The sequence below is a fragment of the Dipodomys spectabilis genome, unplaced genomic scaffold (genome assembly GCF_019054845.1).
Source record: "Dipodomys spectabilis isolate Male_0828 unplaced genomic scaffold, ASM1905484v1 ptg000363l, whole genome shotgun sequence".
Lineage (NCBI taxonomy): Eukaryota > Metazoa > Chordata > Mammalia > Rodentia > Heteromyidae > Dipodomys > Dipodomys spectabilis.
This window is the reverse complement of record NW_024871040.1, coordinates 2967095-3105453: the sequence shown is the minus strand read 5'-3', so window position 1 is coordinate 3105453 and position 138359 is coordinate 2967095. Positions and strand designations below refer to the sequence as shown.

The following is a 138359-nucleotide window of genomic DNA, read 5'->3' as shown; positions in this document are numbered from 1 at the left end:
AGTCCTGCGCCTCCAGGTTTCAGGATCTCTGGGAATCCCGTTCCTCGTGGCAGATGTGGGCTCCAAGGCCGTCTCTTCCCTGGGAGTCTCTGCCCAGCTCCAAGAGAATGGAAGCTGCACCTTGACCTACAGCTCCGCGCCAAGGCGCAGCCCTGCCTCCCGCAGACCACGCCCCCGGCCCCCGCCGCGCTCAGCTTTCCCCGGAGCCCCCAGTAGCCATTGGCTGCGCTCCGGTCCCCGCCCCGACGCCTGCCCAGGAGCGCCCCGCCCCAGCCTCAGTTTCCCGGCCGGCGCAGGGCGGGCAGGGGGCGGGGCCCAGCTCAGGCCACGCGGGGCGGAGCTCAGGAGCTGACGAGGGAGCCCCGCCCCCGGGACCATAACCGGTCACCGTCGTCGCTGCCGCCGCCACCGCTGCCTCCCGATACCCAGCGCCCGAGGCTCGGACCCGAGGCCGACGCCGGGCGCCCCGCCTCCTGCCCGCCATGGCTACGCCCCGCGCCCCCAGCGCTTTGGCGGCCGCTGCGCCGGCGTCCGGAAAAGCCAAGCTGACGCACCCCGGGAAGGCGATTCTGGCAGGTGGGCCCCCGGCGGGACGCGAACCCCCGTCTCACTCGCCCCGCCGGGCTTCCGGGTGGGCCCGGGACACCGAGGCCCCGCCCCACTTCCGGGTAGGGCGGGGGTTGGGGGCGTCGGAGGGGGCGCGGCCCGGGTTCCCACCCGGCGCGTGGGCTTGCGCCCCGCGGGTCGCTCCTGCGCTGCCCCCCGAGACCCCGGGGTGGGGGCGTGGGGACCCGGCCCGGCCTCCTCGAGGCTCTGGAAAGCGGCGACGCGGGCAAAGTCCGGGCGGGGGAGGGGCCGAGCGCGGAGGGCTGGGGCCACCGTCTGGGGGCGTCTCGCGACCCGAGTGTCCCGTCCCCCGCAGGAGGCCTGGCGGGCGGCATCGAAATCTGCATCACATTCCCGACCGAGTACGTGAAGACGCAGCTGCAGCTGGATGAGCGCTCGAACCCGCCGCGGTACCGGGGCATCGGTGAGCAGCGGGGGCGGCCGCGGAGCGGCGGGTGGGAGCGGGTGGCGGGACCGACCGGCGAGTCCTAACCGTCCTCTTCACAGTGGACTGCGTGCGGCAGACCGTCCGCAACCATGGCGTCCTGGGCCTGTACCGAGGTCTCAGCTCCCTGCTCTACGGCTCCATCCCCAAGGCGGCGGTCAGGTGAGGCCAGGCGTGGTCCTGGGGCTGCTGTGCACGGGAGGGGGTCCCAGGGGCGGGCCCCTCTTACCCCAACCCCCCTCACCCCCAGGTTCGGAATGTTCGAGTTCCTCAGTAACCAAATGCGGGACTCCAAGGGACGGCTGGACAGCACGCGCGGGCTGCTGTGCGGCTTGGGCGCTGGTGTGGCCGAGGCCGTGGTGATCGTGTGCCCCATGGAGACGATTAAGGTGGGGAGGGGCCTCCCACGTGCAGGGTGTGGAAGCGGTGATCAACTCTAGAGGGGTACAACGTAAGATTAAAGCGTGAGCAGGGCTAGATGTGCAGGGGAGCGGGCGGGGAGGGTCTTCTGTGGCGGCAAAAACAAGAAACACATTTGTTACTCACACTGTGAAAAAGTGCAGCAAACGTTAAGCGACTCCTTAGCCAGGTGGGCCCTCTAGTGTCCTGAGGCCTCCTGGATTGATGTTTCAGAACAGCCAAGGTTGGCTCTGCTTGAGCTGGAGAGGTACACATCCCTCTCCCTCCTCCAGCACTGGCTGGCCTCCTTGGGTAAACTTCCTTGGAGGCAGAGGGCCAGGTATGCCCATCAAGTGGTAGCTTAGAAGCCAGCTCCTTTACTTCCCTCTCTCTCAGGTGAAGTTCATCCACGATCAGAATTCCCCCAACCCCAAGTACAGAGGATTCTTCCATGGGGTTAGGGAGATTGTTCGGGAACAAGGTGAGCCATTCTGGGTCAAGGACCATGACCAGTCTGGAAAGGACTGGCACTTTCCCTTCCCTCTCCCCAATCCCCCCCCCCCCCCTCCGCTGGGTCCTAGGAGCCACCACAGTGACTCCAGGCCTGCCTGTCCTCAGGACTGAAGGGGACCTACCAGGGCCTAACAGCCACTGTGCTAAAGCAGGGCTCCAACCAAGCCATCCGTTTCTTTGTCATGACCTCTCTGCGCAACTGGTACCGAGGTAAGTCTGTGCCCTCCAACCCTGCCTCCAAACACTGCAAGCCAGGCTTCTCCCTTTGGGCTTCACCCTTGGGAGGATGGAGGGACTTTCACAGGCCCTGTTCCTCAACCCTCAAAGCCTAGCCCTCCTTTTCCCTCCTAGTCTTCTCTGACCACAATTCCTCTTCACATTTAGGGGACAATCCCAACAAGCCCATGAACCCACTGATCACAGGGGTGTTTGGAGCTATTGCAGGCGCAGCCAGTGTGTTTGGGAACACACCTCTGGATGTGATCAAGACCCGGATGCAGGTCAGAGGAGAGCACTGGGAAGGTGGAGAAGGGTACTGGCTTGGGACAGAAGCTAGTTGCTGAGTATTCTGGCTCTTGCAGGGCTTGGAGGCACACAAATACCGGAATACACTGGACTGCAGCTTGCAGATCCTGAGGAACGAGGGACTCATGGCGTGAGTAGGAAAGGGGCAGGACTGTTGTCCCCCTTCCAGCTATCCTGCTCTAGGCTATCTTCCTCTAGGCCTTGGTGTTCCTCTTTCATTTTCTAGGGGGAAGGGTGCTTTTTTAGGGACACCATCCTTTTTTTTTTTTTGGTTTCTTTTTTTTTTATTGTGAAAATACTGTACAGAGGGGTTACAATTACATGGGCAAGATAATGAGTACATTTCTTATCAAGCATTGTAGCCTCCTCCTTTGTTTACCCTTCCCATCCCTTCCCATCCTCCTCCCCCCCCCACCAAAGTTGTAAAGTTCGTTTTTGACATAACTTGTACATCTTACTGTTGCAATGGGTCCACCTGTATCCCTATTTAAACGATTTGTTTTTCCCCTTCCCCTCCACAAATTATACCAACATCAAATACAGTGAAAGCAGGGGCTATACTGTGGGGGAGGGGGGGACACCATCCTTTCTCTGCTCACTCATCCCCCTCCTCCACCCAGATTCTATAAGGGCACTGTCCCCCGCCTGGGCCGGGTCTGCTTGGATGTGGCCATTGTGTTCGTCATCTATGATGAGGTGGTGAAGCTGCTCAACAAAATATGGAAGACAGACTAAATCCAGAGACTGGGGGGACTCCCAGACGCTCCAGACCAAGCTCCACCACTGTGTCTCTTATGATTCCAGTGCAGTTGTGCCAAAAGGACCCCTTGTCCCTTGAGCTCCGTGGCGTGGTCTGTTTGTGGTGGCCATGATGTGTTCCATAGTGTTGTGTCTCCCCTGTGGTCTGTTTGTAATACCACCCTTGTGTCCATGTGTCTAGTCCAGCTATGGCAAGTGCCCCTCTGGCCTGTGAATCTGTGCCCTCTTATTCATGTGCTTACTCGTGAGCCATGTGCTTGTGTTCCGTGTTCTGTGTCACATGACCCTGTGCCCCACTACCCAGGGTGCCCGTGTGGCCTAGGTCCTCGGCCTTGTAGCCATATTCCGGTCACAGTCCGGTGCCTTCCACCCTGGGTGGCAGGAGCACCTTGCTCTGGCCTACCACAGCTGCCTCCGGGCTTCAGCCTGGCCTCGCCGCATTCCAGGGGCTATATGCCCTCTGCTTCTCCCGCCATTGGCCTTAATTGGCCCTCGGGCCCTCCCTCCGCCCGGGACAGGGTGGCATCTGCCACTCTCAGGACCACCCTGCCAAGGCAGAATAAACTGGATCCTGTTGTAGTCTCCTGCCCCTGTGTCCATCCCTTTTTGATCCCATGTTTGTGGGGAGCAGTGATGGCCAAGCCTCCCCAGGAGGGTTCCCTGAGGAAACTTGAAATAAGACAAGATAGTAGACAAGCCTAGTGTCTACCCTGAACAATGCAACCACAGCCACACTACTGAGTTCCCCAAGAGGGTAAATTAGATACCCAAGGACTTGGGGCTGCTTCCAATCTTCCTGTGGAAAGGTCCTATGGTCAGCCGAAGGGATGTCTCCCAGGCCTTCCGATAGACAGCAGAGGGACAGCACAAAGGGGCTGGGCCTGGGAGAGTACTGTCAGAATCTTCAGCCCTTCACCTGGGGAGGAGCCCAGGAAAGTCAGGTACAAAGCTTCTCTGTCCCTCAGCCTGTGGCATGGCCCACTTCACCTCCCTCCATCAGTGAAATGGGCTTTATGCAGGGAGAGGCATAGTGAGGTGCTTGAAGCTCTCACTGTTGAGGTAAAGACACCCACATTGTCCTGTGGATAAGGGGGAGGGTGCCTTTTCCATTCTTTCTCTCAAAATGTCAGGCAGCCTAGCTAGGGGCTTCTGGGTGCCTCACCCCCTATTCTCCTGGACCTCTCCCTGCCCCACTGGAGTGTGTCCCTCTTCCATGGCCAGGCCCAGATGGGAACCAATCCTAAAAAGCTGCAGAGCTCTGAACCTGGATACTCCCACTCCCACTCCTCCTACCTTGGCCCGTTTCACAGCCAAAAGCTAAGCAGAGGACTCCCTCAGACAGGATGCGACCAGCCTGTGTTGTGGGCTGTGTAAGTGGCAGAAAACCTTGCTGTTCAAGTACCTTTTTGGGGAAAAGGCAAGCAAAGATGAGCTGGGACCTAGGATTGCCTCTGGTCAGTAGGAGCCTCCAGGTAGGCAAGTCCCACTGCAGGAGCAATGGGGGAGAATAAGGGGCACCTGAGGCCTCACATGGGCAGCCCTGTGTCCCTGAAGTGCAGGGCTGGCATGCAGCAGGAGATAAGTCAGGTGCAAGGCAAGATGCAGAGTGCAAAGGGTCCTGGGGGCAGCTCTGAGGGTCAGGTGTGGGCTTGGGCACAGTAAGCACAGGTAACCACACAGCCTGAACTGTGTGGTACTTAGAGTATGTGTTCTCAGTACATGCAAACTTCCCAATCTGTTGCTGCAGAGAGGTCCCCTGTAACAAACCTGCCCATCTCAGAGGCTGTCTTCACCTCCTCCCTCCCTCACTTCTTCCCTTCCCCCTCCCCCACACAAATGCTGGAACCCTACACAAAGAGGTTCCCTGTCCCTGAGGCCCAGGCCACACTAGACCTCAAGCTTGGCTGTGGGGATGGATTCACACTGTTTAGCACTGGGCTCCCCTGGGGCTTGTCCCTAAGCTACAGCACCCAGGAAGTAGAGGGGATGGAAGTAGAGGGGCTCAGACTGATGCCCAATTTGCTGTGTGACTTTGCAGAAGTCATTTAACCACAAACTTTTTGTGTGTGTGGGGGTGCCAGTTTGGGGGCTTGAACTTGCAGTCCCTGAGCTTTTTGGCTCTTTGGCTCAAGGCCAAGGTTCTGTCACCTGAGCCACAACTCCACTTTCAGCTTTTTTTTGGTGGTTAATTGGGGATTAATGGAGTCTCACGGACTTTCCTGCCAGGGCTGGATTCCAGCCTTGATCCTCAGATCTCAGCTTCCTAAGTAGCCAGGATTACAGGGCTGAGCCACCAGCACCTAGCTTAACCTCCTTAATCTGAGAAATGGGGTTACAAGAGAATTTGTCTCAGTTAATGAGGTACTTGGCTCAATGCTTACTTAGTCCAGGACAAGCTATCAAAGGATAGCTGTCTCTTGCAGCTATAGATTTTTTTTTGTTTGCAGTGCAGTAGCTGCCCAGAGGGGATCCCACACCCCCACATACCTCCACATACCTTTCTTGCACACCTACGTAGGAAAGGAAATGTTTGTTCCCATCCCATCCCCATAGGAAGGGAACAAGGCTACACAGGGCTGAGGTCAGGGTACAGAATAATGTGTCTACATCCTCCCTAAACTTACTTTATCTCTACAACCTTTTGGATTGTGCCCTGAAGAGTGCAACATGGACTGTTTCCCCGGGACCCCCTCTACGTTCCCTCTCAAAGGCTAGCCAAACTAGGCTTGATTTTTTGTTCAGACTATCTCCAGAAGTAACCTGGTTCCCATACTCAGGAGAAGTAGGGATCCTATCACCAACAGGATCCCTTTGCTGTGTCTGAAGCTCAGGGTGGACATCAAGTAGTCCAGACAGAGATGCTGATTGGGCTGAGCCTGATTCCTCAGGATGGACTGCAGAGGAGCCATTTGCCATGGCGGAACCCACAGCATAGGCTGTATCATCGGTCATCTGAAGGGGGTGTCTCAATTCTAAGGGGAGGATGTTAACATCAGGAAAGACGGGTGTACCTCTGGGCTGGAGGGAAGAGAGAAAGCCCTGGCGATGCCGGTAGGAGTTTGGAAGAAGCAACTGCATTTAATCAGGCTGCAGAGAAAAGGCTGATGGTAAGAGCCCAACCAGTTCCAAGGCCATTGGCTGGGACCAATGCCTGTCCTTAAAAGCAATGGGGACCAAGGAGATGAAAGATACAGGCAGTCAGCAAATGTGGAGGCAGAAGAGGCTCCATATCCGGCTTGGAGCTCTAGCTCCCCCTCCTCCCCCACTAAACTAGAGGCAAAGACAATACTGGAAAGAACCCCAGGAGGTTGCTGGGTTTTCACATCAGAGGTGTGTGTTTAGACTACAGATCAGTATCAGTATGTCCTGCCATAGCCACATCCGAAGACCTGCTGGAAGTCGCAGCCTGCCTCTACTCAGCTTAAGCTTCCAATACCTACACAGACAAGAGCCTGTTATCCTCAAGCACTGTGCCCAGAAGGGACAATGGCCTCAGAGACTAGGGCAAGGGTCAGAAGGTGGAAACCACACTTGGGCCAGAGCTTGTTTAACATCCAGCCCTGCATTCAGTGCTGCCAAGCTGAAGATGGGTATCCTGCCCCTTCCAAACTGGGGTCCCCATACAGCTGTCCATCTCTGCTATACCAAATTCCTTGAAGCTTCTCTTAGAGCTGCACAAGGCAGCTCTGGTTTTTACCACATGTCCCTTGTGGAGGTAATAAATGACAGAGCTTAGTACTTATAAAAGCCAGCCAGTCTTGGCAAATGAGTTTCTTTTTGTTGTTTGGTTTTTGCAGTGCTGAGGACCAACTAAGGCCTTTACACATGCTAAGTATGCTTCTTAAACCACCCCACCCCCACATTAAGAGAATTCTGTTTTTCCAGCTCTAGCCATCTCAGCACTCATAACAAGCCCAGTTTTGGTTGAACAGTACTTTCCTGACTTTAAAGTTTTTCCTGTGTTTTAGAGTCACTGGAACGGAATCTTGGAATCTTAGGTAAAAGGCATAGAATTAGGGGTCTGAGGCTCTAAAAATCTAAAACTAAGGATTGGACACACCTGGGACAAGGGATGGAGATTCAGGCATTAAGAGAGGACTGGCTTGAAAGGATGAAGGAGAACCACAGGAGCATATATTAGCCAGACATCAGTGGCTGATGCCTACCTATAATCCTAGCTACTCAGGAAGCTGAGATCTGAGGATCTTGGTTTGAAGCCACTGGGGCAGGAAAGTCTGTGAGACTTAATTTCCAATAAACTACCAAAAAACTGGAAGTGGGATTGTGGCTCAAGTGGTAGAGCACCAGCCTTGAGCAGAAAAGGCTAAAGGTCAGCACTCAGGCCCTAAATTCAAGCCCCAGTACCGGCACACACGCGCGCGCGCACACACACACACACACACACACTCACAAATACAAATGAAGTCCTGGGGCAAATATCCCTGAAAGCAGTCTCCCTTCAGCTGTGTGGTAAGCCCTGACCCCTGGACTCTGCACAATGTGGCCCTTATTATACAACGGTCTCCTCTGAGGAACTGGCCACGCCTATCTACTATGCATTTCGTCTTCTGTTGGCCGGATTTGACCAGAAGGCATTACCTGAGAGGCCCCACTCCGTTGGTGGCAAGGGTGGCATCTCCTGAAATGACCTCAGGGGGCTCCGAAGTTCTGCTCAAATGCCTAGTGGCACAGGCTCACTAGCTCGCTGAGCCTCGCTGCCTCCTAACACTCCTGATCTGGGGGATGGGAAGTCCGGTTTTCCCGAGTGGACCCAGCTGGGATCGCTGGCCCAGGTTCTCTGCCAACCTGAGCTAAGGCTCGAGATGGCCCGCACAGGCCGGTCGCCCACTAGGGCCCTTCCCTGACCTCCGAATCATCTTCTCCTCTAGGCCTGGGAAGCTCCCTGAACTCCCATAGCTGAAGTCAAGGGGGTGGGGAGTTGATAAAATGCTCGCGATCGTAACCCGGGAGCGAATCGTACGGGACGGACCAGGGCATAGTGGGAGAGCTGTGCCTGCCAGAGCCCGGAGCACAGTCGCCTCGGATAAGGAGAGCTGGGCCTGAGGGCCGATCGGCCTGAAGATGGGGTCGGGGAGCGTAGGCGGCCCCACCTCTGAAGGAAGATTCGGGTTTTTCTGGCCATGGGGACAGAAGGAGCAGGCGGAGCTCACCGCTTTCTTCGAGGGCCCAGACAATTCAGGGCGAAGGACGGGACGGCGCGCGCTTGATGGCGTCACGAGGATGCGCCGGGACGGGCGGTGTCGCGCACGCGCTCTGCCTGGGATCGTAGGCTGGAGCTGCGCTCGTCTGACCCCGGCTGCTAGTATGATCCGTGCCTTGGGCCTTCGATCAAAGGCTGGGCCACCTAGAGTCTCCTCGCGGGCACTGCCACCACTCCTTTGATCCTTGTGTTTCATCGCGAGACCTTGCCTTGGCCTTGCTATGCTTTGCCAGCTTAGCCACCACTGTCCACACTCAGGAGCCCCTGATGGCGCCGCTGGACGAGTGGTTGCCACGCTGGAGGCCACTCCGGGACCTGCTGGCCTGACACCCCCTGAGGAAACCCCTTGAGGAAACACTTTCCAACCCCCTCTCCCCCCCAGCCTGGAGATACCGCTGCATCCCGGAGCTGGATGTCTCCACAGCTCGCTGCCCTTGCTCTTCTCTCTCCCGATTGACCTCTCTCTCTTATTGACCTGCTTAACCCTACGTAAATGAGAGGCCTGTTCCTCTTTTCCAAACTGTCTCCTCACCTGGTTGCCTTTCTGAGCTCTCAGATCCAAGCTCCCAGTTGGTAAAAAACAAAACAAAAAAAAAGAACAAAAAAAAGAAACAAACTGGAGCCTGTCATTTCTCTCCCCTGTTACAGCTAAAGGAGGAAAGACTTACACTGTGTTCTCTCTTCCTCCCTCCCCATCTCCCCTCCCCCACCCCACTTCTTGGTGATTTATGCCTGGCTTTTCTTTATTGCTCCAGGACCTCTTGTTCTCAACCATTGGAAAGGAGATTGGGGCTCTCCAGTGCCATCCACATCCTGCCTAATCCCCCAGGTCAGCTGCATTACTCCTGAGAAAACCCAAGCAGTCATAAAGAATGAAGAAACTGTCTCAGCCAGTACAGCCCCACCCTGCCTCAGAAGATAAAAGGGGGAGGGAGGGGTTGCAGGTGGTATCACAGAAGCCCAGACAAGAGTTGGTCAATCAACACCTTCAGGACCCTTCCCTGGAAAGGAACCTCAAGAGAAAGTCAAGGTAGCTTTTTTGTTATCAACCATCCAGCCAGCTTCCTTGGCCATGCACAGTGGTCAGTAGAGGGGTGGAAATGTCTCCCTTAGCCTGGGGCAGTCTTCTGGGATGATGACCCAAGAAGGCTACTCTGTTCACACTTAAGGCCAGAGCTTCTGGACGTGTACATCTCTTAGAACCAGTTTTTGCTGGATGACAACTGGGGAAACTGAGACCTGCTGGTTAGACTCTGAGGTCTCTCCAACACAGGTGATTTCGGCTCGCACGCGTTCTCTGGTGACAATTGAGCGGCCAAAGCAGATTAACCCGTGTGCTAATCCCCCCTAATGGTTTCAGAATCCTTGGCGCGAGGAGCTAAGCCGGCCTTTCTCCGCGGCTGCTGCCGGCCCTCTCTGCGGCTTGCGCCTGAGACTGGGCCGATACTATCTCAGCCAGCCCGGCCTCGGACTCGCGCTAATCCTCGCTCTCGCTTTCTTCCCTTGCCTGCCAGAGATCGGGACGATTGGCGTTTGATTATGGCCGCTATCGAGGGCCCCTTTGTGCGATTGGCCCTAAATCCCCTAATTCCGTGATAAAGGCGGCATTAGCGAGAGTTTGCTGTAGAAAAAGGCACCGGCATGAAAGAAAGCAATCAGGGGGATCCTGAAGGCGTCCGCGAGTCCTGGAGCAGCGACAGAAAAGGGAGCAGGAAGGGGGAGGGGTCCGAAGAGGGGGGCAGCATGGCCCAACCGAGGCCATCCTGGGATCTGATTTCAGCCTCCATCTGCCTCTTCTGCCGTTCTGAGCGGTGGTACCCGGGACTGCTTTCCACTTCTGCCTTGGCAGTCTATCATTTGGTTTCTGAAACCCCCTGAATTTAGATGCAGAGGGTCTACTAAGCTACTCTGGCCCCACCACCGTAGTTTTGTGCTGTAATGGTACTTAAACTCAGGACGCTGACCCTTAGCTGGAGCCACAACTCCACTTCCTAGTTAGTGGTTAAGTGGGCATAGAATTCACAGATTTCCTGACTGGACTGGCTTCCAACTGCAATCCTTGGATCTCAGTATATTGAAAAGCTAGGATTACAGCCCGGAGTCCCCAGAAGCCAGCCTGTCTTCACCTTATGCTTTCAGAACCCTGGTCCTGGCTTCACTGCTTTGCCTTTTCAGCTCTGAAGTATAATGCCTGCCCAAAGACCGATTTTTCTACCACCCCTTGGTTCTCCTGAATCCCTTGCAGGCTCAGGTCCCTCATCTTGCCCTGTCTTTTGGCATTGACTGCTTTGACCAGGCCTGTCTGGGAAAAGCATCCAGGAGAAACCAGTGTTGTCCCTGGAGGGTATACTAGGAAGAGGGGTGATGTGCAAGTGGGGTTACCAGGAAAGTCTCTCAGCAGAGAGTCCCACAGCCCCCAAGGTTTTGCTTCATAGAGCCAGAATGGGTATAATGGCAGTTCACTGGACAGGTAATGGACAACCAAACATGGGGAGGAAATGACTGACTGGCTGAGGGAGATGAGATGGCAGAGACCAAGAAGACCATTGATTCTGGAGGACTGAAGCAAGGGAACCCTAAGATTGAATTCCTAAATGTAGAGAAGATGTGATCACTCAAGGTTCACCTTGGGGAGTGGGGTTAAGAGAGAAAAGTTGCTAAAAGTGGGTTAGAAAGCACTGTAGAGGGACGAGCATGGGTGGCAGAGACACCTTTAGCCAGCACTGAGACAGCGGTCATACAGAGAGAAGCTAGATGAGACAGAAGGGAAGGGGGTAGAAGGGGGAGTGCCAAGCATAGTTATTATAGTCAAGCAGAGGTTATTCATGATTGGCTCTAAGGGTTGACAAGGTTTTTCCAAGACAAGAAGTTAGATTTAAGGGTCACTCACCTGGATGAATAAGTATGTTCTTTTTATTTTTTTGGGTCTGGTCGTGGGGCCTGAACTCTGGGCCTGGGTGCTGTCCCTCAGCTCTTCAGCTCAAGGCTAGTACTCTACAACTTGAGCCACAGCGCCACTTCCGGCTTTTTTTCTTTTTGCTTATGTGGTGCTGAGGAATCGAACCCAGGGCCTCATGCATGCAAGGCAAGCGCTCTACCACTGAGCCACCTTCCCAGCCCCGAATAAGTGTGTTCTTACCAAGTATAGGAGCCAGGTGCTGGTGGACCAGGCCTGTAATCCTAGCTATTTAGGAGGCTGAGATCTGAGGATCATGGTTCAAAGCCAGCTCAGGCAGGAAAGTCTGTGAGACTCTTATCTCCAATTAGCCACCTGAAAACCATAAGTGGAACTGTGGCTAAAAGTGGTAAATCACTAGCCTTGAATAGTCCCCAGGCCCTGAGTTCAAGTCCTACAATGACGACCCCCCTCCCAAAAAAAAATAGGAGTTTAGGTATATATCTAGGTGTATAGATGGGTATGATTGCCATTTACCAGTGGGCACAGCTGATGGGTGTATAGATGGGTATGATTGCCATTTACCAATGGGCACAGCTGATGGGTGTATAGATGGGTATGATTGCCATTTACCAATGGGCACAGCTGATGGGTGTATAGATGGGTATGATTGCCATTTACCAATGGGCACAGCTGATGGGTGTATAGATGGGTATGATTGCCATTTACCAATGGGCACAGCTGATGGGTGTATAGATGGGTATGATTGCCATTTACCAATGGGCACAGCTGATGGGTGTACATAGGTGGCTCTGTCTTCATCCCCTTTAGTGATCTTCCAGCTGCTAAGAGCTGGCTATTACTGCCTTCATCTTGGGTCATTGCTCTTGTGTATGTTCAATAGGAGCACTCACAGCTTTCCAAGCCTGGAACAGAACTTTACCTATGAGTAACTACATGGAGCTCATCATTTGTTTTGCCGCAAGGTAGTCTGAAGCTATTAGGTACTCTTTGTCTGCCTCAGCACTTTTTTTTTTTGTCAATCTTAAGACTTGAACTTAGGACCTGGGTGCTGTCCCTGAGCTCTTTTGCTCAAGGCTAGCACTCTACCACTTTGAGCCCCGGCACCACTTCTGGTTTTCTGGTGGTTCATTGGAGATAAGAGTCTCATGGACTTTCCTGCTTGGGTTGGCCTTGCAACTTGATCCTCAGATCCTCAGGTCTCAGCCTCCTGAGTAGCATGGCCTGAGCCACCAGCATAGCCTGCCTCAGCACTTCTGAGTGGAAATACAGTTGTCCCTCTCTGTATCGAGGTTCACTTATTGTGGCTTCACTGTATTGTGGGTTTTTTTTAAAGTATGTAAACAGTGATTTCTCACCTATCGTGAGAGTTATGTTGCAGAGACCACTGCAAGAGGTGAAAATCTGTGAAGTAGCAATGAGTGAATGGTGATATAGGGAGGGATGACTATCTAATGCTGCTGTTGTTCCTGAGCTTTTGTGCTCAAGGCTAGCACTCTGCTACTTGAGCCACAGCTCCATTTGTGGCTTTTTGGTGATTAATTGGCGGTACGACTCTCACAGACTTTCCTTTATGGGCTGATTTTGAACCACAATCCTCAGATCTCAGCCTTTAGAGTAGCTAGGATTACAGATGTGAGCAACTGGCACCTGGCTCATAATTGCTTTAAGCTAGAATTTGTGACACTTGGTAAATGCAGATCTAGGAAATATTGATCTAGGAAATTCTCCCAAGAGGGCTGGGAAGGTGGCTCAGTGGTAGAGCGCTTGCCTTGCATGCCTGAGGCCCTGGGTTCAATTCCTCAGCACCACATAAGCAAAAAGAAAAAAACCAGAAGTGGCGCTGTGGCTCAAGTGGTAGAGCGCTAGCCTTGAGCTGAAGAGCTGAGGGACAGCGCCCAGGCCCAGAGTTCAGGCCCCACGACCGGACCCCCCCCCCACCAAAAAAAGAAAAGAAATTCTCCCAAGATAACACCTTCCAAAATGTCATTTGAACAAGAGTCCACACATCAGCCTTTGCTTCATAGGACCTTGAGCTTGACAGTTGGCACTAGGAATGGGCAGCCCTAATTACCAAGGCTGACTCTATGGTGGTACCACCGCTTTTTTGGGGGGGGAGAGGGCTTTGTTCTAGTACTGCAGCTTGAATGCAATGCCTGGATGTTGTCCCTTAGCTATTTCTCTCAAGGATGGTGCTCTACCACTTGACCACAGCTTCACTTATAACTTTTTGGTTGTTTATAGGAGGTAATAGTCTCTTGAGCCAGGTGCTGGTGACTCACCTATAAGCCTAGCTACTCAGGAGGCTGAGATCAGAGGATAGAGATTCAAAGCCAGCTTGGGCAGGGGACTCTTTGAGACTCTCATCTCCAATTAACTGGACCCTGAGTTCATTCCCCATAACGAACAACAACAACAATCTCTTGGATTTTTTTCTGCCTGGGCTGGCTTCAAACCTTAATTCTCAGGTCTCAGCCTCCTGAGTAACTAAGATTACATGTGTTTGCCACCAGCACCAGCTGATCTATATGTGTTGAAATGCCAAACTGTACCTCATAAATGCATAGCTACTACATGTCAGTTAAACATATACATTTATTAGTTTAAAAAATTGGGGGGACTGGGCACCAGTAGCTCACACCTGTAATCCTAGTTACTCAGAAGGCTGAGATCTGAGGACTGTGGTTCAAAGCCAGACCATACAGGAAAATCTGAGACTCTTATCTCCAATTAACCACCAGAAAACTGGAAGCGGCACTGTGGCTCAAGTGGTATAGCGCTCACCTTGAGCTGAAGAGCTCAGGGACAGCACCCAGGCCCAGACTTCAAGCCCCACAGCCGACAAAAAAGAAAAAGAAAAAGATTAGTTTTGGCCTGGCACCAGTAGCTCATGCCTATAGACCTACTTACTCAGGAGACAGATCTGAAGGTTCAAGGTTCAAAGATATCCCAGGAAGAAAAGTCTTCAAGACTTTATTTCTAATTAACCAGCAAAATGCTGGACTGTTGGCATGTCTCAAGTGGTAGAATACCAGCTAGCCCTGAGTTCAGGTCCCAGTAGCAGCACATACACAAAATTTTTTCTTGCAGTGCTAAGGAACAAACCATTGGCTTTGTGTGTGTTGGATGAAAGCTCTACCACTGAGCTTCTCAATTGTTTTGTTATTTTTGGTCATGGTTGTGGGGCTTGAACTCAAGGCCTGGGCACTATACTTGAGCTGTTTTTTTGCCCACGGCTAGTAGTTCTACCACGTTGAGCCACAGCTCCACTTCCAGTTTTCTGATGGTTAATTGAAGATGAGTCTTACAGCCTTTTCTGTCCAGGCTGGCTTTGAACCATGATTCTCACATCTTAGTCTCCTGAGTAGCTAGAACTATAGGCATGAGCCACCAGCACCTGGCTTTCATTTGTTTTAATTTAAAAAAGTCAGAAGAGCTGGGAGCTGGTGGCTCACGCCTGTAATCCTAGCTACTCAGGAGGCTGAGATCTGAGGATCATGGTTCAAAGCCAGCCCGGGCAGGAGAGACTGTGAGACTCCTATCTCCAATAAACCACCAGAAAACCAGAAGTGGCGCTGTAGCTCACGTGGTAGAGCGCTCGCCTTGAGCTGAAGAGCTGAGGGACAGCGCCCAGGCCCAGAGTTCAGGCCCCACGACTGACCAAAAAAAAAAAAAAAGGTCAGAGACATGATGGCTCACACCTGTAATCTTAGCTACTCAGGAGGCTGAGATCTGAAGATTGCAGTTCAAAGCAGCCTGGGGAAGAAAGTCAGTGAGACTCTTATCTCCAATTAACCAGAAAACTGGAAGTGGCGCTGTTGTTCAAGAGGTAGAGTGCTGGGGCTGGGAAGGTAACTCAGTGGTAGAGCACTTGCCTTGCATACTCGAGGCCCTGGGTTCAATTCCTCAGCACCACATAAGATAAAAGCCGGAAGTGGCTCTGTGGCTCAAGTGGTAGAGCGCTAGCCTTGAGCTGAAGAGCTGAGGGACAGCGCCCAGGCCCAGAGTTCAGGCCCCACTACCTACCGGACCTACCCCCCCCCAAAAAAGAGGTAGAGTGCTTGCCTTGAGCTGAAGAGCTCAAGGACAGTGCCCAGGCCCAGAGTGCAAGCCCTACAACCAACAACAGCAACAAAAAGTCAGGGAGCCAAAGGTTCTTGCTTAGTTTGTTTGCCTAAGGCTAGTCCTGTACCACTTGAGCCACACCTCTATTTGGAAATGGTTTGTTAGATGTGGCACCAAAAGTACAGCAAGCAAAGAAAAACATAAATTGGGCTTTTTCAAGATTTAAGTCGTGTGTGTGTGTGTGTGTGTGTGTGTGCGCGCGCGTGCATGGGCTCGCATGTGCACGCATATGAATGTCCATACTGACCTCTGAACTCAGAGCTTTGTGTTTTCCCCTTCTGGCCTTTTGGTGGCTAATTGGACATAAAAGTCTCACAGAAAGCCGGGCGCTGGTGGCTCACGCCTGTAATCCTAGCTACTCAGGAGGCTGAGATATGAGGATCATGGTTCAAAGCCAGCCCAGGCAGGAAAGACCATGAGACTCCTATCTCCAATAAACCACCAGAAAACCGGAAGTGGCACTGTAGCTCAAGTGATAGAGCGCTCGCCTTGAGCTGAAGAGCTGAGGGACAGCGCCCAGGCCCAGAGTTCAAGCCCCATGACTGACAAAAAAAAAAAAGTCTCACAGACTTTTCTACTCAGGGTTGGCTTCAAGCCACAATCCTTAGATCTCACCCTCCTGAGTAGCTAGTATTACAGGCATGAGCCACAGGTTCCTGGTTGTTTTTCACTTTTATGATGGAAGCAAAAGACCTAAATCTTGCCAGGCACCAGTCTGAAAGATCACAATTTGAAGACTACCCTGGACAGGAATGTTCATCAGACTCTTATCTACAATCAGTCACAAAAGCTACATGTGGAGTTGTAGTTCAAATGATAGTGCTCCAGCCTTGAGCAAAAAAAAAAAAAAACAACTAAAAGAGCACAAGACCCTGAGTTTCAACTTCATTACCAGTGCATGTACATATGTGTGCGCATGTGCGCGCTTGTGCGCGCAGACACACACATATAGAGTGAAAAACAGCCCATAGAATGGGGAAAATATTTGTAAATTATTTAACAGATATGGGACTGGTATACTGTATTGATAACGAACTCTCACAACCCAGTAATGAAGTGACAAATAGAGATAGAGCCAGGTGCCAGTGACTCACACCTGTAATCCTAGCTACTCAGGAGGCTGAGATCTGAGGATCAAGGTTTGAAGCCACCCTGGTAGGACAGTCCATGAGACTCTTATTTTCATTTAAACAGGAAAGGCCAGACATGGAACTGTGGCTCATATGGTAAAACACTAACCTTGAGCACAAAAGCTCAAGCCCTAGGATGAGTTCAAGTCCTGGACGAGATGGGGGGAGGGGAGAGAGGTAGGACAGAGACAGAGAGACAGAGGGAGAGAGGGAGAGGAGAGATCAGGTCTCTAGGATCAGTGGTTGGGGATATACCGGAAAAGCAAGTTACTGATCTGAAGGACCTCAACTTTGAGTAGAGCCCAGGATAGGAAAGGCATGGGCAGCAGATTCTGGCTGTAGCTCTAGCATTCCTAGTCTGTCCACGACCTGACAAAGCAGAGGCAAATCCTATGGCAGAGAAAAGTTTCCCTTCCCCCTCCCCTTTCTTCCCCTGCCCTTTCTCCCTCTTCCTCTCCCTCTCCCACACCTTCTCCTTCTCCCTCTTCCCCTCTCCCCCTCCTTGCTGATCCTGGGGCCTGAACTCTGGGCCTGGGTAAAGGACTTGCCTCTCCCTCTTGGCCCAATCATTTCATGTATATAAAAAGATGGAATATGAGGTGCATATCTAAGGTGCACACAGACCCCAGGTCTGCACAGATGTGCAGACACAGCAATTCACCTAAGCCTGGCTGTAAACATTCCATTGTGGGCCCAACTGAAAAGCCCCCCACTTCCCTAGACCTAGTGGCGTTTTCATTAACCTCTGCCTCCTTGTTCAGACCCGGTAAAAACCCAACTCCTGTCCCACTTCTTTGCACAGTCTTCAAGCCCTCGGGAAGGCGATGCCCCTCGTTGTTCCTCAGTGAACAGTCCTAGCCTGTAGATCGAGTCCCGCCTGTTTTCTTCCTTTCTCCTCCATTTTCCTAACACTGGGCACTGTCCCTGAGTTCCTAGCTTAAGGCTAGCACTCTGCCACTTGAGCCACAGCTCCACATCCTGCTTTGTTTGGTAGTTTAATGGGGATAAATGTCTCACAGACTTTCCTGCCCGGGCTGGTTAGGAAAGGTGATCCTCACATCTTGTCCTCTTGAGTATGTAGGATCACAGGAGTGAACCACCAGCGCTTGCTCCTAAACTTGAACTGTGATCCCCAAATCTCTGCTTCCCGAGCAACTAACCACCACACTCAATTTCATTTTCTTTTTTGTCAACTAACTAATGGTAAATTTGACTTTCTGTCATCTTCTGTGTGTTTTGGCACCTTTACTGATTCCGCCACCGTCAAGTCATAGCACAGTTTTTCCTCGCTACTATATAAATTGAGTAACCAACTATATAAATTGTTGGGGTTCACTGGCTTGATCCGGGGGGCTGCCGGGGTCCGGGTGTCCCTCAAAAGGGAAGATACCGGGCCCTGCTGGCAGTGGGGAGGCGACCCTCTGACTCCCACCCCCATCGGCGATTGCTGCCCACCCTGGACGCCAAGCCCTCCCCGCACCTCGGCCAGCCCCCCGCGCACCGAGGCGGAGCCGGCTCTCCCTCCACCGCACTCGGGGATTAGCGCGCTCCTGGCCCCGCGGCGGGATTAGCTCGCGTGGACTCCGCACCGGTCCGGGGATTACCGCGCGCTCCCCACGACGTGTATGTATATATATATGCCCGTGGCGGCCGCCCCAGGGCTGGATGGGCATGGCGGCGGCCGGGGGTGCGCCAAGCCGCGGGGGTCCCGGGCGGCCCTGCCCCTTCTCCATCGAGCACATCCTCTCCAGCCTGCCCGATCGGAATCCTGCGGCCCGACCTGCCCGGCCACCGCAGGCCAGCAGCCGCCAGAGCCCCTCCGAGCCCGAGGAGCCCGGGGCAACCGAGATTGTGCCCTGTGCCTGCTGCTGCTGCTGCGGCCCCCGCGCGGTGCAGCGTAGACCCCCCGAGGCGGCCGCCGGGCTGGGTGAGTGGGCGCAGGGCCGATCCCGAAGCTGATCGGAGGGGAGGGGAACCCAATTAGGGGTCCTGTCCCCCTGAACGTGGCGCAATCGGTGGAGACCTCAGTCCCCGCGTGGTCCCCTTACCACCCCGACCCCCCCGCAGGCTCACGTCTACCGTGGCCCTTGAGGCTGGGACCTGCGGCGCCCTTGCCCTTGGCAGCGCCGGCTGGAGGATCCGAGACGCTGTCCGGTGCTAGCGGACCCGGCCCGCAACGACGCACGCGACGCCACCGCACCATCTTCAGCGAGGAGCAGCTGCAGGCGCTCGAGGCGCTCTTCGTGCAAAACCAGTATCCGGACGTGGGCACGCGGGAGCGCCTGGCCGGCCGCATCCGCCTGCGGGAGGAGCGCGTGGAGGTGAGTGTCCTGCCTTGCGGGACTGCGATAGGGGCTGCGCCTCCCGCTCTTAATTTTCTATAATCGCCCGCCCTGATTGCCCGGAGGAAGCCCTGGAGGCCCAGCGTGGTGGAGGGAGAGGCTCCTCGGGGTGGCGCGATGGGGCGTAGGGCCAGTGCCCGGGCGGGAGGGGGGGGGGAAAGGGCGGGGGGAGAGAGGGACTGCACTGGTTAGGTAGGAATGGGCAGTTAAGTTTGGGCAGTTTATTTGCCTTTAAATCTCACTCGATGATAAAAGAGGCATTCGTTCAACGTTCCAGATTTTTGGGAAGTTCACAAATGCACAAATCTGCAAAGGGGCGTCCCAGTTGGCGCTGAGCAGACGCTGGGAGGGTGGGAAAGCGATTCCCATTCATTCCAGGAGCCACTGTCAACATCTGCCACAGTAAGGGGAGGTGAGGACTAGGCGCTGGTGGCTCACATCTGTAATCCAAGCTACTCAGGAGACTGAGATCTGAGGATTTGATTTGAAGCCAGCCTAGGCAGAAAAGTCTTTAAGACTTTTTTTTTTTTTTTTTGCCAGTCGGTGGGGCTTGAACTCTGGGCCAGGGCACTGTCCCTGAACCTCTCCGTTCTCAAGGCTAGTGCTCTACCACTAGAGCCACAGTGCCACTTCCGGCTTTTTTCTTTTTGCTTATGTGGTGCTGAGGAATCGAACCCAGGGCCTCATGTGTGTGAGGCAAGCACTCTACCGCTGAGCCACATTCCCAGCCCCTCTTTATGACTCTTATCTCCAATTAAACACCAAAAAGTAAAAAGCTGGGAAATGAAGCTGTGACTCAAAAGTGTTAGAGAACTAGCCGTGAGCAGAAAAGGCCAAGGGACAGTGCCCAGGCCCTGAGTTCAAGTCCCAGTACTGGTCCATGCATATACACATGGAAGGTAGCACTCACCCCTGTCCACCCACACCCTTATCTTTTTTTGTTTTTTTGTCGGCCATTTCCAGTTTTCTGGTGGTTAATTGGAGACAAGATTCTCAGGGACTTTCCTGCCCAGGCTGGCTTTGAACCCCAATGAACAGATCTCTGCCTCCTGAGTAGCTAACATCCTTATCTAAAGTCCTCTGTTCCTCTCTCTGGAACCAGTAGCATTTGACCACAGTCCTGGAAGCCTGAGTAGTCCCCTCTTCCTCCCTCTTTCTCCTTAGGTCTGGTTTAAGAACCGACGGGCCAAGTGGCGACACCAGAAGCGGGCATCATCATCTTCAAGGCTCCTGCAAGGCCCTAAGAAAGCTCCCAAGGAAAGCTGCTGCTGATCCTGAAAGCTACCCTTGGCCTTGGCTGTGACCTTAGGACCCCACACAGAAAGAAGACAGACCTTCTTCATGAACAAGGACTCTAGGGAGGAAGCAACCTCTTCCAAGAGTCTCCACACTTTCTGGTCACAGGAACTAGCGCTGGGTGTGTGTGCATGTATGTGTGGCAGAGACAATTCCCCCCTCAAGGGAGGGCATGCTAAGCACCTAGGTGCCCTCTCCTCCTGGATGACAGGAACTAGGAAGATTCCTTTGTAGGTGGAGTAAGGGCATGGAACAGGTCAGCCTCCTTAACACCCACTGCCCAAGGAGGCACTAACTCCACCCCAGAGCAGGAACCATTGCTTATCAACATAGGGCCCAGAATCTTCTCCAGTGGCCTCCACCCCAGGGCATACTAGTCTCCTATTTCTCCTCATGTAGACATGGACCCACTTTAACCCAGTATCTACATCATTTAGACTCATTGCCTCTTCAAATGTCCTGCACAAGGCTGTGGCATCTGCACCTGTTGAATAAGGTTGGAAGTAATTTCCAGCTTTTCACTTGCACCTTAATCTTTTTTTTTCTTTCTTTCTTTTTTCTGCTGGTCATGGGCCTAAACTCTGGGCCTGGGTGCTGTCCCTCAGCTCTTCAGCTCAAGGCTAGTGCTCTACCACTTGAGCCACAGTGCCACTTCTGGCTTTTTTCTGCTTATGTGGTGCTGTGGAATTGAACCCAGGGCCTCATGCATGCAAAGCAAGCACTCTACCACTAAACCACCTTCTCAGCCCTGCACCTTAATCTTTGAGCCCTGCTGATACCAAGAAATACACAAGAACTATAAATGCCACAAAGGCAGTCCAGAGTCCCATATTCAACTGAGCTCCATGTCCATACCCAGCCAGTAGCTGCCCCTCCTCCTTCCTTCCCAGGTTTTATGTGTGTGTGTCAGGGGGGGGGGGGGTTAGGGTGTTTTGGGGACCACAGCACAGTGAGTCATCCATATCCCATGCCAAATGTCCTCCAGTGAGTAGATGTAACATGGATAGTGGCAAGGTCCCCTGGGGGATACTGACCTGCTTTATGGATACAGGCCCTTGGTTTCCTCCTTCTGGGGATTTCCATGCCATCCTAGGCTTGAGCAAGATAAGGTTAGATCCAGGAACTCCATCCTTGCAGCTTTGGAAAAAGTTTCCCTTCTCTCTACCATCTTGACTAGTGGACCCCAAAGTTCCCAGTGCCCCATCTGGCTTGAGCATCTCATTCTATCTCCTTGTAGGTCCTGGTGGGTGTGGAATAGTATCTGTAAGAGACACGGTAACCAACACCATAGTTCTTGGGGATTTCAAAGCCTGGTGAGTTTGGATGACTCCCAAGTTGACATGTGTCCCTCAGCCAAAGCTTCCCCAATACTGCTGGGTGGCTTAAGGGCAGGTGCTGTCACTCCCATCTCCCTAGGACACACCATTATGACTGTCACAAAACCCTTCTAACTGAAGCTTGACTTTGCCTTTAAACACTGTCTTAGTAATGGAAAAAACTAGATCCTGGTCAGCTCCCTGCAGGCTGAGACACTCCATCTAGCTAGCTTCCAAGCCCCTTGTTCTCCTTAGCTAAACAGCCATTTGTCATCCTTTTTTGTTTTGTTTTGTTTTTTGGGTCTGGTTGTGGGGCCTGAACTCTGGGCCTGGGCGCTGTCCCTCAGCTCTTCAGCTCAAGGGTAGCGCTCTACCACTTGAGCCACAGTGCCACGTCCGGCTTTTTTCTTTTTGCTTATGTGGTGCTGAGGAATCGAGCCCAGGGCCTCATGCATGCAAGGCAAGCGCTCTACCACTGAGCCACCTTCCCAGCCCCCATTTGTCATCTTTTAGGGCAATCATGGTCAACCAACTGTGTCCAATGTATCTAAGCTCTACCTTCCAGGCTCTAACTGTCCTTCTGAATTGTTTCTTCCTCTCCAACTGCTCTTTGGCAGGCTGACTGCCCTTCCCCATCTACAAGCTGACATTAATGTAGACCTCTGGAGGCTTATCTCCTCATCCCCATTCTCTTCTTGGTTTATCTTTTCCATCCTTAGCTCCAATTCTATTCTCTTTGCCACATTTCTACTTCCATCTCCAACCCAGGACTCCTCCTTGGGCTAGATATTTATGTCAAACTGCCCCCAGACCACTCCTCTAGAAGTCTACAGGCTCATTGTCCACAATGAGTGCTCCCTATTCAATCCAAGTGTATGAACTGGAATCCCTTGTCCATTATATCTGATCCAATAGCAATTCAACTTTACTTCTAAAGAAACACATCAATCACTCCAGAATCCACTTTCTTTCAAATTCCAATTGCACTATCACCTCTCACTGTGACCATTGCATCTCTCTGCAACTATGTCTACTGGTACCTACTTTGGCTCCCTTTTAATTCAGAAAAAAAGGTGAAAAACTCACGAGCACCCATGAATCTCCCAGTCTAACAACTGCCTTTTTGGTAGCATCTCATACCTCACTACATTCTGTGTATATCCAAAAGTCTGCTTGTAACTTCCCTTGCTCCCTCCTACCACTAGATCTTTGAATATATTCTTTCCATACTTTCGTCCCATTGCAATGCCATTGATCTTTTGGATCTACAGTCACTTTGTCCAGGAAATGTCCTCTGATTTTCCCCACTAGATAAAGATTCTCTAAGTACAAATTCTTCTTGCCAGTTACAACTGCCACTTTACAATTTTATGTTTGTCTCCTCCACTAATTGAACCATCAGCTCTATGGAAGCAGGAACGTCACCAGAGTCCCCAGTGAATCCCAATGAATCAAGATGTGGTTGCATATCTAAAAGCAAGGTTGTATTCAATCATTCGGGGCTTGTTTGTAATAATTCATAACCTCCCTTTGGGAAGAAATTCCTGAAAAGTGCTTAGTAAGTTTTCTGTTTCATTTAAATGAGAAATGACCCTCTTCTGGGAAGAACACTCCGGCATTTAAAGGGGTAAATGATCACTAACCAGAAATTTCTTTACTGAACAACCACCTTCCCTACCTTATTTATCTTTTGTTATAATGATCTAGGAGGAATTAGCTTATTGTTCTTTCCTTGCATAAAGGTTGAAACTAGTATAAAACCAAGTTTTCTGAAGAGTGTTTTTGTTAATATTATTGAAGCGCATTGAGTGATTATTTGCGAGAATTTGGAAACCCAAAGCCTTCTGATTTCCTCCAGTGCTAAAATTGGTTTAACAACGCGTCCTATACGTCAAATAGCCCTCACAACAGCGCCCCATTGTGTCTACAGCCCAGACAACTCAGGGCAGGGAGAAAGACTACAACTCCCATAAACGCAAGTGCTTCCGTGACGTCACACGACGCGCCCTCTGGCACTAGAAAAGTACTGTTTTCCCATTGGTTAGCTGTTGTAGGCGCCTGCGCAAATGGTGAAGTTCCCGCTCCCCACCCCCCCCAACCTTGTGACGCGATGCGTCGCCCGAGCAGTTCTGGGATAGCGATGGGGACGCCGGGCGGATCGGCTCGGGCTATTTTGCTGCCCGTCGAGTCCGGGCACCCAAGGAAGCGCGCGGCGGGTGACACTGGAACTGCGAGGAGCAAGCAGCGGGTCCTGGATGAGGAAGAGTATATCGAGGTATGACCTCACTGCGAAAGTGGGCGACTTCCGGGTCCTTTTCTGTTTCGCATTCCTCTGGGTCCCGGCACTCGCTTCAGCTTGGGGACGTGTTAACAATTGATTCTCTTCCCTTGCGGCATAGAAAGTCTCCAGAGACAATTAACCAGTGCTGAGGGAAATGTCCTTACTTGGGGAGGCACTAGCAGGAGAAAGGGGGGGGGGGGGGAACAGTTCTGTTGTATGTGGTAAGGACCAGAAAACAAAGTTTTCCATTAAATTGTGAATTTCAGAAGGTTGATAAGTTTGAAGGATGATGGCAAGAAATGGCTTTCTAGAAGGCAGTGACGACACATGTAAAGGCCAGGACAGGGGATGTCCTGGAAATCAGCTGTTATTGTGGCAGTATCTTTGAGTGGGTGGTCCATGGATGTCCCTCGATGTAGGAGTTGGTTGTTACCACAAACACGCTGGACTCAGAAGGAGCTCTCTCAGGGATTAGAGGCGGGCAGTTTGATTTTAGGCTGGATGTACACATTTTGCAACTCAAGAGCAAGATCTGACTGGAGGTGATGACAGGAATTTCATCCGGTGGTGGTGGTGGTGGTGGTGGTGGTGGTGGTGGTGGTGGTGGTGGTGGTGGTGGTGGTGGTGGTGGTGGTGGTGGTGACTGGTTGAAGTCACTCAGGAGGACGGTTTGGATTGGAAATAAGCTCAAGGCCTAGTGGCTCACACTTGTAAGCTTGTAAGCTCTGATGATCTCCATTCAAAGCCAGCTGGGGCAGAAAAGTCTGTGACACTGATTAGCTGCCAAAAAAGTCTGGAAGTGAAGCTGTGGCTCAAGTAGTAAAGCACTAGCCTTGAGAACAAAAACTCAGAGAAAGCTGGGTATCTGTGACTCACACCCGTAAGCTACTCAGCAGGCTGAGGTCAGAAGATCATGGTTCGAAGCCAGCCCAGTTTTTTTTTTTTTTTTTGTCGGTCCTGGGGCTTGAACTTTGGGTCTGGGGGCTAGCCCTCAGCTCTTCAGCTCAAGGTGAGCGTTCTACCACTTGAGCCATAGCTCCACTTCTGATTTTCTGAGTGATTTATTGAAGATAAGAGTCTTTCGGGGGCTGGGAATGTGGCTCAGTGGTAGAGCATTTGCCTTGCTTGCATGAGGCCCTGGGTTCAATTCCTCAGCACCACATAAGCAAAAAGAAAAAAGCCGGAAGTGGCGCTGTGGCTCAAGTGGTAGAGTGCTAGCCTTGAGCTGAAGAGCTGAGGGACAGCACCCAGGCCCAGAGTTCAGGCCCCACAACCGGACCCCCCGCCCTCCCCCCCCCCCCAAAAAAAAAAAAAGAGTCTCTCGGAGTTTCCTTCCTGGGCTGGCATGTTGAACCACGCGATCATCAGATCTCAGCTTCCTGAGTAGCTAGGATTACAGGTGTAAGCTACTGACACCGGGGTTCCATGAGACTCTTATGTCTGATAAACTACTCAGAAAAAGCCAAAGTGGCAGCTGTGGCTCTAGTGGGAAAGCTCTGCCTTGAGCAAAAAGGAGCTCAGGGACAAAGCCCAGGCCCAGAGTTTAAGCCTTAGCACCAGCACCATAAACAAACAAAAACTCATGGATAGAAAGGAGTGGCAGCATCCACGTTGGTCTAGATGTTGTGGAGCTGGCTCCAGCAAAGGAGAATGAAAATGTTAGATGGGGCTGGGAAGGTGGCTCAGTGGTAGAGCCCTTGCCTTGCATGCCTGAGGCCCTGGGTTCGATTCCTCAGCACCACATAAGCAAAAAGAAAAAAGCCGGAAGTGGCGCTGTGGCTCAAGTGGTAGAGCTCTAGCCTTGAGCTTAAGTGCTGAGGGACAGCGCCCAGGTCCAGAGTTCAGGCCCCACGACTGGACCCCCCCCCCCAAAAAAAAAAAAAAAAGAAAATGTTAGATGTTGTAGAAAAGCTACAGGGAGAGCTGGGAAGGTGGCTCAGTGGCAGAGTGCTTGCCTTGCATGCATGAGGCCCTGGGTTCGATTCCTCAGCACCACATAAGCAGAAAAGCCAGAAGTGCCTCTGTGGCTCAAGTGGTAGGGTGCTTGCCTTGAGCTGAAGAGCTGAGGGACAGCGCCCAGACCTAGAGTTCAAGCCCAGGAATGGCAAAAAAAAAAAAAGAAAAGCTACAGGGATGTCAAGTTGGTTTCCCTAGAGAGTGTCTGTTGACTCCTTCACTGGAGCCTCCATAAATCGGTAGACAGATGCTGAAAGAGGTGCAGCTGAGCTTTGGCTGGCAGAAGAACAATGAACTATGAGGCAGGCCACTGAGGCCACTCTGTCTTTCATGTTGATCTCTCCTGATAGGGCCTCCAGATGGTCATCCAAAGGGATTTCTTTCCTGATGTGGAGAAGCTACAAGCACAAAAAGAGTATCTGGAAGCTGAGGAGAATGGAGACTTGGAACGCATGCGCCAGATTGCTATCAAGTTTGGTTCTGCGCTTGGCAAGATGTCACGAGAGCCCCCACCACCCTGTAAGAGGATTCTGTGGGTGGGTGGCAGAGGGGAATGTTCTTTGAATGTCACTATAGGCTTACTCCTATTTCTAACCTCCTTCTTGTCTCCCCCTAGATGTGACTCCAGCCACATTTGAAACCCCTGAGGTACATACCAGCACTGGAGCTGTGGGCAACAGGCCTAGGCCTCAGGGCCGAAGCCTAGAGGATGGTGAGTGATAGCTTATTCTTTTGGTCCTGTGCTCAGGATCTGAGGCCCTCAGGAATGGTCCAGGAGCTTCAGGCTACATGTTATCCCTGAAGGGTCTTCTTGCCTAAATAGCATCTTTGAATTAAATAGCACTGGTCTAGAAGCTGAAAGATCTGGGTCTAGTTTCAACTGTGAAGGTGTTCATTTGTTCAGTGTGTCAGCTCCTTCCCTGTGTGGGCATTAGAAGGCTCCTTTCACTGCTGTCCTCTGAAGACGCCTGGGGCCTTCGTGCTGGTTTTTTTTACACTGGTCCTTTCCCTCAGATAAATGCCTGGTTTGCTCTTTCTTTTCCTTCAAGTCTCTACTCAGCTATCTGTTCAAGGAAAATGTTCTTGACCTTTCTCTGTGTAAAGTTGGGACAAGCTTGGTGCTGTCTTTCAATCTGGGTCTGTTTTTCTTTTCTTTTCTTTTTGTTGCCAGTCCTGGGGCTTGAACTCAGGACCTGGCCACTGTCCGAATTTCTTTCTTTTTATTTGTTTATTTATTTTTGGGTCCAGTTGTGGGACCTGAACTCTGGGCCTGGGCGCTGTCCCTCAGCTCTTCAGCTCAAGGCTAGCACTCTACCACTTGAGCCACAGCGCCACTTCCAGCTTTTTTCTTTTTGCTTATGTGGTGCTGAGGAATCGAACCCAGGGCCTCATGCATGCAAGGCAAGTGCTCTACCACTGAGCCACCTTCCCAGCCCTGTCCGAGTTTCTTTTGCTCAAGGCTAGCACTTTATCGCTTGAGCCACAGTGCCCTTCTGGCTTTTTCTGTTTGTGTGGTACTGCGGAATTGAACGCAGGACTAAATGCATGTAGGCAAGCATTCTACCACTAAGCCACATTCCCAGCCCCTCTGTTTTTCTTCTTTTTTTTTTTTTTTTGGTCAGTTGTGGGGCTTGAACTCAGGGCTTGGGTGCTGTCCCTGAGCTCTTTTACTTAAGGCTACTTTAAGCCACAACCCCACTTCCAGTTTTTTAGTGGTTAATTGGTGAAGAGAGTCTCATTGGGACTTTTCTACATGGGCTGGCTTTACATTGTGATTCTCAGATCTCAGCCTCCACACTGGCTAGGATTACAGGCATGAGCCACTGGTACCTGGCTTTTTTTTTTTTTTTTTTTTTGACATCTCATTGTGTTGCCTAAAAATTTTTTTTATTGTAGGACATAACTGTGTGTGTGTGTGTGTACGCACGCGTGCGTGTCACACGCGCATGCTTTTATGCTTATGCACCAGTACTGGAGCTTGAACTCAGGGCTTGGATGCTGCCCTGAACTTCTTTGTGCAAGGCTAGGACTCTACCACTTGGGCCACAGCTCCACTTCTGGCTTTTTGGTGGTTAATTGAAGATAAGAGTCTCACAGACTTTTCTGCTCAGGATGGCTTTGAACTATGATCCTCAGATTTCAGTCTCCTGATATGGTGGTGTGAACCATCAGTGTCCAGAGAACATATTTTAGAAAGGCATTTCTCTTAACCTAATTAGCATCTACTCCAAAATGAGAAGGGACTTCTTTCTTCTATCTGTACGCTTCACATCTGGAGCAACAAGTGGTATGTGGTAGAACTTCATAGATATAGGTAGGATAGACGAATGAGTTGTCTTCAGTGCATTCACTGGGGCTGGAGACACACAGCTGAATAGGATCCAAGATAGCTTTAGGAGGAAATCTCTTTAGGGAAGAGTATCCTCTTTTAAGTGTTCTATATGCCGTGGAATTTCAGCTGAGTCAATTGATCTTTTGGTCAATAGAGAAATTTTGTTGCACCTACAGGTGGGCAAGATACTTTTTTTTTTGGGTCAGTTGTGGGGCTTGAACTCTGGGCCTGGGTGCTGTTCCTGAGCTCTTCATCCCACGGTGAGTGCTCTACCACTTGAGCCACAACAGCGCCACTTCTGGTTTTCTGGTGGTTAATTGGAGATCAGAGTCACATGGAGGCTGGGAAGGTGGCTCAGTGGTAGAGTGCTTGCCTTGCACGCATGAGGCCCTGGGTTCGATTCCTCAGTACCACATAAGCAGAAAAGGCCAGAAGTGGCGCTGTGGCTCAAGTGGTAGAGCTGCCTTAAGATGGAGAGCTGAGGGGTAGTGCCCTGGCCCAGAATTAAGGCCCTCAACCAAAAAAAAGGAAAAGCGTCTCACAGAGTTTTCTGCCTGGGCTGGCTTTGAACCGAGATCCTCAGATCTCAGCTTCCTGAGTAGCTAGGATTACAGGCATGAGCTACTGACGTCCAGCAATTTAAAAAAAAAAAACTAGGTTGTAGTCTAAATTATACTAGTACAGATGTGCAGTGTGGTCATACATGTTTTCTGCTTCACAGCCCAAGCTTGCTGCTATTAACACAGTCCTTGTTTTTGGAACTAGCTTCTCAATTGAAATGTAAGCTTCAAGTAATAGGTCTCTGTATAAGTGTGTTTATGTGCATGTGCTAGTACTGGGGCTTGTACTCTTGCTCAACTTTTTCACTCAAACCTACCACTTGAGCCACATCTTCACTTTTGAATTTCTGCTTGTTAATTGGAGATAAGACTCTCATAGTCCTTCCTTTTTTTGGGGGGGGTCTGGTCATGGAGCCTGAACTCTGGGCCTGGGCGCTGTCCCTCAGCTCTTCAGCTCAAAGCTAGCGCTCTACCACTTGAGCCACAGCGCCACTTCTGGCTTTTTTCTTTTTGCTTATGTGGTGCTGAGGAATCGAACCCTGGGCCTCATGCATGCAAGGCAAGTGCTCTACCACTTATCCACCTTCCCAGCCCCAAGATTCGTTTATTTTTGTAAATATGCATTTTCTATTTCAGTAACTCTGTGAGTATTTTCAGTAATCTTAAGTTGTAAAAACCATTGCTATTCTTATTTACAGATGAAGTAACTTCTATAGGTCTCAGCAATGGTCAGTGGTTGAATGGAGCTGGAGTCTCTCTCTCTCTTTCTCTGTCTGTCTGTCTCTCTCTCTGTCTATCTCTCTCTTTTTTGTGCCAGTCCCAGGCCTTGAACTTAGGACCTGGGTGCTGTCCCTGAGCTTTTGTGCTCAAGGCTAGTGTACTACCACTTGAACACAGCTCCACTTCAAACTTTTTGGAAGTTTATTCAAAATAAGAGTCTCATGGACTTTCCTGCTAGGCTGGTTGTGCTCTTCAGGTGTTTAGCTTAATAGCTAGGATTAATAAGTGTGAGCCATTGGGGCTGGGAAGGTGGCTCAGTGGTAGAGCACTTGCCTTGCATGCTCAAGGCCCTGGGTTCGATTCCTCAGCACCACATAAGAAAAAAAGCCGGAAGTGGCGCTGTGGCTCAAGTGGTAGAGTGCTAGCCTTGGGCTTAAGAGCTGAGGGACAGCGCCTAGGCCCAGCGTTCAGGCCCCACGACTGGAACAAAAAAAAAAAAACAAAAAAAAAATAAGTGTGAGCCACAGCGCCTAGCTCCTTTTCTTTTTTCCTTCCTTCCTTCCTTCCTCCCTTCCTTCCTTCCTTCCTACCTCTGTGCTGGGACTTGAAGTCAGATCCAGGGTGCTGTTCCTTAGCTCTTCCACTTAAGGCTATGAGTCTACCACTTGGCCACAGCTCCCCTTCTGGCTTTTTGCCAGTTAAAGGTGAGAGTCTCACAGACTTTTCTGTCCTGGCTGGCTTTGCACTGCAATCTTCACATCTCATCCTCGTGATTAGCTAGGTTTATAGGCATGAGTAATCAGCTCCTGGCTGTGTCCTTTTTCTGACTCCAGGTCTCAAACTCACACCCTGCTGCACTTTGTACTTTAACACTTAGCCAATGGTCAAGACTATCAGAACAGAAGAGAAGGATCTTCAGGTGATCCCACTGAAATTTGCAGTATTACCTTTGAAAGTACTATACCTCTCCGAGGGTACCAATTTCTGTGTTAGCTGGAGTGGTTGAGGTTGTGGCCTAGAATCTACAAACCCAGAACCATATAAGTCTTGCCTTAGAGACTAGGTGGCAGGCCTGGATGCTTAAGTTACAATCACACACTTATTATTTTTTTTTGTCGGTTGTGGGGCCTGAACTCTGGGCCTGGGCACTTCCGGCTTTTTTCTTTTTGCTTATGTGGTGCAAAGGAATTGAACCCAGGGCCTCATCCATGCAAGGCAAGCACTGTACCACTGAGCCACCTTCCCAGCCCCACAACCACATACTTATAAGTTCAAAGAAGGGAAGAACAATTAGGATAAGGAAATCCCAGGGAGGGAGAGAGTTCTCAGGGCTTAGAGTGAGGTCCTTGGGATCAGCAAATCCTGGTGACCAAGAGCTGCCAAACTTTGTCATCACGAACTCTTACATTAATGCCTCCTTCCTTCAGATTGAACACTTTTCTTGGCATCTAGCAGATAAGAATGTTGCCCAGGTTGCTGCAGAGAGCTCCCTGAGCAGTTGGAGGTGGCTAACTTCTACCCCTTTAGGGGTATCATCTAGCAGGGACAAGGATTCTAGCCCTGCTTTTGGGTGCTGTGATTCCAGGGTCTGGGTACACTGGCCTCTCTTCTGCAGAGTGGGGTTTATGCCATGTATGGTACTGTGTTTCCCCCACCTGCAAACCCTGAACAGGAGAGGCTGGAGAGGAAGAGGAAAAGGAGCCACTTCCCAGCCTGGATGTCTTCCTGAGTCGTTATACAAGTGAGGACAATGCCTCCTTCCAGGAGATCATGGAGGTAGCCAAGGAGAAGAACCGGGCCCGTCATGCCTGGCTTTACCAAGCTGAGGAGGAGTTTGAGAAGGTATTTCTGGAGTTTGGGGACATAGTCATTCTCTGTTGGGATTGAGGAGTTCCAGGGACACAGGTACTGTGTTTAGGGATGCTCCTGACCTTCACTTTCCCCCATTTGATTGTAGAGGCAAAAAGATAATCTTGAACTCCCATCGGCAGAGCACCAAGCCATCGAGAGCAGCCAGGCTGGGGTGGAGACCTGGAAGTACAAGGCGAAGAATTCTCTCATGTACTACCCAGAAGGTAAGCAGTTGGGGCCTGAGAGCAGGACAAGGAGCCAAGGAATACAGGTATATGTGCTTGGCTCTATTAGGGGGTCGTTGTTAGGGTTTGTCTGTTTTTGTTTTTTTTTTTTGTATGTTCCCCTACAACGTAGTCTTCAGAGCCAGGGGTTGTGGGTGTGTATGTACTCTTTTTTTTTTTTTTTAAATTTAATTTTATTGTAAAGCTACTATACAGAGGGTTACAGTTACATGAGTGAGGTAATGAGTACACTTCCTCTTGAACATTGTTACCCCCTCCATTGTTTTCCCCCTACCATCCCCTCCCTCCCTCCCTTCCCCAAGGTTCTTTTTTTTTTGATTGTGATTAAATGATTACATAATTTCAAAGCACAAGTTCATTCTAACTTCCCTGGAGCAAATTGTCTACCACGGTCTGTAATATATAACAGTGTTCACATGTTATATACCATGTTTGTGATCAGCAGCATGGGGATATTTAGTAGTGGTTCAACCAGATGAGCGGGAGTTCTTTGTTTCTTAAGTCCTGTTAGTTTTGTCGTATCACCTAATCTTTTGGATTTAGCATCCACTTATCAGGGAGACCATGTACCGTTTGTCTCTTCGTTCTTGGCTTACCTCGCTCAACATGATTCCTTCTAGCTCCATCCATTTCCCTGCAAATGCCATTATTTTGTCATTTCTAATGGCTGCATAATATTCCATTGTGTATAGATACCACAATTTTTGGATCCATTCATCTGTGGTGGGGCATCTAGGTTGTTTCCATATCCTAGCTATTGCGAACAGTGCTGCAATAAACATGGAGGTACACGTGTCCTTGTATATTGGTTCCTGTTGTTCAGGGTAGATGCCTAGAAGTGGTATGACTGGGTCGTAAGGGAGGTCAATCTTTAGCTTTCTAAGGACCCTCCAGACTGCTTTCCAAAGTGGTTGTATAAGTGTACATTCCCACCACCAGTGTAATAGGGTTCCTCTTTCTCCACATCCCCTCCAGCATTTGTCGTTGGCTGATTTGTGGATGTGGGACATTCTGACTGGGGTAAGGTGGTATCTCAGGGTTGTCTTTATTTGCATTTCCTTCACCGCCAGGGATGATGAACATTTCCTCATGTGTTTCTTTGCCATTTTTATTTCTTCATTTGAGAAGTCCCTCTTTAGTTCCCTTGCCCATTTAGTAATTGGTTTGTTAGGTTTGGGAGGGATTAGTTTCTTGAGTTCCCTGTATATACAGGATGTTAACCCCTTGTCTGATATATTGCTGGTAAATATTTTTTCCCAATTAGTTGGTTGTCTTTCTAGCTTAGTTGCGATAGATTTAGCTGTGCAGAAGCTTTTTATTTTAAGGTAGTCCCATTTGTCGAGTCTCTCTCCAACTTGTTGTGACCCTGGGACTCTGTTCAGGAAGTTCCTTCCTGTGCCTATTAGTTCAAGTGTCTCTCCTACTCTGTCCTGCAGTAGTTTCAAAGATTCAGGTTTAATGTTAAGGTCTTTAATCCATTTTGAGTTGATGTTGGTGCATGGTGATAGGCTGGGGTCCACTTTTAGTTTTCTGCATGTGGCTGCCCAGTTTTCCCAGCACCAGCGGTTGAAGAGGCTGTGTTTCTTCCATTGTATGTCTTTGGCTCCTTTGTCGAATATCAGCTGGCTGTAGGCCTGTGGATTTATATCTGGATCTTCTATTCTGTTCCATTGGTCTTCGGGTCTGTTTTTGTGCCAGTACCATGCTGTCTTTGTTATTATAGCTCTGTAGTAGAGTTTGAAGTTCGGCATGGATAGCCCTCCCATATTGTCTTTATCCCCTAGAATTGTTTTGGCTATTCTAGGTCTTTTGTTGTTCCATATAAATTTTTGGACTGTTTTCTGTATTTCAGTGATGTACGTCATTGGGATTTTAATAGGAATTGCATTGAATTTGTATATTAGTTTTGGAAGTATCACCATCTTTACTATATTAAGTCGGCCTATCCAGGAGCATGGGAGGTCTTTCCATTTCCTAGTGTCTTCTGCAATTTCTTTCTTTAACTTTTTATAGTTCTCATTAAATAGTTCTTTTACATCTTTGGTTAGGTTAATTCCTAAATATTTTATTTTTTGGGAGGTTATTGTGAATGGGGTTGCTCCCTTTATTTCCCTCTCTTCCTGTACGTTATCAGTGTATAGGAAGGCAACTGATTTTTGTGGGTTTATTTTGTATCCTGCTATTTTGCCGAAGTGACTTATGATTTCTAAAAGTTTGGGGATGGAGTTTTTGGGATCGTGGAGGTATAGTATCATGTCATCTGCAAAAAGGGTTAGTTTAACTTCTTCTTTCCCTATGCGGATCCCTTTAATGTCTTTTTCTTGCCTTATTGCCCTGGCTAAGGGTTCTAGGACTATGTTGAAGAGGAGTGGAGACAGTGGGCATCCTTGCCTTGTTCCTGTTTTTAGGAGGATTGGTTGTAGCTTTTCCCCATTAAGTATAATATTGGCTATTGGTCTGTCATAAATGGCTTTTATTGTTTTTAGAAATGTTCCTTCTTTTCCTATTTTCTCCAGAGCTTTTAGCATGAATGAATGTTGAATTTTATCAAAGGCCTTTTCTGCATCTGTGGCGATAATCATGTGATTCTTGACCTTGGATCTGTTGATATGCTGGATTACATTTATTGACTTACGTATGTTAAACCATCCCTGTGTCTCTGGGATGAAGCCTACCTGATCATAGTGTATTATTTTTTTTATGTGTTTCTGGATTCTGTTAGCTAGAATCTTGTTAAGGATCTTTGCATCTGTGTTCATCAAGGAAATTGGCCTGTAATTCTCCTTTTTGGTTGGGTCTTTGCCTGGTTTGGGGATGAGTCTGATATTGGCTTCGTAGAATGAGTTTGGGATAGCTCCCTCCTTCTCTGTTTCTCTGAAGAGCTTGAGGAGTATGGGTATTAGTTCTTCTTTAAAGGACTTATAGAATTCTGCTGTGAATCCATCTGGTCCTGGGCTTTTTTTTGTTGGAAGACTTTTGATAGCTTCCTGTATCTCATTATAGGATATTGTCTTATTTAATTGGTTAACTTCTTCTTTGCTCAGTGTGGGTAACTTGTATTTCTCTAAAAATGCATCCATTTCCGCCAGATTTTCTTCCTTTAGAGAGTATAGCTTTTGAAAGTAGTCTGTTAGAATTGTTTGGATATCTTGGGTACGTGTTGTGATGTTTCCTGTGGCATCCCTAATCCTATTAATATGGGTTTCCTCTCTTCTTTTTTTAATGAATCTTGCCAACGGGCCATCAATTTTGTTTATTTTTTCAAAGAACCAGCTTTTTGTTTGGTTTATTTTGGTTATGGTTTTCTGATTTTCTAATTGGTTAATCTCTGCTCTCAATTTGGTTATCTGGCTTCGTCTAGTAGCTTTAGGTCCCATTTTTTCTTGTTTTTCTAGCTGTTTTAGTTGCAACATGAGATTATTTACTTGGTCTGTCTCCATTCTCTTGATGTGGGCACTGAGGGCAATAAATTTGCCCCTCAGGACTGCTTTTGCCGTTTCCCACAAGTTTCTTTGTGAAGTGTTTTCATTTTCATTGTGTTGTAGGAAATGCTTTATTTCTTCTCTGATCTCTTCTGTTACCCAGGCCTTGTTAAGGAGTGTGCTGTTCAATTTCCATGTATTAGAGAAATTTCTGCGGTATGCTTTGTTATTGAAAGCTAGCTTGATTCCACTGTGGTCAGATAGGATACAGGGGATTATGTCGATCCCTTTGTATTTGCTTAAGTTCCTTGCATGAACTATGATATGGTCTATTTTGGAAAAAGTTCCATGAGCTGCTGAGAAGAATGTGTACTGTGTTGTTTTAGGGTGAAATACTCGGTAGATGTCAGTTAATTCCGCTTGAAGTATAGCCTCACTTAATTCGGTAGCTTCTTTGCCAATCTTCTGGTTGGTAGACCTGTCCTTTGGTGAGAGTGGCGTGTTAAAGTCTTCTAGTATTATCGTATTGGGATCTATTTTATTCTGTAAGTTTGAGAGCATTTGTTTAACATATCTGGGTGCACCAATATTTGGGGCATATAAGTTGATGATGGTTATATCCTCCTCTTGGATTGTTCCTTTTATTAATATGTAGTGTCCGTCCTTGTCTTTCTGTACTGATTTTAATGAAAAGTTTATTTTGTCAGATATCAGGATAGCTACACCTGCTTTCTTATTGGGGGAATTTGATTGGTAGATCCTTTTCCACCCCTTCACTCTGAGTTTGTTTGTATGTTTGGCTGAGAGGTGGGTCTCCTGAAGGCAACAGATGGATGGGTCTTGTTTTCTGATCCAGTCCTCAGTTCGTTTTCTTTTAATTGGCGAATTCAGCCCATATATATTAAGAGAAAGTATAGAGAGATGCATTGTTATCCCTGCCATTCCGTTTTCCTAAGTTTTTCTTCTTTCCTTTCCTCCTGTGCTTGCTCAGTTAGACTTTGAGTAATGCCTGTTTGGGGCAGGTCCCAGTTCCTGGTTGCTTTCTTCAGGTTGTGTCCCCCCTCTTAGAATTCTTTGTAATGCTGGCTTAATGTTTATGTATTCATTTAGTTTTTCTTTGCTATTAAAAGTTTTCAGTTCTCCATCGAATGTGAATGCTAGCTTTGCCGGGTATATCAGTCTGGGTTGGCAGTTATTGGCTCTCAGGGCTCGTATGGTGCTTTCCCAGGCTTTTCTTGCATTCATTGTTTGTGTGGAGAGATCTGCAGTGATTCTAATTTTTTTCCCGTTGTAGTATAGCTCCTTCTTCATTTTTGCTGCATGCAGGATTGTTTCCTTATTATTCAGATCCATCATTGTTACTATTATGTGCCTAGAAGTGTTTCTCCTGGGATCTTGCTTGTTGGGTGTTCGATAAGCTTTTGTGATGTAGTTAAGATGGTCGTTTTTGAGGTGGGGAAAATTTTCATTGACTATCTTGTTAAATAGGTGTTGCATTCCCTTGCTCTGGAATTCCTCACCTTCGTCCACTCCGATTATGCGAAGGTTAAATTTTTTAGCATTATCTGCTTGCTCTTGAATTTCCCTTTGGTTTAATTTGAGTGATTTTTCCATATCTGTCACTTTTTGGTCCAGTTGGTGTATTCTGTCTTCTGTATCTGACACTCTACCTTCCATTTCATTCACTCTGTTGACCGTGGCTTCTATTGTGGTTTGCATGGTGGAAATGGATCCCTTTATGGATTCAATGTTGGTTCTCAGAGTACTGATCTCACCTCTCAATGAGGTGAGATCATTATGCATTACCTCTAATTTGGCGTTTATCTCACTTCTTACTGAGGTTTGTGCAGCTTCTATTTTTGCATCCAACTTTTGTTTGATATCCTGTATATCTTTTGATAGTTCATCCTTGTGCTCTTTCAATTTCTGATCCATTTCTCGCTTTATTTCTTGAGTCATTGCCTCCAGCAACCCTTGGATGTAGCTTTTGTCTTCCATTCCTGCTTTGCTCCCACTGGGGCTCTCCCCTGCGTGGCTGCTGGCTTTTGAGGTGAGCTTGCTGTCCTGGGTAGTGGTAAACCTTGTGATTTTTCTCTGTGATTTTCGCATGGGGGTTCAGGAGACTGCTCTTCAATCTTGTTTTGGTGTGTCTGTCTTTGTTTGGTTGCTGATTCTGTATTGGTAGAGAGAGTCTGTGCCTGATCTGGATTTTGTTGGGAGCCTATTTCCAGCTGCTATTCTGACTTACTTAGGATTCTCAGCTCTCTGCTGTAGATTGCTGGCAATTCCCACCTTTGGAAGGGTTGAGCAGCCTAGACTGCTTGTGTTTGCTCCTGCGGGTGCTCTTGGGACGATCAGATGCTCTGGATGCACTCTCCCAAATACTGGAGTCTGCTATGGGCTCCTGATTTGTTTTTGTTTGTTTGTTTTGGGCTGATTGTGGGCTTGAACTCTAGGTTTGGGTGCTGTCCCTCAGCTCTTCAGCTCAAGGCTGGCACCCTACCATTTGAGCCACAGCCCCACTTCTGACCCTTTTTGCTTTGTTCAGGCGCCGGTCCCCGGGCCTGGTTCCGACCCCAGCCTGGAGCGTGCTCATTAGGCCTGTGCTAATGTGTATACCACCTAGGTTATGCAGCCTGGAGGACACAGTTCAAATTTCTTCTACTGTTGGTAGTCTTGACACAGGGGCGCTGTTCCTGGCTTGGGCATTTAAGCTCCCTTCCAGGGGCACTCTTGCTCTGGCCTGGCCAGCAGAGTGTACTCCACCGGCTGGTGGAGCTCTCGAACAGTTCCCAGTTTTAGTGGGTCCTGTGGTCCAGGTGTTGGGGTAGGGAGTCTAGGTCAGGGTCTGGGGATTCCCTCCAGCTCTGGTCTCCCTTGATGGATTCACTGTCCCCTGTGGGGTACTCACCCTGTAGGTCGTCAGTTGTTGTTCCAGTCCAAGTTCAGTTGGGGTGGTTGCGGGCTGGGTTGGGCGGCCCCCGCCGGGTCGTTGCGATCGCGATCGGGCGGGTGGTCTGCGGACAGGTCCCTTTGTCGTGCTGCTGGTGCCGGGCGGCTTTGGCGGGATGGAGCCTCTCTCCGCTCCGGTGGAGAGTGAGGGGTGGGGTTGGGATCCTCGTGGAGACTCCCGGCTGGTAGGTTTCTCTGTTCCTGGCGATCCGCTGTTCTGCAATCCGGTACCTGGTGATCTGCAAGCAGCCCCCTGTGTCTCTGTGGCTCCGGCAGCCCCCGCCGGGCCGGCTGGCCGGCGGCTTGGCGCACTGCCGCGCGGCCAGTAAAGGTTGGGGGAGGGGTCTTCGCTCTTCTCTGTTCTGAATTTCTTCTTTTCCTCTCTTTCTTTTTTTGTTATTTTCCACCTCTGGTTTTTCTCTGAGTGTTCGTCTTTTTGTTGTTGTCGGTCTCTTGGGGAGATTAAACGTTGGAACTCGAACTCTCTTTTTGGTTGGAGAGAGCTGTGGCGTTTCCCTACTGCCCCGTTGCCATCTTGGTCCGGAAGTCTCCGTGTATGTACTCTTGCAATGTAGGCCTCAGAGGGGTCCTGGTTTGCCTCCGATGGGTGATCTGGACCTTAGTTGGGGTAATAAGTTCCTTCCAGTTTTACCCAAGTTTTATGGTTGTGTGGAGTCTGAGATAGGCCAGTAGAGATGCTTCTGTTCACCTGGGAGTGTCTTGCCTGAAGAAAGTAAGTGTGTGTGTGTGTGTGTGTGTGTGTGTGTGTGTGTGTGTGTGTGTGTGTGTGTGGTGTTTTTAATCAGTTCTAGTTCTTCAACTCTGGGCCTGGCCACTGTCCTGGAGCTGTTACTTGAGCCACAGCTCCACTTCTGGATTTTTTTGGTGTTTAATTTAAGAATCTCACAGACTTTCTTCTCTGGCTGACGTCAAGCCATGATTTTCAGTTCTCAGCTTCCTGAGTAGCTAGGATGTCAGGTATGAGCCACTGACACTTGGCTTTCTTTCCTTTTTCTCTTCTTTTCTTCTTTTTTTTTTTTTTCTTTTTTGGTTTGAGACTAGGACTCAAACATGGTACCTCATTCGCTTTCCACCCACCCTTGGGGGTGGTAGGACTTCTAGAGGTTTCTAGAGGCGTAGCTCCAATCCTGGAAAGTGTTCTTAACCTTCAAGCCACAGAGCTACTGGCACTGGGGTTGGCTACCTACTGCTGCCATCTCTGCTTCCTCTTCTAGGTGTCCCTGATGAAGAGCAGCTCTTTAAGAAGCCCCGGCAGGTGGTGCATAAGAACACACGATTCCTCCGGGATCCCTTCAGCCAGGCCTTGAGCAGGTCCCAGCTCCAGCAGGCAGCTGCCCTTAATGCCCAGGTAAGCCAGCAGGGCCAGCTGTGGGCTGGGGTCACATATGTCTGGGCTAGTTGTGGGCAGGCATCCTGGCCATCCTGTCTGTCCCCTTTAAGTTAGAACTGTCCTTGGTGGGTGAAGTTAAATAGGCAGAAGTACTAGTGTCACTGTGTAGCAAGACCCTTTATGTCTTCTCAGCCTATACAAGCTGACCAAGACAGTGCCAAGCCAAGGGCATGGTCTTGGTCTGGCACATTCTGTGGGTCCAGATTCATGCCAGCTTTCTTGGTAGCAGGACCCAAGAAACTGGAAGCTTCTGGAAGCCAGCCCAGTCTTCTGTCTCCATACTGCACTTCAGGCATAGTTGTGGATAGACAATGGGCTAAGCAAGCAAAGGAGAGCAAGTGCTAGAAGGGAGCCTGATCCCAGAGGGCAGACCATGATGGGACAGTGTTTGTGGTAGCAGTGTGAGTTAGCTTGGGAGCAAGATGAGTACTTTTTTGATGGTGGTCATGGTTACAGTGTTGTTGGCCAGAGGTGGACAGACTTATAGGTAGGTGCCTTGGAGGAAAGAGCCAGCCCAGAACTGTCTTGTTAACATTGTACCCTGTTAGGCTGTGGTGTTAGCACTGCCCTGGATGTGGAGTGTAGGGGGGCATCTTGCTTGGCTACCCACTCTGACAGGCCCTCAAGGTCTTTTTTTAAAACTAGTCCTGGGGCTTGAACTCAGGACTTGTGTGTGCTGTCCTTGAGCTTTTTTGCTCAAGGCTAATGCTCTACCACTTGAGCTATAGCTCCAGTACTGCCATTTTTAGTATTTATTGGAGATGACTCCCTTGGACTTTCCTGGCCAATCTGGCTTCAAACCATGATCCTCAAATCTCAGCCTCCTGAATAATTAGGATTATAGGTCTGAGCCATTGGTATCCAATGGTGGGATGGGTTCCTCCTTTTTCCCCAAGTGGATTACCCACCCTAGAGCTCCAGTTTTGTCCTGAGGAGGGGAAGTGTTTCCAGCGGCACCTCTGTATCTGCTCTACTGGTTGGGGAGAGTCCCTCTGATGATACCTTTCTGCTTGTTCCAGCATAAACAGGGCAAGGTGGGCCCTGACGGCAAGGAGCTTATCCCCCAGGAGTCTCCTCGAGTGGGTGGATTTGGATTTGTTGCTACTCCTTCTCCTGCCCCTGGTAAGAAATGGATCAGGTACCCAGGCTGATTGGGGTTATGGGTGGGCTAGACTCTCAGCAGACCTGACCTGAGATGTTAGAGGTACTGTTTCCTGTTCTGGACCTGTCTGTGATATTAGCAGATCTGTGATATTCTGAACGTACAGTGACTCTAGATTTAAATACAGAGAGCTCTCTGCAGGGAGAAAGGTTCTGGGTACTGGGCATACAGTCTTCCTACATGGTGGTCTTGGGGGCCTTTGGTGCATGAAGCACCCCTCTGCCCTCCACACTCTATGATAGTTGCCATGAAAGGGCCTAAAGCATGTGGAGGTGCTACAAGTTGTTCCTGAGTTCTAGGAGGTGGAGAGACCAGAGCATCTCTTCCCTTGGGGGTGGTAGGACTTCTAGAGGTTTCTGTGGTTCTGTGCTAGAATAGGGTCCAGCTAACCCAGTGTCCTTAGGCACTTCTGTTTTGGGCCAGCCCACAGTGACTTAGCTTTCCCTCTCAAAAGATAAGGATCTTGAGGAAGGAGAGTGGGCCTGTGTCTAGCCTTGATTCTAGCTAGAATATACATAGGGGTAACTGGCTATTGTAGTGGGGAGGTCATGGGATCCAGTAAGATCCCCAACCTGAGATGACTCTGTGCTTTCCATCTGTAGGTGTGAATGAGTCTCCACTGATGACCTGGGGTGAGGTTGAGAACACGCCCCTGAGAGTCGAAGGATCAGACACACCCTACGTGGACAGGACCCCAGGACCAGCTTTCAAGGTGAGTTGTGAGAGGGGAGCAAGGGTGAGAGTCAGTGCAGGTGCCTTGGCAATCAGGTGCCTGCTGCTCAAGACTGAGCACAAGAGGGCAAAGCAGGCCCAAGTGATGGGGCCAGCACCTGTGCTTTGGAATGTCAGTGTTCGGGCATTCTGACAGGTGGGTCTTTTTTTGTTGTTGTTGTTGGTCCTGGGGCTTGAACTCTGGGCTTGGGTGCTGTCCCTCAGTTCTTCAGCTCTAGGCGAGCTCTACCGCTTGAGCCACAGCACCACTTCCGGTTTTCTAGTGGTTTATTGAAGATAGGAGTCTCACCAAGGTTCCTGCCCAGGCTGGCTTTGAAATGTGATCCTCAGATCTCAGCCTCCTGAGTAGCTAGGATTATAGGTGTGAGGCACCGGCACCCAGCTGGGTGGATCTTTTAAGGAGGATTTGATGGAGCAGAGGCCAAGGCAGGGAGTGGACTGGTCTCCCTTAGGGGTTTAAAAGTCCAGGGTTTGTTCACAGAATGTAGCAGGATAGCCACACAGTAAAACAGGAGCCTCATCTGCCTTACAGTCCTGAGAGCCTTGGGACATGGTTTGTGTCCTCAGAATGTTGTGTGCTGGCACAGAAAGTCTCTGGTTACAGAACACTCACCCCAAATGGTACAGTTGAAGCCTAGCATTATAGGAGTGGGTGAGTGGCGTGTGTGAGCCAAGGACAGGTGAGGAAGGCTCTTCATGATAGGGTCAAATGCAGCCTAGGGGGGCGGGGCGGTGCATTGTGTGATGCCCCTGAGTTCCAGGAGGGGTGGGAAACTGGTGACCTTGGATAGCAAGGTCATGAGTGAGTAGGCAGGTGTGGTCCCAAGATATGCTGGGAAGATAAGGTATCTTGGGTTGCAGGGTGTTTGCCAGTGAGACTGAATGACTGGGTTTGGAGGGGGAAGAAGAGACTGCTAAAACTTGGGGCCTAGACATGTTCTGTCCAGGTGCTATGTCAGCTTTGTGCTGAGTCATGATGTTGCTGGTGTCACAGAAACCCAAAAGAATTAGGTGTAGAATCTGGAATGAATGCACAGGTCTAGTTCTAGTTCAGTGACTGGGTCAAAGTTCAGTCATTTGAGCCAGTCCCTTCAAGCATTAGTGATGATCAGTTTGAGATGTGTTAGAAAGAAAGATCACTTGGTTAGCAATAGAAGCAGAACTAGAGCAACATAGCTTTCATAAAGAAAACCATTGGTCAGGCATTGGTGGTTCATACCTGTAATCCTAGCTACTCAGGAGACTGAGAGCTGAGGATCATGGTTCTATGCCAGCCCAGGCAGAATCTGTGGATCTCTGGTCTAATTAACTACCAAAAAACTGTAAGTAGAACTGTGGCTTAAGTGGTAGAGGGTTAGCCCTGATTGAAAAAGCTAAGGGACAGCACTCAGAATCACATGCACACATACACCCCTCTTCCTTCCCTGGTGAAGTGGCTTGTACTTAAAATCCCAGCTACTCAAGAAATATCAGGAGGATCACCGTTTGAGACCAGCATGGGCAAAAAGTTAGTGAGATTCCATCTTTACCAATATGAGACACTATTTGAAAAATAGTCAAAAGGGATTAGGGACTTAGTGGTAGAATACCTGCCTAGCAAGTCTTAGGCCCTGAGTTCAAATCCTAGTACTGCCAGGAAAAAAAAAGAAAACAGAAAGCACAAGCAGACTTGGACTGCAATGCTAGCTTGACCTGTGTTGTTCTTGTGCTACCTGTTCTTGAGCCTCCTCCAGCAAGGTACTCTGGTTCTTCCTCAGAGAAACTCATAAATGTACTATCTACCTGCACAAATGAATAACCACAGCAACCCAAGAAAGGAATAACCAAGATGCTGTCAAATATTTATCCTATGGTAGTTAGCATGTATAAAAATATAACAATAAAACTTGTTGAGGAGCTGGGAAGTTGGCTCAGTGGTAGAGTGCTTGCCTCGCATGCATGAGGCCCTGGGTTCAATTCCTCAGACCACATAAGCAGAAGAAAGCCAGAAGTAGCACTGTGGCTCAAGCGGTATGGTGCTAGCCTTGAGCTGGAGAGTTGAGGGATAGTGCCCAGGCCCAAAGTTCAGCCCCCATGACCGACACAAAAAAAATCCCCAAAACAAAAATCTGTTGAATTGTCTTAAAGAGGGGATTAAGGGTGAGTGATAGAGGGAGTTAGATTGGATGGAATACATTGCATATACTCATGAGTGCATGAAACCTTACACCGTATAACTAATGTATGCTAATAATAGCAACAACAAAAAGCATGTATTACAATCCTGGACCTACCATCTACTACCTACGAGCTATAGCAAAGGGAATTTCTGGCTGGGCACTTGTGACTCACACCTGAATTCCTAGTTGGTGTCTTGTTCCTTTTAATGGTTTTGAGATAATTTCTTGGAGCCAGATTCTGAGACCAAGGCATTTCACATTACTCATTGTCAGAAACAATTTGTGTGGATTTTATTGCCTTCCCAGTGTTATATGTAAACTTCCTGCTAAAGAGTAAGTGCGAATACCATGATTTAATTTGCATCTTTATGAAGACAGGAAGATTTTAGCAATTTTCTAAATGTTTCCATTCTTTTATATCATTTTGGAAGACACACCAGTGGGGCTTAGAACTCAGGGCCTGGGCAATGCCCCTGGGCTCTTTTGCTCAAGGCTAGCACTCTGCCACTTGAACTACAGCACCACTTCCAATTTCCTAGTGGTTAATTGGAGATAAGAGCCTCACAGACTTTCCTGTTTGGGCTGTCTTCGAACCATGATCCTCACATTTCAGCCCCCTGAGTAGCTAGGATTATAGATGTGAGCCACCAGTGCCTCGACAGCTGGGGGCTTTTGACAGAGTATTGGGAAGTGGTGATGGGTTGCTGGGATCATCGGCCTGGGGAAAGAGGCTAGTGCTCATATCAGCAGCTCTTCTGGGTGACGGACTGCCGGATTGAGTGTCAGGTCCAGTACAGACACCCCCATGCCTGCTTCCTTGTAGATCTTGGAGCCAGGCCGTAGGGAACGGTTGGGCCTGAAGATGGCCAATGAGGCAGCTGCCAAGAACCGAGCTAAGAAGCAGGAAGCTTTGCGGAGAGTGACAGAGAACCTAGCCAGGTAAGGGGCAGCCTTGATTGAGCTGGCATAGGATTAGGCTGGTTTCTGCCCTGACCCTGTTCTACCCACCCCAAGCCATGTGGACATAACGGTCTTTAAGGCACTGCTCCATAAGTAGCCACATGTGAAATAGGCTGTGGATCCCTCTCCATCTTTTTTCTTCCATATCTTCCTTAGCCCATCTTTAAGAGACACCACAGACCCTTTGCCCCATTCTGAGCCCTTGTCAGCCTTGTAGAGTCAGTGTCTTAGAGAGGTGGTACTCCAGCTCTGAGAGGTTTAGGATTCACCCACAGCCAGAGGCAGCACCATCACTGACCTTAGGTTTGACCTGTGTGCCAGGCTGCCTGTGTCATCCTGAGCTCTAAAGCACCATGTCTCGGATAGCTCTTCTGGAGGGGCTAAGGGATTTCCTGCGTAGGCAGTACTTGGCCTACTTAATACTGCTTCTCTCTCTAATCCCTCTACCCCAGCCTCACTCCCAAAGGTCTGAGTCCAGCCATGTCCCCAGCCCTACAGCGCCTCGTGAACAGGACAGCCAGCAAGTACACAGATCGTGCCTTGCGAGCCAGCTACACACCATCCCCAGCACGTTCTTCCCACCTCAAGACCCCTGCTGGTGGGCCACAGACCCCCACAAGTACACCAGCTCCCGGCTCTGCTACACGCACACCCCTCACACAAGATCCTGCCTCCATCACAGACAACTTGCTGCAGCTTCCGGCCCGGCGCAAAGCCTCAGACTTCTTTTAAAGACAGACCCAGGCTGAGCTTGTGGATGCTTATGGAGCCTGCAGGGCAGCTGTCTGGACACTCAGCAGAGGACTCCAGACTCTGGGACCCAAGCCTAAGCCAGAGGTGGACTCACAGATAAAAGGCACTATGTCATAGCCATGATGGCATGAAACATACATCCACTTCTTCTGAGGTACAGCACCTGTGCTGTTCCCCTGGACCTTACTGAAACTTTTCTATTTAATTCCTACTGAACTGTCATTAAAAAATAGAAGGCATAGTCTTGCCAGGATCTCTTCCATCCTGTTTCCTGAATGGCCCCTGGGGCCGACATTGAAATCCCAGGATTTCAGGATTTTGGGCCTTAAGGCAAGCATCCCTAGGGGACAAAACTGTGGGTGGCTGTGGGAATTGCCTTCTGAACTGAGATCACACGTGCCCCTCTTTGACCCTTATCCCTGGGTCTTTCTGCTTTGAAGAAGGTTGGAGCCCTTAGAATTTGTACCCCCTCAGGCAGTGGCACTGTGGCTCAAGTGGTAGTGCGCTAGCCTTGAGCACAGAGAGGCTCGGAGAGAGATCCCTGAGTTCAAGCCCCAGAATCAGGAGGAAAAAAGGTTGTACCCCTCAGGGTCACCTGGGTTCTGTCCTAGCAGGGTGTGGCCTCCTTGGTTTGCCGGTCACAGGCCAGGTCCTATCTATATATGAGCTCCCACACAGCATGAGTCATTTCCTTGTGGCATCAGCTGTTACCTATCAGCACTTGGCTTCCAGCTCATGTGCTATCTCCACTGTTGTGCCTCTTCTCTCCCACTGCTCTGGCTCTGTCCTCTGAGTTCTGTGACATGACCTGGGCCACAGTGTAAAAAGAAGTGGGACCAGTTTCTGTGCAGACACACCATATGCATTACAGTCCAATGTGTCTGTTGGCTGAGGGCACATTGAGGATGCAGGTGCTTGGCTTTTAGGGGGGTGGTAGTCAACCGGGCCCATGGGCTTGCTGTTTATAGAGCTGAGGGCCCCTTGCACTCTGGGCTTAGCTGGGTCCAACACCCTTGTCTAGCCCAAGCCAATGTCTTGAGCATCAAGTGTGTGTGTGTATGTGTGTGTGTTTGTGGGGCGGGGGTAATGTCACAGATTGTGCCCTGTGGATACCTAGGAGTTTGTGCTCAGGGGGCTTTGGTCACACCTGACTGCTTTGAGCCCTGTGTGTGGTGTCTGCTCCAGTCTTCCTGCATTGGTCCTCACCCTTTCCCTGTGCCCTGATGTTCCCTGGAAGCTAGTCTGGGGTCAGATACCTGCTACCTGTCTGGGGCCTCTGCTAACCCCCACAGTGAGTTCCTGCCAGCTTTTAGTGTAGGTGCCCTGGGATGTTCTGGGGGCTGGACCTTTGGATGCTTTTGCCTCCTAGGGAAGGTTGAACTTGAACTCAAGGGGACCCATAGGAAGTGGAAAGCAGAGAAGAGGAGGGTAAAGATGCTGTCCAAGTGCTGATTACTTACCTCAAGCCAATGTGAGAAATGTGTTTTGAAGAGGTTTGGTAAAAAGGAAAAATTGAGAAATGACCATCACCATGGGCTGTTTACTGGGGCTTTCAGATCCATGGGTGAGGGGTGCCCATAGGGAATGGTGGAGGTGGGGCATCAGCAACCAAGGGATACCAGTCTCAAGCCCCTGGGGTTAGTGGAGGCCCTGGAGCAAGGGGCTGTATGGGCTGCTACACTGCATGCTGAGGGAGAGGCACGGAGCTGCCTGGCAATGGAGGCCTTTGGAGACAAGGTAGGTCAGAGGCAGACAAGTGTGAGCCTACTGGGTAGACCACGTTAAAGGTCCTCTCCTTGCCATAGAGGCCTCCCCATGAATCTGCCTATGCCTGAATACTACACTGGAGACCCTCCGCGCTGGCTGAGTCCTAGAGAAAAAGACTCCTCACTGGGCACTCTGGATGCTTGTATACACTTTGTGGTTTATTTGGTGGTCAGTAGTTAAGGTCTTTGCTACTAAGTGGAAGAAAGCTAATAGAACGTAATCAAAATAGTGGTTTAATTGACGGATTTTACTTGTTCCTTGCACCTGTGCCTTCTTCAGCTCCTACTTGCCTACTTAGTTTATGTGAGTGCCAACTGCACCATGCCCCCCCGGGGCCCTGTCCACCACTAGGTGCTTGCCTTCCCCACCTCAGCTCCGGAGATGTGATGGTCTTTAGCTCTGGAGGTCTCGGCCAGCCTTTCCTCCATTCTGTCCTCAGTTTCAGGCCCCACCAGCAGCCGGTGCTGGGTTTTGGCCCCCAGTTTGTGATCAGGCCGGTGTTCGGGTCTTGAGCCTGGCCGGGTGTCCAATTTGCACTCAGCCCGGTACTTGCCCTCTCCCTCCCTCTTGAAGGAGGCAGAAGACATGGCTTTGGGCTTGGGGGGCTGCAGCCAGGAGTGGCTGAGGATCTCATCGATGTGCAGCCGCCGGTTAACGTCTGGCTGCAGAATGCGGTAGATGAGGTCCTTGCACTCGCCTGTCAGGTTCTTCGAGCGGGGGAAGTCCACGCGGTGTTCCTTCTGAATGCGCAGCATCTTTTTGATGTCAGAATCATCGTAGGGCATGGAGCCACAGACCATGATGTACAGGATCACACCAAGGCTCCAGATGTCATACACCTTGGGCTGGTAGGGGATACCTTGCAGCACCTCGGGGGCTGCATACGCTGCAGACCCACAGAAGGTCTTGCTGAGGACAATGCGCCCACTCCCATCCCGCAGGCAGCGCTTGGAGAAGCCGAAGTCTGACAGCTTGATGTTGAAGTCTTTGTCGAGCAGAAGGTTCTCACACTTGAGGTCTCGGTGGACAACATCCAGGTCGTGGCAGTACTTGACAGCGGAGGACAGCTGGCGGAACATCTTGCGAGCCACATCCTCATGCAGTGCTCCTCTGCACTTGATGAACTCAAGGAGGTCACCCTGGACGCCCAGCTCCATGACGATGTAGATGCGCCCATCAGAAGTCTCGAAGATCTCATACGTCTTGATGATGGAACGGTGGTTGACAGTTGCTAGGATGTCCATCTCCCGAGGAAGGAATCTCTCTACGAAGTCAGTGGGTGTTTTCTTGCGGTCGATGATCTTAACTGCTACATTGAACTTGAGGCGCTCAGAGTAGGCGGATTTGACTTTTGCGTAGGAGCCTTTGCCTAGATTGATTCCCACGATGTAACCCTTCTTCCTTAGGACCGCGGCATCGTCCATGGTGCCAAGAGCGGCCGGTGCCGCTGCCCTCTACATCTCCTCCCCACACGGGCCAGCAGGCATTGTCTTCATTTCCACTGTGGGAGGCGTCTGGCTGGGCTGGGCTTGGACTTGGGGGGGTGGAACGCTCAGCATTGTCGCCGGGTGACTTCAGCAAATGAAGTCATAAAGCCAGGCTGCCTGGAGTGGGGACTAGGCTGGGAGGAATAAGGCCTCTAGAACCCTAGAAGCCAGGCTGCCCTGGAAGAAGCACCCCCCACCCCACCCACTGGAATGAAGCTGGCACCCAGGCCTGTGGTAACCCTCCCTGCACCTCTTTCTTGCTGTGGCTTCCCCAATACAAGTTAGGTCCAAGGGGAGGTGGCCCAGGTCCAGCCAGAGTTCCAGCTCCATTCCCATTTCCCTCTCCTAACTATGGAAACTGACCCTGCATTAGTCCTCATCTCACTTGGACCAGTTTCCTGCAGCTACTTCAGGGGTATGGAGAAAACTCATTGTAGAGTTAGTCTGTATCCTTGGAATCAGTGGTGCTTGCTCTGGTCCAGCCAGGCCAGGGGTGGTTCCAAGCCTGTTAAAAGGACACATCTCTAGATTTGGGATGAGCTAGCAGGCTCTTTGGACTAGTACCCTGGGCAAGATAAATAGGTGGTGGGGGCAGGCAATGCTAAGGGATGTGCAGAATCCCCAGCTGGGTGGCCCAGGGTCCAAGCAGACAGGTGCATATCTGGAGGGAGGCCCGGGCACAGAGGATGGATCAGGAAAGTGCTTGCATTGTACAAGGCAGGAGGGAAGAGAAGAATGCTTTGTCTTTTTTTCTCTCTTAAGTAATGGGCCACTATTGCACAACCCAAGTCCTATTTTAAGATCGGATGAGTTTGAAAGCCAGTGCCTGGGACCAGGTCTGAGGAATCTGGGCTTCTATGAATCCGGGGAAGCCAGGCAAGAGCCAGCCTAGATCTATCTGGTCATTGGTGGGAAGTGGAGGGACTGGGTGTTGTCAGCACTTAACAAGCATTGCACATGAACAAGCTTTGAGGGGTGCAGGGCATCCATGTAATCCAGGCACTGTGGACATGTGCAATGGGAAGGGGTTACTTCAAGACCATCTTTTGTACTTGGTGCATATATATTGGCTTTGGAAAATGGCATTCTGTATGCCTGGTAGCCACTTGTCCATCACAGGCATCCTGTGCCTATGGGGAGCTGTTAGGACAGGTGAGCCAGCAATGCTGTGTTCTGAGGGCAAGTAAGGAAGACAATTTTTGAGAGGTGATGGGTGAAGGGGAGAAGAGGTAGTAGAGTTCAATGAGAAAGCGACATAGGAGCCCAGGTGCAGAAGATCAGCAGCACTTTAACAGGTGGACGAGATGGGCAGGGCATGTTAGCTGTGTCCCCACCCAAAGCTTACACTTGGTGAGTAATGCTCTAAACACTGCTCATCCCCAAGCCCTTTAGCACCAACTGTGCTCAACACCTGGGCATGTAGGGCATACTCTGTGGGCTGCCAGACAGAATGGATAGGAAGACCCCATGGTGACATCTTGCCAGCAGCACCAAGACCCTCTGGCTTTCTCCTGGGCATTTCACTCTTCTAGGACAATTTACCCCTTTGTTTTCCAGAAAGGACTGGCAGTTAAGAGCCATAGTCCAAGATTCAGGTTCATGATAATTCTCCCTCACATAATGGGCACCCTGGGAGCTCTGTCTGGGGCATCCCTTCTTTTCTATGGATATGGTTCCCTCAAATCCTGCCTTTGCCCAGGACAGCGTGGTTGGTCTCTGGTTCTCAAGGGATGTGCCAGAGGGTCAGTTTGGCACAAGCAGAGCTGCTAAGGACATGCCTGAAGGCCTGGGGTACCTGATATCTTCCAGGGAGTGGGTTAGATCAGACTGAAGACCTCCAGGGTGACTCTAGTGTTGGAGGCCTGTGGACCAGGGACCTGCCCACAAGGAAGTCCACTGCCCTCCAAGCTTGGCTTTTCCACTGATGCATCCATCCACAAGCATTTGAGGATCTTGTTCTAGGTGCAGAGGGACACTAGTGATTTAGAAACAGCCATTCTTAGAGCCTAGAGACCAGGGAAACAGCATTACACCAGCCACTGTTGAGTGCAAGATGGTAGCTATACCATGATACAAAGGACTGGGAGGGGTGAAGAGACATAACCTGGGACTGAGCTTCAGGATTCTTGGGGGTGGCTGACGTCTGAGGAACCAGCCAAGTGGAGGATGAGGACGGGTAATGCTTGTGATTGCCTGTGGGTCACAGTTTGGAGGAAATATGAACAGATCATGGGGCTATGCTTAAGGTTCTGGTCCTAAAACCTTTGAGAGCCATTAAAGTGATGAAGCCAGGGCTAAGCAACCCACAGTTGTTCAGCAAGATGACATTCGTGGTGGCATGAGCAAACCTGTTGATCCAATGCTGTGCTCTCCTTCACATCACCTGTAGAGCACATGGAGGGGCCTGTAGATGTTACTTTTGTTAGGGTCCTGTTCCACTATGAGTTTCTTCCTGGGATACAAGGCTCTTCCAGGGTTCCTTAGAGCCTGTTTTGTGCCTGGATCCTTGACATTCAGGCCTGCCAGATAGATAGAATTCACAAGAGTAGGCTGTGAAGAACTGGTAGCAATCCTCAGAGGGCTCTGTGGAGGCCGAGGCCTCTTGCCTGAGCTTGGGGAAAATGGGCAGCATCTGCAGAAGCAAGGATCTGAGGAAAGATACATCAACAGAGGGCCAGGCCTGGGAAGACCTACCTCAAAGGCTAGGCCCTGGAATCCTTGCAGATGCGGGAGCCACACTATAGGGGCTGTGTGTGGTCACTAAGTGCCAGGAGAGGCTGGAGGGGTGAGGGATATATGGAGGCAGATCCAGAATCATTCTGGACTCCTTTTCTCCTAGGGCACTGGGGGTTGAAGTCTTTCAAGGTGGAGTTAGGTGGGAAGTTAAGTTGAATCTGAATGCTTGCTCTCATGTTTTTTTGTTTTGTTTTGGTCTTGGGACTTAAACTCAGGGCCTGGACACTGTCTCCGAGCTTTTTCTGCTTAAGGCTAGCACTCTACCACTTTGAGTCATGGCACCACTTTCAGTTTTCTGGTGGTGAATTTTGGCGTATGTGTTTTGTTTTCTTGTTTTTTTGTGCCAGTCCTGGGCTTGAACTCGGCCTGGGCACTATCCCTGAGCTTCTTTTTTGTTCACTCTACTTCTGGCTTTTTCTGTTTATGTGGTACAAAGGAATCAAGCCCGGGGGTTCATGCATGCTAAGCAAGCATTCTATCACTAAGCCACATTCCCAGCCCATTTTTCTTTTCTTTTTTTTAAAATGTGTGTTAAACTCTTAGGTCCCCATGAGGTTGTCCAGAGCATGGTGAAGAAAAATGGGCCACCACATCGAGGTGAGGACCACCCTGCAATATGGAACAGGCAGAGGGAGTGGCACAGGGCAGCCAGTGGTGCCAGTGTAGGTCAGACACCCTTGGTGGCTTTGTACTAAGCACAGTCTCAGACACACTTTGTGAAGATGCCTATCATACTTGCTTCAACAACTCTGGCAAGGATGTCACTTCCAGGGGACCAGCTGGGATTTAGGGGTGTGGGGGGGGGTGGGATGTGGTCAAGGCCACATGAAACTATAGGATATGTATGCTGTTCTATCCAGTGGAACCCCTCATTAATCCTGGGCAGGCAACTCAGCATTTTTGTGAACTGAGTGTTGGCTTGATGTGAGGAAAGATGTCCCGTGGCAGACAGAGCAGAAAAACCAGTTACCCCACAGGTCAGGGAGCTCAAGAGGGAATACATGGCTGGACTACCTGATCTCTATAGTGTCCCTAACTCCTGCTGGCAGGCTTATGTGGCAGGGTGTACTAAGGTGATGACAGTATATCTGTCTGGCCTCTGAGCCCCAAATTCAGTCATCAGCTCTAGCTCTTCCAGGCCTCCTGTCTCTGCAAGCAGCCACCTCCCTCCCCTCCTCCTTTTTGTGTCAGTCCTGGGGCTTGAACTGAGGGCCTGGGACCTGCCCCTTACCTTTTTTACTCAAGGCTAGCACTCTACCACTTGAGCTACGACTTCACTTCCAGCTTGGTGATGGTTAATTGAAGATAAGAGTCTCACAAACTCCTGCCTGGGCTGGTTTCAGACCAGGATCCTCTGATGTCAGCCTCTTGAATAGGATTACAGGCAGGAGTCACTGGTGCCTTGTCACACCACCCTCTTTGGTCCTCTCCTTCCCTCTCTCCCCACATCTTTCTTAGGTTTCTACCCTGTACTCTGCCTCTCTAGCCTCTGACTGGGGCAGCTGCCTCAGCCTGATGCCAGAATTGGGGTTGGGTGCACTGAGATGTATTTTCCTACAAGTGAGGATTTGCTATTTGAGTGGGAAGATAGGGGGGGCCCAAGATTACAGTTAACTGGGCAAAGACATTCCTTCACATTAGGATCTGCACTAATATAGTGATTTATTGCTTCTTTAGCCATGTGAGTTATAAGTTCAAAGGGGGAGAGAAAAACACGAAAAAATAGCGGCTCATCCGGGACTGTCTACCTTCTCTGGTTGTCCCTTGACTTCTTCCTGGCTCAGGCTGCAAGCCAGGAGTTCTGCCTTGTTCCCTGCTGGCCCCCTGGGCCCACAGAGCCTTGCTAGGTGTGTGTCTCTGGAGGCTGTTGGGGTGGGACTTCCTCTTTCTCCCTGGGCAGCTGCTCACTGCTTAAGCCCAGGGGCTCTGGCTGCTTGGCCACTTGTGCTGCTTCTTCCTCGGGTTTTGTCTCAGGGCGGGCCTCTTCTCGAGGTTCCACCTTGGTGGCGGATTTCTTCTCAGGGCCAGGTTCAGGGGTCCATGAAGGTTCAGTGCCCCTGGAACTCTCCCCCTCTTTGTTGATGGCCGCAGAGGACAAACCTCGTGCCTTAGGCTGCACCCAGCAGTGGCTGAGGATCTCATCAATGTGCAGTCGGCGGTTGACATCTGGCTGTAGCATGCGGTAGATGAGGTCTTTGCACTCACCTGTCAGGTGCTTGGAGCGTGGGAAGTTGACACGGTGCTCCTTCTGGATGCGTAGCATTTTCTTGATGTTGGAGTCATCATAGGGCATAGAACCACAGACCATGATGTACAGGATCACACCAAGGCTCCAGATGTCATACACCTTGGGCTGGTAGGGGATACCCTGCAGCACCTCGGGGGCTGCATATGCTGCGGACCCGCAGAAGGTCTTGCTTAATGTTAGGCGGCCACTGTCATCCCTCAGGCAGCGCTTGGAGAAGCCAAAGTCAGATAGTTTGATGTTGAAGTCTTTGTCGAGCAGAAGGTTCTCACACTTGAGGTCTCGGTGGACAACGTCCAGATCATGGCAGTACTTGATGGCTGAGGAGAGCTGGTGGAATTTCTTGCGAGCATCATCCTCTTGCAGGGCTCCCCGCGTTTTGATGAATTCGAGGAGGTCACCCTGGACCCCGAGCTCCATGACGATATAGACCTTCCCATCTGATGTCTCAAAGATCTCGTAGGTCTTGACAATGGAGCGGTGGTTTAGCATGGCCAGAATCTCAATTTCCCGGGGAAGGAATTTCTCCAGGAAGTCCGTGGGGGCTTTCTTGCGGTCGATGATCTTGACCGCCACGTTGAATTTTAGGCGCTCAGAGTAAGCGGATTTGACTTTTGCGTATGAGCCCTCTCCCAAATTTATCCCCATGATGTAGCCTCGTCGCTTCAGGACGGCAGCGTCATCCATGGTGCTGGGAGCGCCCGGTGTCTCTGAGTCTGCCCTCTACATCCCTGCCGGACATGGGCCAGCAGAGTCCTCATTTACACTGTGGACAAAGAGTCCTTTGGGCTGGCCGGGCCTGGTGGCCCTGCCTCTTAAGACTCCAAGACTCTAGGATGGAACTTCAACACTGTCTCCCAGGTGACTTCAATGGGTGAAGTCACAAAGGAAGAGTGCCCTGGGGGAATGATGCTCTAGCCTAAGCCACTTGGACTTAGAACCCTGGAAGATCTGACATTGGGCTGGAGCAGACTGAAGATCCAGAGTGGCTTAGTGCTTGCCTTGCTTGACCCTGAGGTATAAGGGGGATGTGAGGGACATGAAGTTTTTATCAATGTTCCTAAACCTGAAGCCAGGGCTGTGAATGACTGCAATCCAGATCAATCTAGGGAATCTAGGGTTGGGGGTCCTATCAGTCAGGGTTTCAACAGGAAACAGAAGACAGTCCTCACAAAAGTGAGAGCAGATTGTAGGAAAGAGGAAGTTGATGGAGAGAGTATGGAGAAGTGTACAAAGAGGCAGTGACCTTTGGTGGAGGGAAAGAGCCAGGCTGCTGTTAACCCTATGGGACAGTGACAGGGAAGTCCCTGATCTCTTTTCCCTTCTCTCTTTTTTTTTTTTTTTGGGTCCGGTCATGGGGCCTGAACTCTGGGCCTGGGCGCTGTCCCTCAGCTCTTCAGCTCAAGGCTAGCACTCTACCACTTGAGCCATAGTGCCACTTCTGGCTGTTTTCTTTTTGCTTACATGGTGCTGAGGAATCGAACTCAGGGCCTCATGCATGCAAGGCAAGTGCTCTACCACTGAGCCACCTTCCCAGCCCTCCTCTTGAGTCTGTCTACATAGGCAGCACATAGATGTTGAGAAGGATAAAGGTGAAGCAGGATTGACAGAGACAGGCTGCCCAGTGGTTGCTGCAGCTTGGGAAGCCAGGACTCTGCCCTTTTGCTAAACGGTTTGGCTGGATTTGTCACCTCCCTTTGTTCTTTCTCATCAGAACCTTTGCTGAACTGCTTCTTACAGTGGCTCTACAGAGAGATGACTGGCAGGAATTCTGCTCTTGGCTGTGAGTCCGGGATAGATACCTACCCAGCCTATATCCCTGGTTAGGCTACCAGGGCAGATTTAGGGCTGGAACACTGTGTGTGTGTGGTGGTGGGGGGGGGGGGGGGGAGAAGAGGAGGCGGCGGGCCAAAGGCTGAGACTGGATCCTGAGCTGAGTACTCACAGCTGTCCCTGGTAATGCTCCAAAGAAAATGCAAGCTTCAGTGCCAGCACTGGACAAAATCTTTGTTTTTTCTGGTTGGCCTGCCCCTCTGTTTTGACAGGACCTTTGTCTAGCCCCTGTTCTGAGTCAAATGCTGGGAGTATAGGAGCTCTTAAAAGTCTGGCCTAACTTTGGAATTGACCTTGGCCTTATCTGCTTATGGTGAACATGTGTTCCTCCCTCATTCACATGATTCCAAGTGTCACAAGTTAGAAACCTGGGACCTTCTGGAGAATACTCAGGAGTGAGTCAAGAGATGGAGGTGAGTCAGGTTGGGATGGATCCCCAGCAGCTTTGGCCTTCTTTCCCCCTTTTCTCTACTTCTCATCTTTATCTTCTCTAGCCCTGACCATCTACTGCTAGGCCTATATGCATGGCTGGTGGTCTTTCCCCTGGACAATTTGTTTCTCCCTCTTGCTGAGGATTTGCCACCTGCCCTCTCCTCCCTATTCATGACGGTCAGCATTTGGAGCTCTGTTCTCAATGAACTTTCTACCTCCACAGAAGGGCAGCTTTGCTTCAGTCTCAAGGATCTGGCCTTCCCTGTGATCTCTCTGAATGATGTCCCGTTAGCCATCTTGACACATTTTGTTTTCTGTGCAGGTGAAGCCACAGCTATCCCTTGCCGTGGGGACTTCGCCCTGCTGCTTTTTTCCCCCTCCTCCATAGCAATTCAGCTTTAGGAAAAAAAAACAAACAACAGTTTAGGAGACACTTTTGGGTACTGGATGGGACCTGGATCTGCAGGTGTGAAGTCCCTTCGCGTTTCCAGGTCCTGTGCTTCACCACCTCGGTTTCTCACGGTGGGGCGGAGGGGTGGGGGGCATTCTGCCCACCCCGAAGCTGCAGCCCTTTCAGTCCCGCCCCCGCCCCGGCACCGTGGGACCCTATGCCTAGGCTCCGCCCCGTAGCCCCACCCCTCCTATTAGCCAATGGTACGCTTCCTTACTTATAGTCCCTCCTTCCCCTCCGGGTCCACCCCTTAGTCTCCACTCTCTGCTGTCCCGCCCTTAGGCCTCGCCTCTCCCGGGCCCTGCCACGTAAGCCCCACCTCCCTGCCCGGCGCTCATTGGCTACCGCTGGCGTCGCAGGCGGGGCGACGAGGGCCCGAACAGGACGGCCGCCATCTTGCGCGGAGCCGGAATAGGAGCTCGAGGCTTCGGGCCTAGAGTGCGCGTAAGTCCGTGGCCCTACCTTGCCGCGACTCACTGTCACCGCGGTTCTGCTGGTTCCTTCGCTCGCGGTCTCTCCGTGCCTGGCCCAGGCCCGGCTCCCAAGCCCTAAGCCCGGCCCGGTCCGGTCTCCCCGCGGGGTTACGCGGCCGCCTCGGGGACGATGAACGGAGGATAAATGGTGCCCAAGGCAGACAGCGGTGCCTTCCTGCTGCTCTTCCTGCTGGTGCTCACCGTCACCGAGCCGCTGCGGCCAGGTGCGTGGCGCGGTGGGGGAGATGGGGAGGACGGGGGCGCGGCCGGGGGCGGGGCAGGGAGGGCGGCCGGGGGGTGGGGCCTTGTCGGGGCCAGGGTCGGCCCGGGACCTCACTCCCCCAGCCCAGACCTCCAGCGGGCTCTGCGTCTGGCTGGGGATGGGGTCGGCCAGTTTTGATTTGCTGCTGGCCGCCAAGCGCGAGGGACCGTACTCCTGGGTTCGGAGCATCTCGCTCACTGCCTCTCTGCCCTCGAGGACGTTGCTTCTGGACCCACGTCCACCGGGCGCTGACTGCTCTGAGAGTCCCAGGCCACTTGCTGCGTCTGTGGTTCGCCTTCCTGCCTGCCGGCCGTCAGGGTTGAGTGGAGGGCTGGGGACTGTGAGCAGCTCGCAGAGGCACCTGGTTTCTCAGGCGTCCGCCCCCTGGGGCCTCATGCCAGCCTTTCAGTCCTGGACAGCGATGGCTGGGTGGCATGTTGTCACCAGTAAGGCGCTGCACCCGAGAAGTCCTCAGATCGGAGCCTGGTCCAAAGGATGTACTAGGAGTCCACCAAGCACTGTGTGCCCAGGGTATCCATCTTTCTGTGGGTGCCAGGCACTTGTAGTGGTTCATCTGTGTGATGTGATTAAATGCTTTTGGAACTCCCCCTTGAAAGTTTTTGTGTATGTTGCTGGTGGGGAAGCAGAGGGCTTGTTTCGGCCTATTTTGACAAGCACTCTACCACTGAGCCACCTTCCCAGCCTTGTTTCGGTCTATTTTGGATGCCCTTTAACTGAGCTAAGAAACCCTAACCATCTCCAAAGACTGATCTCCTTGTACAGGAGGAAGATACTGGGCCATGAACACTGTATTTTTAGGGGCTGGTAAAAATGTGTTTTGTTTTGTTTTTTTCGGTTGGTCGTGGGGCCTGAACTCTGGGCCTGGGCACTGTCTCTCAGCTCTTCAGCTCAAGGCTAACACTCTACCACTTGAGTAACAGCAACACTTCTGGCTTTTTTTTTTTTTCCTGCTTATGTGGTGCTGAGGAATCGAACCCAGGGCCTCATACATGCAGGGTACGCACTCTACCACTGAGCCACCTTTCTAGCCTGGGTAAAAATGTTTTATAATCTGCAGAAAAAATTAGGAGAAAAAAAACGTGTTAATACAGTCATCTCTGTACCAGTTCACTGGACAGTAAAGTTTTTACTATTTTTCTTTTCTTTTTTTTGGGTCCAGTCATGGGGCCTGAACTCTGGGCCTGGGCGCTGTCCCTCAACTCTTCAGCTCAAGGCTAGCACTCTACCACTTGAGCCACAGCGCCACTTCCAGCTTTTTTCTTTTTGCTTATGTGGTGCTGAGGAATCGAACCCAGGGCCTCAGTCATGCAAGGCAAGTGCTCTACCACTGCGCCACCTTCCCAGCCCCAGTTTTTACTATTTTTTAATGGAGGAAGGGTCTTGTGAAGGTAGAAGGTACCCATGGTTATCTTTTGTGAGTGACACTAGGCTGGATGTGGGAGCACAGATGTACACTCCTGTTGTGCCCTGGTCAGTGCATCTAAATTGCACCTCTTAGCTCTGCCTTTGCATGGAACGTCTGCATCCTCCCCAGTATTCCTGCCTGGGGGCCCCCTGAATACAACTGGTTGCTCACCTAACTGAATTCTCCCTGACTAGTGAGTGGTTGAGATTGTGAAATGGCTTTGGTAGGACCAGAAACCAGGAAAATAATGGGGATGGGGATGCTGTATTGCTTCTCTAGAAATAGAGCAAATGGGTTTGAGGATTCTAGTGATTGGATTTTTTGTAAACATGAATATACCTGTAGAGAGGTAGAATGTCATCCTGTTGTTTTCTGGGTCCCATTTTGCAGATGAGGTCACTGGGCTCCCAGATGAAGCTATACATTGTCCCTGTCTACCTCTGGTTCTAGGTACAGCATCACCTGCCTAGATCACATAGATGACCAATGTCCCTAACTCCCTTTCTCTTGCCAGTCTATTCACATATCCTGCCACCTGACCTGAAGCAATTGAGAAAGTATAGGTGAAATCCTGCTATCTATCCATCACTAGGGATGGGCAAATGCAGAGAACACACCCTTCCCTTTGGGAATGTCCAAGAGGAAGCTGGGTATAGATCAGTCATGTACCCCTTTGTATATATTTTTCCCACCCTTGAGTATGGGAGACAGTAAACAGAGGAAAGCTTCAAGGAAGACCTCATGTAGTACCTAAGTAGAACAAGGAATTTGCATGGCTCCTGGAGAGAGGAGGTGAAGTAATCTGTGTGTGTGTGTGTGTGTGTGTGTGTGTGTGTGTGTGCATGTGCATGCGTGCGTGCGTGCGTGCGCGTGCATGCCTGCGCATGCGACTATATTGGGGCTTTGAACTCAGGGCCTGGGCACTGTCAGTGTTTTCATTCAGGGCTAGTGCTCTTCCACTTAAATCATAGCTCCACTTCCAGCTTCTTGGTGGCTAATTGGAGATATGAGCCTCACTGACTTTCCTGCGAGGCTGACTTTGAACTGGAATCCTCAGATCTCAGCTTTCTGAGTAGCTAGAATTATAGGCATGAGCCACAAAGTGTCTTGGTTCTCTAGACCAGATATTTGCAACAGTCTCCTGGTAGTGTCTTCATTTGCCCTGTGAAAAGTGAGGTCCTTTAACTGGCCCCTTGACTTTCCTGGGCAAGAGAGCAGGTATTATTCTTAGCCAGACCTTATCCTTGTGTGCTTGTCTGAAAGTACCAGTTAGAGTCTGTCTGGTGCTTCTCCATCATGGTCTTTATGTTATCTGTCAGGATCCTGACTTTGAACAGTATTTTGGAGGTACTAGCTATCTCAGCCTCTTTAGTGGCTATGATTATAGACTTGAGCCTGATTTAAGTGGTGCCTGCTTCTAAGTTTCTTTTTGTTTTTGTTTTTGCCAGTCCTGGGGCTTGAACTCAGGGCCTGGGCACTGTCCTTGAGCTTCTTGTGCTCAAGGCTCACACTCTACCACTTGAGCCACAGCTCTACTTCTGGCTTTTTCTGTTTATGTGGTACTGAGGAATCCAACCCAGGGCTTCATACAGGCTAGGCAAGCACTCTACCACTAAGCCACATTCCCAGCCCCCTAACTTTCCTCCTCCTCCCCCCCCCCTCCTGCCCCTCCCCCTCCCCCTCCCTGCCTTCTTCCCCTCCTTCTCCTTCTCTTCTTCCTCCTTTTTTTAGTTGGTTGTGGGGTTTGAACTCTGGGCCTGGACACTCTCCCTGAGCTTTTCAGCTCCAAGCGAGCACTCTCTACCACTTGAGTCACAGCTACTTTCAAGGTTTCTGGTGGTTAATTGGAGGTAAGAGTCTCAGTCTTTCCTGCCCAATCTGGCTTTGAACCGTGATCCTCAGATCTCAGCCTCCTGAGTTGCTAGGATTACAGGCATGAGCCACCTTCTCCTGGCCCTAAGTTTCTTTTTAATGTACATTTGATGCTGGTTTATTAGAATGTATTATGTGTCAGACTCTGTCCTGAGCATTAAGTTATGTATTGATCAGTTCTCAACTGGTCCCTGCTAGACTCTTATTAGCCCTGTTTTACAGATAGAGAAGTTGAAATATAGAGCACTCATAAGGCTGTGACTCAGATGAGATTTTAATCTTAGGAGTCTGGCTAGTTCTGTCAGTATGCACCCTTGTCTGGGTCCCTGTCCACTCTTGCTCTATCTTATCTATCTTTGGCCTCAGGAGAACTTCATATTATGCATTGAGCTATTTTAACCCCTAGCAGTATAGCCCCAGGTAGCCTCTGTCCCCTAATGGGTCTCAGGGGTTCTCTAAGTAGATTCTGAATACTGTGGTCTGAGCATATTTCCTTCTGTGGTTAGTTATGTTGACCATGGGTGAGATGTGTTGTAGCTTTTCAGGGAGTGGCTAGAAAGATGGATCAGAACCTGTGAAGTTACGGACAATGAGTTGGGAAGGACTGCTCTGGGGAGCTACTGACTGACTTGTCTCAGTGGACTTTTTTTTCCACCTGTGCAGGAAATGAATCAATTGCTTATTGTAGAATTGGGTTTTTCTAGTTTTAACTGGGAAACAAAATTATGCCATGGTGACCCCATTATACATAGCTGAGGAAACTTGCTTCTCAGGAAAGTTGAAATGGAAGGAGTCCATCCCAATTGACCCTCTAAGAGGTGTATGCTCCCCAGGGCCTTCCAGGGAGGAGCAGGACTGGGTTCTGTCTTTCTTATATTACCCACAAAGCTAGTCGGGAGAGGCAAGTGAGTTAAGATCACACAGCTATGAGCAGTACAGCTTGGGTGAGCTGATGTCTTAATTTAGGGTTCTTTTGCTGTTGAAGCCCACAGTTCTTTTTCATGTGAAGTAGCACATATTGGCACGTTATGAAAAGTAGAAGGGCCAGAAGCTCTGGTAGAGCTAGGCAGTTAAGCTTGAACTGGCCTTACTGAATGCCTCTTGAGTTTTGAATGGTTTCCTGTGCATCCCAATGTCCTTTTTTTGTAAAATTTGGGTTAACAGCTGGCACTGGTAACTCATATCTGTAATCTTAGCAACTCAGGAGGTTGAGATCTGAGGATTGTGGGTCAAAGCCAGCCCAGCCAGAAAAGCTCTGTGTGTGTGTGTGTGTGTGTGTGTGAGAGAGAGAGAGAGAGAGAGAGAGAGAGGGTGTGTGTGTGTGTGTGTGTTTGTGTGTGGGGGTTGTGGGACTTGAACTCTGGGCTTGGACACTCACTGTCCCTGCGCTCTTCAGCTCAAGGCAAGCGCTATACCGCTTGAGACACAGCGCCACTTCTTGTTTTCTATTGGTTTATTGGAGATAAGAGTCTCACTGTCCAGGCTGGCTTTGAACTGAGATCCTCAGATCTCAGCCTCCTGAGTAGCTAGGATTACAGGCGTGAGGCACCGTTGCCTGGCTTAAGCTATGAGATTCTTACTTCTAGTTAACTACGAGGAAGCTAGAAGTGAGACTGTGACTCAAAGTGGTAGAGCACTCATCTTGAGCAAAAATAAAGCTTTGGGACAGTGCTCAGGCCTTGGCAAGCCCAATGACTTCTCCTCACCACCACCCCCCTTTTTTTCTTTTCTTTCAGTGTCAGTCCTGGGGTGTGAACTCAGGGCCTAGGTACTGTCCCTGAGCTATTTTGCTTAAGGCTAGTGTTGCATACCACTAGAGCCACAGCTCCACTTTTGGCTTTTTGGGTTATTAATTGGAGATGAGTCTCACTGATGATAAAAAAAAAAAAAAAAAGAGTCTCACTGATTTTCCTGCCCAGGTAGTCTTTGAATCATGATCCTCAGATCTGAGTCTCCTGAGTATCTAGAATTATAGATGTGAGCCACCAGCACCAGGCTCAGTTGCATTTTTTTTTTTTTTTTTTGAGTGTGGTATATAACACTCATTCCAGCTTCACTCACTAGTGAATTATCTTCTTTTAAAAAAGAAACCTTTGGAAGTGGTGCTGTGGCTCAAGTGGTAGAGCGCTAACCTTGAGCTGAAGAGCTGTGGGACAGCGCCCAGGCCTCGGGTTCAAGCTCTATGACCGACAAGCAAAAACAAAAACAAAATCAAAATAAAAGAAACCGTTACCAGGTGCCGGTGTTCTTGCCTGTATCCTAGCTACTTAGGAGCCTGAGATCTGAGGATCACAGTTCAAATCCAGCTGGGACAGGAAAGGCCGTGAGACTCTTATCTCCAATAAACCACTAGAAAACGGGAAGTGGTGGTGTGGCTCACGTGGTACAGCACTCGCCTTGAGCTGAAGAGCACAGGGACAGCACCCAAGCCCAGAGGTCAAGCCCCAAAACCAAAAAAAAAAAAAAAAAAGAAAGAAACCTTTTATTTGGAAATACTTTCAAACTCATAGAAAAATTTTAATACTAGAATTTCAGAAAGCATCTTCTGTACTGTTTCACCTTTCGTTAGCATTATACATTATTTTGCCTTGTCTCCTCCCTACCTTATATGCACTTAGCAGTATCCTGAAATAGTGTTTTTCATGAACTATTCAAGAATAAGTTGCATCCATATATCATGGTCCTTGACCCCTGATCATAGGAGTCATTGCAGAGAGAAGGAGGTGTCTCCTACCTGTCCTCACTAAAACCTGCTTCTGCCAAGCAGTGTATTATGTTAAATACAAAGACTTTGAGGGCACAGGAAGCCCTGTAAGTGAAGCTTAGGCCGGCCCAAGTATACTCAAGGAAGCATCAGTGCATATTAGGGTAATTGTTTGAGTTGGTCGTTTGGATCTTAGGAATGAAGACTGCTGCTGTTGTCTGTTGTTGGGCTGTGCTTTCTTTCTCCTCCTTTCCTGGGCCAGGCTGAATTATAGATATTTTATCCCAGTTATGGATGGTCTTCTCACCATTTTAAGTACTTAAAGGTACTGAATGATTATGTTCTATTAGCACTGGTAGACGTTACTCTAGGGTATGTGTGCCCTCCTATGAGTGATGGAAGATGATCTAGAACTGCTTGGGTCATCTTAGCAGCGGGAAGTGATCTATCTGTGTTCTCTTGTTGGAGGGAGATGATTTAGCTCTTAGTAGTAGTGGGATGTGATCTAACCCCAAGTTGGTTCTTTGGCAGTATTGGCCAGTAATCTAGCTGTGTGTTCTCTTAGTGGTGAGAGGGCTTTAGCTGTGTGTGGATCCTTTTAGCAATGGCTGAAGGTGATCTAGTTATATGTGGGTTTTCCTTAGTGATTGTAGTGATCTAGTGGTTGAATTTTCCCTTCTGGACCTGACCTTCAGAGAATTCCTTTGCCTAACTTGGTATTTAGCTTTGGAAACATACTAGTCCTGTTTCTTTGCCCCTTAACCTTACTGGGGCTTTGAACTTAGAGCCTCTTACTCTTGCTTAGCTTGAACAAAAATGAAAAAAAAAATAAAGCCACACTTCCATTTCTGGCTTTTTGCTAGTTAGTTGGAGAGATGAGTTTTGGATTTATCTGCCCAGGCCAGCCTCAAATTGTGATCAGGTATAAGTGATGGCAATTTACTAGGTTTTTTTTTTTTTGTTTTTTGGTTGGTCGTGGGGCTTCAATTCTGGTCTTGGACGCTGTCCCTGAGCTCTTCAGCTCAAGACAAGCACTCTACCACTTGAGCCACAGCACCACATCCTAGATTTTTTTTTTGTCGGTTGTGAGGCTTGAACTCTGGGCCTGGGTGCTGTCCTTGAGCTCTTCAGCTCAAGGCTAGTGCTATACCACTTTGAACCACAGTGCTAATTCTGGTTTTCTGGTGGTTAATTGCAGCTAAGAGTCTCACAGACTTTCCTGCCTGAGCTGGCTTTGAATTGCTATCCTCAGATCACAGCCTCCTGCATAGCTAGGATTACAGGAGTCAGCCACTGGCGCCCAACCTAGGTTTTTTTTTTTTTTTTTGCCAGTCCTGGAGCTTGAACTCAGAGCCTGGGCACTGTCCCTGAGCTTCTTTTTTGCTCAAGGCTAGCACTCTACCACTTGAGCCACAGTGCCATTTCCGGCTTTTTCTATGTATGTGGTACTGAGGAATAGAACCCAGGGCTTCATGAATGCTAGGCAAGCACTCTACCACTAAGACACATTCCCAGCCCCGGCCTTAAGACATAGTAGAACACTTTTACTGATTAAATGTCTTCCTTGGTTTGCTGCTGCAGTGTTTGCCCATCACCTGTTTTTATATTTGGATGTTGAGGATTTCATGACCATTGGTTTCCTTGCCAGCCTGCAGAGCAGATCAGCAATCCCCAAAACCCATATGGGTCCAGCAGTTGGCTGAGCACAGAGTGTGTGCTATGGGTATGGTTATTACATGACAGCTGTTTGTTTTTGTTTTGTGCCAATCCTAGGCTTGAACTCAGAGACAGTGCGCTGTCCCTAAGCCTTTTGGCTTAAAATTTTTTTTTTTTTGTCAGTCATGGGGCTTGAACTCTGGGCCTGGGTGCTGTCCCTCAGCTCTTCAGCCCAAGGCGAGCGCTCAGTGCCACAGTGAGCCACAGTGCCACTTCCGGTTTTCTGATGGTTAATTGGAGATAAGAGTCTCACCCCAGCTGGCTTTGAATCACGATACTCAGATCTCAGCCTCCTGTGTAGCTAGGATTACAGGCGTGAGCCTCCAGTGCTTGGAGGCTTTTTGTTTACAGTTGGATTTTGTTTCCAGTGTCATTTTTATCAATTGTCTTGGGAGGTAAAATAGAAGGCAGTTACAGCTTGTTTTGCCATTCCTTACTGGGCCATGTGTACTGTCAGTGCAGATGTAGTAAACCTGGGAAGTACAAGCCTAGGCTATAGGTGAATGGCTTGGGGGCCTGCAGTTGGAGTGCAGTGGGTGTGGGCCCAGATGTCCTGGGGCTCAGGAGGTAGGAAAGCCCATGTTTCTCACATAAGCTGTCTTAAAAGGATTATATGAAGGCTTTTTATCCAGGTGAACATTAGGTAATTCAAGTGATAGTTTAGAGTGTGGGCCCTAGAGATATACTACCTGAAGTCTAGTCTGCCCTACACTTCCCTTTTGTGATTTTGTTCCTCACTTTTTCTCATCCAAATCGTAGACATCGTGACAGGGCTTCATGAAGATGTTATGAGGATTAAAATGGGTAAGTAGAAAGTTCTAAGAAGCAGCTGATGTAAAGCAGGATTTCATACAAGTTAGTGTTGGAGTTATCCAACAGATGGACACTAGAGTACCCCTGAATCTGTGCTGATGATGTATGCATATAGACAGTGTTCCCTCTAGGAAGTAGCAGAGAGCACTGTGTGGTGGTTTTGAGGCATGTCTGCCACATAGCAAGTGTAGAAGTCTTAGCTATACCAATGATAGCAGACAAAGCTGTGTGACTTGCTGAGAGTCCCCAAAACAGCCACTATGCTTTGCATACTTCTAGGATTATTCACATTGTCAGTTTCTTTTTGTTTGTTGTTTTTGGTGGTCTTGGGGCTTGAACTCAGGGCCTGGGCACTGTCTCTGAGCTTTTTTTTTTTCAGTTGTGAGGCTTGAACTCTGGGCCTGGGCCTGGGCACTGTCCCTCAGCTCAGCTCAAGGCAACCGTTCTACCACTTGAGCCACAGCCACTTCCGATGTTTCTGGTGGTTAATTAGAGATAAGAGTTTCATGGACTTTCCTGCCCAGGCTGGCTTCTAAGGTCTCATCCTCATGAATAAGTAGGATTACAGGCATGAGCCACTAGCGCCTGGCAACGTTGACAGGTTTTGCCTTGTCACATTCAAGTGTATTCCTTGGGCTTGGTTAGGCACAAAGCAGGCAATCAGAATCAGTTTACTGATCTTGGTGCTGGTGACTCATTCCTGTAATCCTAGCTGCTCTGGAGGCTAAGGTCTGAGGATCCCCATTTGAAGCTAGCCGGGACAGAAAAGTCTGTGATACTCTTATCTCCAATTAATCAAAAAAGCCAGAAGTGGAGCTGTGGCTCTAAGTGGTTGAGCACTAGCCTTGAGCAAAGAAAAACAAAAAAAAAGCAACAACAACAAAAAAACAATCTCAGGGACAGTGCCCAGTCCATGAGTTCAAGCCCCAGGATTGCACAAAAAAGAAAAACCAGTTTACTGAACAAATGTACAAATGACTATATATATAGTATGTATATATAGTTATAAAAAATGTTTGTGTATATTTCTTTTTTTTTTTTTCCCAGTCATGGGGCTTGAACTCATGACCTGGGCACTGTCCCTAAGCTCTTGTTGCTCAAGGCTAGTGCTTTACCACCTTGAGCCATAGCATCACTTCCAGTTTTCTGGTGATTAATTGGAGATAGGAGCCTCATGGACTTTCCTACCCTGGCTGGCTTTAAACCATGATCTTTAGATCTCAGCCTCCTGAGACTATTTATATTTTGACATAAAGAGTAATAGCTCAGGACTGGGAATGTGGCTAGTGGTAGATTGCTTGCCTAGCATGCATGAAGCCCTGGGTTCGATTCCTCAAATAGAAAAAGCCAAAAGTGGTGCTGTGGCTCAAGTGTTAGGCTTAAGCAAAAGAAGCTTAGGGAACTGGGCACTGGTGGCTCACTCCTGTAATTCTAGCTACTCAGGAAAAGTCTGTGAGACTCTTATCTCCAATAAGCACTAGAAAACCGGAATTGGTGCTGTGGCTCAAGTGGTAGAGCGCTCACCTTGAGCTGAAGAGCACAGGAACAGTACCCAAGCCAGAGTTCAAGCATCACGACTGACCAAAAAAAAAGCAACTCAGGGACAGTGCCCAGACCCTGAGTTCAAGCCCCAGGACTGGCAAAAAAAAAGAGTAATAGCTCCTTTACAGCTTGCCTGGTTTGAGGTGATGAGGAGGATGAGGCCCTCGTGGCCATCCTGCAAGAATGTAAGGAGAGTAGGAGCTGGCCTGAGCTTCACGGTAAAGATTTCTCTTTTGCTGTCTGCTGGGCTGAGAGATAAGAAGGGCAAAGGCTCTTGCCAATGTGGGTCCTTCCTAAAACTGAGCAGCTCCAGTAGGGATGAGTGGGACTCCAGGGGATGGAGCTGATAAGCTGATGGGATAATTGGACTTCTATGCTCAACTTGCCTGGCATCTCTGCTTAGGAACAGCACTGCCCCTCATGAGGTTTTGGCTAGCTTCTCCTGGTTAGCTCATGTTTCAGATCACAATTGAGTGCTGGCTGGGTGTTAGGGCTACATACACATACTTTTGGCTTTTTCTCCCTTCTTAGCCTACAGAAGCTGTTGTCTGTTACCCTGGATTGGTTATCAGCCTTAGTACATGCTCATGTCCCTGTCCCTTCTAGTTCTCCCTGTAGACTGGCTTGTACTGTTCTCTGGCTAACAGCCATCAACGTAGCTTATTGTTTGCTCCCTCAGTGGACTCTGCTGCATATTGGACAGGATTGGGCTGAGGTTAGGGTATGCTGTCTCTGACAATCCCTGTCCCCCTTGTTCTCTGCCCCAGAAGAATTATTCCCTGAGGAGCTTGCCTTAGAAGTTTATCACATTTACATGTGTGCTGTCTCTATGTGTGCATATACATATGCACTTTTTTTTCCCCACGGTGGTGGGGCCTGAACTCTGGGCCTGGGCACTGTCCCTTAGCTCTTCAGCTCAAGACTAGTGCTCTACCACTTGAACCACAGCACCACTTTCAGCTTTTTCTCCTTATGTGGTGCTGAGGAATTGAACCCAGGGCCTCATGTATGTGAGGCAAGCCCTCTACCATGGAACCACCTTCCTAGCCCCTATATGCACTTTCAGTGCAGCAACTTCCTAGTAGCAACAACCAGGCCAAATACTATCTCATACAAAAAGGAATCAGTGCCCAGTGCTCCATGGGAAAATGCCCCACAATCTAGGCTGGGGCAGGAAAACTGAGAGAAACCTAGTAATAAGGACGTTCAAAGGGATGACATCATGTCAGAAAGACACAGAAGCCATCCTTAAGGAATTGTACTTGCCAAACCAATCATAAGCCTAAAAAGGAATGACAGAGCTGAGTGCTGGTGGCTCATGCCTGTTATCCTAGCTACTCAGCAGGCTGAGATCTGAGGATCACAGTTATCCCAATTAACCACCAGATAACCAGAAGCGATGCTGTTGCTCAAAGTGGTAGAATGCTAACCTTGAGCATAAAAGAGCTCAATAACAGGGCACAGGCCCTGTGTTTAAGCCCCACAACCTACAAAAAAACAATAATGACAGTAACCAGTTTGACACATTTATTAAAAACAATGTGTGAGTCGGGCACCAGAGGCTCATGCCTGTAATCCTAGTTACTCAGGAGGCTGAGATCTGAGGACTGGTTGAAAGCCAGCCTATGCAGAAAAGTCTGTGAGACTCTTATCTCCAATTAACTACCAAAGGAAAAAAAGACCAGAGTAGAGCTGTGGTTCTAATGGTAGAGCATTAGCCTTGAGCAAAAAAAGCTCACAGACAGCTCGCAGGACTGACAAACATACACACACTACACACACACACACACACACACACACACACACGCACACAATGTGAATTCACTACACACACACACACACACACACACATGCACGCACATAATGTTAATCCACTAAGCACACTAACACAAATCTATAATCCTAGTTACTGGGTAGGAATAAATTATTATGGTTTTGTTGTTGTTGTTTTGTTTATAGCAGTACTAGGGTTTGGGCTGTGGGCCTCACACTAGCTAGGTAGATGCTTTTACCTTTGAGCCATACCTCCAGCAAATCCTAAGTGGGATGTGGAGATCTGGGATCAAGTGTGTTAGTCATGAGCTTGGGTGCTATCCCTGAGCTCTTTTGCTCAAAGCCAGCACTCTACCACTTTGAGCCACAGCACTATTTGTAATTTTCTGGTGATTAATTGTAGGTAAGAGTCTCATGGATTTTCCTGCCCAGGCTGGCTTTGAACCACAATCCTCAGATTTCAGCCTCCTAATTAGCTAGGATTACAGGTGTGAGCCACCAGCATCCAGCTACTATTTTGTATTTCTAAGCATCCTGAGGCCTGGTTAGCCTAGATTTGCACCCCCCCTCCCCCTCCGCCCCACGGCTTAGATGTTTGGATTCAGCTGCTGACATTCTCTGAGCTAGTTGCTTGTTAACATTAGATTCCTCCATCTATTAATATTTATTTCCTGACCATCACCATCCAGTGTGTGTTGCAGCGTGGGAGCACTAGCTATAAGCAGGGAGTCCAGCCTAGCTCGGAAGTTTGTGTGTAGTTGTGCAAAGTTACTTGACAACCATGTTTTTTTCTTTCTTTTTTTTTTGGGGGTCCGGGCGTGAGCCTGAACTCGGCCTGGGCTCTGTCCCTCAGCTCTTCAGCTCAAGGCTAGTGCCCTACCACTTGAGCCACAGCGCCACTTCCGGCTTTTTCCTTTTTGCTTATGTGGTGCTGAGGAATCGAACCCAGGGCCTCAGGCATGCAAGGCAAGCGCTCTACCACTGAGCCACCTTCCCAGCCCCCATATTTTAGCTTTTAAGCAAAAGGAGAAAAAAAAACACTGATTTTACCTCCTGGACCAACCATAATTCCAAAATCATTTAGTACTGTGTGACTACAGAGCTAAGTGGACAGTCATCTTGCCTTGAACCTCCTCAGTTCTCCAGCTCTCCACCCCCTACTCTTACCACCTTCTTACTCTAGCCTTGGCTAACAGAGCCCCAATGCTAGCTCCTCAATCTCACCTTTTTCCTTCTCATTTCTGCATCTTGTCAGCATACCTGTCGGCAAGCCCTATATTTGACCTTCCAGGAGCTAAACATACCTCTTTCCTGCACTCTGCTAAATATAATAAGTAGCTGAGGTAACCCTAAAGTATAACTTCCTTTTTATGATAGAATTTTTTTGTACAATGAATCTTGCATTCAGTATATTTTTCTTTTTCGTTTCCTTTCCTTTCTTTCTTTCCTTCTGGGATGAGAACAGGGCTCAAACTCTGTACCTGATGGTTTTGCTCATTGGCTAGCACTCCACAAACTGAGCTACACCTCCAAACCCTTGCACTCAGTTTCAGTTTCCAAATAAGTGTGTGAACTGAAGCTTTCAGGCCATGTTACCTTTGAACAACCATTAGAGAGCCCAGAGTGGTATGTGTGCTTTTGGGAGTGAACTCCCTGTAATGATTCATGTATGCACTGGTATTTAGATCTAGGATAAGGGAGGAGCTGGGACAAAGCTGCCTTCCACTACTGAGTCCCAGCTTTCCTGAACCAGTTTTTCTTTACTCAGTTTTATTATTACCTTTATGTAGGGCTCAATAGTAGAGTACTAGTCTAGCATACACAAGGAGTCAGAGAATAGGGAGGGAAGGAGAGATGTGGGTGGGTAGGTAAGTAGGTGGATGAATTTTGTTATAAGGTCAGCCTGGGCTGATACCCATCTCAAAGGAAGAAAGATTTTGTTTTTGTCTTTTTTTTTTGGTTGGTTGTGGGGCTTGAACTCTGGGCCTGGGTGCTCTTCAGCTCAAGGCTGGTGCTCTACTACTTGAGCCACAGCTCCACGTTAGGTTTTCTGTGTGGTTTATTGGAGATAAGAGTCTCATGGACTTTTCTGCCCAGGCTGGCTTTGAATCACAATCCTCAGATCTCAGCCTCCTGAGTAGTATTATAGGTGTGAGCCACCGAGTGCCCAGCTTCATCATAACCATTTTTTTTGGGGGTGGGGGTCTGGTTGTGGGGCCTGAACTCTGGGCCTGGGCGCTCTCCCTCCGCTCTTCAGCTCAAGGCTAGCACTCTACCACTTGAGCCACAGTGCCACTTCTGGCTTTTTTCTTTTTGCTTATGTGGTGCTGAGGAATAGAACCTAGGGCCTCATGCATGCAAGGCAAGCTCTCTACCACTGAGCCACCTTCCTAGCCCCAATCATCATAACCATTTTTAAGAATACAGTTTTGTCATGTCACCATGACAGAAACTTTTAGAAAGTTTTCATCTTGCAAAAACAAAACACTGCCTACTGAACAACAGTCTCTCTTCTTCCTTGACTCCTGGTAACCACCAGTCTATTTCCTGTCTTTGAGAGTCCAGTGCTTTAGATACCTGATACATCATACTTATATATCAGATATATCATATTATATTTGCCTTTTTCAGTAAGTATAATAGCATCAAGTGTCAGTATCAACCATATTGTATTATGAATCATATTATGAATCATGTATATATATATATGTATATATATATATATATACACACACACACACACACACACACACATACATATGTGTATATTTGTGCTGGTACCAGGACTTGAATTCAGGGTCTCATCTAGTGTGCACAGCTGGCCCTCTACTACTTGAGCCACACTTCCAGTCCTACATTTTGCTGGTTAATTGGAGATTGAGCTATATAGACATTTTTTCCCAGACTGGCTTGGAACCTCCATCCTCCAGGCATAGGTATAAGCAACTGGCACCCAGCTTTAGTACTGTTTCATTGCACATTTACCACATTTTATTTGTCTAATTCACCCAACGAAGGACAAACACTTGGGTTGTTTCTACCTTTTGATTATTGTAAATAGTGCCACTGTAAACATTAGAGTAAATTTGTTTGTGTGTGTGTGTGTGTGTGTGTGTGTGTGTGTGTGTGTGTGTGTGTGTGTGTGTGGATCCTGGGGCTTGAACTCAGGGCCTTGGCACTGTCCTTCAGCTCTTTTGCTCAAGGCTAGCATCTATCACTTGAGCCACAGCTCTGTCTTTTTTGGTAGTTTAGTAGAGATAAGAGACTTTCCTGCCTGGGCTAGCTTTGAACCTTGAACCTCCTGAGTAGATAGGATTATAGGCAAGAGCCACTGTCACCTAGCCAGAATACAAGTTTGTTTTTTGTTGGTCATGGGTCTTGAACTCTGGGTACAGTTTTTTTAAGGACACTCCGTACTCTTCCATAGTGATACACCATTTACATTCCCATTATCAGTGCATAGAGTTCTAGTTGTTCTACATTCCCATTTAAGACCTGCATAGTGCTGGCCCCTCGGAAGTACAAGGTAGGGTGTGTTGAATGAGTAAGTAGGTTTTATCTTTAAGATTTAGGATATTTTCCAAGCACTTGGTACACCAAGTAAAACACAAAATGAACATTCAAAATCTGATTCTAGCTGGGCATTTCAGGCTCAGGCTTGTAATCCTAGTGACTCAGGAGGTTGAGATCTGAGAATCTCAGTTTGAAACCAGCCCAGGCAAACAAAGATTGAGAGTCCCTAACTCCAATTAACCAGACAAAAAGCTGGAACTGGAAGTGTGGCTCAGAATTGGTAGAGTACTAGCAATGAGGAATAAAGCTGAGAAAGAGCACAAGGCCCTGAGTTCAAGCCCCTGTATCAGCATGTGAGCGTGTGTGTGTGTGTGTGTGTGTGTGTGTGTGTGTGTGTGTGTGTGTGCGCACACAGAGACACAGACACAGACACACACACACACACACACACTTCCCAATTTTGCTGTGGCAGGTATTCTCCTTGAGGTGAATGGGTAATACTATACTGTGATCAAGCTGTCTGGGGAGTGTTGGATGAACTCAGGGCCTTAAATTCTCACTCCACTTACCACTAATGGTTATCCTCCATTGCTTGAACCATATTTCTACTTCAGACTTTTTTTCCCCCTGTCTGATTGGAGATAAGAATCTCTTGGATTTGTCTACTCAGGCTGGCTCCAAATCTCAATTCTCAGATCTCAGCCTCCTGAGTAGGATTATAGGTATGAACGACCACCTCTCATCCTGCCTCATGTTGTGCTGGCCTTTTTCTGAGTTTCTGAGCTCTCTTTTCTCTCCCATTAAGCTTCCACAAATTAGAAACGGAAGGATTTTTTTTTTTTCTTGAAGAATATCATTCACTTATGGACATGTTTGAACCTTGCCTTCTTTTGCCTTCTATGATTATTTCTGTTGCTTAGGGCAGGTTCGGGAAACTTTTTTGAGGGGAATGGGGCCTAAACTCAGTGTCTCATGCCCTTGCTTTTGGCCTGCTTGCTTAGAGCCTGTGCCCAGCCATGCGTCTAGTCTGGCATTTTGCTGATTAATTGGAGATGGAGTCTTGCAGACTTTTCTGCTAACGCTGGCTTCAAACTTCAATTCTCCAAGTCTCAGCCTCTAAAGTAGCTAAAATTATAGGTATGAGCCATCTGTGCTGGGCTAAAGGCCACCCTCCCCCTTCCATACTGGGACTTGAACTGGGCCTGGTGCTGCCCTTTGCTTTTTTTGCTCAAGGCTAGTGCCCACACTTGAGCTGCATTTCCACTTCCAGCTTTTTGGTGGTTAATTGGAGATAAGTCTTTTTTTTTTTTTTTTGGGTCCAGTCGTGGGGCCTGAACTCTGGGCCTGGGCGCTGTCCCTCAGCTCTTCAGCTCAAGGCTAGCGCTCTACCACTTGAGCCACAGCGCCACTTCCGGCTTTTTTCTTTTTGCTTATGTGGTGCTGAGGAGTCGAACCCAGGGCCTCGAGCATGCAAGGCAAGCGCTCTGCCACTGAGCCACCTTCCCAGCCCTTGGAGATAAGTCTTAATGGACTTTCCTGCCATGGGCTGGCTTCACACTGTAATCTTCAGATCTCAGCCTCCTAAGTAGCTAGGGTTACTATAGGCATGAGCCACCAGTGCTCAGCATAGCATATAGGTTACTTATTTTAAACTTATTTCTTCTCTAACCTGACTAAGAAGAAGCTACAGGACAAATGAGTCCATAGGTTCATGAGTATCTGTATAGGTGGTATGGGTGATAGTCATTGCATCTCATGTAGAAGATACAATTCTAAGAGATGAATACTTCCATTTTAGCCCTGTCACTTTGTTCTGTTTTTTTTTGGGTCCGGTTGTGGGGCCTGAACTCTGGGCCTGGGCGCTGTCCCTCAGCTCTTCAGCTCAAGGCTAGCACTCTACCACTTGAGCCACAGCGCCACTTCCGGCTTTGTGTGTGTGTGTGTGTGTGTGTGATGCTGAGGAATTGAACCCAGGGCCTCAGGCATGCAAGGCAAGCGCTCTACCACTGAGCCACCTTCCCAGCTCCTGTCACTTCTTTCTGGTGTGACATTCTCTAGTGTAATTCTTATGATTCCTGACGTAGGCCCTACCTAGAAGTCCTACCTCTACAACTGTCATAGCAGATTTGCTAGGTTTCCAGTGACAGGATATCGAGGAACTCTGGTCCTTGAGGTGGAGCCATTAGCCAGGTTGCCTGAAGGTATTTGGAAATGAGCCATGGTGACTGAGGCACTACTGCCATCTAGGGAGCCAAAAAGATCCTGAAGGCATTTCAAAACCATGGCAGGACTGTTTGTTTATAATCTCTCTCTCTCTCTCTCTCTGTCTCTATCTCTCTGTTTCTGTCTTTGTCTCTCTCTCCCTCTTTCCCCTCTGTCTCTGTCTGTCTGTCTGTCTGTCTCTCTCTCTCTTTCCTCTGTCTGTCTCTTTCTTTCGTCCCTCGTGAGGCCTGAACTCTGGGCCTGGGCACTGTCCCTCAGCTCTTCAGCTCAAGGCTAGTGCTTTACCACTTGAACTACTTCCAGCTTTTTTCTGCTTACGTGGAGGAATCAAACCCAGGGCCTCATGCATGCAAGGCAAGCACTCTATCACTGAGCCACCTTCCCAGCCCCTGTTTATAGTTTCTTACATCCATGGCCCTGTGGTCCCAAACTGTTGGCCAGGCATTAGTGCCTCCTGGTTTTCTAAAATTTTGTCCCAGCCACACTCCATAGGGACTCTATGCTTCCCTAAGCTTTCTGTCTTTTATCACAACAGAGAAAATGGTCAGAACTGGAAAGTTTGGACTCAGATTTCTGTGATGCAGTCAGAACATGGGATATTCTGATGGGAGAGCTCTGCTAAAAGTCATTGAGAACAGGGATTTGAGTGAAAGAGCCTTGTTTTTTGGGCCTGTTCTGTTGCCAAGTTAATGAGGGACACTGAGCCAGATAAGCAGCTCTTCCTTAATGTGTACCAACAAGATTAGATGGGTGCTTTGATAAGTCGAAGAACCTCAGGCCTTCTTTCCTTTCTGCTAATGAAATAGTTCTTTCGTTTTTATGAGTTGTGTACCATTGTCTGCTATGAACTATGGGGACTTCTGGGTGGCAGTTGCCTGGATGGACCCTGAATTCCTTCAGTTTGATGTTGAGTTGCTGGTGTCCTTGGGGCAACTTGGTGGCTGGCAGAGCGAGGGATGCCTAGATCTGCAGGCAGCAGCAGCTATCATCAGGCTGCTCTGTGGAGGGTCATCAGGATGACATGCCGGGCAAAGCCTCTGTCCCTAGTGTCCTGCCTCCATCTACTCTTCGCTGGTGTGGAACCTTCTCAGAGCATTTTTCTGTTTGGACGTCTCCTGGAAATATTCTTAGCTATGGAACATGCAAAAATATCACTGAGTGGTTTTCTTCTTTGGGCTTCCAGGACTACTAAGGAAGTCAGGAGGGTGGGCAGAGCAGGGACGGTCACCTCAATGTTCTACAGATGAAGGAATGGAGCCTGCTATAGACAAATAGTCCCGCAGTCCAGCTGAGGCAGCTGGGGCCTGTCCTTTGTCTTATGATGGTTCTGGAGCTTTTTTCCAACTGATCTCTCCATGTGTCATTCCAAGAAGCTACTGGCAGAGAAGTGGTAGTGACCAGGAAAGAATTAAGAGGTTGAAGTGGAAGAGTTACAGAGAACGACAAACCAGAGGCCAAAAAGATGGAAAACCTTGGGGAAAAAGCTAGAGGTGATCCTGGTCCTCATTAAAGCATGACTACTACTACTATAATGCCCTTTTGGGATGGTGGAGAGTTTGTAATATGATGACATTCGATTCTAGAATGGTCTGTGCACCATTCTGAATGCCCGACCATGCTTTGCTCTCTCTCTCGTTCTGACCAGCCCAGTCTGCTGTGGATACGAGGAAAACATTCTGATGTTACTGTCTTGTTTCCAGTTGCCTCCCTTCTTAGAGCCATAGTGCAGACATACATAGTGCAGACTTCCAGAGTACTAGCCACCCTGCCTACTGGGCAGACCTTGTTTAGGCTGCATTGTCATCCATTGGCCCGCCCCAGGGTCAATTCAAGGCTCTTCTTCAGCTTCTTATGTCAGGACAGAGGTGACAGCAGTATGCCCTCTGTTGTATGCTTTATTTTTTGTTTTTGGGGGGGATATTTTAGTTTTTGTGTTTGTTGACAGGGCTCTTTGTTTCTTTGAAGATGTCCTGAGAAAAGACTCCTGGCCCAGATTCTATGGTGTTGGGTATATCCCTGTATCTGTAGTTGGCCTCCTATTGCTGTGTGGCCACTTGGCCAGGAGCCCCAGCCAGCACTGTTTCCAAATCCTGTCTTCTGCTTCCTGTATCTTTCTCTTGTGGAAGTATCTTACAGAGAAGATGGATTGTGAGCTGGGGAGAGTCCTGACAAGAAGCACCCCCAAGTTCTGTCCAAGGTAGACTGTCTGGGCAATAGAAGGTTCACTGCTCAGCTGCTCACTGCCAACCAGGGACCCTAGGATTTCCTGGTGCTGGGATACTCCTGCTGGATGTGGATGCCCATAATTCCTGGTGTGGAAGGCTGCAGCCCAGATATCTCAATCTACCATGGTAGAGCCCCATCTGTTTGCAATGGAAGGAAGCCAACTAGAACTTTCTCTTCTATTTCCTTGCTGCAATTTTTTTTGATGCCTTTGTGATGTTAAGTGTGGATATGTGTGCTTCTGCTAATACTCTGTCTTCCTCTTGGACAAATGTTGAAGAGAAATCAATTCCAAACAATTTAGGCAGCATACTAAATTTTATACAGTAATTTGAGACAGCTCAGATTACATAATTTAGAATGAGGCCAAGGCTTGCTGACAAAGAAGAAATTGAATCCAGAGAAAGAATCTGTATTGCAGAGACTCCTGAATTCTACAGGACACCAATCCTCTAGTTCCCATGCAACGTGTAAAGCACTAGTTCTCCTAGTGCCCAGAGGCTTCTAGGGTGTTGTTGACCTTTTCAGGGGATCACGAAGAAAATCACTATCTTCATAATAAGTGGCATTTACCTCTTGAAAGTGCATGGTAGCATTTTCAGAAACTACATGACATCATTGCTTCTCTCTTCTCTCCCTATTTGTAATTATCAGGTACTGGGGTTTGAACTCATGCTTGGCAGCTGACTTTTTTTAAAATTCATATTTTAATTTTTTTTTTTTTTTTTCAGACATGGGGCTTGAACTCTGGGCCTGGGCATTGTCCCTGAGCTCTTCAGTTCAAGGCTAGTGCTCTACCATTTTGAGCCACAGCTTCACTTCTGGTTTTCTGGTGGTTAATTGGACATAAGACTTTCCTGCTTGGGTTGGCTTTGAACTGTGATCCTCACTCTGATCTCAGCCTCCTTAGTAGCTAGGATTACCAGTGTGAGCTGCTGGCCACCCAGTCCTAACTGACTTTTTGATGGTTATTTTGATGACTTTTTGATGTAATCTCTAGAACTTTTGTGCCTGAGATGATTGAACTGCAGTCCTCAGATCTCCGTCTCAGCTATGAGCTATCAGTGCTTGTCCCTCCCCCCCCCTTTTCAGTCCTATGAGTTGAATTTAGGGCCTGAGTGCTGTCTGAGCTGCTTTTGCTCAAGGCTAGTGCTCTACCACTTGAGTCGATAACACCACTTTCAATTTTTTTTTTTTAATTGGAGATAAGAGTCTTACAGACTTCCCTGCCTAGCTGGCTTCAAACTGCAATACTCAGATCTCAGCCTCTTAAGTATCTAGAATTACAGGTGTGAGCTACCAGCGCCTAGGCCCCCCCCCCCTTTATTTTTCCAGTACTGGGTCTTATATTCAGCCCCTGAGCATTGTTTCTGAGCTGCTTGCTTGCTTGCTTGCTTTCCTTTCTTTCTTTCTTTCTTTCTTTCTTTCTTTCATCTCTTTCTCTCTCTCTCTCTCCCTCCTTTCCTTTCCTTTCCTTCCCTCCTTCCCCTTCCCCTTCCCTTTCCCCTCCCTCTCTCTTTCTCTCTTTTTCTCTCTCTCTTTCTTTCTCTCCCTTTCTTTCTTTCTTTCTTTCTTTCTTTCTTTCTTTCTTTCTTTCTTTCTTTCTTTCTTTCTTTCTTTCTTTCTTTCTTTCTTTCTTTCTTTCTTTCAGCTTGAACTCTGGGGCAGGATGCTGTCCCTCAGCTCTTCAGCTCAAGGCAAGTGCTCTACCACTTGAGCCACAACACCACTTGCAGTTTTCTGCTGGTTTTATTTGGAGATAAGAATCTCACAGACTTTCCTGCCCAGGCTGGCTTTGAACTGTGATCCTCAGATCTCAGCCTCCTGAGTAGCTAGGATTACAGGCATAAGCCATTGGCACCTGGCTGTCCCTGAGCTGCTTTAGCTCAAGGCTAGCACTCTACCACTTAAGCCAACATTCCAAGTCTTTTTTTTTTTTAATATAATTTTATTCTTAAGGTTACCACAGTTATTAATGGTAACCACAGTGGTTACCATTTCACAAATTAGATAATGCATATATCACTTTTTTGGACAATGTTACTCCTTTGTTTGCTTTCCCCCAGTTTCCTTTTCCAATCTCTCCTGGCCTTTAAGTTGCATAATTTTTTTTCTTTTTAAGAATTTAAAAGATGGGTCTGGGAAGGTGGCTCAGTGGTAGAGTGCTTGCCTTGCAAGCATGAGGCCCTGGGTTCTATTCCTCAGCACCATAAAAGCAGAAAAAGCCAGATGTGGGGCTGACGCTCAAGTGGTAGAGCGCTAGCCTTGAGCTGAAGAGCTAAGGGACAGTGCCCAGGCCCTATGACTGACCAAAATAAAAAAAGAATTTAAAAGAAATTGTGAGCCAGTCATCAGTGGCTCATACTTGTAATCCTACCTATACAGGAGACTGAGATCTGTGGATCGTGGTTCCACACCACCCTGGACAGGGAACCCCATAAGACCCTAATATCACTAAAGAGTCAGAAGTGGAGCTGAGGCTCAAGTGGTAGAGTGCTAGCTTTGAGCAAAAAGCAGTACAGCACCAAACAGAAAACTGAGGGACAGCGAGGTGCTAGTGGCTCACACCTGTAATCCTAGCTACTCAGGAGGCTGAGATCTGAGGATCATGGTTCAAAGCTAGCCTGGGCAGGAAAGGCCATGAGACTCTTATCTCCAATAAACCACCAGGAAACCGGAAGTGGCACTGTAGCTCAAGTGGTAGAGTGCTTGCCTTGAGCTTGAAGAGCTCAGGGATAACTCCCAGGCCCAGAGTTCAAGCCCGCCCCCCCCCCCCAAAAAAAAACTCAGGGACAGCCATGCCCTGAGTTCAAGCCCCAGGACAAGCACAAAAAGAAAGAAAGAAAGAGATTGTGGAACCAATGTAACAGCAATATTCACAAGACACTATGTTGGAAATGAACTTTATAACTTAGTGGGAAGGGGATTTGGGGGGAGAGATAGCGGGAGAAAATGAGGAAGGGGCTAATACTGTTCAACAAGAAATGTATTCATTTCCTTATGTAACTGGAACTCCTCTGTATATTACTTTTACAGTAACTTTTTTAAAAAAGAGAGGTTGTGATTAAATACACATATATGAAATTTTATCATTTTAGCTGGGCATTGGTGGTTCACGCCTGTAATCCTAGCTACTCAGGAGGCTGAGATCTGAGGATCACTGTTCATAGCCAACCCAAGCAGGAAAGTCAGTGAGACTTTTACCTCCAATAAACCACCAGAAAACTAGAAGTGGCGCTGTGGCTCAAGTGATAAAGTGCTAGTCTTGAACTGAAGAGCTGAGGGATGGCGCCCAGTGTTCTTGTCTTGTTCTGATTTTAGAGGAAATGGTTAGTTTGTTTTTTAACAGTACAATGGCTGTAAATTTATCATCTATAGTCTTTATTATGTTGAAATATGTTCCTTCTATTCTTAGTTTTTCTGGACCTTTTTGTTTGTTTTGTTTCTGTTTTTGGGTCCGGTCGTGGGGCCTGAACTCTGAGCCTGGGTGCTGTCCCTCAACTCTTCAGCTCAAGGCTAGTGCTCTACTACTTGAGCCACAGCACCACTTCCGGCTCTTTTCGTTTTTTGCTTATGTGGTGCTGAGGAATTGAACCCAGGGCCTCAGGCATGCAAGGCAAGTGCTCTACCACTGAGCCACCTTCCCAGCCCGTCTGGACCTTTTTTTTTAAACTTTTATTTATTTTTTTTGGGGTCCGGTCGTGGGGCCTGAACTCTGGGCCTGGGCACTGTCCCTCAGCTCTTCAGCTCAAGGCTAACACTCTACCACTTGAGCCCAGCACCACTTCCGGCTTTTTTCTTTTTTCTTATGTGGTGCTGAGGAATCGAACCCAGGGCCTCATGCATGCAAGGCAAGCGCTCTACCACTGAGCCAACTTCCCAGCCCCCGTCTGGACCTTTTATAATAAATGATTGTTGGAGTTTATTGAAGGCCTTTTCTGCATCTTTGAGGTGATATGTGACTTTTTTTTTTTTTGTGGTGGGTTGTGGAACTTGAACTCTGGACTTGGGTGCTGTCCCTAAGGTCTTCAGCTCAAGGCCAGTGCTCTACCACTTGAGCCACAGCACCACTTCTGGTTTTCTGAGATAAGTGTCTCATGGACTTGCCTGCCCTGGCTGTGGCTGGCTTTGAACCGCAGTCATCAGATTACAGATTCCTGAGTAGCTAGGATTACAGGCATTAGCCATTGGTACCTGACTTTTTGTTTTGTTTTGTTTTTTGTTGTTGTTGGTTGTGGGGCTTGAACTCTGGGCCTGGGTGCTGCCCCTCAGCCCTTTAGCTCAAGGCTAGTACTCTACCACTTGAGTCACAGGGCCACTTCCAGATTTTTTTTTTTGTCAGTTATAGGGCTTGAACTCTGGGCTTGGGCACTGTCCCTGTGCTCTTCAGCTTAAGATGAGCACTCTACCACTTGAGCCACAGCTCCACTTCTGGATTTCTGGTGGTTTATTGGAGATAAGAGTCTCAAAGACTTTCCTGCCCAAGCTGGCTTTGAACCACAATCTTCAGATCTCAGCTGACTGAGTAGCTAGGATTGTAGGAGTGAGCCACTGGTGCCTGGGGCGTGTGTGTATATGGGGTGGGGGGGGGGGGGATATCTCAGGGCTTGGGCACTGTCCCTGAGCTCCTTTTGCTCAAGTCAAGCATTCTACCACTTTGAGCCACAGTTCTACTTCCTGTTTTCTGGAGGTTAATTAGACTTTCCTGCCCAGGCTAGCTTTGAACCTGAATCCTCTCTTCTCAGCCTTCTGAGTTAGGATGACACCTGTGAGCCACCAGCACTGAGCTGATCATTTGATTCTTGTTTTGGCTCTGTTAATGTGGTATATTGTGTTTATTGATTTATGTAAATTAAATTAGCCTTAAATCTGGGATAAAATTGATTTCATCATAATGAGTGTGGTTCTCCCCTCCTCCCCCCCCCCCTCCCCCAGTCCTGAGGCTTGAACTCTGGGTCAGGGTGCTGTCTCTGAGCTCCTTTTATTCAAGGCTAGTACTGTACTGCTTGAGTCCCACAGCACCGCTTTCAACTTTTTTTCTGTGATTAATTAGAGATAAGAGTCTCTTGGACTTTCCTGCCCAGGCTGGGTTCAAACCTGATCCTCAGGCCTCTTGAGTAGCCAGGATTACACAGGCATGAGCCACTGGTGCATGGCTTGAGTGATTTTTTTTTTAATTAGTAGTTAAATTTTGTTAGCAAATATAGACCAGAGATTGGCCTATACCCACCTCCCCCCTCTCTCATTATTATAAAAATGATGTACAGGGCTGGGAATGTGGCTTAGTGGTAGAGTCCTTAGCATGCAAGAAGCCCTTAGTACCACATAAACAGAAAAAGCCAGAGTAGGCAGCTCAAGTGGTAGAGTGCTAGTCTTGAGCAAAAGAAGCTCAGGGACGGTGCCTAGGCCCTAAGGTTAAGCCCCAGAACTGGCAAAAAGAAAAAAAAAAAAGTAATATACAGAGGGGTTGCAGTTACATAAGTCAGGTGAAGAGCGTATTTCTAACAAAGGCTGGTGGCTCATGTCTATAATCCTAGCTAGTCAGGAGGCTGAGATCTGAGGATTGCAGTTCAGTGCCAGCTCAGGCAGGAAAGTCTGTAAACAAACACTCCCCTGCCCCCCTCCCGGTTGTGGGGCTTGAACTCTGGACCTGGGCCGTGTCCCTCAGCTCTTCAGATCAAGGCTAGCACTCTACCATTTGAGCCACATACCACTTGCAGTTTCTCGTGGTTAATTGGAGAGAAGAGTCTCACAGACTTTCCTTGCCTGGGCTGGCTTTGAATCGTGATCCTCTGATCTCAGCCTCCTGAGTAGCTAGTATTACAGGCGTGAGCCACCAGCGCCCGGCATCTGTGAGACTCTTTTTTTTTTTTTTTTGTCGGTCGTGGGGCTTGAACTCTGGGCCTGGGTGCTGTCCCTCAGCTCTTCAGCTCAAGGTGAACACTCTACCACTTGAGCTACAGTGCCACTTCCGGTTTTCTAGTAGTTTATTGGAGATAGGAGTCTCATGGTCTTTCCTGCCCTGGCTGGCTTTGAACCATGATCCTCAGATTTCAGTCTCCTGAGTAGCTAGAATTACAGGCGTGAGCCACCAGTGCCCGGCTTTGTGAGACTCTTATCTCCAATGAGCCACCAGAAAACTGGAATTGGCACTGAGGCTCAAAGAGGTAGTGCATTAGCCTTGAATGAAAAAGCTCAGACATAGCACCCAGGCCTTGAGTTCAGGCCCCACAACCAACCCTTCCCCAACCCCCCCCCCAAAAAAAGTACATTTCTTTTTGGATAATGTCACCCCTTCCCTCACTCTCTGCCAGTTTTTTCAACCATCCCACCCACAAGTCATATAGTTCATTTTCAGCATAGTGTCCAGTGAGTACCATTACTGCATTTGTTCACCTTTTGTCTATAGTTTTCTTTTTTCCTTGGGTCCCTACCTGGTTTTGAGGTTTCATAGAATGAGTTACTAGTGATCCTTCCATTTCTACACCATGGAAAAGTTTTTTTTTTTTTGCCAGTCCTGGGCTTGAACTCTAGGTCTGGGCGCTGTCCCTCAGCTCTTCAGCTCAAGGCAAGCACTCTACCACTGAGCCACCTTCCCAGCCCCCACCATGGAAAAGTTTGAGGAGTACTGGTGTCAGTTTTTTTTTTTTTTTTTATTAAAAATTTTTATTTATTTTTTATTGTGAAAATACTGTACAGAGGGGTTACAATTACATGGGCAAGATAATGAGTACGTTTCTTATCAAGCATTGTAGCCTTCTCCTTTGTTTCCCCTTCCCATCCCTTTCCATCCTCCCCCATCCCCCCCTGGTGTCAGTTCTTTAATGGTCTTATAGAATTTAGGTGTGAATCCCTTGGGACCTGGACTTTTCCCTGTTGGGAAACTTACTATTTCCTTGGTCTCATTGCTTGTTATAAGTCTAAGTGGCTTATAACTTCTTGTTCCACTTAGGCAGCTCATATGTCTAGGAATTTATCCATTTCTACAAGCTTTTCCATCTTCCTTGAGTATAGGTTTTGAAAATAGTCCCACATAATCTGTTGAATATCTTGGATGTTTGTTGCAACGTTTCCTTTTTCATCTCTAATTTTGTTGATTTGGGTCTCTTCTCCCCTTTTACTCATCAAATTAGGGATTTGTCAATCTTATTAACTTTTTCAAAGAACCAGCTTTTTGTCTACAGCCTCAGTGGTAGAATGAAGTTTCACTGATCTTCTCTCTGCCTACATGGGATTTGGTAGTGGGACGCTCACCCTGGTGGTGGTGGTAGGAGCCTCCATCTCTTAAAGTTCCACAGAGCCTTCCTCATGCAGCCACCCACATGATAGTAAGAGCCACATTTCTGTAGTGTTACAACCTTCTTGGCCCTCCTTTGAGAATGTCCAGGACTTGTGACTAGTAGGGCCTTACATTCCAAGTTTCTTTTTTTTGGGGGGAGGGGGGTCCTGTCGTGGGGCCTGAACTCTGGGCCTGGGCGCTGTCCCTCAGCTCTTCAGCTCAAGGCTAGCGCTCTACCACTTGAGCCACAGCACCACTTCCGGCTTTTTTCTTTTTGCTTATGTGGTGCTGAGGAATCGAACCCAGGGCCTCTGGCATGCAAGGCAAGCGTTCTACCACTGAGCCACCTTCCCAGCCCGATTCCAAGTTTCTTATATCTATTGCTACTTCCTCAATAGTCTCTCACCCTTTGGTTCCACAGAGCTGCGGTGCAACCCTGGGCAGTTTGCCTGTCGGAGTGGTGCCATCCATTGCATCCCCCTCCTGTGGCAGTGTGACGGCTTGGCAGCCTGTGAGGATAAGAGCGATGAAGCTGGCTGTCCAGGTGAGTGTGTGAGTGTACCTATGGCCCACTTGCTTGTCCTAGTTGATCAACATGAAGGGTAGAAAGGTGTGACCTGGTAATCTGTGTAGTCTCTACCTCTCTTTTTCAGAAGCCAAATTCCTAGCATAGGCCCTCAGTTCTCACGCTGACAGGGCCTGAGGTATGGGGGGTGAGGTGAAATGATGCCAGCCCTGGGATCTGGTGACTCCTAGAGGTGTGTGCCCTTGGTACCTCTCTGATCTTCTCCTTGCTCTGGCTCTGGCTATAGTCCTGATGATTTTGTCCTTGCAAACTGGCCTTGGCAGTCTTGGTGTGGGTTCCTAAAACTGTTTGACAAGGCCACAAAAAGTCTGAACTATTTGTTCTCAGCTTGGGATAGGTGGGAAGGATAGCTTCTTGTTTGTGTATGTGTATGTGGATAAGTGTAAGATACACATACATGCACATGCTTCATGATCATAGATGGAGCCAGGCTCTGGCTCACACCTGTAATCCTGGCTACTGTGGAGGCTGAGACCTAAGGATCATCGTTTGATGCAAGCTCAGGTAATAAAGTCCTTGAGCCCCTTATTTCTATTTAACCACTAGAAAACTGGAGGTGGAGCTGTGGCTTAAAGTGGTAGAGCACTAGCCTTGAGCAAAAAAGTTTGGGGACAGAACTCAGGTCCCGAGTTCAAGCCCCATGATCACCACCACCACCACCACCAACAACAAAAAAGATCACAGATAGTTTTCATAAAGGTTAAAGAGGAAGCTGAGTCTTATCTCAATTCAAAAATTCTGTCCTGAGCTTTCTAGCTCAGCTTTCAAATTCTTTCACTAACATATAATTCATCAATCTGATTTATTATTTTTATTGTTGTTGGTGGTGGTCATGAGGCTTAGACTCAGGGGCTTGAGTGCTGTCCCTGAGCTTTTTCTGCTCAGGGATATACTCTACCCCTTTGAGCCACAGCTCTACTTCGTTTTCTGATGATTAATTGGAGATGAGTCTCATAGACATTCCTGCCCAAGTTGGTTTCAAACCACCATCCTCAGATCTCAGCCTCCTAAGTAGCTAGGATTATAGATGAGAACCACCAATGCCGAGCTGATTTATCATTCTTTTCCCTTCAGTGGCTCAGCTGAAATGTTTCCTTTTCCCAACACATTAACAATAGCTTAGCTGCATGCTGCCTTTATTTCGTTTTGCTTTCCTCAAATTCCCTTGTTTTGTTTCTGTTTAGACAGACCTTGGAACCTTGCAAGGCTTGCCTCAGATCTTACCACAGTGAGAGTGTTTCTGTCCCTCTGGTTAAGTTGGCTTTTGCCAGCACTTGATCTGTCCTTACATGAGTCATTAGTTTTCCCCCTTTTGAGGGCCCACTCTTGATCTCTTCTTATAGTTTATAAGCTCCCAAGTACAGGAGACTTTCCCTCTTCCTCATGGGACCTGGCCTAGGGTTAGAAAGTATGCCCTACCACTATAGTGAGCCACATACCTCCTGCTCTTTTTTGTTTGTTATTTTATGGATAGATTATTAAACTTTTTGCCTAGGTTTGATTTCAGATTTTGATCCTCCTACTATGTCTTCCTACTTAGGATCACAGATATGTACTACCACACCTTGCCCTGGCTGTCCTTGAACCTCGGTCTTCCTGATTGCTATCTCAAGTAGCTAGGATTACAGTAGTGAGTCACCACTCACAGTTGAGCATGAAAAATGGGTGATATGAGCCAAAGTTAATACAATAGTACCTATAATCCCAAGCTGAGGCTGGAGGAAATTCAAGGCCAGCCTATGCTACATAGTAAGATCCTGTCTCAAAAAAGGAAAGGAAAAAAAAAAAAAAAGGAAAGAAAATGGGTGGTAGTGTGCTAGATTGCACTCTCAGCATCTTTCCACTCCTTTCTGGGTTCTTCTGTATTTCAGATGCTTTAGTGTGGCCTTGTTTGTGATTATTTGGGTAAATGCCCAGGAGTGAGATTGCTGGATCACAGTCGAGCTCTATGTTCAGTCTTTTGTTGTTGTTGTTATGGTTGTTGTTTTTATTTGTCTCAGGGCTTGAAATCTGGCCTGGGTGCTGTCCCTGAGCTCTTCAGCTCAAGGCTAGTGCTCTTTAACACTTGAGCCACAACACCACTTGCAGTTTTTTGGTGGTTAATTGGAGAGAAGAGTCTCACAGACATTCCTGGCCCAGATCTCAGCCTCCTGAGTAGCTAGGATTACAGGCATGAGCCACTGGTGCCCGACTCTTTGTTTAGTCTTTGAGGAACTTCCATACTGTTTTCCAGAGTGGTTGAACCAGTTTACATTCCCACCAAACAGTATAGAAGCAGAACCAACTTTGATATAAATAGAAATGAAAGATGTTTAGGTTTGTTCTTCTTGCCAGGTGCTGGTAGCTTACACCTTTAATCCTAGCTACTTAGAAAGCTGAAATCTGGGAACCACAGGTTCAAAGCCAGCCCAGATAGGAAAGTCCGAGAGACACTTTTTTTTTGGTCAGTCCTGGGGCTTGAAGTCTGTCCCCCAGCTCTTCAGCTCAAGGCTAGTGCTCTACCACTTGAGCTACAGCACCACTTCTGGTTTTCTGGTGGTTTATTGGAGATAAGAGTTTCTTGGACTTTTCCTGCCCGGGCTGGCTTTGAACTGGGATCCTCAGATCTTAGCCTCCTGAGTAGGTAGGATTACAGGCATGAGCCACTGGCACCCGGCCTGTGAGTCTCTTTATCTCCACTTAACCACCAGAAAACCAGAAGTGGCACTGTGGCTCAAAATGGTAGAGCACTAGCATTGAGCCAAAAGAGCTCAGGGACAGTGCTCAGATTCTGAATTCAAGCCCCACAACTGACAAATAAAATAAAAATTGTGTTCTTAATGCTAAAGATGGAACCAAGGGCCTCATAAATGCTAATGTATGCACTGCCACTGAGCTACACTCCCAACTTGTTACCTAGGCTTCTGTTTTATTGCTCACAACTGGCACCCTACCACCTGGGCTAGACCTCTGTTTCTGGCTTTTTGCTGGTTAATTGGAGATAAGAGTCTCTTGGATTTATTTTTGCCTAGACTATCTCTGAACTGTGATCCTCAGATCTTATCTTCTTTAGTAGTTAGGTGTGAGCCACTGCACCCAGCAAATCCTAACATATTTGATGGAAAATAACTTAAAGATTTATTGAGATATTAAAGAAGACTCAAAATAAATAGAAAATGTTCTTGGCTAGGAAGACTCATCATACTAAAGCTTTTTATATTGCTCTGTGGATTCAGTACATCTTCATCTAAACCTCCAAAGGATTTTATGGGAAATGTGACAAGGTGATTATAAAATGTTGGGAATAGTACAGCAGACCACTTCAAAGAAGGATGGATATAATACTTACATATGAGGATCAAAGTTTACATTAAAGTTAGCTTGGACCCCCCCCCCCCAAAAAAAAAGGAAAAAAGATTGGTGAAAAAAAAAAGAATTACATATTATATTTTATTGTCTTCTTGCTTTGTTCTTTAATCTGGAAGCCTTCTACAGTCAGTATTGGGAATAAGAATGAGTCTTTCATGACATGTACATACATTTTTTTTTTACTTTTTTTTATTGTGAAGATACTGTACAGAGGGGTTACAATTACATGGGCAAGATAATGAGTACATTTCTTATCAAGCATTGTAGCCTCCTCCTTTGTTTCCCCGACATGTACATACGTATACACATGCATATGTATATAGAACGTATGTATGTGTTTCTGTGCAAATAAATTATATGTATATATAACTTAAATATATATCATATATATAAGATATATAAGATATATATATATATGTATCTTATATATATATATATCCTTCCTCCTTTCCTCCCATACTAGGGCTTGAACTCAGGGCCTGGTGTTCCTCAGCTTTTTTTTGCTCTACCTCTTGAGCCATAGTTCCACTTCTGGCTTTTTGCTAGGTTTATTGGAAATAAGAGTCTTACAACTTCCCTGCCTGGGCTGGCTTTTTTCTTTTTTTTTTTTCTTGTCATTTGTGGGGCTTGAAATCTGGGCTTGGGCACTGTCCCTTAGCTCTTCAGCTCAAGGTGAGCACTCTGTCTTGTGAACCACAGCGCTACTTCCGGTTTTCTAGTGGTTTATTGGAGATAAGAGTCTTTCTTGCCTGGGCTGGCTTTGAACCATGATCCTCAGATCTCAGTCTGCTGAGTAGCTAGGATTACAAGCATGAGCCACCAGCACCCAGCGTGGGCTGGCTTTTGAACTGTGTGTGTGTGTGTGCATGTGTGCTTGTGTGCGTGTGCGTGTGTGTGTGTGTGTGTGTGTGTGCGTGTGTGTGTGCGCGCGCGCATGCGCATGCGTGCACGTATAAGTGGTGGTCTGGGCTTGTACTCAGGGCCTGAACAGTGTCACTGAACTTCTTTGCTCAAGGCTATCACTCTACTACTTGACTACAGCTCCACTTAGGCTCTTCTAAATTGTTAGTCTCATAGGCTTTCCTACCTGGGCTGGCTTCAAACCACAATGCTCAGATCTCAGCCTCCTTAGTAGCTAGTATTACAGGCATGAGCTACCTGGTGACATTGACATATTTGGAGAATATAGGCTGTGTTGTTTTGTAAAATCTCCTTAGTTTAGATTTGTCTGTTTGTTCACAATTTTTTTTTGTATTAAGCAGGAATACTACATGCCACATGCTACTTGGCATGAGGTTAGTTTGTCTTATTAATAACGATGGGTTTCTTCAATTGACTACACTAATATCTACTAGAAGTTACTATCATGAATATTATTCCCCTGTCATAATAAAAAAGCAGTTTGTGAATAGGCATTGAGAAAGTAAGCCGTAGAATAGTATTCGAATCCCCTCCCACCAAGTTATGTTCATTTGTATTGATGATTTTTATCTGCATCCACCTCAACAGTAATGGTTGAAAACCCATGATTTCTGTAATTGTCACACACACCACATTTTATAAGTGACACTCTGTTTTGTTTTGTCTGTTTTGTTTAGACAAGATCTCACTATGAAGCCCAGATATCTCGATCCTTCTGCCTCATCCTCTTGAGTGTTGGGATTATAGGTATGTGCCACCACACTTGGCAATGATACTCTTTTTATAAAAAAATTTCCTACTTCTTCATTGCTTTCTGGCAGTACAAGGTGCTTCAGATTCATCTTTTACTTTACCTGCCCAGCATGGACTCAGCCATTTTTCCCCAGAAATACGCTTCTATTACGGGGAGTGGCATTGACAAACACTTAACATCTCAGTGATGGCTGAGCTCATTTTTACTAGAACATCTGTTGTTTTGTCTATGGATAGAGCTAGACACCTTTTTGTTGTTCCCAGTTGCAGTGGATTGAGGAACACATGTTTGGTTGCAACATGGCAGTGGAACTTAAAACTGCAGCTCCTGTGTTTTTAACTACTGATCAGGGTTTTGTTAAAATATCCACACAAGTTTATGGACCTATATCTAAATCTACAGTAGGATTAATTATAGGAAGAAGTAGTTGGACTTTAAAGCCCTAAAAGTTCATGTATGATTGACAAGGATTATGGCCTCAGCATTGTCTCCATTGCACATCAAAGCAGGAGACAGAATTGCCCAGATTCTGCTGCTCCCATATAAGGACCCCCCCCCCCCGCCCTCCCATCCCCCACATGAATAATCAGCAGGAAGGAGGCTTTGGCAGCACCAACAAACAAATTTGGTACAATATTATCATTGGGCCTGGCTGCTCTGAGTGCAATCTCATCATGAATCATAAAAGGTTCAGAGGATTTATAGATACTCTAGCAGATGTAACTGTAATTGCTCAAAAACACTGGCCTGTTGATTGGAAAAAGGAGAGAAAGGGCATTCAGATGTCAGGAGTAGGGAGTGTACAAGAAGTGGGGCCTCCATACTGACCTCTACAGGGCTAATTTCTCCATATTCTTTCTTTTCACTTGTATTCCTGACTGCCAGCAACATGCTCACCAGCTCAAGATACCTGGCCCCTTTGCTTTGAGCTAACCCTATTAATTACCCTGGCAGTCCTGAAGTGTGTCCTGGTGCCTATTTCTGGATCACAAACTCTTCAGTGTTTCAAATTCTTCAGTTCTCTGTTGTTCACCATGAGCCCTGTGCCCCATGTTGGGTGCCAGATATCATAAGAATTTAAATCTGTATGGTTGGTTCCAGGTCCTTCCTCCCACAATACCTTTTTTTATTATTTGCTCATATTTATTGATCCATCTGATTCTATTCTACATAAGAGTTCTTACCTCCCATTTCATATTTATTCCTCCTTTTTTCACAGCAAGACCCTGGTCCCCACATCTTCCATGTATTTATAAATTTGGCTAATTCTACAATGAATGCAAAATAGTTTTGAGCTTAGACTAGCCTCTCTATATCTACTAAGAGTCCACATCTGAGGATTCTACCAATCACAGACCAAAAATATTTGTAGAAAATACTGTGCCTTTACTCAGCATGTACAGGCTTTGTTCCTTGTCTTCACTTCCTAAACAATATAGTCTAACAACCATTCATAGCAGTTATATTATGTTAGGTATTATAAGTCATCTAGAGATGATTGCCAAGTATATAGAAGATTGTAGGAAGGTTATATGCAAATACTACACCATTTTATTCAAGGGACTTGGGGGCTCTTGGATTTGTGGGTACTGTAAGGGAATGAGGATACTGGGACAATCCCCAATTTTGAGGAATGGCTGTACTACACTACAATACCACTGCCCATAACAAACCTGCTAAGTCAATTTCAGCAAATATATTTGTAGGGCTGGGAAGGTGGCTCAGTGGTAGAGTGCTTGCCTTGCATGCATGAGGCCCTGGGCTCAATTCCTCAGCACCACATAAGCAGAAAAAGCCAGAAATGGAACTGTGGCTCAAATGGTAGAGGGCTAGCCTTGAGCTGAAGAGCTTGAGGGATAGTGCCTAGGCCCAGAGTTCAGGCCCCATGACCGACAAAAAAAAAGTCACTAGAATTACTGCTTTCTTCTTTGTGGTGTTAACATTTGGGTCTTGTTTGTAATTGGTCATAGGACTTTCATCTCATATTAATTCAAAGTTTTGAGCTGTGATTCATTTACTGTAAAAGTCATCTCTCTTTAAAATATACAGCTGCATTTTTGTTTTGTTTTAAGTATATTCACAAGGTTGTGTAGATGTTTAATTTACTTTTTTTTTTTTTTTTTTTTTTTTTTTTTTTTGGTCCAGTTGTGGGGCCTGAACTCTGGGCCTGGCCACTGTCCCTCAGCTCTTCAGCTCAAGGCTAGCACTCTACCACTTGAGCCACAGAGCCACTTCTGGCTTTTTTCTTTTTGCTTATGTGGTGCTGAGGAATTGAACCCAGGGCCTCATGAATGCAAGGCAAGCGCTCTACCATTTAGCCACCTTCCCAGCCCTTAATTTACTTTTGAAATATAAAAAATATAGGCAGCTGGGTATCAGTGGCACATACCTGTAATCCTAGCTGCTTAGAAGGCTGAGATCTAAGGATCACGGTTTGAAGCCAGCTCAGGCAAGAAAGTCTGTGAGACTCTTATCTCCAATAAAACTACTCAGAAAAGCCGGAAGTGCATTGTGGTCCAAGTGTTAGAGCACTCGCCTTGAGCTCTGGATCCTATATGAAAATATCATGTGAAACATGCTAATAAAAATACCAAATAAGGGGGGGCGAATGGTGGGGGAATGGGAAGGGATGGGAAGGGGAAACAAAGGAGGAGGCAACAATGCTTGATAAGAAATGTACTCACTATCTTGCCCATGTAATTGTAACCCTCTGTATGGTATTTTCACAATAATAATAATAAAAATAACCTGAGGGGTGGGAGTGAGGGAGGGGGTAAAAAGTTTGACATGTTATGTATTCACTACCTTACCCTTACTGCAACCCCTTCAATACATCACCTTGACAATAAAATTTAATTACAAACTAAAACAAAAAAACAAATTATCTGGGCACCAGTGGCTCATTCCTGTATCCTAGCTACTCAGGAGGCTGAGATCTGAGGATAATGTTTGAAGCCAGCTCATACAGGAAAGTCAATGAAACTCTTAATCTCCAAATAATCACAGAAAAAGCCAGAAGTGGTACTATGGCTCAAAGTGGTAAAGTGCTAGACATGAGCAAAAGGAGCCCAGGGACAGTGCCCAGGTCCAGAGTTCAAGCCCAGGAATGTGACTTAGTGGTAGAGTACTTGCCTAGCTAGCATGCATGAAGCCCTGGGTTCAATTCCTCAGTAGCACATAAAAAGAAAAGGCCAAAAGTGGTTCTGTGGCACAAGTGGTACAGTGCTAGCCTTGAACAAAAGAAACCCAGGGACAGTGCCCAGGCTCTCAGTTAAAGCCCCAAAATTTTGGGGGGGGGGGGGAATAAGTTATAGGAAAAAGAAAAGAACTTATTTCCTTTCTTGACCCTTTATTGTGTTCCTACTCATAAGATTAAGGTAATTTAATTAGTTTCTAACTTTTCAGGTGTTTTTTTTTTGCCAAAATAAGCACATATATCACATATTTGTACATACACACTCATACAATTTCTTTCTCTGTACCCATTTTTTCCTTTCTTTTTTTTTTTTTTTTTTGTTGTTGGTCATGGGGCCTGAACTCAGGTTTTGGGCACTGTCCCTGAGATTTTTCAATCACGGTTAGTGCTCTACCACTTTAAGCCATGATGCCACTTCTGGTTTTCTGGTAATAGTCTGATAATAGTCTCATGGACTTTTCTGCCCAGGCTGGTATTGAACTGCATTCCTCAGATCTCAGCTTCTTGAGTAGCTAGGATTATAGGTGTGAACCACCAGCACCCAGCTGCCCATTCTTTCTTATATCAAAAAGCGTCTTAGAGCCTGTGAGTGTAGCTCAGTGGTAGAGCATTTGCTTAGCATAGTCAAGGCCTAGGGTTTGTTCCTTAGTACATACATACACACAAAAAAAGTCTTACAATGTGATTTCTACAAAGTGTGAATTACACTATGATTATTCTTGAAATTTCTTTCTAAATAGTTCCAAGTTCTTTTCTCTTTTTTGGAGAAGGAGTTGATGTGAGAGTTTGAACTCAGGCATCATGCTTAAATAATAAGTACTATATCACTTGAGCTAAACCTCCAGCCTGACTTTTTGCTGGTTATTTTGGAAATGGAGTCTCCTGGACTTTTCTGTCCAGTCTGGCCTTGCACCTTGATCCTCCACATCTAATCTTTTTTTTTTTTGGGGGGGGGGGGGGGTCCAGTCGTGGGGCCTGAACTCTGGGCCTGGGCGCCATCCCTCAGCTCTTCAGCTCAAGGCTAGTGTTCTACCACTTGAGCCACAGCACCACTTCCGGCTTTTTTCTTTTTGCTTATGTGGTGCTGAGGAATCGAACCCAGGGCCTCATGCATGCAAGGCAAGTGCTCTACCACTGAGCAACCTTCCCAGCCCCTCCACATCTAATCTTTTTTTTTTTGTCGGTCGTGGGGCTTGAACTCTGGGCCTGAGCGCTGTCCCTCAGCTCTTCAGCTCAAGGCGAGTGCTCTACCACTTGAGCTACAGTGCCACTTCCGGTTTTCTGGTGGTTTATTGGAGATAGGAGTCTCACGGTCTCTCCTGCCCAGGCTTGCTTTGAACCGTGATCCTCAGATCTCAGCCTCCTGAGTAGCTAGGATTACTCAGCCTCCTGAGTAGCGTGAGCCACCAGCGCCCGGCTCCACATCTAATCTTATGAGTATAGCTAGTATTACAGGAGTGAGCCACATGTACCTAGTTTTTTCCTCCTCTTTTTTTTTTTTTTTTTTTTTTTACAGCTACTTTGAACTCCACTTCAAGATTCTACCATAACTTCAATCTCCTGTATGGGAGCCTTTCAGTTGTTCTCATTATTCTGCTATTAAAAATGATACCAATATTGCCAAAAAAAAAAAAAAAAGAAGTGCACTCATTATCTAACTTATGAAATGGTAGCACCTTAATAATAAAATTATAAAGAAAAAAGATGCCAAACAGCACAAAGACACTCAACAAAAGATCTTCGGATGTCAGTGGCTTATGCCTATAATTCTAGCTACTCAGAAAGCTGAGACCTGAAGATCAAAGTTCAAAGCCAGCCCAGGCATGAAAGTCTTATTTCCAATTAACCAACAAAAATCTGGAAGTGGAACTGTGGCTCAAGTGGTAAAGCACTTTACTGGTGTCCCCTTCCCCCCCAAAATTCAATAGAGAGATGAGAGGGAAGAGAAATAGATTCTGAGAGCAGGTGGGAGCAAGTGAGAGGGGAAGTGTGCCTAGGGGGAGGATAAAGAAAATTGAGGGGCTGGGAAGGTGGCTCAGTGGTAAAGCGCTTGCCTTGCAAGCCTGAGGCCCTGGTTTGATTCCCAGCACCACATAAGCAAAAAGAAAAAAGCCGGAAGTGCCGCTGTGGCCCAAGTGGTAGAGCGCTAGCCTTGAGCTGAAGAGCTGAGGGACAGCGCCCAGGCCCAGAGTTCAGGCCCCACGACCGGACCCAAAAAAAAAAAAAAAAAGAAAATTGAAGATGGTCCCTAGTGGCTCACAACTGTAATCCTAGCTACTCAAAAGGCTGAGATAGGATCACAGTTCAAAGCCAGCCCAGGAAAGTTCGAGATATTATTATCTCCTAGTAACTACCAAAAAAGATTGGAATTGGGCCTTAAGTAGAATGGTAGCCTTGAGCAAAAAAGCTCAGGGACAGTGCCCAGACCTGAGTTCAAGCCCCAGGATCAGCGCGTGCGCACACGCACACGCGCGCGCACACACACACACACACACAAAGATGTCAACATAGTCTTGGGTATACTATCACTCTTCCCCCTCTGAATTGTTGGAATATATCTTTCCTATAAGATTCCTAAATGCAGTATCACTGGGTAAATGTATTTGTAATTTTAAGTATTGCCAGATTCTATTTTCTGCCCATCTTGTTATTGGCTCAAGATTTGGCTTAATGTGCTAAGACTAGAGTGATCTATTTCTGCAGTGAAACAATTTCTTTTTTTCTTTTTTCTTTTGTGGATTGTGGGGCTTGAACTCTGGGCCTGGGTGCTGTCCCTCAGCTCTTCAGTTCGAGGTGAGTGCTCTATCACTTGAGCCACAGTGCCACTTCTGGTTTTTCTGGTGGTTAATTATAGATAAGTGTCTCAGGGACTTTACTGCTGGGGCTGGCTTTTGAACTGAGATCCTCAGATCTCAGCCTCCTGAGTAGCTAGGATTACAGGTAGGAGCCACTGACCCTGGGCTCAGTAAAATAATTTCAAGGCTGGTTAATTTCAAGGCTAGTTAACTGAAGACTTGTCTGTCTGAGGTGACTTTGAACTGCAATCCTTGGACCTCAGCTTCCTAGAATTATTGGTGTGAGCATTCAGCTTTCATTCAGCATTTTTCAAGAGGGCTTCTGCTTTTAGTCTAATTTCCAGATCATTTGTCTTGGCTCCTCCTTCTCTCTGCTTCCCTGACAGTCTGCCCTCAAGGCCTCAGCCTCACTTTTCACATGTGTCTCCTGGAGTGTGTTGAGGTTACCAATTGGCTGTACAAAGGTGGTGAAAGATGAAGGCCTTCTGGAATATTCTTACTGATATGGAGACTAGCCAGGGTAAACTCCAAGCCAGGATATAACATCTACAATGTGCCCTGTGATCCTGGCCTTCCCAGTGCAATTTCCATGTGCAATATGCAATAGACTTCAGAGTTTTTCACTGCCTGGGGTACCTGCAGGCTCCTAAATGCAGAGTTGCTGAGGCTTCTCCAACTACTCCTCCCACTGTCTGTGCCTGACTTCATTGCCAGAGTAGGAGGTTCTTCTAGTCCCTGACTTCTAGAACAAGCAGCTAGCTAGTCATTCTTACAAGGAGTGTAGAACCTATACCAGTTTGGCCTTGGTGACATGGGCTTTCTGTTCTTCTCCTGTAAAAATTTGGTGTGGTATATTATATTTCTTTGCAGCTTTTATAGGAAAATTTGGCTTAGAAAAGATTGTTTTGGGGGCTGGGAAGGTGGCTCAGTGGTAGAGTGCTTGCCTTGCATGCGTGAGGCCCTGGGTTCGATTCCTCAGCACCACATAAGCAAAAAGAAAAGAGCCAGAAGTGGCGCTGTGGCTCCAGTGGTAGAGCGCTAGCCTTGAGCTGAAGAGCTGAGGGACAGCGCCCAGGCCCAGAGTTCAGGCCCCATGACCGAACCCCCCCCAAAAAAAAAAAAGAAAAGAAAAGATTGTTTTGGGTTAGGAGTGTGGCTTAATGGTAGAGTGCTTGCCTAGAATGCATGAGGCTCTGGGTTCAATTCCTTGGTACCACATAAACAAGAAATAAAATTATTTTGTGCCAGTCCTGGGGCTTGAACTCAGAGTGTAGGTATTGTTCCTGAGTTGTTGGGTTTTGTTTTTGTTTTTTTCTTTTTCTTAAAGCTAGCACTCTACCACTTGAACCATAGTTCCATTTGCGGCTTTTTGGTAGTTAATTGGAGATAAAAGGCTCATAGACTTTCCTACCCCAGCTGGCTTTGAACCACAGTCCTCAGATCTCAGGCTCCTAAGTAGCTAGGATTACAAATATGAGCCACCAGCAGCCAGCTAGAAGTTTTTATAGACTTACCATGGTCATAGAGATGGTCCTGCTGGCTTCATTCCTAACTTGGAGACAATCTGAGACACAATTTTGCTATGGATCCTAGGCTGTCCTCTGACTTGCTGGCAAAGGCCTGTGTGTTGGCAGGCATGGGATGAATGTTGAATAAGTGAGGTGATAAATGTGAGTGGGTAGGAAGAGAGCCAGTAGAAATAAGGGCTGCAAAGTTGTCCCTTGAGCCATAGGAAAAGCCATTCAGCACAGAACTCCCCTGAAGACCATTTGGCTTTCTGGTTACTTAAATATTCCATCTAGTTCCCACTCCCAGGCTACGAATGGCTTCAATCTGTCAGCATCCACATACCTGTCTTCAGTGTCCGTGTGACTAACCAAGCAATCTCTCTGAGGAACCTTTTCCTTCTTTTCCCCTTCCTTTGTCCTGGATTCATCTTTTTGTGAGCGATTTGCCAGGTACTGAGTGTCTTTTGGGGAAGCTGCCAAGATACCAAGTGAAATCACAGGTCTTGCTCCATTGAGCTGACAGAAGGGAGATGTGCAATTTAGGTAGAGTGAAATATGCTTTAGCAATACCTGGGCTTGTCCCACATGTGCCTGCCTTTGCCCTTTTCCCTCTGCTGTAGAACCCTTCTGTTCCTCCTCCCACACTCCCCGCCCCTAAACTTCCTGTCTGAAGTCTGGCCATGGCTCAAAAGCTGCCAGCATGGGCGGGGGTGGGGGGGTGTTGAGGGGGTGCTCTTCCCTTCCCTAGCCAGCACTTGGACACCTGTACCAATGGGCTTCCTTTGTCTGCCTCCTGTGTCACAACCCATTGCTGGGGTGGGATGCTTTAGGACAAGAGATAGGATGCTCAGTCATGGAGAGCAGCATCAAATCAGGCCTGTCTTTGTGATGGGCTGTCCCACTAGCATGGCAATAACCAAGGTCATTACTTTGTATTTTGCATCAGTGAGGTACTTTTGTATCACTGAATTCAACAATGATTTCCAATCTAGTAACAAGTGAATTCCATCCATCACATACCTAAGGGAATCATGAAAACACTAGTTGCTGAGTGAGGGAAGGAAGCAAAAGTATGAGTATCCAGTAGTGAAAATCAGGAGGATTGAGGTTTCAAGCCTACTTGGGTCAACAGATTTTTGAAACTCATCTCAACAAATAGGCTATCCTTGGGAATACATGCAGGATATCCCTTACCACATAGGTGATAGGTGGTTGGGTCAGGAGAGACATCATCTCTGGCTCTCTGCAGTTCAATGGCCTTCGATAAATTACTTCTTCAAATATGCTCCTTAGCTTAGAGGTGGGAAGACAGTGGTTCTCAGGTCTCCCAGGGGTTGGAGGACTCCAAAAGAGACTGAAAAACAAAACAAAACCAGACCTGCAAATTATTTTTAGAGCATACTGCATAAAACTAGAATGCCTTACTCATCTTCTGCTTGCTATTCACATTGTTCAGATGCATACTGAAGCCTGTTGCTTACTTAGGATTTGTTAGATACCAGGTGCCTATAGCAAGATGTAAACATGCTAGGCCCTGGCCTGGAATCTCCTGCAAGCCTCAGGTAAACAGGTAGCTCAGACCTAGTGACTGACAGTGCAGAGGAGGGGTGAACATTTGCTTCCCCCCTAACAAAGCAGGAGGTGATGGTGAGGAGAAGGTAGCCTGGACAGAGCTCCCTTACCCAGCATCTCTGTGGGACTGCCACTGCTGAGGGTCCTGAAGCAGAAATGGCAGGCTCTGCTGGGAAGGTGGCTCAGTGGTAGAGCGCTTGCCTTGCATGCCTGAGGCCCTGGGTTCAATTCCTCAGCACCAGATAAGCAAAAAGAAAAAAGCCGGAAGTGGCGCTGTGGCCCAAGTGGTAGAGCGCTAGCCTTGAGCTGAAGAGCTGAGGGACAATGCCCAGGCCCACAGTTCAGGCCCCACAACCAGACCCCCCCCCCCCCAAAAAAAAAAAAAAAAGAAAGAAAGAAAAAGAAATGGCAGGCCCTCTGCTATGCTAGTAGTACTCATTAGAAAATACAATGGAAGAGAGACCTCTCATTTCATAATAGCAATTTAAAAAAGAGCTAAAGGCAGGCCAGACCCTGGTGGCTCATGCCTGTAATCCTGGCTACTCAGGAAGCTGAGATCTGAGGATCACGGCTCAAAGCCAGTTTGGGCAGGAAAGTCTGTGAGACTTTTTTTTTTTTGGTCCGGTCGTGGGGCCTGAACTCTGGGCCTGGGCGCTATCCCTCAGCTCTTCAGCTCAAGACTACCGCTCTATCACTTGAGCCACAGTGCCACTTCGGGTTTTTTTCTTTTTTGCTTATGTGGTGCTGAGGAATCGAACCCAGGGCCTCATGCATGCAAGGCAAGCGCTCTACCACTGAGCCACCTTCCCAGCCCAGTCTGTGAGACTTTTGTCTCCAATTAACTATCACAAAACTGGAAGTAGCACTGTGGCTCAAAGTTGGTAGAGCACTAGCCTTAAGCACAAAAGCTCAAGGACAGCTCAGGGCCCAGGCCCTGAGTTCAAGCACCACGACCAAAAACAAACAACAACAAAACAAAAACAAAGAGAAAGGCAGCCAGGCACCAGTGGCTCACACCTGTAATCCTAGCTACTCAGAAGACAGATTTGAGGATCACAGTTCAAAACCAGCCTGGGCAGAAAATCCATGAAGTGGTAGAGCACCAGCCTTGGGTGAAAAAGCCAAGGAACAGCACTCAGGCCATGAGTTCAAGCCCAAATACTGACACAAGCAAAAAGAGAAAAAGGAAGACTATCAAGGTAAAATTCTCATAAGAAGCACATGTGACTCATTTGTTATGAGCAGCAGCATCTTTTTGGAGATCCAAAGAAAACCAGAACAAATTGACTCTGCTGCCACATCCTGCATCTCCCTAGCACTTAACCTATTTCCAGCCCTAAGTAGTGTGAACTGAGTGGCTGTACAACTTGGCACTGGCTGAAGAACCTCCAGGCTATCCCCTGGTTGCTACACCAGTGGGGCTTACAGCACACATCTTTTTGCTTTCAGAAGTAACCGGGGAGGCACGTCTTTACCATGGGAAAGAGGCTGTGGATCCAAGACAGGGGCGGACCAGAGGAGGCGACCCAACACACTTCCACCCAGTGAATGTGGCACAGCCTGTCCGCTTCAGCAGTAAGTTGCAGACCTGCCCTAATTATGCTGCCCACTATATGCATTGCACTTCAAACTTGCAGCCAGAGACTCAGCCTATAGCTCTCCCATTGCATTATAGGAGGTGGGGTTGTTTGCTAAAGCAGCTTGAAGATGTTGGCAGGCATGAATGAGGCAGCATGGTGACTAGAACAAGATAATCCAGCTCTGGAGTATTAAAGTGAGACTTGTACCCAGTCTCCAAAGCCATAGCAGCCTGCAGGGCTAGTCCGCAACTGGCCCTGGGAAATTTCATAGCTAGCTGTGCTGTTCCCTTTTATAGATGAGAATCAGTTCTGAGAGATTAGGTAGAGCTGAGAGTCTGCAGAGGAAGTCTCTCTCTCCCTCTCTCTCTCTAAATTTTTTTTTTTTTTTGGTCATGAGGTTTGAACTCTGGGCCTGGGCGCTGTTCCTCAGCTCTTCAGCTCAAGGCAAGTGCTCTACCACTTGAGCCACAGCGCCACTTCTGGTCTTCTGGTGGTTAATTGGAGAAAAGAGTCTCACAGACTTTCCCGCCCTGGGCTGGCTTTGCATTGTGATCCTTAGATCTCAGTCTCCTGAGTAGCTAGGATTACAGGCATGAGCCACCAGTGCCTGGCTCTCTCTGAATTTTCAAGTAATTAATGACTAACCTGTGATGTTAAATTTTGAAAGGAGAATAACAAGGTTAAGGAAGGTTGAGGGTAGGAAAAGCCTTATGCTGAGCATACATGCTCATGATGAAACACTACAAATACCTGCCAGGTTGAGAACTGACCATTACTTGTCTGATCCCCAGACACAGCACTGGGGAGCATTTCAAAGGAACTTCAAGGTGCTAGCCTTGGGCTAGGCTGAGCCACAATGGTTCTTTGGAAACCTAACACTGTCAGGAGTAAAGAGGCCCTGGAAAGTCCCATACTTGCAGGCCCGAGCATTCCTCTTGGCTCTTACCCTTCAGTGAGCCCCAGTTCTTTGTCTGCTGAGGACTCAGTGAGGGTATGTGTTCAGAAAGAATGCATCTCGTAGGTGTGAAGGAATCTTTCAGTGTTACCCTGTTTACTCCCTCAGTTGGCATACCGTTCCAGTACCACCATACTACTCTGTCTCTTCTAGGGCTGGCAACTAGTCTCACACAGTCAAGTGTAACTAGCCAGACCTTAGCAATGATGCTGTCCAGTTTTTTATCTTTACCTCAGCTGCTCAGGGGCCTAACTTGCCATTTCCTTCCTATAATCTCCATGCCTTGGTTAGTTAGTCACAGGCATACACACTTATGTAAAATCAGCGTAAGTTGCACTCCAGTGGCTCACACCTCTAATCTTAGCTATTCAAGAGGCTGGGATCTGAGGATAGAGTTTTGAAGCTAGCTGGAAATGGAGCTGTGGCTTAAGTGGTAGAGGAAGTGTAAACGCTCCAAACCTGAGTTCAAGTCTTACTACTAGTATATGGAAACACAGAAATAAATAAATAGATAAATAAAATCAGCATAAACTCATAAGAAACTTTACAAGTTCTGTAGCACATAAGTGCATTTAAAAATAGCATTTTTTTTTCTTTTGTGCTAATCCTGGGGCTTGAACTCAGAGACTGTGCACTGTTCCTGAGCTTTTTGTGCTCAAGGCTAGCACTCGCCACTTGAGCCACAGCTTCACTTCTGGCTTTTTGGTGATTAATTAGAGATTTCTTAATTAAGTAATTGGAGATTAATTCATTAGTTAATTAATTGCCCAGGCTGGCTTTGAATTGCAGTCCTCAAATCTCAGCCTTCTAAGTAGCTAGGATTGCAGGCATGAACCCCAAGAACCTGGATAGCTTCTTTTTTTTTTTTTTTTTAAATTCAACTGGCTTTGCTAAAAGTTGATACTGAACCCTTCAGTATACTAATAGGAGGCATTGTAACATTTGAAGGTTATAGATTCCATAAAGCCAACCAGTTACATTATGTCTGGTAAGCTACATAGTATAGCCTTCCCTTTTCAGATTGACAAAATGAAAAGATGCCACCCCATCTCAAGGTGACAGGATTCTAGCTGGTCTTTGGTTTCCCCAGCTGTTGCAGCACCTGGGACATGGCTCAGGAAGCAGTGGGCTTGTTGGCAGCAGAGACAAGGATTCTAGGCATTGAGATTATTTCCTGCTCATTTTCAGCAGGACATCACTAAGAATATGTGGAGAATGGTGCTGTCTTGATACCAGATTTGATCAGAAGCTGAAATCTGTGTATAGAAATAACTCAGCAACTGTTGACTACTGAGTAAATTAAAAGACCTTATGGACATGGGACCAGTCACTGAACGTACATCATGGGTTAAACTTGCATCTGATAGAAATTTGAACATTTCTACAAGTATGTGACCATAGGAACATAAGCTTGTCACCCTGAGCCTTTGTTTCTCTAGAATGCTGAGAGGTCTGTCCCTGATGCAGCACATGTAATTTTGTTTCTGAAGTCAAGATCCTAATTTTGGGGACAACTCCCCTCCGACCTTCATGTTTCCTAGGAAAGTGCCCAACAGGGTGGCACCACTATGAAGGCACAGCCAGCTGCTACCGAGTCTACTTGAGTGGGGAGAACTACTGGGATGCTGCACAGACCTGCCAGCGTGTGAATGGTTCCCTTGCCACCTTCTCCACTGACCAGGAGCTACGCTTTGTTCTGGCTCAGGAATGGGACCAGCCAGAGCGGAGCTTTGGTTGGAAAGACCAGCGCAAGTGAGTTCTGGGGGATTGGAGTTGGTTTACCTAAGCTTCAGGTGAGGGTTTGCTGGACTCTGCCTTGTGGGACCATGATCAGTTCCTTTCATTGGTCCCTTCCTATGGGTGCAACTGATTTTATGAGTATAGCCAGAGTGTGCTGGCCTGTATCTCAAGGGCTACCCAATGGGGCTATATGAGCCTGGTATGAGGGATGCACGAGGAGTCTGGGTTTCTTCTGAGAGCTTTTCAGAACTCTACCATTTCTTTTTTTTTTTTTTTTTTTTTTGGGTCCCAGTCATGGGGCCTGAACTCTGAGCCTGGGCGCTGTCCCTCAGCTCTTCAGCTCAAGGCTAGCACTCTACCACTTGAGCCACAGTGCCACTTTCGGCTTTTTTCTTTTTTGCTTATGTGGTGCTGAGGAATCGAACCCAGGGCCTCAGGCATGCAAGGCAAGCGCTCTACCACTGACCACCTTCCCAGCCCAGAACTCTACCATTTCTGTGCGCAGTGCTTTTTATTCATTCCTCTTAGAAACCCAGGGTGGGTGCATATGTGACTGTAGTCTTACCCTAGGAGCCCTAATTCTAGCTCTACACCCCCAGGCTCTGTGCACAGAAATGGCAGCCGTCTGTACATCTTCCTAGTGCCAAAAACTTGGGTTGTTTATGGGACAAGAATGTGCTGAGGAGGCTGGGTGCCAGTGAGTCACACCTGTAATCCTACCTACTCAGGAGTCTGCGATCTGAGGATTGCAGGAAAGTCCATGAGACTCTTATCTCCAATTAATCACCAGAAAAACAGAAGTGGCACTGTGCCTCAAGTGGTAGAGCACTCACCTCAAGCTGAAGAGCTGAGGGAAAGCACCCAGGCCCAGATTTCAAGCCCCACATCTGACAAAAAAAAATATCATGTACATGGAGCTGGGGGTGCAGCTTAGTGGTACTGTCCCCATCTAGCATGCATGAAGCTCTGACTTCAGTCCTTACAACAAAAAAATAAACACAAGAACAAATAAATAGATAAACATCTTCAGCACCACTAAATAAATAAATGAAAATATATAGTCTTGGTTGGATGCCTCTCTCTTGGTGCTGAGGTATCTCTCTCTGTACCCTGCAGGCTGTGGGTTGGCTATCAGTATGTCATTACTGATCGGAATCACTCCTTAGAAGGTCGCTGGGAGGTCGCATTCAAAGGTAAGCCTTTGTTGGGTATACACTCAAAATAGTCAAAGTAAGCTTCCTAAAGAGATACCTACACCATGTTTATCAGGCATTATTTATAATAACAAAGTTATAGATTTAGCCTCATTACTCATCAGAAGATGAATAGATAAAAGAAAAATGTGGTTTATATACACAGTGGAGTTTAATTCAGCTGTTAAGAAAAATGAAATGAAGCTAAGCATCAGTGGTGCACTCCTATATCCTAGCTACTCAGGAGGCTGAGATCTGAGGATCATGGTTCAAAGCCAGCCCAGGCAGGAAAGTCCATAGACTTTTTTTTTTTTCAAACAAGAAGTTTATTTAAACAAGATGCTTGACTTGAAGGGAAAATTATCTAGGATTCTTTTTTTCTTTTTTTTTTTTTTTTTTGAGTAATTTACCCATACTTAAAGATAGATTGCCCTACATGTAATAGCTATCTATGTACAAAAACGTTACAAAATTGTCTTTGATTTTACAATAATAAATGAAAACATTAAAATTCTCCAACCAAACAAGGTATGCAAGGATTTTTGTTGTTGTTTTTTCTTTTTTTGTTAAAACAGGGAGAGCAAAATAACTTACTGAAATGTAAAGTTAAAAGCTGAATAGCATGCCACTAATAGAGAAGGGGGATATTTTCACAGAACCAGTATTTTTCACATCCCATCTCCATTTGATGTCAATCAAAATGTACCATTGACCATTTAGTTAAAAGAAAGGAAAAGAAAAAGAAAAAAAAGCAATATTCATGTACACATACACCAGTTACTTTATGTACAACAAAGGAATGGGAAGGGGAAAATGAAAGAATAGAGAAAACTATACTGTAGTAGTCAGGATGTGGTTGAACCAAATTGCACTTTTCTAATTAAGAATGTATTATTGGTCTATAAGAACAAAGTTCTGGCCGGGCGCTGGTGGCTCACGCCTGTAATCCTAGCTACTCAGGAGGCTGAGATCTGAGGATCGCGGTTCAAAGCCAGCCTGGGCAGGAGAGACCGTGAGACTCCTATCTCCAATAAACCACCAGAAAACCGGAAGTGGCGCTGTAGCTCAAGTGGTAGAGCGCTCGCCTTGAGCTGAAGAGCTGAGGGACAGCGCCCAGGCCCAGAGTTCAAGCCCCACAGCCGACAAAAAAAAAAAGAACAAAGTTCTGGAGCAAAGTAGTAGGTTCCCTTGTCTAGCAGATACCTCCTGTTGGCTACTGGAACACATCAGTTGTATCTTCATCTAACAACTGTGCAGGTGTGTCTGTTTCATTGATTGGCTGTGTGAGAACTTGAAGTCACATGAGAACATGATGCTAACATCACCACCATGCCCCCACTGGGGTGGGGACAGGGTGTCAAAGGGGGTCTGGCGGTGGGTAGCTTGGGTGGTGGGTCACCAGATATAGATAGGCAGGGGGTTCCAGAGAAGAGGGAGAGGAAAAAGGCATGTCTCCCGGAGCAGAGTGGAGCAGTGAGGAGAGGCCAGGCTGACAGAGAGGCACAAGAAGAGGCCCCAGGTCACGCCAAAGGAGACCTGGGCTGTTGGAGAGGCCTGCAGAAAGGCCTGTGAAGAGCTGAGAGGCCCACAGGAGGCCTGCAGAGATTTGAGAGGCCCTTGGAGAAGTGGAGAGTGGAGAGGCCTGCAGTGAAGCCTGTGGAGATCTGAGAGGCCTGTGGAGACCGGAGAAGCCTGTGGAGAGATGGAGAGGCCTGTGGAGAGGCCTGCAGAGATCGGAGAGGACTGTGGAGAGGCCTGCAGAGATTGGAGGGGCCTACAGAGATCAGAGAGGCCTGAGGAGGTGAGAGGTCTGCAGAGAGCTTAGAGACCTGCAGAGAGTCCTTCGGAGAAAGGCGAGGCCTGTGTGGAAAGGAGGAAAAGGCAAAAATCTTACCCCCTGGAGGTTGCAGCTGCTCCCAGCTCTGAGGTAGCCCAGGACAGGGCAATTGTAGACCGACTAATAAAACTTCCTTGCCACCTTTAGCCATGCCTCTGTGGATTTTCTCACTCTCAGGTTCCTTACAGCTGCCCATCAAATCAGAATCTGATATACCTCATTGACAAACCCTGTCATTCACAATAGGCTTTCATTAGTTTACTAAGTGTTGTGTGCCTCTTAATCTTAAACTGCACCACAGAATCATTCTGCCCTGCCACCTTCAAATGAATATGATCGTTGTTCTGTCTTGACTTCTTCCTTACGCTTTTCGTTGGCCATTGTGAGCGCCAGAGTCTCCTCAGATTCCGCTTCACAAATGAGGTCTGCACTGAATGAGAACATAGGCAGCACCACAGCCTCCATGAGACTCTTATCATCAATAAACTACTAAGAAAGAGCTGGAAGTGGTGCTGTGGCTCAAATGGTAGATGCTAGTCTTGAGTACAAATAGGCTTGGGGATGCAGGCCACACCCTGTGTTGAAGCCCCAGGACCAACAAAAAGTAATTTAAAAATTACATGCATCTATGGAAATATGATGAGATCCCTTACTATGTACATTTCATATATACCAGTTGGCTTAAAAAAAATTGACCAGGTACCCATGGTTCATACCTGTAATCATATCTACTCAGGAGGCTAAGGATCACAGTTTAAATCTAGTCCATGAGGCTGTTATCTCCAGTTAATTACCAAAACAAAACACACACACACCAATAGCAAAGCTGTGGCTCAGGTGGTAGAGCACAAGCCTCAAGCTGAAAAAGTTTAGGGACAGTACCCAGGTCCTGAGTTCAAGTGCAGGATCAGGGACAATAAATAAATAAAAAGGAATTGACTGGAATCAGGACTTTGCAGGCATCTCCCCTACTCCTTCCCACTATTTCCAGTCTTTTTTTTTTTCTTTTCTTTTCTTTTTTTTTTTTTTTTTGGGTCCGGTCGTGGGGCCTGAACTCTGGGCCTGGGCACTGTCCTCAGCTCTTCAGCTCAAGGCTAGCGCTCTACCACTTGAGCCACAGTGCCACTTCCGGCTTTTTTCTTTTTGCTTATGTGGTGCTGAGGAATCGAACCCAGGGCCTCAGGCATGCAAGGCAAGCGCTCTACCACTGAGCCACCTTCCCAGCCCCTCCAGTCATGTTTTCATGACAAAGAAATGTTAGGATGTTGAAAGAGATAGGTACATTTTGTTACACAATGTAAACATGCATGGAAACATCACTTGATACACCATTATTATGTATAAAGTGCTTGCCTAGTATCTGCAAGGCCCTGGGTTTTAATCTCAGAAGTACACACACACACACACACACACACACACACACAAACATATACACACATAAGAAGTAAAAAAGACTTTGGGATATGTAAGTGAGCAGTTAAAGTGTGCTGTTGACATGAACCAAGGAGGAAAGGACAACCAGGAAGTTAAGAATTACAGGTGTTGGAGGTGTGGCTTAATTGATAGAGTGCTGGTCAATGAACCCTCTTCTTCCTGAAGGGCCCTAGAGAAAGGCAAGTGGCTCAAGGGGCAGGTATGTCCAGGAGTCACCGCCAATGCAGTATGGAGAATTCTTGCCTCCTTTCACTCATGTTCTTCCTTTCTTTCTTTCTTTCTCTCTCTCTCTCTCTCTCTCTTTCTTTCTTTTCCGGTCGTGGGGCCTGAACTCTGTCTGGACCTGGGCGCTGTCCCTCAGCTCTTCAGCTCAAGGCTAGCGCTCTACCACTTGAGCCACAAAGCCACTTCTGGCTTTTTTCTTTTTGCTTATGTGGTGCTGAGGAATCGAACCCAGGGCCTCAGGCATGCAAGGCAAGCACTCTACCACTGAGCCACCTTCCCAGCTTACTCATGTTCTTTCAGATCTTCTCAGGATCTTAACACTAGTCATCAACCTTGAAGTCCCCATCCAGTTATCATTCACCTATGTACTCCATATTCCCTCACGCACCTGCTGAAAGTCTTTCTTCTCAGCTCTAGTCCTTCATGCCTCTGATTTTTCACAGCCACAGCCCTCATCAAGGCCAGCCTTTGCCCTCTGCCCACACTCACCACCCCTGCTCTCCTCTCCAGCCCCAATGCTGCTTTCCTCTTTGCTCCCACTGTGATCATTTCCTAGGATGCTCTTTCCTGGAGTCTCAAGAGCCCTACACAAGTATAGGTCTTGATTGTGTCTGGAAATTTGGCAGCAACTTGCTAGTGCTGACCAAACCAGCCTCAATTGCACAAGCCACGTGACTTACAGCAGATGGTCAGTCTGCACGTTGCGGGGGAAGGGGCTGCTCATGTGATGAGCACAGTCAGCACCTTGGACCGATCTTTCTGATCTTTCACAGCATCCATGAGTAGACATGATACACACATGTTGATGAGATTTTCAACCTGGAAGTGGAGGTTTTTGACCTTTTTCTGCTTGTCTCCATGTGGCTTTGTCTAAGGGTCTTATAGGAACCCAACTCTATTGAATGCTGGAGCCATCCTCCAATGTCCTGACAGGTCATTTTTGGCCATTTTTTGGTACAAGCAGTTGTGCTCAGGAACTCTGAGATGGCATTTAGCCTCAGCCCTGAATACTGGTATTTTTTTTCTTTTCTCTTTTTCCTTTTTTCTTTTTCTTTTCTCTCTTTCTCTTTCTTTTCTTTTCTTTTCTTTTTTGCCAGTCCTAGGGCTTAACTTAGGGCCTGAGCACTGTCCCTGAGCTGCTTTTGCTCAAGGCTAGCACTCTACCACTTGAGCCACAGCACCATTTCCAGCTGTTTCCATTTATGTGATACTGAGGAATGCAACCCAGGGCTTCATGCATGCTAAGCAAGCATTCTACCACTAAGCCACATTCCCAGGCCCTACTTGTATTTTTTTTTTTTTTTAAAGGAAAGGGGAAGACTTTTTTTTTTTTCAGCAGACAAGAAATCAAATAGTGGTTGGGTATGATGGTGCATACCTGGCTGTAATCCCTATAATTCAGAAATTCAGAGGCCAAGACAGGAGGATCTCAAGTTTGAGGCCAGCTTAAACTACATAGCAAGACCCTGCCCCAAAAATATATGTGAAGAAAGCATAGGAATCAGTTTTTAAAGGGGAAAGCCTACCCAGGGATCCTTGAGGCACAGTTACACAGTGTGTTGGTGCAGCCCCCTCTCTGCATAGTGTGACCCTCCAGATGGTATAGGAGGAAGACTCCAGGGAGCTGGCCTAGTCCTCTGCCTGTAAATCTGTTTCACACATTAGGCAGGCAGGACACTAGCCCAGATGCCCTGCCATTGTGGCTGTGCCTGCCAGCCAGGGACAGGCCTTTGTCTCCTGAAAGCTAGTCATCTTGTCCCTGAACACAACCAGCCTCAAGACATGATAGCAGTTGGCAAAGTGAGTTTTGTGTTTGCTGCTTGCAGGAAATAGGTCAGGAAGGTGTGTGTGGCAATCTCTGTGTCCTGTGGAAGGGATAGATGGCATTAATGTCTTCGGGAATGAGCTTAAGTTGTTTTGTCTTAATTCTGCTTTCTGGGAAAGGTGGCATTTGTATTGTCTTGATCTGTATTGGAGTAGACAAAAGGAATCTTGATGGCCTGGTCTTGAAAGAGTTGTTGAAGGTTAGCAGTCCCTTCCGAAGCATGCCCCATGACTGAGTTTCAGAACACTCAGTGGGAGCTAATTAAATAAATGGCTGTTTGCCCTGAACTGGGACATTGTCCTAGGGAGCTGGCCAGCTGATGGCCCAGAGGGTAGTTGGAACACAGATACGTGGAGAATTTGAGTACTCCATATATTTACTGAGTATGTTAGTTTTTCATCATTGTAACAAATACCGGAGAAAGACAACTTAAAAATGTTCCAGTGCCTGGTGCTGACTTTCAGGTTCAAGGGGGATGGTTGGGCATACCTGTAATCCCTGCATTCAAGAAGTCGAAGGAGGGTGCTAGGAATGTGGCTCGGTGGTAGAGTGCTTGCCTAGCATGCATGAGGACCTGGGTTCAATTCCTTAGTAACACGCAGAACAAGCCAAAAGTATTGCTGTGGCTCAAATGGTAAAGTGCTAGCCTTAAGCAAAAAGCTCAGGGATAGTGCCCAGGCCCTGAGTTCAATCTCAGGACTGGCAAAAAAAATAAAAAAATAAAGTTGAAGCAGGAGGATGACATATTCAAATTCAAGGCCATCCTGAGTTTCATAGTGAGATTCTGTCTCAAAAAACAACAAAAAGAGGTAATATCAACTTATTGTCAATTACAGTTTTAAGGGTTTCAGGCCAAGGTTAGCTAAATCCATTGTTTTGGACCAAGGCAAAGCAGAAGAACATGGCTGCAGGAGTGCTTAGCAAAGGTTGCTCAACTCATAATGGCCAGGAAGTAAAGACAGCAAGGACCTCAGGACAAGATACAACTTCCAAGAACATGCCACCAGTGACCTGCTAACACCAACTAGGGCCTACCTCCAAAAGTTCCTACCACCTTCCAGTAAAGCCCTCACATTATGAAATCATAATTCATTGATAAAGACTGATCCCTCATTATCTAATCACTTCTCAATGATGTACTAGCTGGGACCAAGTCTTCAATAGATGAGCTTTTGGGGATATACTTCATATCTAAACCATAAGCCTGGGTGCTCATGTCTTAGAAAACATTCCCCTTTTTGTTCCCTTGTTTGTATGAGCATCTGCATTTTATCCAGTGTGCTGAAATTCAGTATTTATTATGTTGTTGTTCTTACTTTAACAATCCTAGCATATCACTATCCCACACCCTCTTTCTTGGGTTCTGCTTGTCACCAGGATTTTACTTTCTTTTTTTCCTTTTTTTTTTTTTGTTGTTGTCGGTCCTGGGCTTGAACCTCAGGACCTGGGCACTGTCCCTGCGCTTTATTGCTCAAGGCTGGTGCTCTACCACTTGAGCCAGAGCTGCACTCTGCCTTTTTGGAGTAGTTAATTGGAGATAAGAGTCTCAAGAATTTTCTTGCCTGGGTTGGCTTTGAACCTCGATCCTCAGATCTCAGCCTCAGTAGCTAGGATTACAAATGTTGTGAGCCACCAGCGCATAGTAAGCAAGATTTTCTTCTGTGTTTGTTGAGGCCCTATGAGGCCCACTATTTGGATGTCACAGGAGTTAACAGAGCTGAAGCCACAGGGACTACCAGTACTTGGTGGTCAGTAAGCTCTCTGGTTGATGGTGGTGTTGACACTGTAGTCCCCTTGCAGACTGCATGTGACTGGCTACTAATGTTCTGTTGTAGCCAGTCCCATCATTTTTCTCCCTTCCAGGTTCGTCACAAGTATTCCTTCCACCAGACCCCATCTTCACCTCTGCCATGTCTGAGAATGACAACGTGTTCTGTGCCCAGCTTCAGTGTTTCCACTTCCCCACTCTCCGACATCATGACCTGCACAGCTGGCATGCTGAGAGCTGCTACGAGAAGTCTTCATTTCTGTGTAAAAGAAGTAAGTTACTGGAATCTGCCTTCTTAGAAAACCATTAGGTCCCTGGGGTCAGCCTCTACCAGCTGTTCTAAGGTGGAACCAACCCAGGTGGTCTCTGTAGTTCTGTGGCATGAGCAGTGTGAACATTTTTCCTGAGGTAGAGGCCATAATTCCTTCCCTGCCCACTTGAGTGTTGTTAGGAGATAAATTGGAACTAGTGATCAAGGACTTAGCAATACCCGGGTACCTGTGGAGCATCTGAGTCCCCCTATCATCTCTCCTGTTTCTCCATGATCCTTCCTTCTGCTTTTCTCTTTGCTTTATCTGGATAATTCCTTCCCTAAGTTGTGTTATCACAGTCACCCAAAAGGCCTCTTTCAGCTTTCAGGGTTTAATAGTATGGTTGTGCTAACCAGGGGAATAACTCACCTCCACCCGTTCATCTGCATTGGGAGTAAAAAGGATATAATCAGCTTTGGCAGCTGCTGACTGCTGCTGATGTAGGAATCCTGTTGAGCTAATGATCTCAGCTCTCCTCAGGTGGACAGTTCTCCCTCCCCTGCTAATAGGTCACACACTAGCCTCCCACATATGTCTGAATCTGTTTCTGTCCTCCATTCTGACCCTTGGCTCTCTGTCAGTCCTGTGTCGGTTACAGTTTCATCCATACAGTAGCTCATGATGGGTCTGGATAGCATTATTTCTCTTCTTTTTGACAATCATGTTGCCTTTTCTTGACCTTTCTCTCTTCTAAAATTCTACATGAATTGTAGGATTTTTTTTAAAAAACTTCTCTATTTTTTCAGGGTGTACATTTTCCTATATTAATGTAGATAAGTTTGTTTCTTTCAATTCTTAGCCTTTCACTTCTTTTCTACTTCCTCTCGCCAGTGTTCTTTGGCTGATGTATTGAGCACAGTTGATCAAATAGGGTAGTGTGAGCAACTTAAAAATTTATACTTTTAGGAAGTAAACATTAAACATGCTTTCTATAGCATTTTAGAACATTTTTAAGGAAAATATTTACATTTTTAAGGCAAAATAAAAGTTCATTTTTCATATTCTTAGTTGAAGTACCAGTAGTTTGATCAAAATAACATATTTAGGGCTGGGAAGGTGGCTCAGTGGTAGAGCGCTTGCCTTGCATGCATGAGGCCCTGGGTTCAATTCCTCAGCACCATATAAGCAAAAAGAAAAAAAAGCTGGAAGTGGCGCTGTGGCTCAAGTGGTAGAGCACTAGCCTTGAGCTGAGGGACAGCGCCCAGGCCCAGAGTTCAGGCCCCATGACCAGACCCAAAAAAAGAATAACTTATTTGGAAATTATAGGTAATACATGAATAAAGTAAATAATAGTGTTGTAAAGATGGTAAAGTAAAATGAGAATATTTTGCTACCTCCTTCTGCAATAAAGCTTCCTTCCTTCCCTAGTTCTAGGGCTTGAATTCAGGACCTAGGCACTCTCCCTGAGCTTTTTCACTTTAGGCTGATGCTCTGCCACTTGAACCACACTTCCAGATTTTTGTGGTTAATTGGAGATAAGAGTTTCGGGGCTGGGAAGGTGGCTCAGTGGTAGTGTGTTTGCCTTGCATGCATGAGGCCCTGGGTTCGATTCCTCAGCACCACCTAAGCAGAAAAAGCCGGAAGTGGGACTGAGGCTCAAGTGGCAGAGCGCTAATCTTGAGTTGAAGAGCTGAGGGACAGTGCCCAGGCCCAGAGTTCAGGCCCCACAACTGACCAAAACAAAAAACAAAAACAAAACAAAAAAACAGAGTTTCACAGACTTTCCTGAACAGGTTGTCTTCAAACCAGGATTCTCAGATCTCAGCCTCCTGAAATAGCTAAGATTACAGGCATGAGCCACCAGCATCTAGCCCTTCCTTCTTTTTTTCCTTCTAGAATGTGTCTTTATAAGGTTTAGAAATTACCTTGGTAGCAGATGGCTCATGCCTATAATCCTAGCTACTCAGGAGGCTGAGATCTGAGGATCCTGGTTTGAGCCAAGATCCTTAGGCTAAGACCTAAGGATTTAGTTTGCCATCCCAGGCAAACAAGTCCAAGAGATTCTTATCTCTAGCAAAATCTCAAGTGGTAGAATAGAAAAACAAACAAAAACCGAATGAGAGCAGGAGGCCCTAGTTGAAGCCCTAGTACTTAGGCAGGCATATATGTCCATGCATGCGTACACACACACACACACAGCCAACCCAGATAATAAACTAGCAGTTCCCCCATTTCAATCAATAAGCCCAACAAGATGACATGAACCTGTGTACTCAGCTACAAGAGAGGCCAGTGGTAGGAATATCATGGCAGAATATCAAGACGAGAATATGAGACCCTACCTAAAAAAATAACTAAAGCAAGCCAGGTGCCAGTGGCTCACACCTGTAATCCTAGTGGCTCAGGAGGCTGAGATCTGAGGATTGCAGCCCAGGTAGGAAAGTCCATGAGACTCTTATCTCCAATTAACCACCAGAAAACCAGAAGTAGCACTGTGGCTCAAGTGGTAGAGCACTAGCCTGGAGCTAAAGAGCTAGGACAGTGCCCAGGCCCAGCGTTCAAGTCCCACGACAGACAATAATAAAAAATAATAACTAAAGCAAAAAGGGTTGGAGGATATGGCTCAAGTAATACAGAGCCTGCTTAGTAAGCACAAAGCTCTGAGTTCACAACTTAGTAACACCAAAAATAAAAAGAAATTACCTGGGCTGGGAAGGTGGCTCAGTGGTAGAGTGCTTGCCTTGCATGCCTGAGGCCCTGCGTTCGATTCCTCAGCACCACAAAAGCAAAAAGAAAAAAGCCGGAAGTGGCGCTGTGGCTCAAGTGGTAGAGCGCTAGCCTTGAGCTGAAGAGCTGAGGGACAGCGCCCAGGCCCAGAGTTCAGGCCTCACAACCAGACCCAAAAAACAAAACAACAAAAAAAAGAAAAGTAGGAAAGCTAGGTTCCAGTGGCTCACACCTGTAACCCTAGCTACTCAGGAGGCTGAGATCTGAGGATCATGCTTCAAAGGCAGCCCAGGCAGGAAAGTCTTGAGACTTATCTCCAGTTAACCACTAGGAAACCAGAAATGGCACTGTGGTAGAGTGATAGCCTTGAGCTGAAGCGCTCAGGGACAGCGCCCATGCCCAGAGTTCAAACCCTATGACCACCACTACCACCAACAACAACAAAAGTAGGAAAGGGCTGGGAATATGGCTTAGTGGTAGAGTGCTTGCCTAGAATGCATGAAGCCCTGGGTTCAATTCCTCAGTACCATATAAACAGAAAAAGCTGGAGTGGCGCTGTGGCTCAAGTGGTAGAGCACTAACCTTGAGTACAGAGAAGCTCAGGGACTGCCCAAGCCTTGAGTTGAAGCCTCAGACTAGCAAAAAAGAAAAAAGAAAAAAGTGTATACACACACACACACATATATATATAAATATGTAAATATAATATAAATTTATGTTTTATACATATATGTATATGTGTATATATTTTATACATATATGAGCAGTAAGAAACCTTCACAGTTTTATTGATTAAGCAAGCAGGCAGTCAAACAAAGAGGGGGAGGCTTTTTTGGCAACACATCTGATTTTAAAATGACTAAGTGTCCATAACAGCTGCAGCTAGAATTTAGGAAATCTCCCAGATTAACTACTTAAAAACAAATGCTTACCAGGTGCTAGTGGCTCATGCCTGTAATCTAGCTACCTAGGAGGCTGAAATCTGAGGATTATGGTTCAAAGCCAGCCCAGATAGGAAAGTCTCTGAAATTTACGTCTAACCACCAAAAAGCTGAAAGTAGAGCTGTGACTCAAGTAGTAGAGTACTGGCTTTGAGCACAAAAGAACAGGGACAGTGTCCAAACCCAGAGTTTAAGTCCTAGCAGCAGCAAAAAAAAAAGGCAGCCAGGTACTGGTAGCCCACATTTATAATCCTGGCTACACAGGAGATTTGAGATCTGAGAATTGAAAGTCAAAGCAAGCGAGAACAACAACAAAAAAGCAAATGCTTTTGCAGGATCCTTCACTCTAGAGTGTGATGCTATACGTCCTGGCCCCCTGGGCTCTGCGGGTTCACTTGCTGTGACTGGGAGTGCTCTGTTGTAGCGGTTGGTTGCAGTGTCTGCTCTCAGACAATCCCTCCCTGTGCAGTGGAGCAGAAACCACCACACCAATCTAGCTCTTAGAGGACTCTCAGACATCCGGCCAACTCCTCAGTTTTCCTTTTGTCTCTAAAGGTCTAGTGATGGGGGAGGGGGGAGAGCATGGAATGAGGGCTCATTTTACTAATAATGTACACCTGTGCCTGTTACAGGTCAGACATGTGTCGACATCAAAGACAACGTGGTAGATGAAGGATTCTATTTCACTCCCAAGGGGGATGACCCATGCTTGAGCTGCACCTGCCATGGAGGGGAACCTGAGATGTGTGTTGCGGCTCTCTGTGAGCGGCCCCAGGGCTGTCAACAATACCGTAAAGATCCTAAGGAATGCTGCAAGTTCATGTGTCTGGACCCAGGTGAGACTGGTGAGAAGAAGTCAGCCCCCTTTTTCTGGGCCAGAAGCTAGATGTCCCTTTACTTTTCAGACGACAACCAGTACAATAGAGCAGATCCACAGTATTGTAGCCCAGGAAGGACTCTCAAACATGATCTGGCCAGCATGGTGGGATTCACAACAGGTCACTACACATGACACAGCAGCAATGGCAGTATTTCCTCCCAGAGCTGGCCCTGAGGCTTCAACAGCCAGTTTGATCATGTCCCTGACCCTTGTGACTGCCACCCTTCACATTGTGTTATTCCTATTCTCAGGTAGCAGATTCTGTTCATAAATGAACTTGAACTTGAATTTGCACCTGATTTTTTATACATTATCTGCAACTGGCAGCTTCAAACCTCTCTTCTCTTTATAAGACTCAGAACTAGGGCTGGGAAGGTGTTTCAGTGGTAGAGTGCTTGCTTGCATGCATGAGGCCCTGGGTTCAATTCCTCAGCACCACATAAGCAGAAAAAAGCCGGAAGTGGTGCTATGGTTCAAGTGGTAGAGTGCTAGCCTTGAGCTGAAGAGCTGAGGGACAGCACCCAGGCCTAGAGTTCAGACCCCCTGACTGACCAAAAAAAAAAAAAGACTCAGAACTAGACTTGCAATTTATGTCCACATATTTTTTCCTTAAACAGTATGGTATAGAAGGTAGTAACAATTGTCCTTTCTCAGTGTTTACTGATAGACCCTTCAAGAAGAGATTCAATATTACCTTCAGTTTTAAGACACAACTCCTTACCACTAGGTGGTGCTTTAAGAAGATGCTAAACAGGATTCTGGTTTCAGGATGAACTTCGTCCCTCTTCCACTTACAACAAAATAGCTATAGAGGCTAGGTGTATAGTTTGTGTGGAGTACTTACCAACACTTCAAATAAATAAATAAATAAATATAAGCCAGGTGGCAGTGGCTCGTACCTATAATTCTAGCTACTCAGGAGGTTGAGATCTGAGGATTACAATTAAGTCAGCCCAGGCAGAAAAGTCCCCATGAGACTCTTATCTCCAATAAACTATTCAAAAAGAAGCCCTAAGTGGTGGATCGTTAGCCTTGAGTGCAGAGGCCCAAGGACAGTGCCCAGGCCCTGAGTTCAAGCCCCAGGACCAGCCAAAAATTTTAAGAAAGAAAGAAAGAAACAAAGAGAGAGAGCAAGTGGAGTCCAGCTCCCTGGGCTCATCAGCACCCATGGACACTTCGTATGGCACATTTCCTTGCCATACCCCCGTCGCTGGCAGCTCTACGTGAATTCAACCTTCAATGGAAGTATGATTCAGAAGCATGAATTTGTTTCTTTCTTGGTACCACAATAAGAGATTGATGTAGTAGAGACTTGTGGAAGCCCTGGACGTGTAGATCCTGCAAAATGGCAACTTAGGCAAGCTATCTCCCCTACCCCACCCCCACCCCCGCCCAGGGACCCTGTGGAACAGAGCACTGTAGTGTGAGGTGTCAACAATGAGAGCTTCCATGAGTAGTTACCATCAGCCTCCCTCACAGCAGGAAGGCTGCTGAATGGAAGAATAGAGCCATCCTTCAGAGGCTATGTCTGAGGCTTGGTAGAAGCGGGCACTCTGCACATGTACCACTAGACATGTACAGCTGATGAAGTCATGTCCACTGAGAAAGCCCAGAAGTCGTGTTTGCAGGTGAGCTCACCAGGGGACAGTCAAGGTGGTTATTTGGCCTATTCTCTTCCCACAGAGTAGACAATTTTCTGCTCAGGTAAGGTAGTAAAATAATAGTGATTGAGTGCATACCATGTTTTGTGCCCCTAGCTATATCACTTCAAGACTCCAGCTCAGTTACCACCTGTGGGAGTCAAACTCTGTCTTTCACAAGCCATGTCATCCTGGTTCCCCATTCCATTTTTCAGAAGCTTCCCAGTACTTTACCTTTCTGTTCTGTCCAAACTTTGTAGAAAATGACCAAGATTATAGAGGATGGTCCTTCTATGGCATATATAGCCTCTTGGGCCTGCCCAACCAAGAATTTCTCAGTAGAGTGAGATTCACAGTGTATCTGGATAGGTCCAGTGCTGCTGCAAGCCACTTTGCTGCACTGTCAGAGCAGCATAAACAGAATCCACTCTGTCTGTGAAGTTGCTGTATTTCCATAGGCTCTTGACTCTCGCAGAAATCCTTTCCTGGAAAGTGCCAAGGAACAAAACTCTGCCACCAAAAGTGAAGAAACTAGGAATAGGATATCTATTACCTTCAAGGGTATTTGCTCTCACCTCTCCATTGAGTATTTACTTGAGGCCACAGGAAGCCATGTCAGGAGGCAGGAAGAAATGAAAGGCTTTTAAATTAGAGGGGTAGAATTGAAACCATTGTTCTTTGCAGATAAAGTGATTGCAATAGAAAATCCTAGAGGATCTATAGGAAAGTTAATAGCACTAGTAAGTGTATTTTTTTGGGGGGGGGGTCCGGTCGTGGGGTCTGAACTCTAGGCCTGGGCACTGTCCCTCAGCTCTTCAGCTCAAGGCTAGCGCTCTACCACCTGAGCCACAGCGCCACTTCCAGCTTTTTTCTTTTTGCTTATGTGGTGCTGAGGAATTGAACCCAGGGCCTCACGCATGCAAGGTAAGCACTCTACCACTGAGCCACCTTCCCAGCCCTAGTAAGTGTATTTTTAAAAGCCTTCAGATATAGGGTCAATATTCAAAATCCGTTTTATTTATTTATACTATCTGTAACATTTGGGAATTGAAATTTCTAAGAAACGTATCATTTATAACAGCATCCACAAAGCATGAAATTCTTAATTATAAATCTTATATGTCTATGCTGCAAATATAAAACACAGGAAAGAAAGAGACTAAAGCTTTAAAATAAAAGGGGATATACCATGTCCATGGACTAAAAGGTTTAATATAATTTGTAGATTAATTCTCCCCCAAAGTACCTATAGTTAGATTTCAGTCCAAATCAGAATTCTAGTAGATATTTTTTGTAGGCATTAATAAGTTATGTCTAAAATATATGTGTAGGGCTGGAAAGGCGGCCCAGTGGTAGAGTGCTTGCCTTGCATGCATGAGGCCCTGGGTTTGATTCTTCAGCACCACATAAGCAAAAAAAAAAGCCAGAAGTAGTGCTGTGCCTCAAGTGGTAGAGTGCTAGCCTTGAGCTGAAGCGCTCAGGGACAGTGCCTAGGCCCAGAGTTCAGCCCCCACAACCAACCAAAAAACTAAAATAAAATAAATGTGTAATGGCAAAGAAACTAAAATAAAATAGCTAAAACAATTTTTACCTTCCCAGCCAAGAGTACATTTCTTTTTGGACATCACCCATACAAATTTTTAATTTTTATATATAGCTTTAGTAATCAAAACATTGTGGTATTGATGAGAATACAGATTAATGGAACAAAATAGTCCAGAAGTAGTCCAACACTGGTCAAGTAATATTTGACAGGTATGTCAAATGTAATTCAACGAAGAGAGGACAGTCTTTCAACAAATGGTGCTGGAATAGTTGGACATCCATATGCAAAAGAAGGAGAAAAAGACATATTTAAATTATACTTCACGGGACTGGGAAGGTGGCTCAGTGGCTTGCCTTGCATGCATGAAAGGCTGGAATTGGTGCTGGGGCTCAAGTAGTAGAGTGCTAGCCTTGAGCTGAAGAGCTGAGAGACAGCGCCCAGGCCCAGAGTTCAGGCCCCACGACTGGCAAAATAAATAAATAAATAAAATAAATTATATTTCACCAAAAACATATATGATGACAATGAAACACTTGAAAAGATGTTTAATATTGGTCATTAAGGAAACATTGAATCCACATGAGACCTACTCAGAGAGCTTAAAATAATAAAACCTAAGGTACCAAATGCTGGCTTAGAACAGCTGGAACTCTCATGCCCACCCTCTCCTATACTGTTTTGAGGCAGCCCTGGTATCTTAAGGCCTCTAGGGCTGAACATAGATGCCCAGATAGTGGTATAGTGGGGTCCACTTTGAGATCCAGGCCCCTGACCTTTGATCTTCATCTGCCATCTCTGACAGATTTTGAAACTGTCATCATGTAATCATGCTCTTTGAAATTCAACTCATTACTGCAGCTCTTACACTGACTAAATGGCTACCTGGGGACATGGATGGTGCAGGCATCAGATTAAGCATCAAGCTGATCGACTTAAGGGCTCCTTTAGTTCCAGATGCATCTACCCTAGCAGGCTGTGTCTTCTTTTTAGGAACCCAGGGTTTCAGTGAGGAAACAGCTATGTCACAGGTGCTTCTGGACCTCTAGATTGACCTTTGGGTCCTGAGACAGGTTCTCTTCTTTATGCCTCACTACAACTGGCTTGGTTTAAGAGATGCTTCTTCTGGTCTTCATTGTGGAAGGACCGTTGGGACCTTGACCATACCCTTGAGTTTATTTTAGGACTGATTAGGAATTATTCACTGCAAAGGGGCTACTTTCTTAGTTGCTCCTCTGGGATCTCTGAGCTGGCTGCCAATTAAAAGACATGTCACCAGCCTCTTGGGCCAATGGCTTTCTTCCCAGGGGCAGGAATGAAATGTTGGTGGAGGTCAAGGCCTGGAGAAAGCAGCTAATTAGTGAGTGTATCTTTTTCACACATGTGCTTCACAAGTGTTGTCAGCAACAAATGTAGCTTTCAGAGATACTTCCTGATCACATAGGAAAAGGGGGGCAGTAGCCAGCTCTTGCCACCTGTGTGGTGGAATGAGTTGGACAGGCAGGAATGACTTAAGCGCTCTGAGAGCCAGTCACTTTCATGTGGGTCATGAAGCATTTTTCAAGGCTGGCCTTGGGGGATATGCTTGCTTGGAGATAACCTGTTTCCTTCTTCCTGAAGTTTGGTAGGGTCCTCCTGCTTCTAGGAGCAATAGGCAGCTCCTCCCACTGAAGCCTGCCATCAGTCTGTGACTTTGTGTGAGTTACTAATCTCTACGTTGAGAACAAGTGGAATTGTAGTCACAGTGTAGGCACTTAGTCAGTATAAGTCCCCTCCTTTCACATCATTCTTCTCCTACCATAGTAGCTCATGGCTGACACCTAAGGAGACTCCAGTATGGCTCAAAGCAGGGCAAGGTGTCACTTCTACTTCCTGACGTACTGGCCTGGGCACATTAGGATATCAGTCAGCACCCCTAACCTCTACTTTCACTAGGTGCCAGTAGGACCCCTTCCCAAGCAGTGATTACCAAAGGGATGGAGTGATGGATAAGGTGCTGGAAAGGGCTGAAGAAGGCTCCACAGTCTGGACCTGTTGCTTCTTAGCTCCTGGACCAGCTGGAGGTCAGCTTGATGGCCCAGCAAAAACACACAGCTGGTGCCACACTAGCCCCTCCTATGCCCACATAGATGCACAGGTGTACTACTTGGGCCAGAGAGAATTTCTTCATCATGTATCTGTGGGGAAGGCCAGCTCAGTGTTCGGCTGCACTGGTGTGCCAACACTGGTATTTAATGAAACAGTGTTTTCTCTACTGCGGCTTGCTAAAGAATGACGACACATTCACAGCCACAGTGGATGCCCATTGGTGAGTGATCCAAGTTGACTGTCCTTTGTTTTGTTTTGTTTTGTTTTTGTCGGTTGTGGGGCTTGAACTCTGGGCCTGGCCGCTGTCCCTGTGCTCTTCAGCTCAAGGTTGAGCGCTCTACCTCTTGAGCTACAGTGCCACTTCCAGTTTTCTAGTGGTTTATTAGAGATCAGAGTCTCACGGACTTTTCTGCCCAGGCTGGCTTTGAACCATGATCCTCAGATCTCAGCCTCCTGAGTAGCTAGGATTACAGGCGTGAGCCACCGGCGCCAGCTTGACTGTTCTTTGTGAGCCTTGTCCCTGACAGTTGTTGGAAGGACAGTTGCCTCGGGTTCCTGAGGGAAGCCCAGACTGCTCTTTTGCAGTTCTCCCCTTCTCTCACTATCCTGTCCTGGCCTCTGGCATTTCCTCTTTTAGATGCCATGGAGGCTCCTCATGGATTCCCTGACCCCATGCTCCTCTGTCCATGATACAGCACCTTCCTTGGACCAAGTTCTGCAGGGCCATCACTCCCAGTCCACACCCCACCCTGGGTCCTTCCTTCAAAGCACAGTAAGCCTCAGATAGCAAAGCAGCCTGGCCCCCACTGCCCTTTGCCTTTCTCCCTTGGTCCTGCTTCCTTATTTTGGGGAAAACATTGGGGGAAATAATGTTGGGGGTCACATCTGTTTCTTAGACAAGTGAGGAGGGGAGGCAGGGATGGTGATATCATCCTTATCAAGAGGGCACAGGCAGTGACCTTGTGTGCAGCCTTGCACTTGGGGAGAAGCAGTGGAGCCTCAGCAGGTGTGTTGCACTCCAGCTGCACTTGCACATACAAGTTCATGTGCTTGGTCCCCTAGAAATTCCAGTCTTGAGACAGAAGTCTCCACTTGGCTTGCCTAAGTGACAGGTGGAGGGCATTTGTGCATGTAGCCATCCAAGGCCTGGAGCTTTTCAAAGGAAGGTGCTCAGAGAGAACAAGCCAGGTGAGCAGGACAGTGACCCTAACAAGCAGCGCTGTGTGAATTCCTTTTTCTGCTTTCTGTGTCATTTCAGTATTCTCTTTTTGAGTTTTATTTCACCATCTAGCGTACAATTATCAAGTACAGCAGTGTCCTTCAGTGCAAGCTTGTCTGCATGTGTGTTGTTAGGGCCAAGTCCAGGGCCTCATGTATGTTAGCCTTTGCTCTACCACTGACCCACCCCTCTAGCCCTGCAAGGTCTTTTTCTCAGAGCCATCGGCTTCCTTCCTCCTCACAGACGGCAACAGCCTATTCGACTCTATGGCCAGCGGGATGCGTCTGGTCGTCAGCTGCATCTCCTCCTTCCTCATCCTATCGCTGCTGCTTTTCATGGTTCACCGGCTACGCCAGAGGCGCCGGGAGCGTATCGAGTCCCTGATTGGAGCAAACTGTGAGTGCCCTCTAAAGGCCACAGCCAGGGCCCTAAGCCAGTGCCTCTCTGGGTCTCAGGACTCCCCTGTCCTGGGTTTTTACTCCTTAGGAAGAGGGTAAGATGAGGTGCGGTAATTTTCTTGGTGAACGAGTTGGAGAGGAAGGGGAAGGTGAGCCCATCTATGTTGGTAGAGAATGCAGGGGTGTCCCTGGGAAGGCAGAGACACAAGCAGGCACTTTGCAAAAGCTGTCCATGGCTGAAATTAGAGGCAGGCCTTCCATCTTCAACCCTTAAAGCAGAAAGAACAATTTGTTCATTTACACAGTGATGTCCCTTTTCAGTGACCTGTGCTGTTGAGTGGGAGCCACTAGCCAGAAAAGATGCTCCTGACACCAGTGGCAGCTTGCAGTGTGTCCAGCCTTCTTTACCCTGAGTTCCTCAGCAGTCCATATGCCTGGCCAGCAGGTTTATCTGCTGTGTGTGAAGGGAACTTTGATGCCTCCTATGGCACCTAGGCTGAGTCTGGAAACCTCCCATCCCCAGGGTTTGCCAGTTTTCTACCATGGGCAGGAGCCTTCCTCGTGAGCCTCCTTCAGGCTCACTGAGCTCCAGGGTGGGTAGGACTCAAAAACCTTTGAGGGTTGGACACCAAGAAGAACATTAGAGCTGGAGGGTGTGACAGTCCTAAGACTTCGCCTTGTCCATGAAGGGACAGGACACAGTGACAGATTGCATGTGGTTGAGGGGTAAGTGCACATTGGTGGAAGGAACTAAGGATAGGAATGATCAGGAGAGGCTTTGCGCTAGGGGATGATGGAGTGGGAGAGTACTGGGCCCTGAACTCAAGGCCTTGTGCTTGCTAAAACAAGTGCCCTACCACTTGAGCCACACTCCTAGCCCTTTTTGCTTTTACTTTTCAAATAGTCTTCCTTTTTGCCCAGGCTGGCATGAACTGCCATCTTATAGTTCCTGTGTAGCTGAAATAATAGGCCCCATGGTACCTCACCCAACATTTTATTGCTTGAGATGGGATCTTTTTGCCTGGGCTGGCATGAATCAGGATCATCCCAATCTAAGCTATCAAGTCTGGCTCCAAGTTAGGCTTCTTAATATGACATGTAGGCTATCCATCTGGTTATAGGAGTGTGGCACGCTGGTGGCAGGCTCAGTCTTGGGAGGGAGGCTCAGAAACCAGGAAGCCTGCCTCCAAATGACACAACTCTGCCCCTGTTTCTCACTCTCCATGATCCAGTGCACCACTTCAACCTTGGCCGGAGGATCCCTGGCTTTGACTATGGCCCAGATGGGTTTGGCACAGGCCTCACCCCACTGCACCTTTCTGACGACGGGGAAGGTGGGACTTTCCATTTCCATGACCCTCCACCTCCCTACACAGCTTACAAATACCCAGACATCGACCAGCCGGATGACCCACCGCCACCTTATGAGGCCTCCATCAATCCTGACAGCGTGTTCTACGACCCTGCAGGTGCCTGCCCACCCCAGGGAGGGGACACAATCCAAGTGGGCCAAGACCACTGGCCTTTTTGAGCTTCAGAGTCCTGGGGAACCCCTGTTTCTTTCTGTCCTTCCTTTTGGTTTTCCATTAGGGGCTCTTCCCAGGATTGGTCTTACAGAAAGGACTTGGCCTCTAGTACATGGGACCTTCCTTTCCTCCCTCCCATAAGCACCTGTTGAGCAGTTTTCAGTACCCTCTCTGCCCAGCTTTGTGAAGCAGTGGGGAGCCAGGCCAAGGTGGTCATGGGGACAGCGCTGGCCCTGACCTAGGCCAAAGAGCTAAATCTCTTGGCTGTATAGACTACCCATGTATGTGTGGAAAGATGAAGAGACACTGTTGGAAGAGTCCCTCACATAATAGCAGGAAGAAGCTCAGGAGGTAGGCCAGTTGCTTGAGTCTGTTCTGCATCTGACCCTGAAACTCCTGGGACTGTAGCTAAGAAGAAATATCTAGTATGTTCTCTCTCTACCCACTTCCTGCTCTGTTGCTGTTTCTGGCCTGAAGTGAAGGTGTTCTGTCCCTATTTCCTATGGGCCTGCACACAGCACAGTGGGCATCCAGAGGTGTGCTCTGCTGTATGGTGTGGGGTTTGCAGGAAAGCCTTGGATTTGATCCTGCCAACAAAGCAGATTGTCAAAGAGACCAGGATAGGGGCTACAGGTATAGCTGTATAGTTCAGTGGTAAAGTGTTTGTCTGGTTTTCACCCACCCTGAATTAGGTCCCCATGCCCACACAAGGGGTGGGAGGGGTAGGGGAGACAGAGTGGGATAAACTTCCTACAAGAGTGGCAACAGGTCCCAGACACTATAAACCAGGTTGTCAGCTAGGGAGTCTGGAGAGTTTGCCAGGAGAAAGATGCGTTAGCAGAGCCTCTTTCCACCAGCTTTCTGAAGCAGCTCGTAGTAATGGGCAGGCAAAATTTAGCAAGTGGATTGCCTCTCCCCAAACCTCCCTTGAAACAGCTCTCTGCTGACCTCTGGGTGCCTTACACAGGCTGCCTGCTTCAACATTGTTATTGCTATAATCCAGCTGAAGCCCTGGCAACCAGTGTTCCTGCCTTTCTGCCGAGTCTCACCTCCCTTTGTCACTATGTCTTACCCTCCTCAAGCTATGATGGCACAGAGAAGCTATGCTGCCTGAATGTATGGGCCTGTGCATCTACTACTGACCCCAACTCTCGGGAGCAGCAGGCACTCCAGAGGCCGTGTCAGAAGGGCCCTCTTCCCAGCCCTGAGGTTTAGGGGGTCAGTGTACTACTCATCAGTGGTAGGAGTGTTCAGGCAGGGGAGTCCCCAGTCTGCCCAGCTTTGCTGTGTCCCCATGAGAGTCTGTACTTGCTTGGGACATCTCCTGACACCCCCTTTATCTCCTGCAGATGACGACGCCTTTGAGCCTGAGGAGACTGGCCTGCCAACCCCAGGAGATAGTAGCATTGAAGGTGCATTGCCCAGGTGCCTGGAGCAGCCTCTGCCTCCTGCTGGGACCTCCCTGGCAGACCTGGAAGACTCCACTGACAGCAGCAGCACCCTCCTTGTGCCCCCTGATTCTGCACAGATTGGTAGTGCCCCAGCTGCAGAGCCACCACCAGGAGGCAGCCATCACAGCCGTGGCTCCCTCAACACTGTGGTCTAGACAGCCCAGCCCAAAGCTCCAAGTGGGTTGGGAGCATCTCTTTGCTGTTGAGAAAACATCCATCCCTGCAGGAAACTTGGAGGGGCCCTGGAACAGCCTGGATCCCACTCCACTGCCACTCTTCCACCAGTGAGCCCATGTGTACATAGAGACTACAGCCAGCCTCCCTCTGGGAGGAGCAAGCACCTGCGCTGTCTCCTTGAGGGCTTCACAAACATGCATAGCTGCAGGTCACTGTCTCTTTAAATGGCAGAAGAATGGCAAATGTGTTCACATCACACATTTCAGAGGAAGGGAACAGGAGGCACTGGGCCATGCTCAAACAAAACATCTTGGGTTGGCTTGCTCACTGCACTGTGCCACTCAGATAATGTGGCTGGCTAGCCAGTCACCAACAAGTCACTGAGTCCTAGAGTGGGTGATGTGTGGGGACCTCTGCAGTGCATCCTATGGTAGCTGCCCTGAGGGGTGCCTGCAGACCATCAGTGTTGATGTAGGGGGTCTGTTTCAAGTAGACAGCCCAAGAGTACAGCATCCTCTGGGGATGGCCTCTAGTGCAACAGTGGACACTGAGGTACCTGAGGTGCTGAGTCGGGGCTGGAAAGAAGTTGATCTCACTGCCCTCTCTAGCTGGGCCTTGCAAGCCTGGCTCCATAGCAGGAGGCCCCAGCCCACCCCTTTCATCCCTATGGCATTGCTCTGCATGGCTCCCCCAGGAGTCTGGACCTCTCCTGAGGCCTGGGCCGCGCTGGCTCCTCTCTGTCACTCTGGAGCCCTGAGACCTTGCCTCCTGTTGAATGGCCTCCAGGTCTGAGGCCCTGTCCCCATCTTGTTTGTGCCATAAAGGATTATTTCACTGGGAGAGGGGTGCAAAAAGGAGCATCCAGGGCCATACCATCTCCACCACTGGGTCCAGCGCCTGGTGGCCACATGCACGCTTCCCCACCCCACTGCAGCTCTGAGTGTGGGACCTTTTGCCCAAGGGACCCTGTTGCCTGCTGCAGGCAGTGGTCTTGTCTCCTGACATGGACCTTTAGCATTTCTGAGGTTTGGAGATGAAGCGGGTTCTGTGCGATTTTTTAGCACATCCATATCTTTTCTACGTTGAATGTCTGGATCTTTTCTTTTGTGTGCGTCCATATGTGTCTTATTTGTGGCCAAATGTTTTCAAATAGTGGTGGCTCCTAGGACCTCAGTGGAACCCCACTGTATGGGGTCAGCTGTTTCCGTGTGGGCTGCTGTGAGGCAGCCATGTCTGAGCCTTTGCCTTTGGCAGTGGTTACTAAGGAATCTGGGTAGGAGGGGTGATGTCGTGGGCAGTCATGTGGTGCTCACATTCTCACACTAGCTGGAGAGCCCCAGAACTTCATCTCAGAACTGGTGGGAAGTTTATGGTTTGTCGCTGAACAGCCTGTCCCTAGGCTTGGCCCATAGGAACTAGATGCTGCTGGCAGTACTCCCCTTGCCAAAGGGCACAACTTCCTTCATATCACATGGCGGCCACAAGAGCCTCACCTTTACTACAGAGGACAGAGCAGGAAACCTCTCATGCCTCTGGCATGTTCTGGGTGCTGGACAGCCAGGCTCCAAAAGGGCAGTCAAGTCTTATTAGTGTCCAGAGATTTATGAGGGTCCTGAGGGCCACCCCAGGAGAGCCAGTGGGAGCCTGGCCCCACAGCTGAGAAGGGCCTTACCAGGCCTCAGCTGTTTATAGGGCAAGGCAGCTGTTAGGTGTATGAAATAGTAAGCTTCCTTTGGGGACCTAAGGATGGACACATAGGAGGCACTGAGGAAGTGGCTGGCTTTCTTCGGGACTGGCAAGGGTTTCTGTCCAAGTAGTTCTCAGGGTTGCCGGGTGATTCCCTCCCCTGGGAACCATCAGGCCTCCCCAGGGTGTTCAGCCCACCGGCTCCTGAGGCCAGGCAGAGGGACCACTGCCCATTGCAGCTGCAGGCATGGGGATCTGCTCATCTGTCCTCACCTTGCCATCCTGTCTGCTGCCTTGTCAAGAGCTAATTGATCCCAAGGCTAGCATTTGCAGAGTCTTGTGTTCTTGTGAGAGATGTGCTCAGTGCCAGTCCCAGAGGGACAGGCCAAGCCCCTGGGAGGCCCCACCCCTGGACTCCCTTGCCACTGTTTCTGACACCAGGTGCCCTCTGACCTGCCTGGAGGTAGAATTTGATACTGTACATTGTCTCCATGCCTGTTTTTATGTTTTCCTTTCACTAAGGGTTTTAGTTTGGGTGTATTTTTGGTCGGGTTGGCACTAATCCTTTTCTTAAGATGCTGTGAGAACCATTTCATCCAAATGCCAAATAAACGTGTTCTGGAAGAGGCGTGGTTGATCCTTGGTGTGAACCAGCTCCCCATGGTGGCAGCAGCTAGGGCACCATTTTTCAGCTGGATTCTCCTGGAATTTACAGGCATCCAGAACACCCCCTGATGTCCTTCGGCTGAGGACCAGGTGGAGCTGAGCTTGGCGCCTCTGAGCAGAGTATACAGTAAGAGGGGTTGGCCCTGTGTTCACCTGCACCCCCTGGCACCCAAACCCTGTGCCTCAGAAAATGCTGCTTCATATGGGGTCCACACTTGTGGACTTTCTCATTCTATTTAACTAGGCTGCCGTGTCATCTGACTGTGGAGAGCCAGTGTGAGGAGGGGTGTATATAAAGGAAGGTTTGGGACTTGGCCTAGACTTTTTTCTAGTCTCTCTCCTGGTAGCTGTGAATATTCCCTCCCTGCAGTACAAGTGATCTGCCTCTTTCAGGCCTTTTCATACCTGTTCTGAAACCCAGCCAGAATATCTATAGGCCTCAGGATGGGGGGAGGGGTGTGGCTATAGCCCAGAGAGCTGGGATAGCACATGTCTCTTATCTCCTTAATGTTTATGATATGGACGGAGCTCCCTCTGTGGGAGTCATCTCTAAAATAGGCTGGACATTCTTGCTTTTCTGGCAGAGTCCTGTAGAACTAGAAGAAGCAAGAGTCAATGATGGGCTTGACTCTCTGTTAGGGCTCAGTTGGTGGGAAGTGGGGGAGCCAGGCCCTACAGCACACAAAGAAGCTAAGGCCACAGGCCCAGCTGAGTTGTAGCCCTGAAGCGCTCACACAGGTTGGGCACGAGGAGCCTAGTGGAAACTGACGGGGAAATCTTGGACTCTCGGGCTCTACTGTCTTATCCCACTGCTGTACTTCCAATAAAATACACTCAACTCATGATACAGGAAGGAAGGGTCCTGGGTGACATGCCCTGGGAGGGAACCCTCAGGCTCACTTTTCTCCACTGGGAGGTGCTGTGATAGGCCAGGCTATGCAGGTGGAGGGGGAGGCAACTAGGCTGAGTGAAGGTAGTAAACTGGAGGCAGGATGTGGAAGGGCTTAAAGGTTAGGAAGAAACTTGAGTCCTTTGACAGGGATAGAAGCGTCATTCTGCCCATTCTGTCATTCCTAAACTGATGCTGGTGGCTCATGTCTGTAATCCTAGCTACTCAGAAGGCTGAAATCTGAGGATTGCAGTTCAAAGCCAGCCTGGGCAGAAAAGTACCCATGAGACTTAACCTCCAATAAACTACTCAAAAAAGTCAGAAGTCGGGGCTGGGAAGGTGGCTCAGTGGTAGAGCGCTTGCCTTGCATTCCTGAGGCCCTGAGTTCGATTCCTCAGCACCACATAAGCAAAAAAAAAAAGCTGGAAGTGGCGCTGTGGCTCAAGTGGTAGAGCACTAGCCTTGAGCTGAAGAGCTGAGGGACAGCGCCCAGGCCCAGAGTGCAGGCCCCACGACCAGACCCAAAAAAAAACAAAAAGAAGTGTCTGTGGTCCAGTGGTAGAACACTAGCGTTGAGCACAAAGAGGCTCAGGGACAACGCCCAAGTCGAGTTCAAATCCCAGAACCAAAAAGGGGAGGAAAAAAAACAAAACAGCTTCATCTCTTTGCTAGAACACATCTGTCATGGCTGGTAGGGATTCCTTGAGCCATGCCAACACCATGGCCATGCCTGAACCCCTTCACTAACATTGGAAAAGCTTGACCCCTAGCAGTTTTCCCCAGGAGGAGGGATATCAAGGGCCTTGCATGTTCCAGGCAAGCGCGCTCACTGAGCTGCACAGGAAACTAGAAAGCTGTGGCCTATTCTCCAGCACTGAAAACTGCAAGCACACCCAAGTTGAGCTGACACCCACAGGCACATGGGTGTGCAGTTGTGGAGCTCTCTCCAGGCATGTTTCCTCTCCTGGATACATTGAGCAGCAGAGGAATCACAGACCACTTTCAAAAGACCGCCACCTAGGCTCAAGCCCAGGCCTCTGCAACTGCTGCCCACCTGTGCCAGGCAGGGGCAGAGCAGGAGAGGAACAGCTTCCCTGGGATCCTTGGATAGGGTAGTTCTTGCAAAGAGATGTCAGTAGGAAGGAGGTTGTGGTCTTGGGATGGGGTTAGTGTGAGAAATATCCACATACACCCTACCACCGTTGCTCCTGATGACAACCATTTTAACTAACTTCCTTCCTTGCTGGTGACTTTAGCAAGTCGCTCCTGATCCCATCTCCATTTCCTCTACTATAAACAAGAAGGGTAGGCACACACACACGATTAATCCTGGGCATTATGCTGGCTTGCAGCACATGCTGGAGAGTAGCCCTAGGATCAGAGTGCATGCCTGGTGAGTTTAGAGCACTCCCTGGTGGCTGTGATTGAGTACAACCCACTCCCACCCTACCCAGGACTGTCCTGAGATAGCCACGCCTCTAGCCCACCCCACTAATAAATATGTAGCAGTCTCGCTAGCAGCCTGGCTCCAAGGTTTTCTGCCGCTTGCTAGTTCTCCCTAGTCACAGCTGCTGTGGCACCATGCGGGCCCTGGGTTTCCTGCTCTTTTTCCTTGAGGTGCAGCTGGTGGTGCGATCAAACTCTGAGGGTGAGCACCATAACCTTACCCATCTGGTCTCCAATCTACCCAACCCTTTGGTACTCTCTGCCACCCACTGGGTCCTACTGGTGGTGGTGGGAGGGGGAGGTAGTTTCAATGACAGGAAAACAGGTTCTGAGCCAGACTACTGGGTAAGCTTGCTTCTCACTCCTGGACCCTGGCTAGGAAGGGACTTGAAGATCCAAATGGTCTCTCAGCTCACTCTCCTGCTCACTGTCTGCAGATGCCTGGTGCTACGACTCCCAGGACCCCAAATGTGGTAAGGACAGTGTTGTATGAAGCTGTGTGAGATTGGTCTGTGTCCTGAAGCCACTAGAGGGGTTCAAACATGGCTATCATACTTCTAGGGTCTCTGCAGGCTCCTTGGTGTTCCACATGTGACTGTCCTTTGTGTGTGTCCTCATTTGCTGTGATCCCTACTCCTACTCTTACTAGTCAGGGTCTCTGAGCCTATTGGTAAGGAGGAGGTACCCAATGAAGGGTTGTAACCATGTGCCAGAATATTCTATTCTGTCTTGCTGTGGGCCAGTGGGTTTACAGACTTAGTGACTAGGTCAGATGTAGGTAAGAGGTGGAGAGGTGACCTGTCCAGGGAGCAAGGACTTCCCCAAGCCTCGGCTATTTTGGGGGGGGTTGGGGTCCATGCTCTGAGATCCCTCCCATGCAAACTTCAGATCTTATTTTCTCAGGCCCCACCCATTGGAAAGAACTAGCTCCTGCCTGTGGGGGCCCAACCCAGTCTCCCATCAACATTGACCTTCGTCTGGTCCAGCGGAACAGCACTCTAGGACCTTTCATCTTTCGAGGCTACAACTCGATACCTCCAGGCCCTTGGACTCTAGAGAATGATGGCCATACAGGTCAGCATCCTGGAGTCAGGACCTCCCTCACCCCACAGACCATGGCAGGAACTCCACACACGCTTAAAAGAACTCCCATGGCTACACAGAATCAGAGCACTCACACAGGAGCTGAAACATCAAACAGAGATCAAGTTACCCACGGAGGTTACAAACCTCTATGAGTCACTGATCCCCACACATGGGCTAAAAAGCTCTATACCGCTCCCATAGGAATAACAACTTCCACAAGAAGGCAGAACTTCCACATACAGTGGCCAACACATCTCTCTCTAATAGGTGCCAGAATTCTCTCTACAAATAAAAACTGGGTGAGCACTGAGCTCATGCCTATAATCCTGGCTACTCTAGGAGACTGAGATCTGAGCATCACAAGTTTGAAGCCAGCCTGAGCAGGAAAGTCTATGAGACTCTGTATCTCTAATTAATCACCAAAAAAGTAGGAGTGTGGCTCAAGTTGTAGAATGCCATCTCTGGGTGGAAAAAAAGCTAAGGGACTATGCCCAGGCCCTAAGTTCAAGCCCCAGGGTTGGAACACACACAAAAAAGAATTGGCTTTGGCCCCTGAAGACAGGACACACAACAGTGGGGATCCCCCTTCCCCTCAAGATCAGTTCATCTGAAAAAGTCTCGACCGCTCCACTCCCACCACCATATAGCTGGAGCCATGTCCCTCCCTTGCCCAGCTGGTGGTCCTGCAGTTCAAGCAGGGAGAAAGCCAGCATCATGTGTGCTCCCTTTACTTTAGTGCTGCTCCACGTGGATGCTGGTCTGCAGGACCACCTGGAGATTCAGGGAGGAGGGCTGCCCTCACCTGCTTACCGGCTGCTGCAGCTGCATTTCCACTGGGGAGCCTGGAGGCACACAGGCTCTGAGCACAGCCTGAATGGGCAGCGGCACTCCATGGAGGTGGGATGCTAGGGGGAGGGCTACATGGAGCTGAGGGAGGTGGGAGAGGGCAGCCAGGCACCTTCTAGGTCTTCACCTCCCCAGATGCACCTGGTCCACATGAATATAAAGTACCAGAGCATGGCAGAAGCACGAAGCCACGCCAATGGAATTGCAGTGCTGGCAGTGCTGCTGGAGGTGAGAGAGGAGCCTGGCAACTCCATGTGTGTGTTCAAAAAGGGGTTCTCTAGTTGGGTATGAATGGCTCACACCTGCAAGCCTAACTATTCAGGAGGCTGAGATCTGAACATTGAAGCTCAAAGCCAGCCAGGACAGACGCATCTCCAATTAGCCAGCAAAAAGCCAGAATTGGCCAGACACTGATGGCTCACACCTGAAATCCTAGCTACTCAGGAGGCTGAGATATGAGGATCGAGGTTTAAAGCCAGCCCAGGGAAGGAAAGTCTGTGAGACTCATCTCCAATTAAACACCAGAAAACTGGAAGTAGTGCTGTGGCTCAAAGTGGTAGAGTGCTAGCCTCAAGTAGAATATCTCAGGGACAGCTCCCAGGCCCCTGAATTCAAGCTCTATGACCAAAAAAAAAAAAAAAAAGGCTGGAAATGGGGTGTGGCACAAGTGGTAGAGCATCAGCCTTGATCAAAAATGCTGAATGAGCAGGAGGTCTTGAGCTCAAGCCCAATACCTGCACAAACAAAACCAAAATCAATAAGGGGGTTCTAGTGAGGCAGAGGTATCAGGGTGGGCCTTTGGCATCTCTGGGGGTAGTGTGAAGAGTGCTTCTCAAATCTATAAAGTGCTAGGCACCAGTGGCTCACTCCTGTAATCACAGCTACTCAGGAGGCTGAGATCCTAGTTTAAAGCCAGCCCAGGCAGGAAAGTCTGTAAGACTCTTATCTCCAACTAAGCACAAAAGACCAGAAGAGGTACAGAAGAGCTGTGGTACAAATGATAAAGTGCTGGTCTTAAGCGCCTCGGCCTGAGTTCAAGCCTCAGGATGGACGTGCGTGTGGACACACATACACACACACACACACACACTATTTATAGGGTTTGTGGGATTTAAAGGATTCCGTGGGAAGGGTAACAAGGGGAGGTGGCTTTTTCCAGGTCAGTGAGGGTAACCCATCATCCCTGGAAGCTTTCCTCTAGAAACGTCTCCCTGCTCCCAGCGTCCCTATCTTTGGAGACTCCCTCATTCAGAGACCCTCATTGAAATCCTCCTTCCCAGGAACAGGACCTTGACAACCCCAACTTCTCTACCATTGTGGCCAGCCTGACAAACGTGTCTTTACCTGGTGAGGAGCAGCACCCACTTGGGCTGGACATTTCTGGGGGCGAAGGGCAACAACATAAGACAGCAGATTCCAATCTCCTCTCTCCTTCTTTGTCCAGGGGTTTCAAATCTGACATCCACCTTCCCACTGGCCTCGTTACTGCCAGGCACCTCTGGACTCTCCAGATATTACCGCTACATGGGGTCCCTGACCACCCCGGGTTGCGAGCCATCAGTGCTCTGGACAGTCTTTGAGAACACTGTTCCCATCGGACGCTCCCAGGTGAGGCCATGATCACGAACCACTGACCACCATGGTGAGCCAGGGCCCTCCTGCTCACAGCATTACCCCTTCCCTGCCTATGTCCTTCTTGTCTTGACCAGTCTTTTCCTTGAACTCTCAGGTAGCCCAGTTCCAGACTGTGCCCCAGACCCAGCTACCAGGTTTGCACCCCAGGCCGCTCACGGATAATTTCCGCCCCCAGCAGCCTCTTGGGGGTCGCAGGATCTGGGCCTCTCCCGGAGCTTCCATCCGTGGTGCAGCAGGCCCATCCTCCAACCACACTCAGGGAGGGTTGCACTGGGTTCTGCTGGGCTTGGGGCTCAGCCTGTGGCTCTGGCATGGCCCCTAGATCCAAGCATGGCAATAAAGAAGGCTTAGAGTGACTCTGGCCTATTGTGATTGGGGAAGGGGCTGGGCTGGGCTGGGCGGAGTTGCCTCCCTCCAGGGAGGATTCCTGCCCCAATCCCTGTAGCCTCAGTTTGCTGTCTGTATAATGAGGAGACTCCTGAGAGAGCCTCCGATTCCCCCACCACAGCCAGCTCGTACCCTCTACCCAAATCTCCAGGACCACCCCTAGATCCTTCCAGAGTCACCTGGTCAGATGGGAGGAAAAAAGACAGAACATCTTAGAAAAGCCTGTCACATCTGCAATCCTAGCTCCTCGGGAGACTGACTCAAGGTTTGAAGCTAGCCCAGGCAGAATCTGTGAGACTTCATCTCTAAAATAGTCATCAAAAAGCAGGGCTAGAGGTGTGGTTGGGGCTGTAGAGTACTGACCATGAGCAAGCAAGCTGTGGGAGAGCTTGAGTCCCTGAGTTTAAGCCACAGTACTGGCAGAAAGAGAGACAGAGACAGAGACAGAGAGAAGGAGGAAAGTAGGGAGGAAGGAAGGAAGGAAGGAAGGAAGGAAAGAAGGAAGGAAGGGGACACAGATCACAGTGGCTCACTGTGATCTGAGGATCGTAGTTCAAAGGCAGCCTGGACAGAAAAGTCTCTGTGAGACTCTTTTCTCCAATTAACCACTTAAAAACTGGAAGTGGAGCTGTGGCTCAAAGTGGTAGAGCACTAGCCTTTAGCAAAAGAGCTCAGAGACAGCACCCAGGCCCTGAGTTCAAGCCCCACGACCACCACCACTAACAACAACCCAACTTTATTCCAAGATCATGCATTTTATTTAAAAACCAAGCTGGGTGGGGCTGGGAAGGTAGCTCAGTGGTAGAGTGCTTGCCTTGCATGCATGAGGCCCTGGGTTCGATTCCTCAGCACCACATAAGCAAAAAACGAAAAAGCCGGAAGTGGTGCGATGCCTCAAGTGGTAGAGCACTAGCCTTGAGCTGAAGAGCTGAGGGACAGCGTCCAGGCCCAGAGTTCAGGCCCCACGACCGGACCCCCCCCCCAAAAAAAAAAAAAAAAACAAGCTGGGTGATCAACCTAGGGAAAATATGCCTAGTTAAATGACAACCCCAGGAGAGGAAGTAAAAGGTTGCAGACTCTGGTGGGCCAGGCTTCACTGTGTTAGTGGTTCCTGGTGACAGATAGCTAGCCAAGTGGTGAAGCCATGTCCCTGTACAGTCTGGGAAGTCAGGCTGTGGAGTCTTGAGTACAGAGCCACACTGTGGGGGAGATGCTGGCTTGTAAGCAACTGGTATAAGTGTTCTTTGTGTCACTGCCCAAAGCAAACTGAGTCCAAATGACATAGAGTAAATGAGACTGTCCAGTGAGAGGAGAAAGCCCGCAGTCAGCAGAGTAAGGCAGGCAAGCTAGGCTGCAGCCCAGTTGATGGCATGTGGAGCGTGTGTCGATGTATTGGGGTTGCACTGACTGCAGGCCACAGTGTCTCAGCCACCCACTTGCGCCACATCTATTACATCGCGTGTGGACATTTGAATCCAGAAGCTGTTTCCGCCCTAGAACTTTCTTATTTGTAATCACACCCCCCCCCCACCCCTAGGAGTCAGATTGCAGACCCCCAGGCTATGCCTGCTGCCACTCCCTGGTCCCCCAAAAAGGGCTCTATGGGCCCCGGCCAGCCCACACTCAGTTTCCAACGGTGATCATCTGCCCCTGCCCGCCAGAGCCATTCTCCGCCAGAGGACTGCCAGGCCGGGCAGCATCTGCCCCCCACCCTCCAAAGGCACAAGCTCTGGCTAGTAGTGCCTGGAGTCTCCCCGTGAGCCGCGGAGAGGGCGGATCTGCCTCTGGGGATACCAGAGCCTTTTGGGCTAGCAGGCAACTTCTGCACCTCTCCCAGGTCAGCCGTAGGTGTGCCCATCCTCAATCTCCTCCACCTTGCTGGGCTCCAGGTGGCACTGGAGTTTTCTTATGGTTCTTGCGTGCTGGGATTCGATTGGCGCCGCCGTCGGCAGGGTCATCAAGGGTGTCGTCCGCAGGTTTCGTGGCTGCCACGAAAGCGTTGACCGTGCCTAGAGCCCGTAGCAGGGAGGGGCCGCGGTGCGCGGCGCGGGGAGCCGCCCGGGGCTCGCGGCGCGGGGCCGGCGGCGGGGGCTGCGGTGGCAGCAGCGCGCGCAGGGCGTCCAGCTCGGCCCGAAGCTCCGCGCGCAGCGCCTCGAGCCCCACGCCCAGCTCGGCGCGCACGGCCGCCAGGCCTTCCTGCAGCCGCCGCTCGCTCACCTCGAGCACGCCCGCGGGGTAGGTGGCCCCGCCGCGGGGCTCCCCGCACACGGAGCACACCGAGCCACTGCTGCGCGCATCCGTCCTCTCGCTGATCCCCGTCGCGCCAGCGCCCGCGCGCTCCACCACCCGCAGCAGCCGCGGCGCCTCGGCCCGCGCCGCCGCTGCCTCGGCCCGGAGTTGTCCCCGCAGGCGAGCCAGTCGGCCTGGGGCGCGGATGTCCTCCGAGACTATTGGCCCATTGGTCTGCGATCCCGGGTCCTGCCGGCGGCCTGCGCCTCGCCGCAAAGCTTCGCTGGCACCATAGACGCTGCGCGCTTGAGTCCACGAGCGTCCGGACTCCGCCGCCATCCTGCGCTGCCACCAATCCACGACTGCCACCAGCACCTCTGCCTGGCCCCAGCCCGCAGCCTAGCGACCGATCGCGGGGTGGGGAGGAGTGGGGGCGGGCGACGCGCCCTGGAGAGGGCCTCTGGGACGGCTGTGGGAACGACCAAGGTAGCCAAGGGAATCCGGCCCGGGGCCCGGGGAACCCGGGCAGGGCCAGGCCCTAGGCAACTGGGGTTCCAGGGAGCCCTGGGGGACAAGGTCTATGGGACCAGGCATGGGTGTGTGGGACTTGCCCACGGGGATCACACTGTCCATTGGGGCCGAGCTGGTTTCTGCAAGACATGACAGGACTTGGAGGAACTGGCTGGAAAACGCAGGCACCCCCAGACTGAACCCCAGCTCAAACCTATTAGAAGCTGCGGTCTCCATCATAGAGACCACACAGACCTCACTGGCTCAGTTATCACCTCTCTCCAGGTGAAGAGGAGCCCCAGGGCCTCCTGGGTGCTAGACAAGCTCTCTGCCTCTGAGCTACACCTCCAGTCCAGGCCACTGTAAAGGGTGCCTGTGTCCACACGTGGCTGCAGAATTCCATCCTGCTCTGCCTTGCCAACTTCTTCAGGACTAGATGTGTCCCAGTGCTCTCTAAAGTTTTCTGAGGCCCAGACACTGGGGGCTCACACCTATAATCCTATCTACTTGGAAGGCTGAAAGCTGAACATTGTTAGTTTGAGACCAGCTTGGGCAGCAAAGTACAAGAGACATCTCCACTTAACCAACATAAAGCCAAAAGTGGTGCTGTGGCTCAAGTGGTAGAGCACCAGACTGAAATGAAAAAGCTACAGGACAGTACCCAGGCCCTGAATTGAAGCTTCAGTACCAGCAGCAAAAATAAATAAATAAAGCTGCTGAGGTCCTAATGCTTCACACCGTGTCCTAACTTCACCCCCATGCCTTTTTTCATCTTTTCTTTATTGGTACTGGGAATTGAACCCAGGATGTTGCACTTGCTAGGCAAGTGCTTTGCCACACAGCTACATCCCAGCCCTGGCCTCACCCTTTTAAGCTCTCCTAACTCAGCAACAACCTTCAACTCTCTCTGACTTTGCATAGGCCCCTGCTGCCCTTGACCATCATTGTTCTGTGGTTCTCATTCATCCCACTGAGGCCTGAAGCACCTCTCTCTCCCCTTTCTTCTTCTTCTTCTTCTCCCCCTTCCCCTCTCTTTTGGTG

At 48.4% G+C, this 138359-nt stretch overlaps 8 protein-coding genes across 13 annotated transcripts; 5 read left to right on the top strand and 3 right to left on the bottom strand.

Moving 5' to 3' along the window:
- Window positions 1-388: 388 nt before the first annotated feature.
- On the top strand, window positions 389-3826 carry Slc25a1 (solute carrier family 25 member 1). Its single transcript, XM_042666249.1, has 9 exons — window positions 389-576; window positions 923-1030; window positions 1114-1213; window positions 1302-1440; window positions 1847-1931; window positions 2069-2173; window positions 2348-2463; window positions 2545-2618; window positions 3109-3826. Exons 1-9 carry the CDS (start codon window positions 483-485, stop codon window positions 3221-3223), a joined length of 936 nt encoding a protein of 311 aa, XP_042522183.1. The 5' UTR covers window positions 389-482; the 3' UTR covers window positions 3224-3826.
- A 14485-nt stretch (window positions 3827-18311) lies between these two features.
- Gsc2 (goosecoid homeobox 2) lies at window positions 18312-20412 on the top strand. Its single transcript, XM_042666250.1, has 3 exons — window positions 18312-18567; window positions 18708-18961; window positions 20147-20412. Exons 1-3 carry the CDS (start codon window positions 18312-18314, stop codon window positions 20252-20254), a joined length of 618 nt encoding a protein of 205 aa, XP_042522184.1. The 3' UTR covers window positions 20255-20412.
- Window positions 20413-23702: 3290 nt separating this feature from the next.
- On the top strand, window positions 23703-45329 carry Ess2 (ess-2 splicing factor homolog). The gene is made up of 10 exons (XM_042666248.1): window positions 23703-23869; window positions 26182-26350; window positions 26448-26543; window positions 31116-31285; window positions 31401-31518; window positions 39149-39282; window positions 40344-40446; window positions 41089-41198; window positions 44201-44316; window positions 44790-45329. Exons 1-10 carry the CDS (start codon window positions 23705-23707, stop codon window positions 45067-45069), a joined length of 1461 nt encoding a protein of 486 aa, XP_042522182.1. The 5' UTR covers window positions 23703-23704; the 3' UTR covers window positions 45070-45329.
- A 1667-nt stretch (window positions 45330-46996) lies between these two features.
- Window positions 46997-48390, bottom strand: Tssk2 (testis specific serine kinase 2). Its single transcript, XM_042666318.1, has one exon. The coding sequence runs from the start codon at window positions 48279-48281 to the stop codon at window positions 47205-47207; it is 1077 nt and encodes a 358-aa protein (XP_042522252.1). The 5' UTR covers window positions 48282-48390; the 3' UTR covers window positions 46997-47204.
- Window positions 48391-52717: 4327 nt separating this feature from the next.
- Tssk1b (testis specific serine kinase 1B) lies at window positions 52718-54634 on the bottom strand. The gene has a single exon (XM_042666300.1). The coding sequence runs from the start codon at window positions 54010-54012 to the stop codon at window positions 52924-52926; it is 1089 nt and encodes a 362-aa protein (XP_042522234.1). The 5' UTR covers window positions 54013-54634; the 3' UTR covers window positions 52718-52923.
- Window positions 54635-56256: 1622 nt separating this feature from the next.
- On the top strand, window positions 56257-128249 carry Dgcr2 (DiGeorge syndrome critical region gene 2). Of its 4 annotated transcripts, none has more exons than XM_042666357.1 (10): window positions 56257-56738; window positions 84282-84404; window positions 99990-100115; window positions 102617-102827; window positions 103932-104008; window positions 111193-111369; window positions 115649-115852; window positions 122603-122782; window positions 124161-124253; window positions 125660-128249. In XM_042666357.1, exons 1-10 carry the CDS (start codon window positions 56660-56662, stop codon window positions 125914-125916), a joined length of 1527 nt encoding a protein of 508 aa, XP_042522291.1. In that variant the 5' UTR covers window positions 56257-56659; the 3' UTR covers window positions 125917-128249. The 4 variants fall into 4 exon arrangements, with proteins under 4 accessions (XP_042522291.1, XP_042522288.1, XP_042522289.1 ...); XM_042666354.1 differs by having other exon boundaries at window positions 56266-56738; window positions 124017-124253; XM_042666355.1 differs by having other exon boundaries at window positions 56341-56738; window positions 122630-122782; window positions 124017-124253.
- Window positions 128250-130692: 2443 nt separating this feature from the next.
- LOC122095994 (carbonic anhydrase 15-like) lies at window positions 130693-134548 on the top strand. Of its 3 annotated transcripts, none has more exons than XM_042666361.1 (8): window positions 130693-130827; window positions 131063-131098; window positions 131529-131699; window positions 132448-132608; window positions 132693-132785; window positions 133838-133904; window positions 134002-134165; window positions 134368-134548. In XM_042666361.1, exons 1-8 carry the CDS (start codon window positions 130761-130763, stop codon window positions 134512-134514), a joined length of 906 nt encoding a protein of 301 aa, XP_042522295.1. In that variant the 5' UTR covers window positions 130693-130760; the 3' UTR covers window positions 134515-134548. The 3 variants fall into 3 exon arrangements, with proteins under 3 accessions (XP_042522295.1, XP_042522293.1, XP_042522294.1); XM_042666359.1 differs by having other exon boundaries at window positions 130694-130827; window positions 134287-134548; XM_042666360.1 differs by lacking the exon at window positions 131063-131098 and having other exon boundaries at window positions 130694-130827; window positions 134287-134548.
- A 1891-nt stretch (window positions 134549-136439) lies between these two features.
- LOC122095882 (protein FAM246A-like) lies at window positions 136440-137147 on the bottom strand. Its single transcript, XM_042666186.1, has one exon. It carries the CDS (start codon window positions 137145-137147, stop codon window positions 136440-136442), a length of 708 nt encoding a protein of 235 aa, XP_042522120.1.
- Window positions 137148-138359: the final 1212 nt, after the last annotated feature.

Bases quoted from the DNA above. Each gene is read 5' to 3' on its own strand.
- LOC122095882 (XM_042666186.1), bottom strand. From the start codon at position 137,147: ATGGCGGCGGAGTCCGGACGCTCGTGGACTCAAGCGCGCAGCGTCTAT.
- Gsc2 (XM_042666250.1), top strand. From the start codon at position 18,312: ATGGCGGCGGCCGGGGGTGCGCCAAGCCGCGGGGGTCCCGGGCGGCCC. The intron at 18,568-18,707 runs GTGAGTGGGCGC...ACCCCCCCGCAG, and splicing joins CGAGGCGGCCGCCGGGCTGG to GCTCACGTCTACCGTGGCCC. The intron at 18,962-20,146 runs GTGAGTGTCCTG...CTTTCTCCTTAG, and splicing joins TGCGGGAGGAGCGCGTGGAG to GTCTGGTTTAAGAACCGACG.
- Tssk1b (XM_042666300.1), bottom strand. From the start codon at position 54,012: ATGGATGACGCTGCCGTCCTGAAGCGACGAGGCTACATCATGGGGATA.
- Tssk2 (XM_042666318.1), bottom strand. From the start codon at position 48,281: ATGGACGATGCCGCGGTCCTAAGGAAGAAGGGTTACATCGTGGGAATC.
- Dgcr2 (XM_042666354.1), top strand. From the start codon at position 56,660: ATGGTGCCCAAGGCAGACAGCGGTGCCTTCCTGCTGCTCTTCCTGCTG. The intron at 84,405-99,989 runs GTGAGTGTGTGA...TTTTGCTTTCAG, and splicing joins CGATGAAGCTGGCTGTCCAG to AAGTAACCGGGGAGGCACGT. The intron at 111,370-115,648 runs GTAAGTTACTGG...TGCCTGTTACAG, and splicing joins TTCATTTCTGTGTAAAAGAA to GTCAGACATGTGTCGACATC.
- Ess2 (XM_042666248.1), top strand. From the start codon at position 23,705: ATGCGTCGCCCGAGCAGTTCTGGGATAGCGATGGGGACGCCGGGCGGA. The intron at 23,870-26,181 runs GTATGACCTCAC...CTCTCCTGATAG, and splicing joins ATGAGGAAGAGTATATCGAG to GGCCTCCAGATGGTCATCCA. The intron at 44,317-44,789 runs GTAAGGGGCAGC...CCTCTACCCCAG, and splicing joins GTGACAGAGAACCTAGCCAG to CCTCACTCCCAAAGGTCTGA.
- Slc25a1 (XM_042666249.1), top strand. From the start codon at position 483: ATGGCTACGCCCCGCGCCCCCAGCGCTTTGGCGGCCGCTGCGCCGGCG. The intron at 1,441-1,846 runs GTGGGGAGGGGC...CCTCTCTCTCAG, and splicing joins GCCCCATGGAGACGATTAAG to GTGAAGTTCATCCACGATCA. The intron at 2,619-3,108 runs GTGAGTAGGAAA...TCCTCCACCCAG, and splicing joins AGGAACGAGGGACTCATGGC to ATTCTATAAGGGCACTGTCC.
- LOC122095994 (XM_042666359.1), top strand. From the start codon at position 130,761: ATGCGGGCCCTGGGTTTCCTGCTCTTTTTCCTTGAGGTGCAGCTGGTG. The intron at 132,786-133,837 runs GTGAGAGAGGAG...CCTCCTTCCCAG, and splicing joins TGCTGGCAGTGCTGCTGGAG to GAACAGGACCTTGACAACCC. The intron at 133,905-134,001 runs GTGAGGAGCAGC...TTCTTTGTCCAG, and splicing joins GACAAACGTGTCTTTACCTG to GGGTTTCAAATCTGACATCC.